Source organism: Crinia signifera, chromosome 3, assembly GCF_055691185.1.
Source record: "Crinia signifera chromosome 3, ASM5569118v1, whole genome shotgun sequence".
NCBI lineage: Eukaryota > Metazoa > Chordata > Amphibia > Anura > Myobatrachidae > Crinia > Crinia signifera.
The window spans coordinates 316,256,996-316,378,891 of NC_139219.1; the positions used below are offsets into that span (position 1 = coordinate 316,256,996).

Below are 121,896 nucleotides of genomic sequence, written 5' to 3' on the forward strand. Positions count from 1 at the left end.
CGCGTTTCGCTGCTTCAAAGAGTGCAGCTTTCTCAAAGGTGATAGTAGCACTGTCCCCAGTGGGGTTTATATACCCATAAGTAGGTGATCACACCATAACACCTGTGTTCAGTAATCAAACAATTAATACATCCATATGTTAAAATGTGAATCGATAGAAGGCAAACTACTGATAATCAAAAGACATGACACGCATTATAGATCAAAAGAAAATTAGTATTCTAAAGTACAACTTTTTCTAAGTTTTATTTAGGCAGAGGGAGAGAGAGGGTTGGTCCTCTATGGCCGCTAGGTACTTGTGTATTTTGGCGGCGCCCCCGATGTCCGTCGTACGACGAACGCATCGCATCGCATGCCATGTACCCGATGGCATGCGATGCAACGCGATTTTGACCCCTTATACGATCAAAAATCGTATAAGCACCCTAAAGGGTGCTTTTCAGCACCCTAATGGGTGCTTACAATGTTAAATGCACCCCAACGTCACCCCCCCACTATAAACGTGAACCCGAAGCGTGGCGAGCGCAGCGAGCCCGCGAGGGGCGGCGGTACGCATCCTACAACCTTTTCATACCCCCACTATCCACGTCGGCGTGGAGTTGAGAATAGAATAGTGTGGCGAGCGCAGCGAGCCACCGAGCCCGAAGCGTGGCGAGCACAGCGAGCCCCGCGAGGGGGCGCGGATACCTTCACAGGTAAATGCGTCCCTTCGCGGGCTTCACAGGTATCCGCGTCCTCTCGCGGGGCTCGCTGCGCTCGCCACGCTTCGGGCTCGGTGGCTCGCTGCGCTCGCCACACTATTCTATTCTCAACTCCATGCCGACGTGGATAGTGGGGGTATGAAAAGGTCGTAGGACGCGTACCGCCGCCCCTCGCGGGCTCGCTGCGCTCGCCACACTTCGGGTTCACGTTTATAGTGGGGGGGTGGCGTGGGGGTGCATTTAACATTGTAAGCACCCATTAGGGTGCTTAACATTGTATAAGCACCCATTAGGGTGCTTATACAATGTTTAATCGCATCGCATCGTATGGCATTGTATGCCATGTACAATGGCATACAATTTCAAAATTGTATGCCATCGTGCACCGTCGTACGATATCGTGTCGCATCGCATACCATCGTATGCGTTATGGTATGCGATGCGATGGGCGCCGCCAAAATACACAAGTACCGGCCGCTACATTGACGATCTTTTTATCATTTGGGATGGGGATTTCTCACGGACACTTTCTTTTGTGGAACACCTCAACACTAACACATTTAATTTGCACTTTACTCACTCCTTTAATAACCAAAAAATCGACTTCTTGGACCTGACCCTCGAAATTAAACAGAACACAATTTCTACCAGCACATTTTTCAAGGAAGTAAGTACAAATAACGTCCTTCACTTCTCAAGTTCCCACTATCCTCCGTGGAAGCATAACATACCAAAAGGCCAACTCTTACGTCTAAAAAGAAACTGCTCTGACCAATTAGTCTTTTTGGAACAAGCCAAAATGTTAACTGGCTCTTTCAGAGGGCAGTATTCAATGAGAAAAATTCGCCCTGTTTTACGGCGAATTTGTGCTTTTTTCGCCTTGGACGGAGCATTTTGCTCTCCAAAAGCGAGCAACCCTATTCAATGTGAAATATTCGCCGTCTTTCTAAGTGATTTTCACCGTCTCTCTCCGTGTAGCAATTCTCCATCTTTTCATGGAGAGCTGGAATGTGAACTTTTAAACTAAAAGTTTTTTTTTAATTTTGGTGTCAAAAAATCAGGATTTTTTTCTGTGAAGGGGCATGTTATTTTTATTTATGTGCTTATAGCACATGAATATATATTTAATAAAAAAAATTTTAATTAATTTTTTTATTTTTTACACAGAGCAGCCAGCAGGGGGCCGGAGCTCTCGAGCCGCTCATTAGATATTCATATATTCACTGCATCCGATCATTACATATGCACGATCGGGTGCAGTGAATACTGGGTCCCCCGCTGGCTATAGGGGGGGCAGCTTGTGCTGCCTGGGTCCCGGGGAGCCCACCTCCCCTCCACATATGTTCTGGGGCAGCCAGGGAGACTTTAATCTCCCTGGCTGCCACCGTCCCACGGCTCCCTGCCAGCTCTCTGCCGCGGACGCTTGTCCGCTGCAGGGGTTAAGACTCGCCGCGAGTGGCAGCGAGTCTTAACCACATTGAATAGAGGGAGCAGGAGTGGCAGTGAGCCCTCCGGAACAGGGCGAGTGCATGGCGAGAGAAAAAATCTCTCGCCATGCACGGCAAATTTTTTTCATTGAATACTGCCCAGAGAATGTGACTATCCCGATTATTATTTGAACAAAGTTTTGTCCGAGACTCTTACAATCTAGAGATCATCTCTCTTTAATAGAAAAAAAGATTCCAAAAAAAAATATACAAATGATAGTGACATTGCTTTTATCTCCAAATACAATGATTATTGCCCTGGAATCAAAAATGTTATCAATAAAAACTATAATATATAAAAAAATGACCCCCTACTTGATGACGCCCTACCAAATAGACCTAAATTTATTTTCAAAAAGTACCAGTCCCTGAAAAGTCTTCTTGCACCCAGTCTCCTACCATCTTTAAATCCAAAAAATTGTAGCAACAGTACACTGACCTGGTTAAAACCTAAACCCAACGGCTTCTTTAAATGTGGAGCAAGCCGTTGCCTTACGTGCCAATTTGTACCACAAAAGAGCACGCATGTGTATTTGAATGGAGAAGACAAAAGTTATCATATAAAAAGTTTCATAAACTGTAACACTTGTTATGTGATTTACGTTCTGCGATGTGCGTGTAACCTCTGCTATGTGGGTCGAACAACTCGTCCTCTTCAAATGATTAGGGGTCCCCCGTATTTTAAGAACCAGCCCCAGGCCAAACCAGCCAGCAGGGTAATGTCACAGCCGGGGGACACTTATGATATAAGGTCCCGCGGCCAAAACATTAACCCCCTGACCGGTCAGCCTGGCCAGGGGCCCTGGGTGAGTGGGGACCCCCCCAATGAAGGGGTCCCCCCCCTCCAGGACTTACCTGACCAGGCTGAAGCCTGGTGCTGTCCCCGGTGACCCTGGGCTGTGGTCACCGGGCTGATCTTGGTGTAAAAAAAAGAATAAACTATTGTCTAATACTGGTGAACTATGAGTCCCAGCAAGCCTCCCCCGCAAGCTGGGACTTGGAGAACCACAAGTCCCAGCCTGCGGGGCATTAAAGGGCCCGCTGGGTCTTGTAGTTCCACAGTATTAAAAATAGTAAAATAAAACACACTGACACACACTTAAAATAACACTTTAATACATCCAAAGCCCTTACATACTAATACTTACCTATCTTCATCCCGTAGGTAGCCCTGGTCCTGATGTCCTGGTCTTCTGGTCCTATGTCGTCTTCTGGCTCCATGTCGACCGTCGCTGTCGCCGTTGCTGTCCGGGTCCGACGAAATCCATGGTGGAAGCTGTGGAAGGAAACCAGACTCACCTGTCCCAGGGCGACGTAGTCCAGGGGGTCTTTGCAAAAAAACAAACCGACAAGCCGAACCAGACGAGCAGCTGAGCCGCACGGTACTGTGTGTACATCGTGCGGCTCCGCCTCCCAAATGCCGCTATTGGCCGCCTTGCCTCTTCCCCGCCGGCTCCATCTCCGCAGGCTTACCTGTCTGCGCGTCCCGGCTCCCCTCCTGGCTTCAATTAATTCTATTCAGACGGACCACGATAAAATGGCCGCCCCCATACCGCAGACAGTTTTATAGAACTCTCTGCTTTATGGGGCGGCCATTTTATCGTGGTCCGTCTCCATAGAATTGATTGAAGCCAGGAGGGGAGCCAGGACGTGCAGACAGGTAAGCCTGCGGGGGATGGGGGGCGGGGGCATTACTATAGCACCGCAGCCCCCCAGCGCCCCCACATGCACAGCGCCCCCCCCCCCCCTGCGGTGCTATAGTTATGCCACTGCCTTGGGGTATATTTACCAAGATGGAAATTCTAGTGCGGATTGGATGTTGCTATGGGCAACCAATCAGACTATCTATTATCTTCTAGAAGGTCCTAAATAAATAAGAAGTAGATTCTGGTTGGTTGCTATGGGAAACATCCCATCTCCAATCTTAGTAAATTTCCCCCCTTGTATCTCATTAGACCCACTTCTGTCTCTCACATTTCTCCATGATTCCCCGTATACCTGGATGCAAGAAAAAAAAGTTGTTCACCGGTACGTGATGACAGAAGGCAGCGGGGGGGGGGGGGGGGCAGCAGTAGAGGCAACAGTACCAGGGGAAGCGCCAGCGACAGAAAGAGCTGGCAGTTGTAGGATCCAACGGTAGACGAGGCCCCTCTCTCTCTTTGAATGTTCGAGCCCAAGACTAGAATCTCGTCCTTCATCCACAAAAGATAGCTCCCCTGCCTCTGTGCATGCAGATGCTGATATCTGTGAGGAAGCTGGTGGGCTTCTCAAATCCACTTCCAGTTGGCAGCATTAGTATCTTTTCCCACAGCAGCTCCGTAAGGGATGGCAGCTGTGAATGCAGTAGTGCATACCTGCCGACTTTTGAAGATTCCTTGCCGGGAGAAGCTCGGAGTGAAGGGGGGCTGGACAAGGCTTCATTTTGGGGGCGGGGTGAGGCTGATGTCACTAAGCCCCGCCCCCATGACCGACGGCCTGATTAATTTTGCGGGTCCATGGATGGGGGAGGGGCTAAAATAATGCGAAATGACCCATGAAATTCGGAAATTTATACCGCGGGGAAGGGGGGAGTAGGGGCTTGGCTGCAATGTGGGAGACTTGCCCACCTTCCCGGGGGACCCAATTTGCGGGACCCTCCCGGCCATTCCGGGAGGATAGGCAAGTATGCATTAGTGTATTTATGTGAATCCTGCACAAAGTTTTGCAGAAAAGTGCAAATAAAGAAATTTGGAAACTGCCTGAGACTGATGATTAACGGGCTGCGTCATAGGCGGCCGTTGGCGCCTCCTTGACCGTTGGTCTGCTCTGGTTTGCTGAAATGGAATTTGTGACATTTATACCATTGAATGAAAACACCTTGAATTGCTGATTCTATAACAATTTGCAAATATGTGATCATTGTGCTGTACTGGAGGCCGTGTGTAATGCAATGTGCGTCACAAGGTGTTGTTCACAAAGTAAGCGGGTTATCGGAGCTTACGAAGCAGTGTTATATGCTGTTTAACGTACACACATAATGATATCCTGTACACACTGGCCAAGGACAGAGCCTGGTATCGCTGGCATCCAATCATTTCTGCAATGCACATTCCAAGATAACTAAAGTAGTGTTTACAAAAGAAGGAAGGGTTGACAATGGCTAGGTCGAGAGTCAAAGGTCAGCATAAGTTTTTCACATATTTTTATAGCCCAATATTGAAATGGTCGATGCAGACACCGTCAAAATGTACCGCACCCCCTCGCTTGGCTCATTGTGCTGGCCATGCTTTGGGTACACTAGTCTATTCTCCGACTGCTCCGTAGTGGATGGTAGCAGGGCCGTAACTAGGGGGGGCTGGAGGGTCACGTGCACCGGGCGCTGGAGGGGGGGGGGCTGTCAGGTCCGGGGACAGCCAGCGGAGGTCTGGTGACAGGCAGCGGGGTTCCGGGTAGCCGCTGTAGCGGCAGCTTGACTCCGTCCGTCTCTACTCTCTCCTACTAGCACGGCGGCGGGAAGCGCTGGTGATGACTTCAGGAATTCAGCCAATCAGCATCCGGCAAGTCTTTTCAAAGTCATCACCAGCGCTTCCCACCGCTGCGCTAGTAGGAGAGACGGACGGAGTCAAGCTGCGGCTACACCAGTCCCCGGAACCCCGCTACCTGTCCCCGGACCCCCGGTGGCTGCACACGGGAGGTATGTATGTTGCCAGCGGGGAGGGGGGTCTCCAGCGCCAGGGCCAAGGCGGTCATTTGGTCCCCCGTCAGGGGAAGGGGGGCACCAAACGACTGCCTTGGCCCGGGCGCCGGAAACCCTCGGCCCTGATGGTAGGGTATGAAATACCGCCCGATGGCACACGTTGGCTCAAAAAAAGCATAGAAAACTCATGTCAACCTTTTGACTGTCGACCTAGTCATTGTCGATGTAATAAGGAGTGGATTGGCACTGGGCTGTCAAACCCCAAATAATACAAAGATAAAACAGGGGGTGTGCCAGGTAAAAAGGTAAAAAAGCAACAAATTGATGTACATATATCACAAGAATAATAAAATAAAATATAAGATAAAAAATTGAGCAATCAATTGTAAAATATCACAGGCATATCATTTAGATCTCCATATTGTATGGCTTATTTGAAATGATTAAGATGAGTTATGAATATTACCATCTGTTTGAGATTTTCTGGTATATCGTAAATGTCCAGAGGTGGGTGACGACAATGTCCAAGGTTGTCCTATAGTTTCAAGGACTCATGCCTCCCTCTATGGCGTTTTTCTCCTTTATACTGGAACTATTTAGGAATAGTGCAGGTATCCCAAAGAATATGCAGTCCAGATGAGTCAGGCAAACAGGACGTGGGTGGGAGAGTGGACAGGTCACACTGAATGGATGGAAAGATGTAAAAGGTCTTGGAAATAAGCTCAACGCGTTTCCCCGGATATTATGTCTCCGGCTTCCTCAGGAGCAAGTTGCTTCTCTGAGTGTCCTCATCGGGACTAGTATTTACATCTGGGGCTCTGCCCACAGAAGGGAGATAGGCCCGCCCACCAGCCATTTATCTGATCATGATTGGCTGGTGGGCGGACCTAACTCCCGGTTTGTGATGATGTTGTCGTCCCGGTGTGTGTCTCCAGCGATGGAGGAGACCCGGAGTCATAGTAGTTACAGAGGATGTTTTACATAACATGAGCTGCAGATTACACAAAACAATGTGCTTTACAATTTCAGAATAGAAAGGAAAAAAATACACAAAATGACACTTGGCTTATTTAGATTTTGATCACAGAAGATTCACATTTCATCTTACATGGGGAGGTTTATCAAATGAATGTAAATCATAGTTGCCTACCCTCCTGCATTCTGCAGGGGACTCCCTGATATAGCAGCAATCTCCCACATTAGTCTAGCAATCTCCCTCATGTCACCTACACTGTTACATCATAATTTCCTCCCCTCCTGCATTCTGCAGGAGACTCCCTGACATAGCAGCAATCTCCCTCTCCCTTATTAATTAGTCTAGCAATCTCCCTCATGTCACGCAGGGCCGTCTTTTCGTATGGGCTTAATGGGCACTTGCCCCAGGTTTATAAGGTCCCTGCGCTGATAGCTGAGGATCCCCTTGTTCCAGGGATACCAGAATTTTGAAAATTGGTCCTGGGGAACTGGAGATATCCAACTTCAAAGCAGCAGTCCACATCCGACCTATTAATTGCAATTCCCAGTCATATTTCTCAGGTTCTCTCTGAGTTTTTCTGAGAGTATATTCCAAAACCTGTGACTCTCCCCTTTCTGTCAACACTAGCGGCTTGTCTCTATCGTGCCCAGAACCAGAGATATCAGCCTTCCAGCAGCCGGTCCCTGCTCCAGCTCCAAACATCTGGTGTACAGTTCTATATATTTGTCAATGGATTGCTCTGGCTCCTGATCTCTGATCCCCAAGTCCCCAGCACCTCCTGGAAGTAATTTACAAGGGACCCTTCATTCAGCTCAGTGCCCCCTTCCACACGTTAGTGTTCGCCCTCCCACCACCTGTGCAGTAAAGGAGTAATTAGCAGAAGTTACTGCTCCAGGTCCTACATGTTGAATGGAAGATAGAGCACCCCCTGTCTCCCGTGGGACATCAAAGCTGCTGCTGATAGCACTCCCCACCCCTAAGAGGGGAGAATGGGTAAGAGCCCCAGTGCATTGCTTTGCCCAGGGGCCCACACTGCTGTTAAGACGGCCCTGATGTCACCTAGCCCACATTACACTGTTACATCATAGTTACCTCCCCTCCTGCAGGAGACTCCCTGACATAGCTGCAATCTCACTCTCTCCCTCATTACTCTAGCAATCTCCCTCATGTCACCTAGCCCACATTACAATGTTACATTTTTTGGGGGAAAAACATTATGAGAGACAGATACATTTACATTGAATCATCAGCACCATCTCCCAGCACTTTACCAAGTATAGTATCTCTTACTAACTGCTTTGGGGCTCATATACATTTGGATATACTGTAAGTCATTTTAAAAGATTCCTCTCAGTAGCAGTACACACCCACGATTCTAGGTGCCACGTACACAATCTCTTTTCACAATATCTCCATATATGGAACTAGACACGCCCTTTGGGTGGAGCATGACACGCCCCCTCAATGGGTTGCTGTGCAAAATTCTACTACCAACTATAATCTCCCTGAAACTAGTTTTCAAAAGTAGGCAAGTATGATGTATATAGAACAAATCAATCAGATTCTAGTTATCTTTTGCGACTCAGACCATGGCTACACATCCATTCCCAGCAGCAAATAGAATTGTCTCTGCACAAGTTACATCTGCCCCACCTGCAGTGCATATGGTTTTGTCCATTTGAGAAGGAATTTGTCTTTGTGAGTGAATCAGAATAACCCCCCCTAATAGTACATTGGTTCTCGAACCTAAACCCAAACAATTAGCATTTTTCACCCAGCAGGTGCACAGGTGCACCTATTATTCAAAAACGAGAACTCTGACCCTAACGAGTTAATAGACTTTGCTGCGGTGCAGCTGTTTGTCAGGCTCACAATGTAAAATAGATGAATTAGGAAAAGCAAAGTATACAACTTGCACCTCTAATTGCATCCATTTATTCAGCTCTTGTATATATACATATAATCAGTACTTGTATGGCCGTGGTACGGATTCTTTTTCCACATACAGTAGTCCCATGCTTGTCTAAGCATTTGTATTAATGGTACACCAAGGCACCTATCCCGGCATAGAAGAGACCATCGTCAGTCCCCAGCAGCCAGGACATGACGTCTTGAAGACTTGCCCCGTCATAGGCAAATCGCCTTCCACCCGGTCACACTTATGCATTAAATGCTCCCGGCATCTTGTCCAGGTGAAGCTAATTATTTCATTTGTAATGAGGGTCTCTGATGTCAGCTTCGGCCTCGGTCAGACTGTTTTATCACACAGGTAGAATAGGTTCTTGGTTACGCATGGACTGCACACAGTGGGAAAATCATTACAGTAATCATAGCTCCCAACACGACCCTCTCCAGGAGGGACACATTGCTCTGCTCCTGGACTTCCCTCTTAATTTATGATTGCCATCAGCTGTGATGAAGCACCTTTCTTATTATACCCCTTTTAATACCGGGTTGGATCCTGGAACCCGGTATTTGGAACACGGTTCCAAGCCAGGTCGGATCCAGGATTTGCACTGTTTACACTGCAGTGCCGACCTCCAGTGTAAACGGGGGCAGCGCTTGGAGATGACATCATCTCCAAGCGCCGGGACTGCCGATCACCCCGCTGGGACCATCAATCGTCGTGCTGGTGGCAAGCCCAGCACCAAGGTAAGCTGCTGGGCTGCCCACAGTCCCCGTGCACCCCCCAGCCCCCGCCCCCCCATTGCTGCAAACAGGATGGAGCCCAGGCAGCTGCCCACAGCGGTGCCAACCCCTCCCCCCCCCCCCCAGGCACCCGCACACTGCCTCCCCCTCCCGGCGCCGGCAGCCACCAGCCAGGCATGCACAGTGCAGCCTGTAGAGCACCAAGTCTAGGACACAGAGGGGCTAGGCGCTCTGCAGGCTGCACTGTGCGCACTGACGACGTTCCGGAGTCCGGACCTGACCTGAGGTTGAGGGAGGCTGAAGGAGCAATGCAGCGTGATGGTAAGTGATGGGGTAGGGGGAGGCGGGGTTCTGGCAAGCACGGGCACGTGCGGGGGAGTGCAGATGGTAATGTAGGGTGCTGTGCCGCTGGGGGCCCAAACTGTAGGTCAGTCCCAGGCCCCAACAATTCTATTGGCAGTGGGTGGACCAATTGAGTGTACACACTGAATGATATCGGTAAACGATATCATTCTGTGATGTCACTGGGACCCGCTGAACATGCGTTTATTTGGCTATATACTGTCGTCAAAATTGACCTCCATATTAAGCAGACAGAGGGGGTCATTAACAATGCGCAGGACGTGTATAGTTAACGATATTGAGTGTACACATCAGACTTTAAAAAAAAAAAGATATCCCTTTACAAGCGCCATTCTGAGCGATATCTTTTCATTTCTCTAGACAATAGTGTGTATGGGGCTTTAAGTTGCACATGTCGCCAATTCCCGCAATGTTGACCACAGAACTGACAATTAGCATAGAATTTCCTTTGTTAGGTTTGCCACAGTCACGACTGATTTCTGTGTAAAGATAGAGCCGGATCGCCATAGCGATACCTCTCGGGGACTCGTTCACCTAGACGGGGACGTGGGGGCACGCGCTCATGCATCCACTGCCATGAATTGGGCATGCGAGCATCTCCCACGCACATGCGTCCCATTCTCAGCGCGCTTTGGCGAACGGCGCGCCAACGCGCGACACAGACCAGCTAGATAAGCGCAGCTCCATCTGTAGTAACCAAACTGAATAGTTCTATAGACAATGCAATGTTAATACTTTAACAACGGGGCTTCTAGAGAGGAGGAGGCCGGTGTACAGGCTCTCTAGCCAGCAACACTGTATACTCTGGGCACTTTGGTCACCAGAGGACCCTAGTGCTGCTCCAGAGTCTATTGTGCAGGTCTCCAGAAAAATGGTAAACCGGACATATTCCCTGTGATTTTCTTACTGCGCATGTCCGGGGAAATGGTTGCACCCAGCGGCGTAACTATAGCACCGCAGCCCCCGCCACCGCGGGGGGCGCTGTGCATGTGGGGGCTGCGGGGGCTGCGGTGCTATAGTTACACCCCCCCCAATCCCCCGCAGACTTACCTATCTCGCTGGTCCCGGCGGCTCCGTTCTTCTGCTGAGGACCACCACAAAATGGCCGCCCCCCATATAGCACACAGTTCTCTGAAACTGTCTGCTGTATGTGGGCAGCCATTTTGTGGTGGTCCTCAGCAGAAGAAGAACCAGGGACCAGCGTGATAGGTAAGGCTGCAGGGGATTGGGGGGGGGGGGGGTTTGCATGGGCGGCGGGGGATTGGGGGTGCTTGGCGGGGCGGCGGCGGGGGGGGCGCCCAAAACTTAGTTACGCCACTGGTTGCACCATTTTTTGTAGTGCTGCTGGAGGACTCTGGATGGTAAGTATTAAAAAAAATGGGGGGGGGGGGGGTGGGTGCAGTGTGTGAGATGTGGCCACTGCACACATTGCCCCCATTATAAATACACCAGTGTTTACCAGTGTTTAGCAAGCGCTGAGAGACAGTCACTGATCACATCGGCCGCTGGGCTCCACACGCTGCATATACACAGCTTGTAATTCTCATTCATATACATACTGTAGTTACCATGTTACAGACACCTTTGTGTTCAGTCATTCATTAATTCTAAAGCATCATCCAATTCAAGGTAATCCTGAAGTGTTTCGTCTCTTGAGCGCGGTTTCATCAGAGGATATAGAGAGTTTCTACAAAGCAAAACACAAACTGTCACATACCGGTTCACAAAACAAGGGAATGTTGAAAAGCAACGATATACCTGTATCAAGGGTCGCATTCCGGAGCTCGGGAAATCCAACTTCACAGCAGCAGATATTGGAGGGATACATTTACAAAGATGGGAGTTCTATGTCACATGGCTTGTTGCTATGGGCAACCAATAAGGATCTACTTCTTATTTATATAGCACATTATAGGAGATAGTATCTGATTGGTTGCCCCTAGCAATTCCCCCTTAGATGTTACAGCAATGCCGGATGCTTTAGCGCCACAATGTTACACACAGAGAGACCACGGAGACATAACGGGCTACCTCTGTGTGGCTGTATGGTATCAGCATAGTGCCGGTTTGATACCTACATACCTCCCAACTGTCCAGCTTTTTTTAGGACATTCCTGTGTCCCGCCCGGGGCCGGCAGTGTCCCGCAGTGGGGGGAAGGGGCAGTTGGGAGTCCCCCCTGTCATCCATGAACAGATGCAGTCAGGGCAGCCGAGAGGAATGCTGGACCCCGGTAAAATTTTTGGGGCATGGCCTAAGTGTGGGAGGTGTGGGCACCTCCCGCACTTAGGCCACGCCCCCAAAATGTTTAGAGGAGGGTGAAAGAAAACTCTAAAAACTGTAATCTCAGCAGCAGCAGCAGCACACACCTACAGCATGTGCTGGGCTGACAGCAGGCTCAGCGTGACCTCTCACGCTGTCAGTGAGATGCTCATGCTGAGCCTGCTGTCAGCACATGCTGTAGAAGTATGTGCTGCTGTTGCTACCCGGGAGGGATGGAGGGGGAAGGGAGGGGTCGGTCCAGGGCCCCTGCAGGGCCCCTCCAGCAAGCCAGGGCCTGGGTAATTAGTACCCGCTCCCCCCCCCCCTCTCGGCTGCCATGGATGCAGTGCGCATGCGCAACGCATCTATTCCTGCAGCCGGAGGGGCTGGGAGCCCGGCTAGCAGCTCAGAGAGCCACTGGCCTGGCCCCCACAGCAGCAAAAGTGGGAAGGGCGTGGCCACATTGGAGCATCGCAAGTATAGGCCACTCCCCCTTACCACTAGGTCATGCCCCAAAAACTTTGGGGGTGCACCTTTGATGCATGCAGTGTCCCTCTTTATCTCTCTTCAATGTTGGGAGGTATGGATACATATACAGTATGCCAGTGGGCGGCCCCATTTCCACTGCACTAAATTGCCAAACAATAGTAGATCTTGCTTGGCCTATTCTGCCCAGTGCACCCGGAGCAGGGTCGTTTAATGAAGGGGAGGCCCGTGTGCAGCCTTCTTCGTCCAGGCCCCCTCTCCTCTGCCAGCACCATTGCGCCGCTGTAGGGTGTGAGCACTACAGCGCATGTGCTGGTCTCAGGAAAAATGGCGCAACAAACTTTTTTTCCAGGTATTTCAGAAGCGCTGCGGACGGTGTTGAGGGTCTCCGGGGGGTAAGTATTAAAAAAATGGGTGCAATGTGTGTGGTGTGTGGTGTGGGCCCCCTGAGACTCAGCGGCCCATGTGCACTGCGCATACTGCACCCATTATAAATACACCACTGATCTGGAAACAGCTGTATGACATGTGAGAGCGCAGTGCCACTGTACAGAGTGCGCCGCGCTCACTGCATTTACCTCGCAGAGGTGGAGACATTCATTCAGCCTGGTGAAGCGATAGAGTGGGAGGTGATAACGCGGCAGCCAATCTACTCCTGTCATTTTTCTAAACCAGACAGTGTTCTTGTCGACTGTGTTGACATGCAGGACAAAAAAATTGTGAAACACTCATGTCGTCCCTTCGACTGTCGACCTTGGCATGGTCGACCTAATGCCTGTGTCGACATCAAACCCAGAAACCTTAGCCATGTTGACATATTCCATGTGTCGACCTAAACCATGTTTACCTTCAACACCCCCAATGCACCCATGCCCCTTTCTGTCCCCTTCCCTTCCTGAACTGTAGAGAGACGCACTCTGGCACACAAGTATCTGCAGGTCACAGCTACTAAGAGTGTGGGGAGGATAGATTCTCGTTATGGGGTGATCCAGCAGAACTGATTGTATAACGATTTTCCTGTCAACAGTTTGGAAAACACTATCGCTGATAGCACAGGCTGAGCGCGGACGGATAACGGCGCTGTACTGTACTGTAGGATACTCGACAGTATCTAGGTAATCCAGTGAGAATTTATTTAGTCATTTGAAGCCGTCTTCTGAGTTATCTGCGTGAGTCCAATAGGATGTTATCTAGACATAATTACTGAGATACAGACGGTAAAGCATTGCTGGACAATGATCAATACAGCCTGTCACTGCAGCTATACATTAACACCCCCCCCCCCCCCCCAAGAGATTAACACAGGCTGACAGTTGCAACGTCTCACTATAAGGGGAATTGTCACAATGATGTTACCGCCATCTTCCAGCAGGGGTTAATGCACAATCTACCTCCGAGACATGACCAGCTTCTAATTATAACGTCAAGCTCCTAGCACTTATATAAATTCATGTTAAATTCCACTTATATTACACAATTATGGCCTTGATGGGTCTATGGCTTATCCCGCATTGAAAGCCTGATTATAATGTAAAGGTTTTCAAGTGCAAGGGAATGAATACATAACACTATAACACTGTTATAATTGCTGCAGGCATCGCCTTAATTCGCTGTTGGCGTGACACTAATCCCATGTGACAACTGTCCACCTCAGGGGCGGATTGGCCATTATATCTACCGGGAACTTTCCCGGGAGGCCGATGGTAGTGAGGCCGAATTTATAGCTGCAGGCAGCAGGGGCAGCAGAGAGCACAAATATACAGCAGCTGCAGTGCTCACAGAGCCGGCTGCTGTCAAATGTCAAGTGTCAGTCATGCGGGCTCTGAGCTTCTGACTGACGCCTCACCCGCCCACTCAACCATGGAGGCGCTGCGGCTGGGCAGGAGAGGCATCCTCTCTGCTGTCCTGCTATTGCTGGTCCGGCTGCTGCACTAAGTTGCCACAGTGTGTATGAGTGCAGCGCCGGAAGCATAAGATTTCAATCCGGAAGCTGATCTCTCCTTCCCCGCAGTGCCTCCCCTGCTCGTCCGCACAGGCTGGCAGTAAAAGTCAGCATCTCCCTGCTGCTTTCTGTTCCTGCTACTAAGCACGGAACGCTTCCCCCTGCACTCCAATTACTAGCCCTCCCCTCTACATGCTGATGCTGCACGGAAGACGGAGAGCCAGACAGATTTAACACTTTGACTACTATTTTACTACAGTAAGCTAAAGTACAAGTGTGTGTGTGTGTGTGTTTTTTTTTCCAAAGACATATAGGGTCTGTGTGTTTGCATGCACGTGTGTAATATATATATATATATATATATTACACACACACACACACACACACACACACACACACACTGTATATATTGCATATTTTAGATATCTGTTGTACCCCAAATTCCATTCTCCTATCACTGTCACCCCCCAAGGTCTCTACCTCTCTCCCACCCAGCCACTGCTGTTGCTCCCAGTGGTCTCTACATCTCTCCCACCTAACAACAGCTGTTGCCCCTCCATGATCTCTACCTTACCTCTCTCCCACCCACCTCTACCTCTCTCCCACCCAGCCACTGCTGTTGCTCCCAGTGGTCTCTACATCTCTCCCACCTAACAACAGCTGTTGCCCCTCCATGATCTCTACCTTACCTCTCTCCCACCCACCTCTACCTCTCTCCCACCCAGCCACTGCTGTTGCTCCCAGTGGTCTCTACATCTCTCCCACCTAACAACAGCTGTTGCCCCCCCATGATCTCTACCTTACCTCTCTCCCACCCACCTCTACCTCTCTCCCACCCAGCCACTGCTGTTGCTCCCAGTGGTCTCTACATCTCTCCCACCTAACAACAGCTGTTGCCCCCCCCATGATCTCTACCTTACCTCCCACCCAGCCATCACTGTCGCCCCCGTGGTCTCTACCTCTTACCCGCCCATCCACCGCTGTCACCGCCCCATTGATTTCAGACCGACTGCAGTATCTCTGTGGGATTGGTATGAAACCCCGGCACCAGATCCCGACCGTCGAAATCTCCAAAAGGGGGGAAGTGGTTCGGCACACTAATTTATTCTCCCTTTATGGGTGTCGTGGACACCCACAGAGGGACAAAGTGCCGGGATTTCGGCTGCCGGGATTGTGACTGCATCCCATCTCTCTCCCCTCCTTCCGCTATCCCACTACCTGGCAGCTACCTCTCTCCCACCCAGTGGTGCCTTGTATCTGTGTCAGCATCCGTGTGTCTTTCAGCGTGTATCTGTGTGCGATCATGTCTGTGTGTCAGTGTACATTTCTCATCGTTCCTTCACACAGCATGCGAATGGATGTTTGACATAAACATCCATTCGCATGCCACTGAGACCCTCCCACATCTTTCGATGGTCGCCGACCATCGAAAGATGTTGAAGGTGCACCCATATATGTAAGGTTGCTCTGAGCAACCTTACATATGTGTGTCCGCTCGGGGGGGAGTTGGCGGGCAGCAGACATCCAGTGATGTCAGCTGCCCGCCCCCCGCATATCCGTAACAGGGAAATTGGGGGGGGCACCAACAAAAATTTTGCCTAGGGCATCAAATTGGGTAAGGCCAGCTCTGGCTGCTCACCTCGGCTCAGGCCGACTCAGTTGAGCAGTAGGCGGCCGTGGCATCATTACTGGCAGCCTCAGGTTCAGCCCAGTGAAGTCTGTCCCCTTGCTGACTGTCACTGCTGGATAGTAGCCTGGCCCTGCCACCTCCCGTCTCTGAGAGCCTGGCTCTCTCCAAGCAGAGCTACCCTCATATGTCCACTGTGTGCACTATATAATATAACTGGTAATAATGCTCTCTGTACAGCGCTGCGGAATATGTGTGCGCTATATAAATAACTGGTAATAATGTTCTCTGTACAGCGCTGCGGAATATGTGTGCACTATATAATATAACTGGTAATAATGCTCTCTGTACAGCGCTGCGGAATATGTGTGCGCTATATAAATAACTGGTAATAATAGTCTCTGTACAGCGCTGTGGAATATGTGTGCACTATATAATATAACTGGTAATAATAGTCTCTGTACAGCGCAGCGGAATATGTGTGCACTATATAATATAACTGGTAATAATGCTCTCTGTACAGCGCTGCGGAATATGTGTGCGCTATATAAATAACTGGTAATAATGTTCTCTGTACAGCGCTGCGGAATATGTGTGCACTATATAATATAACTGGTAATAATAGTCTCTGTACAGCGCTGCGGAATATGTGTGCACTATATAATATAACTGGTAATAATAGTCTCTGTACAGCGCTGCAGAATATGTGTGCACTAAATAACTGGTAATAATAGTCTCTGTACAACGCTGCGGAATATGTGTGCACTATATAATAACTGGTAATAATAGTCTCTGTACAGCGCAGCGGAATATGTGTGCACTATATAATATAACTGGTAATAATATTCTCTGTACAGCGCTGTGGAATATGTGTGCGCTATATAAATAACTGGTAATAATATTCTCTGTACAGCGCTGCAGAATATGTGTGCGCTATATAATAACTGGTAATAGTCTCTTTACAGCGCTGCAGAATATGTGTGCACTATATAATAACTGGTAATAATTTTCTCTGTACAGCGCTGCAGTATATGTGTGTGCTATATAATAACTGGTAATAATAGGCTCTGTACAGCGCTGCAGTATATGTGTGTGCTATATAATAACTGGTAATAATAGGCTCTGTACAGCGCTGCAGAATATTTGTGTGCTATATAAATAACTGGTAATAATATTCTCTGTACAGCGCTGCAGAATATGTGTGCGCTATATAATAACTGGTAATAGTCTCTGTACAGCGCTGCGGAATATGTGTGCGCTATATAATAACTGATAATAAAAGTCTTTGTACAGCGCTGCGGAATATGTGCGCGCTATATAATATAACTGGTAATAATATTATCTGTACAGCGCTGTGGAATATGTGTGCGCTATATAATAACTGGTAATAATATTCTCTGTACAGCGCTGTGGAATATGTGTGCATTATATAATAACCAGTAATAATAGTCTCTGTACAGTGCTGCGGAATATGTGTGCACTATATAATATAACTGGTAATAATATTCTCTGTACAGCTCTGCGGAATACGTGTGCGCTATATAATAACGTAATAACATTTTCTGTACAGCGCTGTGGAATATGTGTGCACTATATAATAACCGGTAATAATAGTCTTTGTACAGCGCTGCAGAATATGTGTGCGCTATATAATATAACTGGTAATAATATTCTCTGTACAGCGCTGCGGAATATGTGTGCGCTATATAATAACCGGTAATAATATTCTCTGTACAGCACTGTGGAATATGTGTGCATTGAATAATAACCGGTAATAATAGTCTCGGTACAGCGCTGCGGAATATGTGTGCGCTATATAATAACCGGTAATAATAATCTCTGTATAGCGCTGCGGAATATGTGTGAACTATATAATAACTGGTTATAATATTCTCTGTACAGCGCTGCGGAATATGTGTGCACTATATAATATAACTGGTAATAATATTCTCTGTACAGTGCTGCGGAATATGTGTGCGCTATATAATAACGTAATAACATTCTCTGTACAGCGCTGCGGAATATGTGTGCGCTATATAATATAACTGGTAATAATATTCTCTGTACAGCGCTGTGGAATATGTGTGCGCTATATAATAACTGGTAATAATAGTCTCTGTACAGCGCTGTGGAATATGTGTGCGCTATATAATAACTGGTAATAATATTCTCTGTACAGCGCTGCGGAATATGTGTGCGCTATATAAATAACTGGTAATAATAGTCTCTGTACAGCGCTGCGGAATATGTGTGCGCTATATAATAACTGGTAATAATAGTCTCTGTACAGCGATGCGGAATATGTGTGCGCTATATAATAACTGGTAATATTCTCTGTACAGTGCTGCGGAATATGTGTGCGCTATATAAATAACTGGTAATAATAGTCTCTGTACAGCGCTGCGGAATATGTGTGCGCTATATAATAACCGGTAATAATAATCTCTGTACAGCACTGCAGAATATGTGTGCACTATATAATATAACTGGTAATAATGTTCTCTGTACAGCGCTGCGGAATATGTGTGCGCTATATAATAACCGGTAATAATAATCTCTGTACAGCACTGCAGAATATGTGTGCACTATATAATATAACTGGTAATAATGTTCTCTGTACAGCGCTGTGGAATATGTGTGCGCTATATAATATAACTGGTAATTAGAGATGTGCGGCGGCCACTTTTTCGGGTTTTGGTTTTGGATCTGGATCTCCCTTCGTGTTTTGGATCTGGATTGGTTTTGGCAAAACCACCCTTGCGGGTTTTGGTTTTGGATCTGGATTTATTTGGAAAAATGCTAAAAATTGCTAAAATAATAGTTTTCGGGCCTGTTTTTGCCCCTAAAGCAGTGGTTCCCAAACTGTGTGCCGTGGCTCCCTGGGGTGCCTCAGGACACTTGCAGGGGTGCCCTGGGTTGGTGATCCAGGACCAATTCAAATTATTAATGGCTAATTATTTATGAGCAAAACAAGTGCTGGTGGCTGCCAATTATAAAATGTGTTTAAACAGAAGCAAATCCTGGCCTTTAACAAATAACTGACCCTAAGAATCACATATAAACCCAACCCAATCTAATAAATAAAAATTTGGCCTAGGGGTGCCGTGAAAATGTTTTTGATACTCTAGGGTGCCGTGAATCAAAAAAGATTGGGAACCCCTGCCCTAAAGTGTTATTAAGCTCAATAACATTAGTTTCCACTCATTTCTAGACAATTTTGATCATTTCACAGCTCACAAAATCGTTTTCATATACTGTAGTAGGGCCATAAGGTTATCCCGAGGTAGCTGGATGACTAAGCTAGGCGACAGCAGTGGGCATCACATACATGTGGACCTTACACTTCCAACCTGGCACATGTTGGAAGCAGAGCAGCACTACAGGGGCAGACAGGGTGGCAGTTTAATAACCCCCCCCCCCCCCTTTTAGCTGCGCTCCTCTGTTAGAACCTCCACACAAGTACTATTGTCGTCACACTGGCCACTGGATATATGTCGTCACACTGGCCACTGGATATATGTCGTCACACTGGACACAGGATATATGTCGTCACACTGGACACAGGATATATGTCGTCACACTGGACAATGGATATAGGTCACGCTGGACACAGGATATATGCCGGCACACATTACATGTCACACTGGACACAGGATATATGTTGTGACTTGTGACACTGGACACAGGATATATTGTCGTCACACTGGCCACTGGATATATGTCGTCACACTGGACACAGGATATATGTCGTCACACTGGACACAGGATATATGTCGTCACACTGGATATGTGTCGTCACACTGGACACAGGATATATGTCGTCACACTGGACAATGGATATATGTCACGCTGGACACAGGATATATGTCGTCACACTGGACACAGGATATGTCGTCAGTCGTCACACAGGACAGGACACAGGATATATGTCGTGAGTGACTCGTGACACTGGACAATGGATAAGATATAGGCCGTCACACTGGACACAGCCCCTTGTATTAATGCTGCCCCTGTACACAGTGTACTACTCAGCAGCACTGCAGCCCCTGCGTGTGAGCACTGCAGCACTGAGTTAGTTAGTTAAATCACAAAAAAAACAGGGTTCAGGGCTAAATAAAATAAATCACAACACAGGGCTTAGCGCTAAATAAATCACAACAGGGCACGGGCCACAGGACAGCCCCTGGACAGTGGACACTGCAGCCCCTGCGTGTGAGCACTGCAGCACCTAGTTAGTTAAATCACACTACAGGGCTCAGGCCTATAAACAGTCACAAGTCTACAACACAGGGCAGTGAGGGCAGGTCACGGAGCACAGCACAGCACGGAGCACATGGCACGGAGCACAGCACAGGGCAGTGAGGGCAGGTCACGGAGCACAGCACGGAGCACATGGCACGGAGCACAGCACAGGGCAGTGAGGGCACAGGTCAGGTCACGGAGCACATGGCACAGAGCACAGCACGGAGCACACGGAGCTTCCCAACCACCCTCTTCCCTCTTCAAGATTGGAGTGAAGATGGCGGGGCGCGCGTGAGTCTTTTATAAGATCCCGCTCCCGCGAGAATCCGACAGCGCGATGATGACGTTCGGCCTCGTTATTGGTCCGGAATTCAGGCGGGAACTCCCGAGCCGGCTCGGATCTGGCCCGGATTCCCGATATTCGGATCTGTCGGATCTCGGGAATCCGGACCCGCTCATCTCTACTGGTAATAATAATCTCTGTACAGCGCTGTGGAAATTTTTGAACTTTTTGAAAATTGCATTGTTACTGTAGGTTGCTTACTTAACCCCTTCACGACATTTGACCCCCCCTCCCTCGTAGGTGTTAGTGGAAAAATTGTCTGGGATTTAGTGCACCCCTTCCTGGATAAAGGTTATCACCTCTATGTGGATAACTTTTACACTAGCATCCCCCTGTTTAAGGCCCTTGGTTCAAGAGGTACAGCAGCTTGCGGTACTGTGCGCAAGAACCAAAGAGGCCTCCCAAAAACGCACATTGCCCAAGTAATGAGAAGGGGTGAAAGCAGGGGAATATGCACCGAAAATATGTTGTTGGTCAAATATAAGGACAAGAGGGATGTCCTTATACTGACAACAATTCACGGAGACAGTACCACCTCCGTCCCTGTACGAGGTACCAGTACCCACACCTCAAAACCTAATTGTATCCTGGATTACAATAGGTACATGGGCGGAGTGGATCTTTCAGATCAGGTACTGAAGCCGTACAGTGCCCTGCGGAAAACAAAAATCTGGTACAAGAAGCTGGCTGTGTATATCATCCAGATGGCACTGTATAACGCTTACGTGCTATTCCGTTCTACCGGCCAGAGGGGGACATTTATGCACTTTCAAGAGGAAGTCATAAAGGGCCTAGTATTTGGGAACCAGCAGGCAGAGGGCCCCAGTACTTCTAGTACTGGCCCCCGTATTGTACCAGGGCAGCATTTTCCGAACGAAATCCCCTCCACTGCAAGAAAGGGCAGGACACAAAAAAGGTGCAAAGTTTGCTATAAAAAGGGAATAAGAAAGGAAACTATTTTCCACTGTGAAACTTGCCCCGACAAACCCGGCCTATGTATAAAGGAGTGTTTTAAAATATACCACACATCTATGGATTATTAGGTTCATCATTTCACCGTGCTTCGGGGGTCTTGCTAATGCCACATAGCACCCACCAACATTCCACCAGAATCTGAGCTGCAAAATCCAAAAATCACTCCTGACAGGGTATTGTCTAATCGCTGTGCCCAACTATCCCCCCACAAATGACATAACTCTCTTGTTGGATAAAATTGGCCACAGCAGCCATCTTTATTGAAACAATACAATTTTAAACAATAATCCAAAAACATTCTCACGGAAGGTGGTCCCCGAGGCCCTCAATAAATATATATCCACACCTCTAAGCACTTCCAGGAGCTCTTACCCCCAGCCGATAGCGATTGGCTCGAGGGCACCAATTGTACACACCCAGTGCTCATTAATTAACCTCACCCAGGGGAGTCCAGCCCCCTCATGGGGCCCTCCCCGCCACATAATTAAGCCTCAATGCCACCAACCTCGAGGACCCCCCTCCGCACAGGCCACTGTGACAAAAAGACATCCTATCAAATATTCCACCTAAACTATAAAAAATAGGGAAGGGTGGGTGGGAGCTGTTGAGAAAATCTCCCAGTGACCCCTATTTCCTGCCTGAACCCTGCTTATATACCCCTCCAACACCCCGTTAAGCCCCTCCCCCTATGACCCTCTCCTTAAGCACTCCTCCTATGACAAACTGCTAGTCAGCTCCCTACAAACCCTGTCAGGGGAGCCTACCCCCAGGCTTTGCCTCCAGTCCGGCTCCTACATGACAGGGTATTGTCTAATCGCTGTGCCCAACTATCCCCCCACAAATGACATAACTCTCTTGTTGGATAAAATTGGCCACAGCAGCCATCTTTATTGAAACAATACAATTTTAAACAATAATCCAAAAACATTCTCACGGAAGGTGGTCCCCGAGGCCCTCAATAAATATATATCCACACCTCTAAGCACTTCCAGGAGCTCTTACCCCCAGCCGATAGCGATTGGCTCGAGGGCACCAATTGTACACACCCAGTGCTCATTAATTAACCTCACCCAGGGGAGTCCAGCCCCCTCATGGGGCCCTCCCCGCCGCATAATTAAGCCTCAATGCCACCAACCTCGAGGACCCCCCTCCGCCGAGGTTAAACCCTTAACCCCGTGCGCCCCCCCCACATCCGGAACGCTGTTTCTATTCCCTCTTGTAGTCCCAAAGACCAAACATCTATCCCCACAGCATTCAGGTGCACACCGTCACCTCTCCAAAATGCCCCGGCACCAGACTCAAGTTCCCTGTGCCTCACCACAACAGCCCCGTTCCTGGCCATAAAACGCCCAATCGCCCTGTTAACTTTAATCCGTGCCTTATTGAGCTTGTCAGCCGACCTCGCATCCCTCCAATAATGGCGTGGCACGATATCTGACCAAACCGTGATTAATTCCGGAAACATTGCCCATAACCGTAGGAGATCAAACTTGATATCCCGTATCAACTCCCTAAATGGTCTGCTCCCAAGGTCATTCCCGCCCACATGCAGAACTAATATGTCGGGAACCCTATCGAGCCGAACAAAACGGTGAAATTCCTGCAGCACTCCACTCCATACCATACCGCGTTTTCCCAGCCAGCGAACCACTGCCTCCTCTCTATCCAAACCCAGCTGGCGGCCGTTCGGTCTGACATCAGCCCGTAAAGCTCCCCAAAAGACATATGAATGTCCTACAATCCAAATCAGGCACGGAGGCTGCCCTAAAACAGAAAAAACACGGTCAACCTCAACAATCCCCTAAACGAACATAAGACCGAAAGCGAGACGATTCCCACCGCCCAATACGCTTAATCAACTCATCCCCAAATCCCATTCTAGCAGCCTCAGTTGCGGCCCCAATGCGGAAAGAGTGACCCGCGTATTCCTCCCCCTTGAGGCCCAACGTCCGCAGGACTGCTCTAAACACACTTGTGAACTGAAACCGTGATAAAAAGGATCCATTCGCATGCATCAGCAAAGGATCCCATTCCCTGCCCACTCTGACCTCCATAAATATCCTCAGCCGTGCCACCGGGCACATATCTGAGCCTGGTACAGAGAAGAGAACTACCTTCTTCCCCCTCCCTAACTGATCCGTCTTAGACCTCCTCACCACTAGCTCCACCCTATCCGAGTATAAATCCACATCCTCTCCTAACAAACCTCCCGGCCGGGACACGCTTGGACTAACGAGCTCCCCAATCCGCAGTGCCCCGAAGAAGGCAAGCGAAAAAGCTACCCCAAACAACCTTTCCTCGAAATTGGAACTACAGACCTCCCCTAACTTCATGCCCATATTCTGTAACAACTGGAAAGACACCGGCCTTCTCTGATCCTGTACGACATGACCTCTCCTCCAACCTTTTAAAGCCTGCGCAATCAGGAAATTCTTAGTGACGTCAGGCCTGCCGCCTGCACGAAACCCAAAAGCCAAGCCCGCCATGCAGCGCGTGATTTTTGCCACTGACCAACCAATCTCCTTACAATGGCCTATATATAGCAAGACAGCCAACTCGTCATCATCCTCCTTCAGAACTACTACCTCACGCCATTCTAACCAGCTCCGCCATTCCTGATTGTATGCCGACCATGTATTCGGGGCCAAGGATTCCCTGATGAGCTGATCGACTACCCGTCCAGCAGAGCCCAGAGCCGACTCGGGAACCCGGTCCCCTCCCCGTCCGCCTCTGGTGCCAACTCCCGAAAACGCTCCCACTGTGAACGAGATAAAGCATCCGCAATGCCGTTAGAGACACCGGGAACGTGCCTAGCCACAACCCACAAATTCAAAGCCAGACATTCCAATACCAACTGCTGCAAAATAGTGACCACTGACGGTGAAGATGCCGACAATTGGTTAATAGCCATGACAACCCCCAAATTATCGCAGTGAAAACAAATCTTCCTATTGCGGAATAGCTCCCCCCAAACCACTACTGCTACCAAGATAGGAAACAACTCCAACAACGCCAAGTTTTTAACCATGCCTCTCTGCACCCAAGACTCCGGCCACCGGCCTACACCCCAATGTCCCTGGCAATATGCCCGGAACCCACCACTCCCGGCCGCGTCTGTGAAAAGGTCTAGCTCAGTAGCGACGCATGTGTCAGACATCCACAAAGCTCTGCCGTTAAAAGCTTCCAAAAAGGTTGCCCACACCCGCAAGTCCCCTTTCAACTCACTCCCTAATCTGACAAAATGATGAGGAAGAACCACCCCTGCTGTCGCTGCTGCCAGCCTCCTGCTGAAAATGCGGCCCATAGGCATAATGCGACACGCAAAATTCAATTTGCCCAGCAAGGATTGCAATTCCCGCAATCTAATCTTCTTCAACAGCAATGCCCTCCCTACCTCGGCCTTCAAACCCAGCAATTTCTCCTCGGGCAAGCGGCACTCCATATTTTCGGTATCAATGACAATACCCAAAAAACTGATCACAGTCGCAGGGCCCTCCGTCTTACCTGGAGCAAGCGGGACCCCAAAGTCTGCCGACACCCTTTCAACAGTCCTCAACAATAAGTCACATACTCCGGTCCCCCCAGGACCGATACATAAGAAGTCATCTAGGTAATGAATAACTGAACTACACCCAGAGACATCCTTAACCACCCACTCCAAAAAAGAACTAAAAGCCTCAAAATAAGCACATGACAAAGAACAACCCATCGGTAAACAACGATCAACAAAAAATTCCCCGTCCCAACAACAACCCAACAAACGCAAACTGGTTGGGTGAACCGGCAGCAAATGGAATGCCGATTCAATATCCGTCTTTGCCAATCTGGCCCCTTTCCCAAACCGCTTCACCCACTGAACAGCCGCGTCAAACGATGTATAAACCACCGAGCATATGTCAGGGTCAATGCCATCATTGACCGACGCCCCTTTTGGAAAAGATAAATGGTGTATAAGACGAAACTTGTTCGCCTCCTTTTTTGGCACCACCCCCAATGGAGAGACTATCAAATCTGGCCATGGTGCCGACCCAAAAGGTCCAGCCATACGACCCAGCTGCACCTCCTTACGCAGTTTATCCTGCACCACCTCTGGATGCTCCCTTGCAGACTTCAAATTCCTCCTCAAGCCCCCTGAAACCTGCACGTCGGAAGGTATCTTAAAACCTTCCCTAAACCCCTCCTCCAACAACACGGCTGTCTGCTGGTCATGATACCTACGCAGATAGCCCAGCATCCTTTCCAGCCGAACCGGTGTCTCCCCCTTTTGAATTACCGTCCCGTGACTTCCCTCTGAAGCATTTATTTGCACCATGGGTCCCTCCACACGAGGAACATTCATGTTTAAATTTGCATTTTGCCCCAAAACGACATGACCCGTCATTAAAGGCAAAGCAGAGTCCCTTCTGCATGGCCGTCCCATTTGTGGCCTCCCTCGCCCCCCCCCCGTCCCCACGAAAGGGCTGCCCACTTTTTGTGGGAGCCGTCACCTTTAACCATAAAGCAATATCCTTATGGTCCCAACGTATGTTAGGGCGAACAGCCTTCCTCTGCCTAAACTGCTCATCGTACCTGAGCCAAGCCAAGCCCCCATACACACGGTATGCCTCTCCTATCGCATCCATGTAACAAAACAAGCCTGAACAATTGTCAGGTGCCTTCTCCCCAATCACACTGGCTAAAATAGCAAATGCTTGGAGCCAGTTCGTGAATGACCGCGGTATCAGCCGATACCGCCGCCGTTCCTCCTCCTCCTTCTTCTCCTCCTTACGGGGCCTATCCAGATTAAAACGCTCTAAAGGGAGCAATGAAAATATATCAACGTATTCCCCTTTCCAAATCTTCTCCCTCACCTCCTGCTTCAGGTGGGCCCCCAATGGCCCCTCAAAGCATACATACACCTCCCCTTTTGCAGTGTCACTGAGCCTACCACTCTCCTCCTGCGTCCCAACACTGCCCCCTTCTGCCCCTGCACTACTGCTACTTTGCTCACCGCCGGATACCGGCACCCCACTGCTAACCGGCACCCCACTGCTAACCGGCACCCCACTGCTAACCGGCACACTATTACTGACTGGCACACTAATGTTAGCTGATGTGCCCGAATACTGCGGCGCCCATGCTGCCGCCGGGGACGGCCCCGCCCCCTGCCGCAGACCCACCAACCAATCTGCAAAACCACTCAATAATTCAGTAAAGCCCCTACTCATTTCCCCTTGGAGGGCTAACCCTCCCCCCCCTGACTCTGTGCTAAAGCATTAACAGACATAGAGACAGACTCACCAGGCTGCCTGGGGGCTGTGAACCCAGCAGCCGCAGGTCCAGTGTCCTGACGAGACCCAGCCAATGAAGAGGGACCAGGTATTTCTCCATCATCTGCTGACGCTGCCATCTCTCTTCTCCTGTCATCCAGACCCTCAGGTATAGCACCAGCCGGCGTGACCTCGTTGGAGGCGGAGCCAGCTGTGCGTCTCTCGCTCCGTGTACCAGGCCTGCGGTCCTCAGCCTGTACTTCTGCCCCCCTGGCATGACTCACCCCGCGCTGGGCAGCGGCATGCCCCGCATGCCCCGCCGTTCCAGGTCCAGTACCACGCACCGCCGGATCTTCTTGCACGTGGGGGGGGGGGTCCCCCCCGCGCGGAGGGTTCCGCCTGCTGGTTGGATTCCTCCCAGACCTGGTCCTGCGGGCGGAAGGTGCCCGGCCCGCAGCCTGGCCTGGAGGGTCCCTGACGGGGCTCCTTGAACGGCGCTGAACCCTGGGGGACACAGATGGGCTGAAGCGCTCCGGAGGCCTGGACCTCCGAGGCCGTGCGCCCGCTGGAGCAGCCTCCTGCGTTGCTGCTCCCAGTCCCCCCAGCAGACCTGACATCTGCTGCTGCAGCCACTCAGCCCCTCTGGTGCCTGCTGCCTCCCTGAGGGCAGCCAGCGCTGCAGATACCTCAGCATCAGCGTTTGGGGAAGCCATGGGAGATGCAGTGCTGCTTAGCTGTTGAGAAAATCTCCCAGTGACCCCTATTTCCTGCCTGAACCCTGCTTATATACCCCTCCAACACCCCGTTAAGCCCCTCCCCCTATGACCCTCTCCTTAAGCACTCCTCCTATGACAAACTGCTAGTCAGCTCCCTACAAACCCTGTCAGGGGAGCCTACCCCCAGGCTTTGCCTCCAGTCCGGCTCCTACATTCCCTTCTGAGTCCTGCCATGCACCCAACTGGTATTTTTTGGTCACATATGAGGCATTGCCATACTCGGGAGAAATTGGGGCACAGATTTTGGGGTGCTTTTTCTCCTTCATACCTTCTGAAAATGAAAAATTTTGAGCCAGAACTGCATTTTTGTGTAAAAAATGTAATTTTTCATTTTCACTGCCCAGTTGTATCAAAATTGGTGAAACCCCTGGGGGTTTGAAATGTACACTATACCCCTAGATGAATTCCCTGAGGGGTGTAGTTTGCAAAATGGGGTCACTTGTGGGGTGGTTCCACTGTATTGGTGCTTGGGGGGTCTTGCTAATGCGACATAGCACCCACCAACATTCCACCAGAATTTGTGCTGCAAAATCCAAATGGATATATGTCGTCACACTGGACACAGGATATATGTCGTCACACTGGACACAGGATATATGTCGTCACACTGGACAATGGATATAGGTCACGCTGGACACAGGATATATGCCGGCACACATTACATGTCACACTGGACACAGGATATATGTTGTGACTTGTGACACTGGACACAGGATATATTGTCGTCACACTGGCCACTGGATATATGTCGTCACACTGGACACAGGATATATGTCGTCACACTGGACACAGGATATATGTCGTCACACTGGATATGTGTCGTCACACTGGACACAGGATATATGTCGTCACACTGGACAATGGATATATGTCACGCTGGACACAGGATATATGTCGTCACACTGGACACAGGATATGTCGTCAGTCGTCACACAGGACAGGACACAGGATATGTATCGTGAGTGACTCGTGACACTGGACAATGGATAAGATATAGGCCGTCACACTGGACACAGCCCCTTGTATTAATGCTGCCCCTGTACACAGTGTACTACTCAGCAGCACTGCAGCCCCTGCGTGTGAGCACTGCAGCACTGAGTTAGTTAGTTAAATCACAAAAAAAACAGGGTTCAGGGCTAAATAAAATAAATCACAACACAGGGCTTAGCGCTAAATAAATCACAACAGGGCACGGGCCACAGGACAGCCCCTGGACAGTGGACACTGCAGCCCCTGCGTGTGAGCACTGCAGCACCTAGTTAGTTAAATCACACTACAGGGCTCAGGCCTATAAACAGTCACAAGTCTACAACACAGGGCAGTGAGGGCAGGTCACGGAGCACAGCACAGCACGGAGCACATGGCACGGAGCACAGCACAGGGCAGTGAGGGCAGGTCACGGAGCACAGCACGGAGCACATGGCACGGAGCACAGCACAGGGCAGTGAGGGCACAGGTCAGGTCACGGAGCACATGGCACAGAGCACAGCACGGAGCACACGGAGCTTCCCAACCACCCTCTTCCCTCTTCAAGATTGGAGTGAAGATGGCGGGGCGCGCGTGAGTCTTTTATAAGATCCCGCTCCCGCGAGAATCCGACAGCGCGATGATGACGTTCGGCCTCGTTATTGGTCCGGAATTCAGGCGGGAACTCCCGAGCCGGCTCGGATCTGGCCCGGATTCCCGATATTCGGATCTGTCGGATCTCGGGAATCCGGACCCGCTCATCTCTACTGGTAATAATAATCTCTGTACAGCGCTGTGGAAATTTTTGAACTTTTTGAAAATTGCATTGTTACTGTAGGTTGCTTACTTAACCCCTTCACGACATTTGACCCCCCCCTCCCTCGTAGGTGTTAGTGGAAAAATTGTCTGGGATTTAGTGCACCCCTTCCTGGATAAAGGTTATCACCTCTATGTGGATAACTTTTACACTAGCATCCCCCTGTTTAAGGCCCTTGGTTCAAGAGGTACAGCAGCTTGCGGTACTGTGCGCAAGAACCAAAGAGGCCTCCCAAAAACGCACATTGCCCAAGTAATGAGAAGGGGTGAAAGCAGGGGAATATGCACCGAAAATATGTTGTTGGTCAAATATAAGGACAAGAGGGATGTCCTTATACTGACAACAATTCACGGAGACAGTACCACCTCCGTCCCTGTACGAGGTACCAGTACCCACACCTCAAAACCTAATTGTATCCTGGATTACAATAGGTACATGGGCGGAGTGGATCTTTCAGATCAGGTACTGAAGCCGTACAGTGCCCTGCGGAAAACAAAAATCTGGTACAAGAAGCTGGCCGTGTATATCATCCAGATGGCACTGTATAACGCTTACGTGCTATTCCGTTCTACCGGCCAGAGGGGGACATTTATGCACTTTCAAGAGGAAGTCATAAAGGGCCTAGTATTTGGAAACCAGCAGGCAGAGGGCCCCAGTACTTCTAGTACTGGCCCCCGTATTGTACCAGGGCAGCATTTTCCGAACGAAATCCCCTCCACTGCAAGAAAGGGCAGGACACAAAAAAGGTGCAAAGTTTGCTATAAAAAGGGAATAAGAAAGGAAACTATTTTCCACTGTGAAACTTGCCCCGACAAACCCGGCCTATGTATAAAGGAGTGTTTTAAAATATACCACACATCTATGGATTATTAGGTTCATCATTTCACCGTGCTTCGGGGGTCTTGCTAATGCCACATAGCACCCACCAACATTCCACCAGAATCTGAGCTGCAAAATCCAAAAATCACTCCTTCCCTTCTGAGTCCTGCCATGCACCCAACTGGTATTTTTTGGTCACATATGAGGCATTGCCATACTCGGGAGAAATTGGGGCACAGATTTTGGGGTGCTTTTTCTCCTTCATACCTTCTGAAAATGAAAAATTTTGAGCCAGAACTGCATTTTTGTGTAAAAAATGTAATTTTTCATTTTCACTGCCCAGTTGTATCAAAATTGGTGAAACCCCTGGGGGTTTGAAATGTACTATATACCCCTAGATGAATTCCCTGAGGGGTGTAGTTTGCAAAATGGGGTCACTTGTGGGGTGGTTCCACTGTATTGGTGCTTGGGGGGTCTTGCTAATGCGACATAGCACCCACCAACATTCCACCAGAATTTGTGCTGCAAAATCCAAATATCACTCCTTCCCTTCTGAGTCCTGCCACTTTTTGGTCACACATGAGGCATTGCCGTACTCGGGAGAAATTGGGGCACAGATTTTGGGGTGCTTTTTCTCCTTCATACCTTCTGAAAATGAAAAATTTTGAGCCAGAACTGCATTTTTGTGTAAAAAAATGTAATTTTTCATTTTCACTGCCCAGTTGTATCAAAATTGGTGAAACCCCTGGGGGTTTGAAATGTACACTATACCCCTAGATGAATTCCCTGAGGGGTGTAGTTTGCAAAATAGGGTCACTTGTGGGGTGGTTCCACTGTATTGGTGCTTGGGGGGTCTTGCTAATGCGACATAGCACCCACCAACATTCCACCACCAAAAATCACTCCTTCCCTTCTGAGTCCTGCCATGCACCCAACTGGTATTTTTTGGTCACATATGAGGCATTGCCATACTCGGGAGAAATTGGGGCACAGATTTTGGGGTGCTTTTTCTCCTTCATACCTTATGAAAATGAAAAATTTTGAGCCAGAACTGCATTTTTGTGTAAAAAAATTTAATTTTTCATTTTCACTGCCCAGTTGTATCAAAATTGGTGAAACCCCTGGGGGTTTGAAATGTACACTATACCCCTAGATGAATTCCCTGAGGGGTGTAGTTTGCAAAATAGGGTCACTTGTGGGGTGGTTCCACTGTATTGGTGCTTGGGGGGTCTTGCTAATGCGACATAGCACCCACCAACATTCCACCACCAAAAATCACTCCTTCCCTTCTGAGTCCTGCCATGCACCCAACTGGTATTTTTTGGTCACATATGAGGCATTGCCATACTCGGGAGAAATTGGGGCACAGATTTTGGGGTGCTTTTTCTCCTTCATACCTTATGAAAATGAAAAATTTTGAGCCAGAACTGCATTTTTGTGTAAAAAAATTTAATTTTTCATTTTCACTGCCCAGTTGTATCAAAATTGGTGAAACCCCTGGGGGTTTGAAATGTACACTATACCCCTAGATGAATTCCCTGAGGGGTGTAGTTTGCAAAATGGGGTCACTTGTGGGGGGGTTCCACTGTATTGGTGCTTGGGGGGTCTTGCTAATGCAACATAGCACCCACCAACATTCCACCAGAATCTGAGCTGCAAAATCCAAAAATCACTCCTTCCTTTCTGAGTCCTGCCATGCACCCAAATGGTATTTTTTGGTCACATGTGAGGCATTGCCGTACTCGGGAGAAATTGGGGCACAGATTTTGGGGTGCTTTTTCTCCTTCTTACCTTCTGAAAATGAAAAATTTTGAGCCAGAACTGCATTTTTGTGTAAAAAAATGTAATTTTTCATTTTCACTGCCCAGTTGTATCAAAATTGGTGAAACCCCTGGGGTTTGAAATGTACACTATACCCCTAGATGAATTCCCTGAGGGGTTTAGTTTGCAAAATGGGGTCACTTGTGGGGGGGTTCCACTGTATTGGTGCTTGGGGGGTCTTGCTAATGCGACATAGCACCCACCAAAATTCCACCAGAATCTGAGCTGCAAAATCCAAAAATCACTCCTTCCCTTCTGAGTCCTGCCATGCACCCAAATGGTATTTTTGGTCACATGTGAGGCATTGCCGTACTCGGGAGAAATTGGGGCACAGATTTTGGGGTGCTTTTTCTCCTTCTTACCTTCTGAAAATGAAAAATTTTGAGCCAGAACTGCATTTTTGTGTAAAAAAATGTAATTTTTAATTTTCACTGCCCAGTTGTATCAAAATTGGTGAAACCCCTGGGGGTTTGAAATGTAAACTATACCCCTAGATGAATTCCCTGAGGGGTGTAGTTTGCAAAATGGGGTCACTTGTGGGGGGGTTCCACTGTATTGGTGCTTTGGGGGTCTTGCTAATGCGACATAGCACCCACCAACATTCCACCACCAAAAATCACTCCTTCCCTTCTGAGTCCTGCCATGCACCCAACTGGTATTTTTTGGTCACATATGAGGCATTGCCATACTCGGGAGAAATTGGGGCACATATTTTGGGGTGCTTTTTCTCCTTCATACCTTATGAAAATGAAAAATTTTGAGCCAGAACTGCATTTTTGTGTAAAAAAATGTAATTTTTCATTTTCACTGCCCAGTTGTATCAAAATTGGTGAAACCCCTGGGGGTTTGAAATGTACACTATACCCCTAGATGAATTCCCTGAGGGGTGTAGTTTGCAAAATGGGGTCACTTGTGGGGGGGTTCCACTGTATTGGTGCTTGGGGGGTCTTGCTAATGCAACATAGCACCCACCAAAATTCCACCAGAATCTGAGCTGCAAAATCCAAAAATCACTCCTTCCCTTCTGAGTCCTGCCATGCACCCAAATGGTATTTTTTGGTCACATGTGAGGCATTGCCGTACTCGGGAGAAATTGGGGCACAGATTTTGGGGTGCTTTTTCTCCTTCTTACCTTCTGAAAATGAAAAATTTTGAGCCAGAACTGCATTTTTGTGTAAAAAAATGTAATTTTTCATTTTCACTGCCCAGTTGTATCAAAATTGGTGAAACCCCTGGGGGTTTGAAATATACACTATACCCCTAGATGAATTCCCTGAGGGGTGTAGTTTGCAAAATGGGGTCACTTGTGGGGGGTTCCACTGTATTGGTGCTTTGGGGGTCTTGCTAATGCGACATAGCACCTACCAACATTCCACCACCAAAAATCACTCCTTCCCTTCTGAGTCCTGCCATGCAGCCAACTGGTATTTTTTGGTCACATATGAGGCATTGCCATACTCGGGAGAAATTGGGGCACAGATTTTGGGGTGCTTTTTCTCCTTCATACCTTATGAAAATGAAAAATTTTGAGCCAGAACTGCATTTTTGTGTAAAAAAATGTAATTTTTCATTTTCACTGCCCAGTTGTATCAAAATTGGTGAAACCCCTGGGGGTTTGAAATGTACACTATACCCCTAGATGAATTCCCTGAGGGGTGTAGTTTGCAAAATGGGGTCACTTGTGGGGGGGTTCCACTGTATTGGTGCTTGGGGGGTCTTGCTAATGCAACATAGCACCCACCAACATTCCACCAGAATCTGAGCTGCAAAATCCAAAAATCACTCCTTCCCTTCTGAGTCCTGCCATGCACCCAAATGGTATTTTTTGGTCACATGTGAGGCATTGCCGTACTCGGGAGAAATTGGGGCACAGATTTTGGGGTGCTTTTTCTCCTTCATTCCTTGTGAAAATGAAAAATTTGGAGCCAGAACTGCATTTTTGTGTAAAAAAAATAATTTTTCATTTTCACTGCCCAGTTGTACCACAATTGGTGAAACCCCTGGGGGTTTGAAATGTACACTATACCCCTAGATGAATTCCCTGAGGGGTGTAGTTTGCAAAATGGGGTCACTTGTGGGGGGGGTTCCTAAATTTTAGCATCTTATGGTGCCTAGAAACCTACATGGTGCCTAAAAAATAATCTCATAAAAAGGAGGCTCCAAAATCAAGTAGGTGCTCCTTCTATTATAAAGCCTGTGGTTTGGTCAACGTGCACACTAGGGCCACATATAGGATATTTATGAAAACAAAAGAATTGGGGGAATCAATTTTTAGTCACATTTCTCTAGTAAAATGTACTGTGTTCCTTAGAAAAATGTATTAAAATTGCAAATCTGCAAAAAAAATGAAATTTTGAAATTTCACCTACACTTTGTTTTAATTCCTGTGAAACACCTAAAGGGTTAACAAACTTCCAAAATGCTGTTTTGAATACTGTGAGGGGTGCAGTTTTTGAAATGATATCATTTATGGGGGTGTCTCACATACAAGTCCCTCAAAGTCACATCAGAACTGAACTGGTCCCTAAAAAAATCAGTGTTTGAAATTTTCTTGAAAATTTGAGAATTTGCAATTCATATTGTAAGCCTCCTAGTGTCCAAAAAAATTAAAAGGAAGTTAAAATAATGATGGAAACATAAAGTAGACATATGGTCTATGTTAGTTATTAACTATTTTGAGTGGTATGATTATTTGTCTCACAAGCAGAAAATTTAACATTTTGCAAATTGCTAAATTTTCCATTTTTTTACGACATTTTGGTATTTTTCACAAAAAAACACAGACTGTATCGACCCAAATTTACCACTAATTTGAAGTACAATATGTCACGAAAAAACAATCTCAAAATCACTGGGATAAGTAAAAGCAAAAAAAAGTTATCCCCACTTAAGTGATACATGTCAGATTTGAAAAAAAGGGCTCTGTCAGGAACGCAAAAACTGGCTCTGTCAGGAAGGGGTTAATGATACAAACACATAGGGGGAAATTTACTAAAGGAAATTTGTAAAAAAAATAGGTGTATTTGTATTCAGAAATACACTTATTTTTGACATTTACTATCCCGAAAATACGGCAATTCGTAGTCGTATTGATGTGCTATCAATACGAATACGAATTGCTGTATTTTCGGGATAGTAAATGTCAAAAATAAGTGTATTTATGGATACAAATACACCTATTTTTTACAAATTTCCTTTAGTAAATTTCCCCCATAGTGTGTAGTTTTGTTACAAATTAGTGGGTAAGTTTTAGGGCCTGTATGTTGTTTCTCTAGTGTGCATGGGTAGATAGTGGTAGTGCACCTTTGAGGGAGGACTGCTGTGTTCATTTAATCCAGCCGATGCTGAGATACCATGACATATCCATCCATCTGAGAGACTAATGCGAGTGACATTTTACAGTGTCACCAACAAACAAAAGTTAATATTAATCAATCTGATATTCAGACACTATTGATGCTTTAGTTTTGCCTGTCAAAGTATAGTGATGTGGTAATCCCGCCTACTGTTATGTTGGCTCCGCCCATTATTGAATTGTTGCCGCCCACATGAGGCCACTTCCAGAAATATTCCAGGGCCACTTTTAGTCCCCAATCCGCCCCTGTTGACAGCCGTGGGGAGAGAGGGCCTCTGAAGTCAGCAGCAGCCTCCATCTCCCCACAGTGATCGCAGTGCACGGAGTGGGGAGACTGTGGCAGGCGGCTTTTACCTGATCAGGTCTGAAATCTGGCCTTTTGTACCCATAGGTATGCGCAGCATGTTTGATGAGGTTTTGCACTTTCAGAAGGACACTAGCACTCTCTGTACACCATCATCTCCTCCCTACATTGTCTCAGTCACACCATCATCACCTCTCTACATTGTCTCAGTCACACCATCACCTCCAGTCCCTACATTGTCTCAGTCACACCATCATCACCTCCCTATATTGTCTCAGTCACACCATTACACCTCCCTACATTGTCTCAGTCACACCATCATCTCCTCCCTACATTGTCTCAGTCACACCATCATCTCCTCCCTACATTGTCTCAGTCACACCATCATCACCTCCCTACATTGTCTCAGTCACACCACCATCACCTCCCTACATTGTCTCAGTCACACCATCATCTCCTGAAACAAAAAACTGGAATGAAGGTTAGCGTGGCGCTCAGGGAATTGATGTTCGCCCTTCTGAATTTCCTGGGGTCTTACCCTAAAGCACCCCCAATATGAACACAGTATATACAGATTGGATTCAGATATTAGGCGCTCTTCATTTGGGCATAGATCTGAAGACGGTGGGGAAATATAGTATACTAAAAAAATACTTCCCTTAACACTGGGGTGAGAACCTCCTCTAGTGATGTTCCTCTTTTCTTAGATCTTTCTTGTCCTCTCAGACGTATTTTGTAATATGTGGAAAAGAATATACATATATATATATAATGTGTTATATCCTTTCCTCCTCAAACTTAGGATATATTAAATAGATCCAATTATGGCAGCCACAGCTATCTTAATAGGGCTGGTGTGGGGTGAAACTGGCCACTGAGTAGAGGGGGAGGGGGGGTTGAAATTGTGGCACCTAACAGTGCAGCGATGGAAGCCGGGTCCATCGAGCTGCTCGGGGAGTGCTAGCCACGTCCCCAAAGTGACGAAAATGGGGATTGCAGCACTTGGTCGCGCCCATCTGAAAGAGACTGGTTGTGTTTCCCAGCGTGGGCAGTCCAGCTTACCTTAAACAAAAAAATCACCATCAGAACATGCATCATCAAAATACCATTGATACTTGTGAAAGTGCTCAAACTCACACCAAAGGTAAGTATTTAAACATGGCTGCAGTGTGGGCCCCCTGGTCCCATGGGCCTACTGTACGTGCACTGCAAACATTGCACCCATTATAGAAATACCAATGACTACAGGTCAAGCCATCCCGCATTTGAGGCAATAAGGGTTTGCTTGAACCTATAGTACCCCTGTAAACAATTAAAATAACACAGAACACATAGACTTAGTAAATATAACTGTAATACACTCACTCACACATACTCACCTTGTCCTGGTGTCACTCGGTCCAATGGCAGTACAAGTGTTCCCAGAAACCCAGCACTTACGGGTAATTCTTTATGCAATGTGTTTCCCTGACAGATGCTAAAGGTCCAATAGGACTTCTAGAATCAGTCTTCTCCTACATGGCGTACATTTTTAAAGGGACATTTTTAGAAGATTCCCTGCAGATGGCCAGACCACATAGAATTTCCATAATACAGCCATCAGCGACCCCATGCAACCGAGTGGTCTACGGGTTGCCATTTTGTTTCAGAACCTTGTGTCCCACTTTGCTGTTTGGCCTACAGAACCTTGTGCCCCACTCTGCTGTATGGCCTACAGAACCTTGTGCCCCACTCTGCTGTATGGCCTGCAGAACCTTGTATCCCACTCTGCTGTATGGCCTACAGAACCTTGTGTCCCACTCTGCTGTTTGGCCTACAGAACCTTGTCTCCCACTCTGCTGTATGGCCTACAGAACCTTGTGTCCCACTGTGCTGTTTGGCCTACAGAACCTTGTGTCCCACTCTTCTGTATGGCCTACAGAACCTTGTGTCCCACTCTGCTGTTTGGCCTACAGAACCTTGTGTCCCACTGTGCTGTTTTGCCTACAGAACCTTGTGCCCCAATCTGCTGTATGGCCTACTGAACCTTGTGTCCCAATCTGCTGTATGGCCTACAGAACCTTGTGTCCCACTCTGCTGTTTGACCTACAGAACCTTGTGTCCCACTCTGCTGTTTGGCATACAGAACCTTGTGTCCCACTCTGCTGTATGGCCTACAGAACCTTGTGTCCCACTCTGCTGTATGGCCTACAGAACCTTGTGCCCCACTCTGCTGTATGGCCTACAGAACCTTGTGTCCGACTCTGCTGTATGGCCTACAGAACCTTGTGCTCCACTCTGCTGTATGGCCTACAGAACCTTGTGTCCCACTCTGCTGTATGGCCTACAGAACCTTGTGCCTCACTCTGCTGTATGGCCTACAGAACCTTGTGCCCCACTCTGCTGTATGTCCTACAGAACCTTGTGCCCCACTCTGCTGTATGGCCTGCAGAACCTTGTGTCCCACTCTGCTGTATGGCCTACAGAACCTTGTGTCCACCTCTGCTGTTTGGCCTACAGAACCTTGTCTCCCACTCTGCTGTATGGCCTACAGAACCTTGTGTCCCACTCTGCTGTATGGCCTACAGAACCTTGTGTCCCACTCTGCTGTTTGACCTACAGAACCTTGTGTCCCACTCTGCTGTTTGGCATACAGAACCTTGTGTCCCACTGTGCTGTTTGGCCTACAGAACCTTGTGTCCCACTCTGCTGTATGGCCTACAGAACCTTGTGCCCCACTCTGCTGTATGGCCTACAGAACCTTGTGTCCCACTCTGCTGTATGGCCTACAGAACCTTGTGCCCCACTCTGCTGTATGGCCTACAGAACCTTGTGCCCCACTCTGCTGTATGTCCTACAGAACCTTGTGCCCCACTCTGCTGTTCGGCCTACAGAACCTTGTGTCCCACTCTGCTGTATGGTCTACATAACCTTGTGTCGCACTCTGCTGTTTGGCCTACAGAACATTGTGTCCCACTCTGCTGTTTGGCCTACAGAACCTTGTGTCCCACTCTGCTGTTTGTCCTACAGAACCTTGTGTCCCACTCTGCTGTTTGGCCTACAGAACTCTTTGCCCCTCTCTGCTGTTTGGCCTACAGAACTCTTTGCCCCTCTCTGCTGTATCGCCTTAGGGTCCTTGTGCGCTGCTCTTTATGACCTATTAAAAATAATTGAAATATCTGTGAAATTCATAAGCGGAAATTAGCTATACATCATTTGTTCTGTCTGCTATTTAATGGTGCGACTATCTTAGCGGCGGAGTCATCTGTCTGTGATAAATCGTCTATGTCCTAGAAAGGTTTTGAAGAATTAGTTCTTTCAAACATAGTTCATGTGATGTGAGTAATTATTAAAGGCAATTAGTTATGTCTGGATTTTGTCTATCTGTTCATGTTACTGTATATTTCTATTTTTTCATTTTTCTGTTAATACGCTGTAAACAAATAGTTTTTTTAAACTTTGAGTTTAGTTGTCAGGAAGAAAAACACCATCTTTGGAGATCAACTTCTTATGTTAAAATGGCTTGTAAAGTTATAAAGTACAGGTACAACAAATATTGCAAATACAGTACCTGGGTCACTGAGGGCCACCAAATCTACTGTAAGCAAGTGTTTCCATATACACTCTTACCTTAATTATCCAATGCTTTCCCAGTAGGGTCAGGTTTAGAAGTGCAGAATTGTCATGTTTGCCTATAATTATGTTTAGTATGACTGTTAGAGGCATATTTACCTACTCTCCCCAAATGTATGAGAGACTCCGGAATCTTTGTGGAGTGCGACGGATCCCCGGAAGAATAGTCATACTGGACCACCCACTTTCTATTGAGGTGTGGCATGTAGGAGGCTAGGGGGTGCTATGATGCTTTTCTCAGAGAATTGTGTCACAAACAGTGATGTGTTAGCATGGAACACCTATATGTCGCTCCAATAACACAGTGACAGGATTAAACATATAGGGTGACATTTAATGGAATGAGAGTTTTTCACACTTCAGTTTTTCGCCCCATGATCGCACTTTTTTTAAATCGCATTTTTGCCGCAGATTCGCATATTTAATGAGGTGCGTGTTCCGGCAAGAAAAGTGCATTTTTGTGCGATAATGTGCGAATTTTCGGCATGAAAATGTGCGAATTTTAGGTAATGTGCGATTCTGTGTTTGTAAAAAATTGCGTGGGGTCCCCCCTCCTGAGCATAACCAGCTCCGGGCTCATTGAGCTGGACCTGGTTCCAAAAATACAGGGAACAAAAAGCGTAGGGGTCCCCCGTGTTTCTGAAACCAGCCCCGGACTCTTTGACCGGTCCTGGTTCCAAAAATACCGGGACAAAAAATCTGGGGGTCCCCCGTATTTTGAAGCCAGCACCGGACTCCAACAGCCCGCAGTGTCATGCCACAGCCGGGGGACACTTTTTACATAAGGTCCCCCGGCTGTACCATGAGCACCGTGGCTGGTCAGCCTTGGACGGGGTCCCTGGAGGAGTGGGAACCCCCCCAATAAAGGGGTCTCCCCTCAGGCTTCACCCATCCAGGGCTGAAGCCCTGGGCTGTCACCGGCGTCCCAGGCCAGTGGACACCGGCCTGATAGGGTTAAATCTTTCATTACTAACATTGCTTTATTCAGGAGAACTACAAGTGCCAGCAGACCTCCCCCGCAGGCTGGGACTTGGAGAACCACAAGTCCCAACATGCAGGGCATTAATGGGCCCGCTGGGACTTGTAGTCCACCTGTAAAGAGAATGTTAAAAGAAAACACATGCACTCATGCACATTCATTAACATCACCCCAACCATCCCCTTTCCCTGCCAGTCTCTGGTCTGCTTAGCACAGCAGTAAACAGAGGGACGGGAGCATGGTCAACTCTCTATGAGCGGGGAGAATGTGGGAGGCCCGGCCTGTGGGAGCATCATTCCCACTAAGCCACACCCCTTTCCATGAGGCCATGCCCCTTTTCAGCACTTTGCAGGAGTCCCGGCCTTGTTGGATAAAACGTTGGGAGGTGTTCCTTAGAGTTATTGCGGTACATGTGTAGTTTCACGGCGCCAGTATGGCGCCGTGCGTCTGTGTCCCTCTATAATCCACGATAAATCAAAAGTTAGGATCGAATGCTTTGTCGTGCACACAGAAAACAATATATTCAGTATTTTAGCTATTCTATGTTGGAGGACACAAATACCTTCAGTAATGCTACAATTATATCTCCGAGTGCACAAATCTCGCCAGCACTTAGAGTTATATATAGCTGTCTCTCCAGCACTTAGTAAGGCTCAGTCCACTTTACACATATTATTAGCAAGATGCCGTACAGACTTTCTATGGGACATCTGTTGGGTCTCCATGGATATTCAGTGGTCACAGTGCTGCCGGGGTGACATAAACAGAGCCTCTGTCCTCCTCTCAACTCTGGAACCACCTCAGCAAACGTACTTGTCCCAGTCTCTGTGTCAGAGCTGTGGCACCGCTCCCACGCATACAAGTTCCGGGCCACGGTTTCCTCTCTACCTGACACTGTGCATGTGCAACCAACAATCTCCTCTTCTATTGCCAGAGCGCCACTCCTGGGCTCCACAGCACCACCTTCAGGCCTCTGCTTGTACAGGAAACCTAGCCTTTCATCATAACCTTTTCCATTTATACTTTTCCTGGCTTTTTTTGTGTTGAAATGTATATACGGTGACTGTACATTTACAGATCATGTCAGATCTTTATTTTTGCATTATGTTTTCCATACATCCCAAAAGTTCCAATTTTTCTTTTCTGGAACTGTCCCATCATCCTGATCCCGGGCTGCAGTGTTCTGCAGTGGGAGGAGGTTTGAGAGGCAGAGCAAGTGTCTATTCAATGAATGTCATACTCCCGACCCATGCTTACCATTTCTATCATACGGGGGGCTCATAATACGATAGAAATGGGAAACGTGGGTTGTAGAAAGATTAAGCGAGGGCTGCATAGGCATGAGCGCATTTAAGAGCCTGTAAATTTTGTGATTGCTTAATAAAGTTTTGTTGCTAGGTAGATTACCCATGAGTCTTAGGTATTTGTTGTTTGGTAGATTAGCCAATTAGGTAGCTAAGGGGCGGAAGTTTTGTCAGGGGTATATAAGGGGAGTCATATGATGCTGCTTCCTCTTTGAGTCCTGGAATCCCACCCTCCCTTTCCCTTGCTCTCTCATTGGCTACCTGGCCTGATGGCGATCACCTCATTTGGCTTTTCAAAATTATGCGCAAACCCCGGAAGGGAACGGCTTCGGGGAGTTACACACATTCCAAGCCGTTCGTTCCAGGACGGGAGGGAGGGGGAGCGGTCAGGGGGCAGCAGCAGGGGTAGGTCCAGCGTTTTATAGGCTTTCCCATGAAAAGGCTGGCCAGTCCACTGGGAACCCGGGCGAATCGATGCCAGTTCATGGTGAGCTGCTGACATCACATGACATCAGTGCCCGCCCCCTTTTCGGCGATCTGTGGCAGATTTAAAAATCAGTTTAGACTGACTTTTATTACGAAGGGGAGAGAAATCATTAGGTGGTTGGCGACCATCGAAGGGGTTCTCTCCCAATTGGCTGCATGTGAGGGGATGTGTTCACGTACACTTCCTCTCCAGTGACCCTCCAGCTGTTGTGGTACTACACATCTCAGCATGTCTTGCCACAGTCTTGCTATTAGGAAATTAAGCTAAATCGGTGGCAGGGCATGCTGGGATGTGTAGTTCAACAACATTAATAATATAAGTGATGTGAGTTGAAATGAATAATAAGCCTAATTCAGACCTGATCACAGGGCAAATTTGTTCTCAAAATGGACAAAACCATGCTGCACTGCAGGTGGGGCAGATGTAACTTGTGCAGAGAGAGTTAAAATTGGGCGTAGTGTAAAATCTAAATTGCAGTGTCCTAAAAAAGCAGGCAGTATTTATCCTGCACAGAAACAAAATAACTCACCCAAATCTAACTCCCTCTTCCCCACCTGCAGCGCACATGGTCTTGCCCTTTTTGAGAACAAATTTGCCCTGCGATCAGGTCTGAAGTAGGCCCAATGATCAGTTCATTTAAGAGCAGAAGCAGCAACCTTGTACTAGTGCAAGGGATGCTGCCAGTCAAAAAAGTACTGTACTACAGCATCTAATAATTGTGGTTCAGGAGGCAGAAAGTTTCAGAAATAGCACCTGGAATCTAAATATTTCACAATTTAAAAAAAGAGGTAGAGGTGTCACCTCAAATAACAACAAATTAGTGGCCCTCCCCTACTAAGGCTCAAGAAAGCTGTGTATTCACAAATCCCTGAGAAGAATTTAGGGGTGTCCAGCCTGAATATGCTTGCACTATACTCATAGAGCTGCCTCCTTCCACCATTTCTGTGCCATCTGCAAATGTCTTCACATGTACAGTACAAGTTAAAATGGTGCTGATTACATATTAGAAATAGGGGATGCTAGTGTAGCAGTGCAACATTATAAGGGGATAATGATGACATAATGATGACATTGATGGTAAGAATGCTGAGGAAGTTTTTGTTTGGCAGCATTTCTTGCCCATGATAAAATGAAAGCCAAGGGCATAAGACCAAAAATAAAAGCCACCTCTTGGGTGTGGGATAATTTAGGGCAGATGGGATGGTCTTAGTGGTTTTCATCTGCCGTCATATTCAAGGCTTCTCTTATTTGTACACAAATCCTAAAAATGTTTTTGTAGGCATCTGCTCCATTTGTGAAAAAAAGACAACCATATAGACACCTCTTCCATGTTATAATCATTTGTAATTATTATCATCATCATCATCCTCCTCATTAGCGATTAGATGTAGTTTCTCCCCCCAAAAAAATACGGTTTGTGGGGGCCCAAAAACCAAGCACTTCATCCACAAATGTGGCAGTCCCAGTCGCTGAAGTGCTTTATTTGTTGAACTGTGCCTTCCCATTTTAATATACAACATAAGGGTTGGTGGACAGCCAAAGGAGACAATTCTATCTTGCACCACTTTTATTTTCATAATAGGCTGTATTTGTGGGGGGAGTGGGGATGGTATGGTCTTTTTGCATAGACTTTTTCATTGATACATTACTAATTTGTAACACAATTTTTACTCTTTACTTTTATAAACAGGGTCTGGTTGTGCTGAAAAGGGGGGTCCATGTGCAGTTTGTTTTTACGTTTCTATCAGTTTCCTAAGCCCATATACATGGAGCAACAGGGAGCCTTGCTGAGCGACGTGGTGAAGCATGGATGGCTGGAACACATGCGATGCACCATCGATATGTGCTGAGCGATGTGTGCTGGCCAGTCTTCTCTGGTGAGGGAACAATAGCGATGACTAGATTTTGACTGTATGCAGTCAAGATCTAGTTAGGCAATAGCCCCTGTGCACCGCCATGGGCCATACACATGGTGCAATGTGTGCTTAATTTCTAAGCGATCTAGTCAGAACGCTTAGAAATAGCCCTAACATCGCCAGTGTGTATGGGCCTTGACACTTTTAGACAAAGTAGCTCTGCACAGATTTGAATGACCCATGCACGCTTCTGCAAACACGCCAGCCAAAAGGTGGTCTATTTCAAAACTGCATTTTGAGCTGCATTCACGGCAGACTTTGCAGAAACGAATGTTGGTAATGGTCCATGTTGTAGTGGCGCCTCTGGAAAGTCCTGACGAGTTTGGCCGATGGTCTACTGATTTGTAAGTGTTTAATTTTGACACGTATTTGAGCAACCTCTGCCGTGTCTGTGTTATGGTATAACTGGATAGTAATGGTTAATATTATCATGTGAAGCAAAAGAGTTATTGTAAGCTCTAATATGGCAATTATCTACAACTTGTGTAAGACAGGTTCCAAAGTGACCTTATTAGTCCCAGAGAAGGGCAGTAGGTGAAATATGGTATGGTATAACTGGATAGTAATGGTTAATATTATCATGTGAAGCAAAAGAGTTATTGTAAGCTCTAATATGGCAATTATCTACAACTTGTGTAAGACAGGTTCCAAAGTGACCTTATTAGTCCCAGAGAAGGGCAGTAGGTGAAATTGGCAGTGTCAGCGGACTGAATAGGGCTTTCCGTCAACATCACATCCTACACAATGGAAGGATTTCATCCTTTGATTATCTTTTTTTCATAGTGTATGGGGAAAATATTTCCATTGTAGGCCTCAGATGAAAGCATTCGCAACAAGCATACAACCTGATCTGACAGGTGCCTGTTCTAGCATCCTATAGATAAAGATCCCACGGTAATAATAATAAATACTGCAGTCTGGGTGGACAAAGGCAAGATTCTTGTGTGAAGGAGAAAAGGACGAATAGAGACTTGGAGCAGTTATATTCTATTAGTATATCCTATCAATGGGCATCAATCTAGATTGATTTGTCACCAGAAATCATATATAAATATGTTATATTAGTGGAAGATTATTTTTCCCTTTTAAAAGTTTGTTGAATTGTTTTATCTACTATAAGCAAATGTTAATTCATGCAGTAAGTGTACAATAATGTATACCCCGTATAAACCAACATTTATCCCAATAACTACAGATCATTATTCTGTTATATTTATAAATAATCTCTGCAGAGGGTCCTTTGTAAGGTGGCCAATCCTGGGACCGAGATTGGCGGGATCCCGGGCTTTGGCCCCAAAATTGGCGGGATTCAATCCTGGGATTTTGGGATTAGACTTCTTATGCAGTTTCCAACCCCGGCCTCTGCACTGCGTGACGGTCATAGGTCTCTGCGCAGGTTGCACCACCACATCCCCACTCAAGACCGCACCTCTGAGTCCCGGCCGCACTGCCCGCTCTGCTGCCGCTGCTCACCCGCTCGCTTCGGAAGGCACCGCTGCTGTCTGACCCATGCCCGGTCACCCGCCCATGTATGTACATGAGTGCGGTGGCTGGTGTGGGGGGTTGGGGCTTGTTTATTTTTTTATTAGGGTTGTCAATCCCGGGATTGAAAAAATGCCCTGGGATTCGCATCCCTAGTCCCAGCCCAACTAGTGTGTGACCTGAATCCTCCACTCTCATAGTCTATCTCACCAACTAGAGTCAAACCCTAACCCTCTCCACCCATAGCCTGACCCATCTGCTATTTTGTAACCCTCCACCCCTCTTGCGTAACCTAACCCATCAGTTAGTGTACAGCCTTAACCATCCTCTACTGTAGTCTATGCCTATACCACCAGCTAGTGTCTCCCCTCCCATAGACAAATGATTCACCTAGTGTGTAACCCTAACTCTCCTCTCTCATAGCCTATCCCCAATCCACCAACTAGTGACTAACACTAACCCTCCCATAGTCTAACCCTCCCCCATCAGCTAGTTTAATGGTCATCCATTTGCTTTGAAAGATTGGCCTGTGGGCCAATCAAAATATGGGGGTGGGGCTTCGTGGGTGTTGGGGGCAGAGCTATACTCCGTGTCCCAGCCCCTTAATGAAAAAATAAAAACGAAACTATTCAGTTAAGCCTGACATCGATGGTGTCAAAACTATTCGACATCGGCCATAAACCATAAACCATCGATGATTTATAATCCTCCTCTCCCATAGCCTATCCCCAACCAATTAACTAGTGACTAACCCTCCCATAGCCTAACTCTCACGCACCAGTTGCTTCACCCATCAGCTAGTGTCTAACCCTCCTCTTCCATAGCCTAACCCTCCCCCATCAGCTAGTGTGTAACCCTAGGTTGACCACTATTGGTCGACAGGTCATGGTTTGACACATGAAAAAGGTTAACATATCTTAGGTTGATATGTTCAAAAAGCAATAGGTCGACATGGAAAACGGGCAACAGTGTTTTTTCTTATACCAAAACGCCAAGTCGCACCGGGTTTTTGGACCCAGCTTCAACCCGGATGCGACCCGGTGTTTGTTCCCATTTACACCGCCGCAACCCCCCAACCCAGCGCAGGTGGTTCCTGAGCCGACGCTTGGGGATGGCATAATCTCCAAGCGCCAATCGCTGCCGCTGGGACTCGGACCGCTGCGCTGGTGGCAAGCCCAGCACTAAGGTAATCTGCTGGGCTGCCCCCAGCCCTCGTGCACCCCCCCCCCAGCCCTCGTGCACCCCCACCAGCCCTCGTGCACCCTCCCAGCCCTCGTGTATCCCCCCAGCCCTCGTCCGGGAGGTGAATTGATGCCGCACACAGGCATCCGTTCACCTCCTCCGCTGCCGCTGCTGCTGTCTGCATCCTGCGGATGCTTCGGTCTGCTGGCTGTACGTCCTCCATTCATGTAAACGGGAGTCAGTTCGGATGACCCGGTGTACCCTTTTGCACCGCCCTCTACCCAGGTCCTAGTCGTGTTCTACCCGGGTAGAAGTCCCGTTTAAAGAGACGTGGTTTGACCCATTTACACCGCCGCTGACCCGCCAATGACCTGGGATTTTGCGGCGGTGTACAAGGGGTATTACTTTACCATCCAAATGGACATAAAGTTAGATGATAATAGTGTGCCCGGAGCATGGTGAGCGGAGTGACATAGACACTCAAAAGCTGTGACAAACTGATGCCAACATTTTCCATTTTGACCTATTGCTATTGGTGTAATGTTGGGCTGGGTAGTGGGGAAAGAGAATTGACGCATTGCCAGGTTTTCTGGATTTCATGCATCCATTGGGGGAGAGATACAAGTACTAGCCAATCAGCAACTACCTGCCATGTTACAGGCTGTCTTTGGTACTTTAGGTACTGAATCACCCTCTTTATCTCTCTACAAGGCTTAGTAAATAGACCCCCAAGTTTGGAAGTACATCCATTTTCACATTCCACTACCCATACCAGTAGAGCAGTGTGTACCCTCTTCCCTTATGTGCTGTTTCCTCATGTGCTTTGATAATATGGCAAACCTCCAAACTGTCCCGATTTTCGCGGGACCGATTTTTTGGGGACAGTCCTGCATCCTGGCAGCGTCCCACGGTGTGTGTGTGTGTGTGTGTGTGTATGTGTGTGGGGGAATTGGGAGTTTTGTTGTATAGTGTGGGACTCATTCACTGATGTCGTGGTCTGCTACTCACTCTATTGCCCACAGTAACCTCTGACAATCACTTATACAGTATTACTGTATTTGTACAGTGTTAGAGATCAGACTGGAGGACAGAGGAGAAGGCTCTCTGACTGCTACTCAGCTACTCGGGGGAAATTCTTGCTGTAGTGCGAGTATTGTATTTATCACATATTGTATGTAACTGAACTCACATCAGGTAACTCCCTTGTGTTCCTGTCAAGGTTTCTTTTAAATTAGATACAAGCTGTCCTCACAAACCACCACAATTCTCACACAAGACGACACATTAAACGTTTCTGCTCCTGCCTCCAATCTGTCCTCACAGCTCCCTTCTCTACTTATCCAGCAAGTTTGAAACAGACCAGTGCAAAAAATTGCTTTCCCTTTCTGTTACAAAGGAGTAATTTGGTCCGTCGAGTGGCCAGTGGCAGTACTTCCCCTCATAGAGGTGAGGAGTAGTTAGTCTTTTATATATATAGATAGGCCATTGATGTACTAAACCTGAACATGCACCCAAAGCACCAAAAATTCTATTTTCTGCATTTCTGCCACATTCCCATATGTACTCTGTATGCGATACATTCTGAGCTTGGACCTGGTAGACGATGCATCTTTAAAATGCATTGCTCATTACAATCTAATCGGCTTCTTTTTGCTTTCTCTGCAAAACCCACCCAGTGTCCTATGTGGAGCGCATCATTCTGTACATGCACAGGAGGATTCTGGGCCTATCGCAAAGCACTGCTCTTATCGGGCCACATGTACTAAGCCTTGAAAAGCGATAAAACAAAGAGTTATAAACAACCAGCCAGTGTGCCCCTAACTGCCGGTTTTCACAAAGCGGGTACCATGGCAGTTAGGGGCTGTACCAATAATTGGACCAGACGGTTCTCAAAAAATATAACAATTTAATAATTAAGAAAATGAAAACACAAATAAAGTATAACAATTGTATGTGAATCATTAGACTTAAGGCCCCCATACACTACGCCGACTTGTCCTAAGGACAAGTCGGCCTAATGTCGGCCCCGATTTCCCCTGAGCTCCCCCGGCAGCTCCTGATATGATTTGGCACTTGATGTGCCATTTTTTACATGTGATAAATCGGATCGATTTATCACATGTAAATCCGGGGGAGCTGTGGGAGAGCAGGGTCTGGGGGAGCTTTCCGGGGGGGGGGGGGGGGGGCGTCAGGGTCCGTCTGGGGGAGCGGAGACCGGAGAGCAGGGTCCGGTCCATGTGTGATGAGAGAGGGTAGTCACCTAGCGGCAGGAGAGGTGGCGGGGAGCGGGGTCCAGTCCAGCTGCAGGAGGGGAGCACGTCCAGCTGAGACTAGGTAGCAGCAGCTGCAGGCGGGGAGCACGGAGCGCATAACAGAGTCCGGGTAGCGGCGAGCGGGATAATTGGAAACATCCTATTCAAAAGACTTGGCAGGCAGGGCAGACGCTGATTGGCTGAGCTCTCGGCCAATCAGCGTCCGCCCAGTCTTTTGAATAGGATGTTTCCTATTCTCCCGCTCGCCGCTACCCGGACTCTGTTATGCGCCGTGCGCTCCGTGCTCCCCGCCTGCAGCTGCCGCTACCTAGTCTCCAGCTCACACTAGCTCACTACCCCTCCTGCAGCTGGACCGGACCCCGCTCCCCGCCACCTCTCCTGCCGCTAGGTGACTACCCTCTCTCATCACACATGGACCGGACCCTGCTCTCCGGTCCCCACGCCCACAGACCAGCTCAATGCCGGCTGCACATAAGATTTATCTTATGTGCAGACCGTCCGACATCCAGATCTGATCCCATGCGCACGGGACCGCGCATCGGATCAGATTGGATGTCATACCCTACACGATTTGGGCAATTTCACCCGATTTCTCAGCCCGATCCTCCAGAATCGGGTGAAATCGGGCCCAAATCGTGTTGTGTATGGGGGCCTTTAAAGTCCAATTTGTACTGTTAAAAACATACAGATGTAACGGGTCTCGTCCTTGCTGGCGATCCGCCAGCAGCATGCTGCTGGCGGATCACCAGCAACACGGCGCCGCTATCTGACTGAGACTCGCGTGCGTCCCCCACGCACACGCGTCTCAGTATCCGGGCGGCGGCGCGGCGAGGCAGACGCATTACTGTCCGCCTCCCGCTCGAGGGGGCAGGGGGGGACCCGAGGAGGCTGCGGGGGGTGCGGTCGCCTGGTGTGGGCACCGGGCGACCGTGGGCAGCACCGTCGGAAGGGGACGCGCGCGCACCTCGTGCTCGCGCGTGCCCTTCTGACATACAGATGGCGGCGGGGGCAGGGGATGGCGAAGGCGACGCCATCCCCTGCAAAGATGAGACCCGATACATCTGTATATCACCGGGAGTATTTTTCATGAATTACTGGCAATTGGATTCATATTACCATCCTGGTTGGTCTGGTCGATGTTTTGTTATCCAGACTGGGGTGACACAGCAGTCCTGAAATTGCCCTATAATTTCAAGGGCTCAAGGTTCCCACTTGTAACAATCCTCCTCTTATTTGCTGGATGAATTAGGGATCATGCAGTTATCCCAAAAGAAGATTAGTCCAGATGTTTTTGGTGAGGGGCGTCTGTGGGTGGGTTTGGACAGGTCACCACAATTTCAGAGATGGTGTCAGCAAACTGATTTCTGAACAGCTCAACGCGTTTCCCCGGAAAATTGTGCCTCCAGGTTCCTCAGGAGCAAGTGAGGAAGCCGGAGGTACAATTTCCAGTCTGGATAACAAAACATCGACCAGAACCAAACCAGGATGGTAATATGAATCCAATTGTCAGTAATTCATGAAAAATACTCCCAGTGATATATGTTTTTACAGTACAAATTGGACTTTAAGTCTAATGATTCACATACCAATTGTTATACTTTATTTGTGTTTTCATTTTCTTAATTATTAAATTGTTATATTTTTTGAGAACCGTCTGGTCCAATTATTGGTACAGCCAGCGCTGGCACATTCTCTTTCTTTAATCTTCTATAATCTAAGGGTCTGCCAACCCTGTGCCAGCTGCTGCTGATTGCGCACCACGCACACACATTCCTTAGCACAGCGGGCCCATTGGGAGAGCCTTCCTTTGCAATATTAATTACATTTCTAGGCACTTAATGCTGATAAGTGGCTGGGTGTGTCAAATCCATGATATAATGCATCCAGCCCATATAATGTTGTGGTTCGGGACGGTTATATTTAGTACAACATGGACATATAAAGTGCGCACGTATTAAAAGGGGGTTCTGCTATGGCGACAAGGGGCCTGATTCAGACCTCTGCGTCTATTCGCAGCCTAGCGAACAGGTAACGGCACCTGCCGATCGCTCGCCCCCTGTCATCCGTATCTCCTCTCTAGCATGCGAGGGGATGTGTACACGAACACAACCCCTCGCGTGCAGCTGCACAAAGGAAATATAATTCGATGGTTGCTCCTCGTCAAATGATTTTCCCTCCGTACGTAATGAAAACTAAGCAAAGACTTAAGGTAGGGATGGTTATCAACAATCGATGATTATAAATCATTGATGGTTTATGGCCGATGTCAAATAGTTTTGACACCATCGATGTCAGGCTTAACTGAATAGTTTGGTTTTAATTTTTCATTAAGGGGCTGGGACACGGAGTATAGCTCCGCCCCCAACACCCGCGAAGCCCCACCCCCGTATTTTGATTGGCCCACAGGCCAATCTTTCAAAGCAAATGGATGACCATCGATATGTAAAAACATCGATGGTTATCCATTGCATACTTATACACTATCAATGGCCTGTTGCACTTTTGCCATCGATGGCAACCATCGATGGCAAAAGCAACGATGGCCATCCATAAAGGTGGCCATACATTTGCAGATTTATCTTCAGATCTGGTTGGAACAAAAACATGGTTATGGATGAGAGCAAACGACAGTTGACCATTTGTTCGGAAATGCTGGAAAACTGACAAACTGTCACTCATTCATAACCATGTTTTCGTTCCAACCAGCCAGATCTGATGATAAATCTTACTAGTGTATGGGCACCTTTACTTTTCATTTGAATGCTGTCCTCTGAAATCGGAATGGGACTGAACGGCCCTCTGGGTTTGCACATGCACATTTCGCACATGAGCAAACGACGACTATCGGTGATGAGGCCAAATTCGGTACGCAGCGAGCGGGGGTGAATCAGCCACAGAGTTTCTCCTGTCCAATTGTAAAAGCAACTGTTCTTACCAGTGTTGGCTCCAGTGGCAGGGCTGCAGTTCAAAATTCAAATAGGTAAGCCACAACCACTGCCAGTGAGTCAGTGTGGAATGGCAGTTGGTGGCAGTGAGTGTGGCTCCCCTATTTGAATTTTGAACTGTGCTGCAGCCCCGCCTCTGGAGCCTCCCCTGGTTCATACCAAGTTTTCATTTTTGGAGTTGGGGGCATACTGTACCTCTCAGCTTTGGAATGGTGGCAGGTGAGACGCTCGGCGCACGCAAACTTTGGGGGCATGGTCTCACGGCAAAGGGGCATGGCCTATAAATAGCATCACTCCAGCGAGGCCACACCCGATTTTGAAGCTGTGGGGGCAAGGCCATAGGCCCCATAGTTTATGAAGTAATGCAAGTAAAATCCACAATTTTAACCGCTACACCGCAGGGACCAGACTGACAGTAATAGAAGTTACAGTATTGAAGTCAGTACTTCCATTAGTCTAACATGCTGCTGATTGATCCAACAAAAATAACTAATTGCTTTATATTGCTAGCGGTAGCGTACAAATTATAGGTAGCACCGCACGCTTGAATGGAGGCAGTCGTGTACTAATAGGATATTAAGAGAATCTCCCGGAATGGATTGTTAACCCCTTGGCTTCCTGGCAATGAGAATGTGTAGCCTGCACCGGGATGCAGTGTAAATCCCGGCGGTCGGGATCCCGGCGTTCAGAATCCCGACGCTGGAATCCCGATCGCCGTAATCCCGACACTTTCTCCCTCCGGGGGTGTCCACGACACCCCCGGAGGGAGAATAAATTAGTGTGCCAAGCGTAGCGAGGCACCGGGCCCACTGCGTGGCGAGCAAACTTTGGGGGCATGGTCTCACGGCAAAGGGGCATGGCCTATAAATAGCATCACTCCAGCGAGGCCACACCCGATTTTGAAGCTGTGGGGGCAAGGCCATAGGCCCCATAGTTTATGAAGTAATGCAAGTAAAATCCACAATTTTAACCGCTACACCGCAGGGACCAGACTGACAGTAATAGAAGTTACAGTATTGAAGTCAGTACTTCCATTAGTCTAACATGCTGCTGATTGATCCAACAAAAATAACTAATTGCTTTATATTGCTAGCGGTAGCGTACAAATTATAGGTAGCACCGCACGCTTGAATGGAGGCAGTCGTGTACTAATAGGATATTAAGAGAATCTCCCGGAATGGATTGTTAACCCCTTGGCTTCCTGGCAATGAGAATGTGTAGCCTGCACCGGGATGCAGTGTAAATCCCGGCGGTCGGGATCCCGGCGTTCAGAATCCCGACGCTGGAATCCCGATCGCCGTAATCCCGACACTTTCTCCCTCCGGGGGTGTCCACGACACCCCCGGAGGGAGAATAAATTAGTGTGCCAAGCGTAGCGAGGCACCGGGCCCACTGCGTGGCGAGCGCAGCGAGCCCGCAAGGGGGGGCGATCCACGTCCCCCCCTTGTCGGGATTTCGGCGATCGGGATTCCAGCGTCGGGATTCTGAACGCCGGGATCCCGACCGCCGGGATTTAATACTGAATCCGCCTGCACCTATGCTGAGAGAGGGTTTCTCTATCACAAAAGCTGGCAAACATCCACCTTCAGATTTTATAACATCCCCCCCCTTCAATTTACAAAGCAGCGGTGTCACTGACTGAGACAGCACCGGCACAGAAAGGGACAATACTGGTAAATGGAAGGGAACGTGTTTTTTTCTTGATTATCTTCCTTTTCGTGGAACGTTGTCAGGAAACATTGTCACTTTAGATCTCCAATTAGTGCGCCTGCTGCATGAAGGATACCTGATGTGAGGTACGTCACGTCTGTCCATCTTGAAGATTGTTATGATCTCTGCTTGATGAGGAATCCTTGGTCTTAGGGAGATGCAATCAGGATAATGTATTCAAGGGAAAAAGGGTTGATTTTCATTTTTGTATACAGGTTTTGTGGCTGTGGTATATGTCTCAGAGACAATGACTAGAACAACAATTCGGCCGATAATCTGGTCGACAGCAGAAGGTCCAAATACACAATGTTGACATCGACAAAAGGTTGACACAAGCAAACTGGTGAGATGTGAGAAGGTCGATGTGAGTTGTTTTTTTACTTTTTTTGTTGTCATTGTGGACAAGCTAAAGGGTTAACAATCCATTCCGGGAGTTTCTCTGAATGCCCTATTAGTACACGACTGCCTCCGTCAAGCGCGCGCTGCTACCTATAATTTGGACGCTACCGCTAGCAATATAAAGCAATCAGTTATTTTTGTTGGATCAATCGGCCGCATGTTAGACTAATGGAAGTACTGACTTTAATAACGTCTATTACTGTCAGGCTGGTCCCTGTGATATGGCGGTTAAAATTGTGTATTTTACTAGCATTACTTCATAAACTATGGGGACTCGGCATACTTGCCTACTTTTGATAACTAGTTTCAGGGAGATTATAGTTGGTAGTAAAATTTTGCACAGCGCCCAATTGAGGGGGCGTGTCATGCTCTACCCAAAGGGTGTGTCTAGTTCCATATATGGAGAGATTGTGAAAAGAGATTGTGAACGTGGTACCTAGAAGCGTGGGTGCGTACTGCTACATCTGAGGGGAATCTTTTAAAATGACGGTACTCTTTACCTAGAACGGCGCCCGTCGCGGGCATCGCGGGTACATTTATGTGTGGCCGCGACGCGACCGACGCGATGCCCGCGATTTCCCATTGAAACCAATGTTAAACATGGAAATCGTGTCGGTCGCGTCGCGGCCGGCCATAAATGTACCCGCGATGCCCGCGACGCGATGCTCCCGATTTCCCATAGGAATCAATGTTAAAAGGCGCGATGGACCCGATTTTACTGTTAAATGGCTCAATCCACCCGATTTGGCCATAGGAATCAATGTTAAATGGGCCACAGAGCCCATTAACCCTTAAATGTCCCCCCAAATTTTTAACGCCACCCCACGATCCACGCCAACCCGAAGCGTGGCGAGCGCAGCGAGCCCGCGAGGGGCGGCGGTACGCGTCCTCCGACCTTTTCATGCCCTACTATCCACTACGGCGTGGTGTGAGAATATAATAGTGTGGCAAGCGCAGCGAGCCACCGAGCCCGAAGCGTGGCGAGCGCAGCGAGCCCCGCGAGGGGACGCGGATACCTTCACAGTTATGCGCGTCCCCTCGCGGGCTTCACAGGTGTCCGTGGCGACGCGGACACCTGTGAAGCCCGCGAGGGGACGCGTCTACCTGTGAAGGTATCCGCGTCCCCTCGCGGGGCTCGGTGGCTCGCTGCGCTCGCCACACTATTATATTCTCACACCACGCCGTAGTGGATAGTAGGGCATGAAAAGGTCGGAGGACGCGTACCGCCGCCCCTCGCGGGCTCGCTGCGCTCGCCACGCTTCGGGTTGGCGTGGATCGTGGGGTGGCGTTAAAAATTTGGGGGGACATTTAAGGGTTAATTTGGCCTATTTGGCCCCAAATCGGGTCCATTGAGGCATTTAACAGTAAAATCGCGGTCAATCTGCCGTTTTAACATTGTTCCCTATGGGAAAATCGCGGTGATCGCGGTCATCGCGGGCATCGCGGTCATCCCGATTTACCCGCGATGCCCGCGATGACCGCGATCACCGCGATTTTTACCCCCGACGCCCGCGATTTCAATCGCGGGCGCCGTTCTAGGTAAAGAGTACCAAAATGACTTATATCCAAATGTAGATGAGCCCCAAAGCAGTTAGTAAGAGCAACTATACATGGTAAAGTGTTAAGAAATGGTCCTGATTATTCACTGTAAATGTATCTATCTCTCATTCCTTTCCCCACCAAAAAATGTAAGGGCTAGGTAAAATGAGGGAGATGGCTAGACTAATGAGGGAGAGAGGGAGATTGCTGCTATGTCAGGGAGTCTCCTGCAGAATGCAGGAGGGGAGGTAACTATGATGCAAGAGTGTAATGTGGGTTAGGTGACATGAGGAGGATTGCTAGACTAATGAGGAAGATTGCTGCTATGTCAGGGATTCTCCTGCAGAATGCAGGAGGGGAGGTAACTATGATGTAACAGTGTAATGTGGGCTAGGTGAAATGAGGGAGATTTCTAGACTAATGAGGGAGAGAGGGAGATTTCTGCTATGTCAGGGAGTCTCCTGCAGAATGCAGGAGGGGAGGTAACTATGATGTGGCAGTGTAATGGGGCTAGGTGAAATGAGGGAGATTGCTAGACTAATGAGGGAGAGAGGGAGATTGCTGCAATGTCAGGGATTCTCCTGCAGAATGCAGGAGGGGAGGTAACTATGATGTAACAGTGTAATGTGAGCTAGGTGACATGAGGGAGATTGCTAGACTAATGAGGGAGATTGCTGCTATGTCAGTGAGTCTCCTGCAGAATGCAGGAGGGGAGGTAACTATGGTATAACAGTGTAATGTGGGCTAGGTGACATGAGGGAGATTGCTGTTATTTCAGGGAGTCTCCTGCAGAATGCAGGAGGGTAGGCAGCTATGGGCCTCTGGCCTTGCCCCTACAGCGGCAAAATGTTGGCGTGGCCTCGCGGGAGTTATGCGATTTATAGGCCATGCCCCTTTGCCGTGAGACCATGCCCCCAAAATTCAAATAGGGGAGCCACACCCAGGGCAGGCGACAGGAGGGGTCAAGCGGGACAAGTGTGATGGGCCCCAGTGATCCAAAGGGCCCCAGAGCCTCCATGCCCAAACACGGCCACAGCCTGTACTAGCAGGCCTGTCAGTGACCCTCACGGCCCAACCGTCTACTGTGCACCATCTGTGTGTGGCTGAGTCTGACTGACTTACTGTGTGCCACTGCTGTCTGCTGTGTGTGCGCCCTGCTGCTCGGCGCTTAGCCATCTACTCTGTGTGTGCAAATGGCCTGGGGCCACAGTCGCACAGATGTACCCGCTGCTGGCACTGGCACTGTGGTCTCAGTCTCTGGCTCCTGTACTTGGCATTATTTTGTAAAAGTGACAGGCCAGCAGTACCCGGGAGCCAGCAGGAAGCAGCAGCCAGGAGCCAGGCCAGCAGGACTGAGAAAGAGAGAAGTCCGCACCTGAAAACAGGATCTGGAGCAGCGAAAGGTTGAATGAGGCTCATCCAGAAGAGGGTTGTGGGGATTTGGGATTAGGAGGGGGGCCCCAGAAATATCATTGTACAGGGCCCCAATATTTCTGTTGCCGGCCCTGCTAGTTACGCCCCTGTCTGCGGCCCTCATCCTCCTTTGCACTCCCACCCGCCTGCCAATGTCTGCCTACTCCAATCCCCTGCCCATTGCCTGTGCACTCACATTCCTATGCAGACCAGCAGAGCCGGCCCTAGCCTAAATGACGCCCTAGGCAAGATTTTGGCTGGTGCCCCCTAGCACTGCCTCTAGTTCCGCCTCTGACCCTGCTCCCCTTTCCCAGCACCATCAACCCTCATCATAGCAGTCATCATTTTGGTGCTCCTACCCGCAATATTTTAAATAGAAACAGTGCACACATTCGGTGTGCAGCCCAAACAGGGGTGTGTTCTTGCTGGGAAGGGGCATGGCCACCCAATAGTACCCCCAATTCAAATTATGCCACACAGTAGTGCAACTTTATTCACAATATATCATGCGATGGTGTCCCTTATTCGCGTTACATCACACAGTAGTATCACTTTACCTTATGTACATTACTCCTCACATTATTCACATTATACCCTTAGAAAAAAATCCTGAGAAAATATTGTATTGTAAGCACCTCCATGGCCACACTGCAACCCAGCACAAAGCAGTGTGTGCTGGGCAGAGGAGAAGAGCTGCAGCTGCTGCTGTCACTTAAGGGGAGGGGCCTGGGGCCCCCAGTGGGCCCTTCCATCAGACTTTGGCCTGGGTAATTTTTACCCCTACCAGTGGCGTAACTATATATTTTGCGCCCCCCCGCCAATTTTTTCCGGCGCCCCCCCCCCAATTTTTTTCGGCGCGCCCCCACCCCTACCCCTACCCATACCCATACCTGTCTGCGCTGACTCCGCTGCGCTGCTGCCCGGCCGCATCTGCGTCACTGTCCCGTCACTCGCTCCCGGCGCCGGCTCCTGCTGATAATGAAAAGTGACTCTTAGAAAATGGCTGCCAAAACTGTCTGCAATACGGGGGCAGCCATTTTCTAAGTGTCACTTTTCATTATCAGCAGGAGCCGGCGCCGGGAGCGAGTGAAGGGCAGTGACCGCAGATGCGGCCGGGCAGCAGCGCAGCGGGTAACTATAGCCCCGCAGCCCCCCAGGCGCCCATAGTTACTCTGCGCCTCCCCGCCATGGCGGGGGCTGCGGTGGCTTAGTTACGCCAGTGACCCCTACCCCTTTCTCTCGGCACCCATGATAATACCACACAGTAATGCCCCTTACACATGACACACATTATTAATGTCCTTATAACCATAATGCCCCTTACACATTATGCCAACCTTTATTAATGCCCTTCATACACATAATGACACACATATTATTAATGCCCTTATACACATGACACACATAATGCCTGTTACACATGTGTCGCACATTATTAATGCATTTACACATGACACACATAATGCCCCTTACACATACAGATGGCGCCGGGCTTGTCTTTGCTGGGGATGGCGGAGGACTCGCCACCCGCCATCCCCCGCCCCGCGCCATCTGTATGTCGGAAGGGGACGCGCGTGCACGAGGTGCACGCGCGTCCCGTTCCGACGGTGCTTTTGCCCGGGTCCCCGCCGGCTTCCCCGGGTCCCCGCCGGTCCACACCGCCCCCCCGCAGCCCCCCGCAGCCCTGCCCGTCTCCCTGAAGCTGGAGACGGGCAGGACTGCACCCGCCGCGCCGCCTCGCCGCCCGGCTATTGAGACGCTCGTGCGTGGGAGACGCACGAGCGTCTCATTCAGCCAGAGCGCCAGATTGCTGGCGGATCGCCAGGGACACGGTCCTGGCGCTCCGCCAGCAATAATAAGGCCAGCTCCATCTGTATGTCGCACATTATTAATGCATTTATACATGACACACATAATGCCCCTTACACATATGCTGAACACTATTGCACAACCACCTTAAAAAAGCTGTCCTGGAGTGACAGCGAAACCGGTTGGTGTCACCTCAGGGACCTGTCAGAGATTTGCCAACCCCATCCTGCTTAATCTCTGGATCTGCACCAGCACTTTCCTGGCAAGGACTCTATTTTCCAGCACATTGCACTTTATTGAGGAGTATTCACCGTCCAGTCAAAGCAGGCGGTGACCCCTCTTGAGAGCAGTGAGGAGAAGTAACATTCGGGAGTGCCATCCAACAGGCATAACAGTCTTCTAGAGAGGATCCCCCCAAATCACAGCCCCCCAAAAGGACTGGGACACCTCCACTTATTGCTTGGATTACAAAAATTCTGGACTCCATCTTCCTCCTCCTGCACCAGTGCCGGGACTGTATGAGTGACCAGAGCAGGTTATATTACCCCCTCATCATTCTGCTGACAGGTTCCCCCCCCCCCCCACTTCTTTTATATATTTGCCACACTGTATATATATACATTTTTTTTTAATATTAAATGTGACTAATAAATTGTTTTGCTATACTTTTATCTAATTGTGTCATTAAAACAGCGCTGCAAATTATCTCTTTTTCACTATTGCACAACCAACCCACCCGCAGACAGCACTCGCACAGCCGCTAACACTGTGACCTCTGCCTCTGCTTGTATACAGATGTTTCCTCATACATCTTGACTCAATAGGCCATGCAGCTCCTGGCCAGTTCTGGTAACGTTGGGTGCCTTTTTTGCTGAAAATTCATCTTATTTGCATTGTTATGACCAGCACACACAAGGAGTTTCCAATGATTACAATTATATGCGGCATGCCTGTATTCTGTGTGCGACTGTGGCTGTACCTGTATACGGAATGCTATGTTACAGGGATTTCCATGAATACACTATATTTATATGCAGATACAGCCTCACTCACACAAAGAATATAGGCATGCTGTATATCATTTTAATCAGCAGAAGCTGCTGATGCCCCTAGGCATTCCAAATGTCCTAGGCAATTGCCTAGTTTGCCTATGCCTAAGGCCGGCTCTGCAGACCAGCGTCTGTGGCCCCAATCCCCTCTTGTCCTCCCACCATAAGTAGGAACGGAGGGGAACGGAGGCAGGATAGGAGGATCAAAAGAGGTTAGGAGGAGGGATAGGCTAGTCGAAAAAAGTGGGTTTTGAGGGAGCGCTTGAAGGAGATAAGGGAATCAGAAAGCCTGATGGGTGGCGGGAGGTTGTTCCAGTGCAGGGGGGGCAGCGCGAGAGAAGTCTTGGACACGGGAGTGGGAGGAGGTGATTAGGTGAGAGGTCAGTCGGCGGTCAGCGATGGAGCGAAGAGGACGGGAGGGAGTGTGGATAGAGATCAGTGAAGAGAGGTAGGGAGCTGTGGAGGAGGGGAGAGCCTTGTAGGTGGTGGTGAGGAGTTTAAAGAGAACTCGGAAAGGAATGGGGAGCCAGTGAAGAGATAGACAGAGGGGGGAGGCGGAGGTAGAGCGGTGGGAGAGGAAGATGAGCCTAGCGGCAGCGTTAAGAATGGTTTGGAGAGGTGCGTGGGACATGATACTTTGACAGGCAATGTGGGCCCCTCTCAGCTCTGGGCCCCATAGCAGCTGCATCTCCTGCACCTACGGTAGTTACGACCTTGCGTACTGACATTTTAGTACTGACCAATTGTGTAGCGCAGGGGTAGCCAACACCAGTCCTCGAGAGTTCACAGTTCACATTTTCCAGCTCACCTCGCAGGTGCATCATACCTCCCTACATGACCCTCTCCAGGAGGAACAGAATGCTCTGCGACTGGACTTTCCTCTGTATTTATGATTGCCATCACCTGTGGTGAAACAACTTCCTTATTAGTTAACACATACCTCCCAACTGTCCCGCTTATCGCGGGAACGTCCCGATATTTTGGGACTTTCCCGCGTCCCCCCCGCCGCCGGCAGTGTCCCGCAGCGGGGGGGGGGGGGGCAGTTGGGAGTCCCCCCCTGTGGTCCGTGAATAGACGCTATTCTTGCAGGCAGAGGGGCTGGGGGCTGGCCAGCAGCTCACAGAGCTGCTAGGCATGCCCCCACCGTGGCGAGAAACGGGGGCGTGGCCTCGCGATAGCACCGCGAGTATAGGCCACGCCCCTTTCCAGCAGGCAACGCCCTCCGAAATTCGTTGCGCGCCTTCGGTGCGCACACCGTCCCGCCTCAGCCTGCACAGATGTTGGGAGGTATGGTTAACATGTTCAATACAGGTGACAGCAATCAGACATTAAAAGGAAAGTCCAGGAGCAGCGTATTGTGTCCCTCCTGGCATGGGTCATGTTGGGAGGTATGGGTACACAGGTGAACTCATTACTGACTGACACAATATAAAAGAGCCACAGGTGGAGCTAATTACTTCACTTGTGATTCTGTGAGGAGACCTGGAAACACGTTATCTGTTGGTAGCTCTCGAGGACTGGAGTCGGCTACCCCTGGTGTAGCGCAACTTCTCCTAGTTTATCATATGAATAACATGCTCATTGCCTAATTCCTACCTTCTGGGCTTTATACATCAACAATGGTGCAGAGAAACAGTTAAGAAATGACGTAATAATCCCATATTGTGCTGTGACAAGGTCAGTAGTAGGTAACAACCCCCCTGGATGTAGCACCGCGCACATCTGCAGTTGCTCAGCAACAAGGTGTCACTGGAAATGATTAGCAGATTAATAGTTTGTTTTTTATATAGCACAGTCAATAGGTCGACGTGCAATATGTTGACACAGGAAAAGGTCCACATGCACTAAGTCGACGCAAAAGAAAAGCCGACATGCAATAGGTTGACATGGTCAACACACGGAATGTTTTTTTTTTTCTTCACATTTCGTGTTTTGATGTCGACACCTATCGACATCTGCCGGCATGGCCCCCCAATTAGTGTACTGCATAACCACGCGGATGGCAAAGTATGAAAAAGTCATAAATAAATTATAAGAAAAAAATTGGGAAAAACTCATGTCGACTTGTTTTGTCAACAGTTTTACTTGTGTCAACCTCAGAGAAGTGGCCCATGGCAACCAATCAGCTGTTCTGTTATATTAGGCTGACTTCTCCTCCCTTATCACTGCTTCGTAACATCTACCCCATAGTCTGCAAAGAGTGGCCACTGAAGAGACAATCTAATAGAGAAACTGAATAGAATGTGTGGACCCTTTGCTGCAGGGCATTGAAGAATGGGAAAATGGGCACTAATTAAATCATCTCTGTCAATAGGTCTTTTGTGTCTCATTACCTGAAGGGGGCGCTGTGAGGTGGATAGTGCCTATCTTACATGTCCAGACAACAGTTGTTGCATTTGCAGTCATGCTACTCACTCTGCCAGGGCCAGGAAATCTGCTTTGGAAGATGCAGACCCTCGTCAAGGCATGCCTACTGAACGGGGGTGACAATTTCCCATTTCCTAGAGCAATCCACGCCACCACCCTCACATTGCCCCTCAAATAGCCATAGCAAATCATTTATTTATTATTTATTTACAGTTTCTTATATAGCGCAGCAGATTCCGTTACAGCGTCTTATATAGCACAGCAGATTCCGTTACAGTGTCTTATATAGCGCAGCAGATTCCGTTACAGCGTCTTATATAGCGCAGCAGATTCCGATACAGTGTCTTATATAGCGCAGCAAATTCCGTTACAGCGTCTTATATAGCGCAGCAGATTCCGATACAGTGTCTTATATAGCGCAGCAGATTACGTTACAGTGTCTTATATAGCGCAGCAAATTCCGTTACAATGTCTTATATAGCGCAGCAGATTCCGTTACAGTGTCTTATATAGCGCAGCAGATTCAGTTACAGTTTCTTATATAGCGCAGCAGATTCCGTTACAGTGTCTTATATAGTGCAGCAGATTCCGTTACAGTGTCTTATATAGCGCAGCAGATTCCGTTACAGTGTCTTATATAGCGCAGCAGATTCCGTTACAATGTCTTATATAGCGCAGCAGATTCCGTTACAGCGTCTTATATAGCGCAGCAGATTCCGTTACAGTGTCTTATATAGCGCAGCAGATTCCGTTACAGTGTCTTATATAGCGCTGCAGATTCCGTTACAGCGTCTTATATAGCGCAGCAGATTCCGTTACAGTGTCTTATATAGCGCAGCAGATTCCGTTACAGCGTCTTATATAGCGCAGCAGATTCCATTACAGTGTCTTATATAGCGCAGCAGATTCCGTTACAGCGTCTTATATAGCGCAGCAGATTCCGTTACAGTGTCTTATATAGCGCAGCAGATTCCGTTACAGTGTCTTATATAGCGCAGCAGATTTCATTACAGTGTCTTATATAACGCAGCAGATTCCGTTACAGTGTCTTATAATCTATAGGGATATAGGAGGGATACACAAGGACAGGCACCAGCAACACATACTTGCCTACTTTTGACAACTAGTTTCAGGGAGATTATAGTTGGTAGTAGAATTTTGCATGTCATGCTCCTCCCAAGGGGCGTGTCTAGTTCCATATATGGAGAGATTGTGAAAAGAGATTGTGAACGTGACACCTAGAAGCGGGTTGGGATCATTTGGTCTACAGCATGATGGTCCACAGTCATTAGGTCGACACCATTAGATCGACATGTAAAAAGGTCGACATGGGTCTAGGTCGACATGGGAAAAGGTCAGCATGGTTCTAGGTCGAAAGGTCGTTAGTTCGACAGGTCATTAGTTCGACAGGTCATTCGTTCGACAATGTTTAGGTCGACAGTGACACGGTCGACATGGGGTTTTTCACTGTTTTTTTTACCTGAATGTCAACACAGTCGACATGATCAGTTTAACTGCCCCACGCAATGCACACTATTTTATTCTCCCACCACTCCCTAGTGGATGGTAGGGCATAAAATACCACCTGTCGGCACATGTTGGCTCAAAAAACTGTGGAAAACCCCATGTCGACCTTTTGACTGTCGACCTAGACAATGTCGAACTAATGCCCTGTCGAACTAATGACCTTTTGACCTAGAACCATGTCGACCTAGACCCATGTCGACCTTTTCCCTTGTCGACCTAATGGTGTCGACCTAATGACTGTCGACCATCATGCTGTAGACCAAATGACCGCATCCCCCTAGAAGCGTGGGTGTGCACTGCTTCATCGGAGAGGAATCTTTTAAAAGACTTATATACAAATGTAGATGACCCCACAGCAGTTAGAAAGAGCTACTATACTTGATAAAGTGCTGGGAAATGGTGCTGATGATTTAATATAAATGTATCTGTCTCTAATTCCTTTTGTACCCAAAAATGTAACAGTGTTATGTGGGCTAGGTGACATGAGGGAGATTGCTAGACTAATTAGGGAGAGAGGGAGATTGCTGCTATTTCAGGGAGTCTCCTGCAGAATACAGGAGTGTAGGTAACTATGATGTAACAGTGTAATGTGGGCTAGGTGACATGATGGAGATTGCTAGACTAATGAGGGAGAGAGGGAGATTGCTGTTTTGTCAGGGAGTCCCCTGCAGAATGCAGGAGGGGAGGTTACTATGATGTAACAGTGTAATGTGGGCTAGGTGACATGAGGGAGATTGCTAGACTAATGAGGGAGAGAGGGAGATTGCTGCTATGTCAGGGAGTCTCCTGCAGAATGCAGGAGGGGAGGTAACTATGATGTAACAGTGTAATGTGGGCTAGGTGACATGAGGGAGATTGCTAGACTAATGAGGGAGAGAGGGATATTGCTGCTATTTCAGGGAGTCTCCTGCAGAATGCAGGAGGGGAGGTAACTATTATGTAACAGGGTAATGTGGGCTAGGTGACATGAGGGAGATTGCTAGACTAATGAGGGAGAGAGGAAGATTGCTGCTATTTCAGGGAGTCTCCTGCAGAATGCAGGAGGGTATGCAGCTATGCAGTAACAGCATAGCTTGTAGGTCCAGACGGGAAGTTCTATAATACATAAGTGCCTCAGAGTGTTATACGTGTGGAAGTTAAATATGATAGGATTGCCTGAAGAGGTGAGTTTTCAGGGAACTCTTGAAAGTTTGGAGGCTAGTGGAGAGTCTTTGTGCATGGAAGGACATTCTATAGGGTGGGAGCAGCCCGATAAATCATGCTGCAATCCGCAATGCATGACCCATTTAAACCTGCACAGAAAGGGGCCTGGGTAAGCGCAGTCTATCCACCATCGGAGAGGTATGCAAACCCTCAGCTTTGTGTACTCCTTGTACGCAATTGCTTTCTGCAACGTAATGCTTTCCTTTGTGTCCGGAATGATAGGGATGAGGTGGTAACCCTATACATTGCTCCACTGCATCCAGTATGGCTGCTGTCTCTATGAACCTGATTCCAGTTTAGAATTAGGGCTGGCCATCGAAGACTGATGATTCAAAATCATTGATGGTGTATGGCCGATGATGAATCCCCCATCGATGGGGGAGAACCAGATGGTTTTATTTGTTGTTGTTTTTTTTTCAAGGTGTCTGGACGAGGAGCATAGCTCCGCCCCTGACAACCCTGAAGCCCCGCTTCCACATTCTGATTGGCCCATGGTCATCCATCACATAGTTTGTTACTATCGATGGCTGGTTGCAGTATTGACATCGATGGTAACCATCGTTGATGACTGCACTGATGGCCATCCCTTGTAGCGCTATAGGAGGGTAAATACTGGCTGCTTCTGCATGTAGCCCACACTGCAATTTACATTTTATGTTGGATACACCTCACCCAAATCTCTCTGCACATGTTGCATCTGCCCCACCTGCATCGCAGCATGGTTTTGCCCAGTTGCCTGCTTTGTTCACCAACATGAATTCCATAAATCCTATTGCCATGTCAGCTCTTTGCTTGTGATTTTGTCTTAGTCAACCTTGTTCGTGTCAACCATAAGCTGTGAACATACTGATTGATGACCTGTGGACTGGATCCCAGCCAGCGCTACCTGCCGTATGTTGCTCCACTACTGATGGTCACCATTAATGGTTAAACAAATGATCACTGACATCAGTGGTGAAGACCCACATATGCCCCCAGCATGCAATGCTTCATATGCTGCCACTGGCATGGCAAGCTGAGAGTTGTAGTTGAAGTGGGACTAGTTGCCCAGTGGTGTACCTATGCCAACACAGCCCAATAGCTGGCGAGGGGGGCTGGCACCGCGGGGACGCAGGGACTCTGTTGGCAGATTCCGAATGGAATCTGCTTAAAAATGGCTCACCAAAAACGAAACAGTTGTTAAAGGTCCTTCTGGAGGTCTGGGACACGCAGCATGTACAGTGCTACCTGGAAGTTCCGGATTCTAGGACTGCTGGCTCACTGTTAACACCTTGCAATGAGCATGTAACCCCTGGAAAGGAGCATGTAACCACTGGCAATGAGCATATAACCCCTGGCAACAAGCATGTAACCCCTGGCAATGAGCATGTAACCCCTGGCAACAAGTATGTAACCACTGGCAAAGAGCATATAACTGCTGGCAACAAACAAGCATGTAACCCATGACAATGAGCATGTAACTCCTGGTAATAAGCATGTAACCACTGGCAAGGAGCATGAAATACCTGGCAACAAGCATGTAACCCCGGCAATGAGGATATAACCCCTGGAAACAAACAAGCAATGTAACCCATGACAACACGCAAGAAATCTCTGGCAACAAGCATGAAACACCTGGTAACAAGCATGGAACACCTGGCAACAAGCAAACAAAACCTGGCAATGAGCATGTAACCCCTGGCAACAAACAAGCATGACACCTGGTAACCATGTCAACTATCATGAAACCTCTAGCAACAAGTCTGGAACACCTGACAACAAGCATGGAACACCTGACAACAAGCATGGAACACCTGGCAACAAGCAAGGAACCCCCTGGGAATGAGTATGTAACCCCTGGCAACAAACATGAAACACCTGGTAATGAGCATGCAGGTAAAAAAATTATAATTAATGTATCGGTGGAACAGAAACTTTTTTGTCAGGGGGCGCAAAATTTCAAGTTCCGCCACTGCCTAAGCGCATTCTCTTCATTGCACTTGCAAAGACATGTGCCAGTCACTCCACAGCCCCCTCCTCTGTAGTGGTGCACACCTCCTCCCCTAGTATATACTTGTTATAGCCAATCTGTGGGACCTGGCTGCCAGTCCCTCCTGCCTCCAGGCTGATACATCGCTGCTGCCTCTCTATCTATCCCCCTCTCAGCATCATCAGCTTCTCTTCTGCTCCTATCTGACACATTGCAGGAGTTTGTCCATCTCTCCGCACACATCAGGATAATGAGCAGACTTCCTTAGTGTGCCACTGCCTGGACCATGGAGGAAAAATTTATTTCCACATTACATCCGTATGTGGACTATGGAGCTGGGATCTATTTATTACTGATAGGTAAGTGCTGACCTGTGCTGGGTCTTTAAAAGGAATCAAAATAGGAAAATTCAACTTTATAAATGACATCTCTTGGAGACAGAGATAACAGCTGATACATTGGAGTTTATTATACTCAATGGTACTTTCTACTTATTTATGGCTGAAACTGGATCAAATATATAACATTTATTATTATTATTATTATTATTATTATTATTATTATTATTATTATATGTTGCAGGAAGCTGTGATCTCCATAGCACAGTGCTGCTGATAATTTGCAGAGAAGTAAGCAGAGATGATAGGCTGTGATTACTTTGAGGAGGGTGTATTTGTGGTTTGATAAATGACTTTTGGAATTCACCTTATTATACGTTGTTCGCCGTAATCCCTCGCAGCTTATCACACAGCTGTGTAGGACTATGCTCAGCTAGAACTTCTCTGATGTTATCTATAATGTCTCCAGATGTCGGGTCAAAAACCATTTCACAGTTGTCTTCACTGCACTCTATCCCCACCACACCTACAGTAACCCGAACCATAGAGCTTTCCTCTGATCCCTATCTCTGGAACTCTAAACCTCAACTGCAGCATCTAAATCCATCACTGTTTATCGACAATTCCAAATCTAAGTATATTATTATATAGTAACATTTTAGTCAGTCACTCTGCTGTACTGTCTACAATTGCCTACATCATATATAGTCCTATATTCGACATGGTTATTATGCCTTCTGTTGCTGTGTGCCTCCGACTATTCATTTAGATTGTAAGCTCTTTGGAGCAGTGTGTTCAATGATGAAGTTATTTCTTCTGTTGAATTTGTTTATCATTATTTTTATTATAATTATTATTATTATTATTACTAATAATGATGATGATAAAGCGCCACAAAGGGTTGGCAGCGCCGTTTGAACAACGGTCTAACAATCTTACATAATAAAGACTCTTTTCATAGTATAAAGTAGGAAATAACAAAAGGACACTAACTTTAAATATTGTCTGGCTTAACGCTGGCAAGTGTAGAGAACTACATGTGCCACCTTTCTGCCCTGTCACCTTTTCTCACCTGCCTAGAACCAGACACCCAGATCCCCCGCTGATGCCCATCTCCACCCACAATGAGGTCACAGAACATTGAACAATAAGGCCACTCCTCCAAGCCATATTATGAGCTAAATATCATATCTCCGATGAACTCTGGCATTGACGGGAGTGTGGGGAAAGAGAAGGCAAACAATGTAATGTGCTAAAATAGCAGAGCTCTTACCATTATTGTATAAATTAGGTACCCTCCTACAACATACATATTTTATGTAAGTATTCCAGTAATATTTGCATAAAACAAAACCAAAAAAGGAAAATAAAATCAATGAACATAAAAACAAGAACAAGTAACCAGTGAAACGTACTGAAAACGTACTAAATAGTCAGCATGCTGTTATAATCATCTGAAATATTATTCTTGTTAAGTGCTGAACCTTGTGTGCTGCAGGTGTCAGTCTTAACCTCTGCTCTGGAAAAGACTGCATTCAGTTAAAACAACAACAAGCAGCAAGTGAAACTACATCTACTAGCTTTCGAAGCATTAGCTTCGAGTGGGCTTACCAGTCAACTATATATACTGTATGTCTAGTCTAGTGTCTGAGTGTGTATCTCCGAAACACTGCCACCTGCTGGCAAAAGGTGAAACTACATCTGTTTCTCTCACACACATGCACAAACACAGATTCAATCACAAGGGGTTGGGATCATTTGGTCTACAGCATTATGGCCGACAGTCATTAGGTTGACATGGTAAATGGTTGACATAGGTCTAGGTCGACGCATGAAAAGATCGACATGGTTCTAGGTCGAAAGGTCATTAGTTCGACAGGTCATTAGTTCGACAGGTCACTAGTTCGACATTGCCTAGTTCGACTGTCGAAATCAAAAGGTCGACTTGGGGTTTTTCACAGTTTTTTTACCTGAATGTCAACATAGTCGACATGGACACTAAAGTGCCCCGCATCCTCTCGCTATGCGTCGGGCACACTATTTTATTCTCCCACCATGCCCTAGTGGATGGTAGGGCATGAAATACCACCTGTCGGCACATGTCGGCTCAAAAAACTGTGAAAAACCCATGTCAACCTTTTGACTCTCGACCTAGACAATATTGAACTAATGACCTGTCGAACTAATGACCTTTCGACCTAGAACCATGTCGACCTTTTACCATGTCGACATTTTGCCATGTCAACCTAATGTTGTCGACCTAATGACTGTCGACCATAATGCTGTAGACCAAATGACCGCATTCCATCACAAGGTAGCAGACTAGCTACTATCTATATATCTATCTATCATCTATATATGTCTGGTGTCCGAGAGTCCCCAAAACACTGCCATCTGCTGGCAGAGAGTGGAACTATATCTCTTTCTCGCACATGCACAAACACAGAAGGTAGCAGACTAGCTTTTGAAGCTTTTGATTTTCCCCGGGAACATCATAAACAGAACTCATTGCCGCTGACAATGGCCCTGATTCTGGTCAGATCGCGTGTGCCGGGTGGCGGGGGTGGGCGGTCGACGTCACCAGATGTCAGCTGCCCGCCCTCTTCTCATACAGGGACTCCGCAGTAAGACACCAGAGATCTACGAGTACTAGAGTAATCATTCGATGATCGGCGACCATCAACTGATTTCTGCCCTGATAGCGAGCTGGGAATGTATGTTTATAGAAAACGTCCTTCCACATGTGTGTGGGTGAAATCTGCGTGGGGTCTGTGGGCTGACCTTTGTGCGGGCGGCGTTTAGATGACGAATTCCGCAGCTTTGCAAATCAATCAAAATGGCTGAGATGCCCACTGCACATCCATCTTGGATTATCTTCATACCATCGATACCTGTACCAGCCCCCTGTTATCTCCCAGGAACCGCCAATGAGATCCAATCTCTATGCATCCAAATCGCATATGCCGCGGTGGGACTCGCAGACCTAAAACATTAGGCATATGCAGCATTGCCACTGTACTGTATATATTATCTTGTTTCCTGTCTATTCACTTTGTGGTGTGTTAGTTTGGGGTTGGGGACATTACTCTGGGAAGCATTTTCCTTAGTGTCGGATGAATCACTGAAATATATCTGTTGTCATTTAAATGACAGACTAGATCTGAACTGTTACTGACAGCTCCACGGAGAACTGACCGCCCGGGGTAGCAAGCATTACTTATTCATATGCTATGATTTCATTGGAGTAGGACTACATGATCCCAAGCGCGCGCGTGTGTGTGTGTTTATATTGTGTGTGTGTGTGTGTGTGACAGAACTAGGTAATTCAGAGCTGCATGTAAGTCGGTCAGAAATAACACAATTACTGCACCGGCCATAATATTTATTTACAGTTTCTTACACAGCGCAGCATATTCCGTCGCGCTTTACAATTGGAAACAACCATGAGAAAACAAACTGGGTAGTAACAGACTGACATAAAGGCAGGAGGGCCCTGCTCGCCAGCTTACAATCCATATCCATACGCTTGGTCGCATTGCCATCATCTTCATCAGCTGAGGTAATAGATCCATCTGAAATCAGACAGATCTCCGGATTCGCACAATTCGGCATAACCTGTAATTCATAGCTGCCTTCCCTCCTGCATTCTGCAGGAGACTCCCTGAAATAGCAGCAATCTCCCTCTCTCCCTCATTAGTCCAGCAATCTCCCTCATGTCACCTAGCCCACATTACACTGTTACATCATAGTTACCTCCCCTCCTGCATTCTGCAGGAGACTCCCTGAAATAGCAGCAATCTCCCTCTCTCCTTCATTAGTCCAGCAATCTCCCTCATGTCACCGAGCCCACATTACACTGTTACATCATAGTTACCTCCCCTCCTGCAATCTGCAGGAGACTCCCTGAAATAACAGCAATCTCCCTCTCTCCCTCATTAGTCTAGCAATCTCCCTCATGTCACCTAGCCCACATTGCACTGTTACATCATAATTACCTCCCCTCCTGCATTCTGCAGGAGACTCCCTGAAATAACAGCAATCTCCCTCTCTCCCTCATTAGTCCAGCAATCTCCCTCATGTCACCTAGCCCACATTACACTGTTACATCATAGTTACCTCCCCTCCTGCATTCTGCAGGAGACTCCCTGACATAGCAGCAATCTCCCTCTCTCCCTAATTAGTCTAGCAATCTCCCTCATGTCACCTAGCCCACATTACACTGTTACATCATAGTTACCTACCCTCCTGCATTCTGCAGGAGACTCCCTGAAATAACAGCAATCTCCCTCTCTCCCTCATTAGTCCAGCAATCTCCCTCATGTCACCTAGCCCACATTACACTGTTACATCATAGTTACCTTCCCCTGCATTCTGCAGGAGACTCCCTGACATAGCAGCAATCTCCCTCTCTCCCTCATTAGTCTAGCAATCTCCCTCATGTCACCTAGCCCACATTACACTGTTACATATTTTATGAAAAAAGGAATGAGAGACAGATACATTTACATTGAATCATCAGCACCATTTCCCAGCACTTTACCAAGTATAGTATCTCTTACTAACTGCTTTGGGGCTCATCTACATTTGGATATACAGTAAGTCATTTTACAAGATTCCTTTTAGATGTAGCAGTACACACCCACGCTTCTAGGTGCCACGTTCACAATGTCTTTTCACAATCTCTCCATATATGGAACTAGACACGCCCTTTGGGTGGAGCATGACACACCTCCTCAATGGGGCGCTGTGCAAAATTCTATTACCAACTATAATCTCCCTGAAACTGTTTTTCAGGTAAGTATGCTGTAATTCCATCCTACAGGCCCTCGCTATTCTTAGCACACGCGCTGAGATATGGCGCAACAGAGATATAGATGACATGCGTTCAGCTGCAGAGCATGTGCAGTGCTAAATGTTGTATGATCTGGCTTCCAATGTGTACATCAACAGAGTCTATATTTATATACACACAGCGGGCGTTTCAGCCTGGTAATCACATGAAGCAAAGCAGCGGCCGTGGGTGCCTTCTGGAAATGGATAAACAGGTGACAGCGTGGACACAGACCACAGCATTCGGTGGGGCCGGAGCCGCTGTCCCTACGCCCCCTGGCTGCACCGTTCGCTGCAGAGGGTTGGGCAGCTGCCAGAGGGAGACTGGGGACCAGTGGCTTAAGCTTGCTCCAGTGAGGGGGGAAGAGAGAGAGAGGAGGAGGAATATGTTTAAAAAAGGGGGCAGACTAGATGGGCCAAGTGGTTCTTATCTGCCGTCACATTCTCATACCTCCCAACTGTCCCGCTAAATGCGGGAACGTCCCGATTTTTGGGGACGTTCCAGCATCCCTCCCGCGGCCGTCGGTGTCCCGCTGCGGGGGGGGGGCAGTTGGGAGTTCCCCCCAATCTGACCGAAAAGACGCTGTGCGCATGCGCACAGCGTCTATTCGCGGCCGAAAATGAGGGCGCGGCTTAATTAGCACAAGCCACGCCCTCTTTGCGCGGCAAGAAAGTTGGGAGGTATGCATTCTAAGTTTCAATGTTTCTATGTTTTATAGCTTCTGTAACAAGTGCTATGGGGTGACTGTGTGCTGCAGCTCCCCCTAGGGTCAGCCGGCTGCCAGCTCACTCTCTATGTCTATGTGGATAAGAGGAAGCAGCTGCCGTGACACAAGCAGATCCTCCGTCTGCTAAGGGTTCCAAATGCAGACATGGATCGGTAGCCAGCGGGCAGCTTTTCTGGACCTTCCCTCTATGTATGTCAGTGTAAGAGGGGTGGTGTGGCAGTGCGGCATTGTGCCTGCTGCCCTGCAGGTGTATCCCATCCACTTACCTGGCACCACACCCTCTAACCTTCAGGCCATGACGAACTACGGCCCTGGTAAACTCTGGCACCCGGACTCGAACACCTAGGAGGAAGGAGAGGTGGTGAGTACAGTTCCTCCTTAGTGCAGACCGATGCGCCCTCCGTCCCGTGACGTCGCTACGAAGTAAAGCTCCGGGTAACGTCATCCTTGGAACACAGCCTCAGAACCAGGAGTGTCACAAAGCTTCGCAGCTTACTGAGTCAACCAGAATGAGGGCCCATATCCATAACTGGCAATAATAACAATGATAACTAATGTCGGCGCCCCTGGCAATATGATGCAAGTGGCTGGTACAAATGTAATGGCGAATAGTAACGGGGTTGATTGACCACCTCCCCGCGGGGTATTATACTCATAGTCAAAATTAATTTAGCACACATCACTCAAAAAAGAGTAACATGCTTAGCTGTACTTCATTACTTGATATATTTTACTTCTCAAAATTCTAACTAAAGAGACTGTCACATTTTTAATTAATTACATCAAAGCCCAGGAACTCGCTGTCACTCTGAGCAAGTCCTGTCACCCAACGTTCATTATCGGATTCTATCAGGGGCCTTGTAGTCTTTCACTACAAAACACACTGTAACTACTGTACTGTGCTGTATGGGTAATAGGGTCGACCACTATTGGTTGACAGTCAACATGTTGACATTGGCAAAAGATCTACGTGTTTTTTTTTACCTTTTTAATACCATCCAAGTGGCCTCCGTTTGGGTAAGGTAAAGTGTGGCGAGGACATGGTACACTTAATGCTCAGGTGTCAACATGGACACCCAAAAAATGTGAAAGCTCATGTTCGTGTCATGTGTCGTCCTTTTCCGTGATGATTTTTTGCTTGTGTCCAGTCTTCACCTTATGCATGTCGATCTTTGGGGGTCCATCTGTCGACCTAGATATTGTCTGTGAGCTATACCACTACCTTAGTCCTGGGGGTGGATTATTAGGTCAACAGTGTCTAGGTCGACATCTATACACATGAAAAAAAGGTTATACAATATACAAAAAAATGGATGAGCGAGTACACCCTCTGGCGCAGCAACCAAAATAGTCTCAAACACCTGAGGAAGAGACACCACTCCCCCAAAGACAATACACAAAATACAAAGTTCAGACGGAGACAATACTGGCGCTCAAGAAATGTAAATGTTACTCCCCTTCAGCTGTATGACTTTCAACACTTGTCCTGGGTTGGATTAAGTGAATCCTTACAGGTGAGGTTTTTCACGGTATTGTGTACATGAAAAAGAAATATATAAACAACAATAGTGAAGTATGTCCAGACCGTTCCTTATTTTTCTCTCTGTAACCCAAAAATTCTTCACCCATGTGCCTGGGTCTAAGAGGCTTGTGCTGGTCAACCCTTTGTCAGATTAAAAGGATTGCGTACCGAACTCACATGAAACGTGGGTATAGGAAAGCCTTTCAAGGTATCTTTCAAAGGCCAATACACAACTCTTCCAGCGTGACGTCTGTGCTTATAGAGACCGGCAGGAAACAAAGCGCGTGCCCCAACTCACTCATAAATGAGGATGCACGTTCCTATCAAGGTTTATTTTTGGAGGCCAGACGGTAGGTATTTTTCACACAAGAATCTCTTTACTACAACTTCCTCCAAAACAGGATACAAACAAAATTATAAAAGGTGATGAGGACAAATACAATGGATTCCAGACTTTCAGATGGGCAGATGTTTAACAACAAAAAAATCTACAACCTGGAATGATGTCCGGACTCGTATCCCAGGTGTATCTTTCTTCAAGCCACAGTCTGTCAATCTGGATCCAAGATTATCCTCCTCCTCTGCTACCCTACGCGTTTCGACCCTTCCTGGGTCTTTGTCAAGACACCTTGACAAAGACCCAGGAAGGGTCGAAACGCTTCACACTGGAAGAGTTGTGTATTGACCTTTGAAAGATACCTGGCTAGCCATGCCATGCTGAGCCATGCCCTAAGGAAGATAGATGAGATGGGCTCATACTGTATGTCAACATCTGTCGACAAGGACACCGTATTAGTGTCCTGCGTCCTCTCACATGCTTGCTGCACTCGCCATGCTTTAGGTGGGGTGTGGATCGTATTGTCTACTCGACTTAGGTCGACAGTCAATAGGTCGACACCGTTTGGTCGACAGGCGGCAAGGTCGACAGGGTTCTATGTCAACATGGGTGAAGGTCGACACATGTGTCTAGGTCGACATGGGACAATGTCGACATGTGTTTAGGTCGAAAAATGCGTTAGGTCGACATGGGTTAGGTTGACAGGTCGCAAGGTCGACGTGTTTTTTTTCACTGTTTTTTTACCCTAATGTCGACACAGTCAACATGGACACAGTGGGAAGTCAACCGCAGCCCTACCTGTCATCCTGAGGGACAGCTGTGTGGTGGTGTGTGTCCTACCTGTCATCCTGAGGGTCAGCTATGTGGTGGTGTGTGTCCTACCTGTCATCCTGAGGGTCATCTATGTGGTGGTGGTGGTGGTGTGTGCCCTACCTGTCATCCTGAGGTCAGGTATGTGGTGGTGTGTGCCCTACCTGTCATCCTGAGGTCAGCTATTTGGTGGTGGGTGCCCTACCTGTCATCCTGAGGGTCAGCTATGAGGTGGTGGTGTGTGCCCTACCTGTCATTCTGAGGGACAGCTATGTGGTGGTGTTTGCCCTACCTGTCATCCTGAGGGTCAGCTATGTGGTGGTGTGTGCCCTACCTGTCATCCTGAGGGACAGCTATGTGGTGGTGTTTGCCCTACCTGTCATCCTGAGGGTCAGCTATGTGGTGGTGTGTGCCCTACCTGTCATCCTGAGGGACAGCTATGTGGTGGTGTGTGCCCTACCTGTCATCCTGAGGGTCAGCTATGTGGTGGTGTGTGCCCTACCTGTCATTCTGAGGGTCAGCTATGTGGTAGTGTGTGCCCTACCTGTCATCCTGAGGGTCAGCTATGTGGTGGTGTGTGCCCTACCTGTCATCCTGAGGGTCAGCTATGTGGTGGTGTGTGCCCTACCTGTCATCCTGAGGGTCAGCTATGTGGTGGTGTGTGCCCTACCTGTCATCCTGAGGGTTAGCTATGTGGTGGTGTGTGCCCTACCTGTCATCCTGAGGGTCAGCTAAGTGGTGGTGTGTGCCCTACCTGTCATCCTGAGGGTCAGCTAAGTGGTGGTGTGTGCCCTATCTGTCATCATGAGGGTCAGCTATGTGGTGGTGTGTGCCCTACCTGTCATCCTGAGGGTCAGCTATGTGGTGGTGTGTGCCCTACCTGTCATCCTGAGGGCCAGCTAAGTGGTGGTGTGTGCCCTACCTGTCATCCTGAGGGTCAGCATGTGTTAGTGTGTGCCTTTTCCAAATAGCCCAGAAAGTCAGAAAGTACAGTACTTAACACCTTTAAATCAAAAAGACAACGAAAGAAAAAACTAATTTCAAAAAACCCCACAATTACTTTGAATGGTGCTCCATAGACCTACATACTGAGAGTCTGACTCTGCAATTATCCTTCATTAAATAAGTTTGCGTTTGGTAAACATCATTATAAGAAATGTTTACACGCTCCGATTACACAAACCACATGTCTCTAATTTTATATTCACAAGGACTGTTTATTTGGAAAGTCAATCGATGGCTGATTTTACACGTTGACTAGACCAATCTTCGTACAACTTCTTACCAGTGACATGCAGTGAGGTCAATAATCTTTGAATATAGCAACATAGAAACATAGAATTTGACGGCAGATAAGAACCATTTGGCCCATCTAGTCTGCCCCTTTTTTTACCCTTCAGGTAATCTCAACCCTTTTTGATCCTTATTTCTTTGTAAGGATATTCATATGCCTATCCCAAGCATGTTTAAATTGTTCTACTGTCTTAGCCTCTACCACCTCTGATGGGAGGCTATTCCACTTATCCACTACCCTTTCTGTGAAGTAATTATTTCTAACATTTCACCTGAACCTACCTCCCTCCAGTTTCAGTGCATGTCCTCGTGTTCTATTACTTCCTTTCCTTTGAATAAAATTTCCCTCCTGTACTATGTTAAAACCCTTGATATATTTGAAGATTTCTATCATGTCCCCCCTTTCCCTTCTCTGCTCCAAACTATACATGTTAAGATCTTTAATTCTAATCATTTTCATAGTTAAAACTCTGGAGTATACTGGGAACGTTAAGGCTCAGCCTCACCTGATCGCCCGTCACTGTTCTTAACTGGTGTACTACTTGGTGACCTAACTTTTTCTTCCTTTGCATGACATCACATATGCCATTCCACTAAAGGAAGTTGCTGGGACTTGAGTAGGGGCAAAATGCCATCCAACAGACACATTGGGTGTACCAGGAGGGGCGTACATTTGGAGAAGAACTTTGAATCGGCTAGGTCCTGAGGAAGGTGAAGGTGGCTGCAGTTTTTCAGTAACACAAGCTTCATCTTCCATCACCTACTGGCATGGTTGGTGGGGTGGGCTTTTCTTTTGCAATTACTATGCAGGGCCGTAGTGAAGGTGGAACTAGTTTCAACTACCATTAAAGGTGGTGGAACTCCATTCCGTGCACTTTGATCCCCGCTGCTACCACAAGTTTTATCATCTGGAAAAGTTCTTTGAGAACTGGACATCTTGGGCCGGATTCTTGCGGTAATGTTGGATACCGTTGAAAGATGATTTTTTTTTTCATGCGCCGTGATTCTGATTGGATTGGAGAGACATTCCTGGATGGTGACTGGGGGAGGACAGGAGGGGTGGCTTCAAAAATGGATGAAGATGTTGGGTAATGGGCGTTTCGCTAAAATATATATGCATAGATGCTCACCTAGAAGGCCAGAATCAGAGAGAGATATGACACATGGAATAGGGTTGGTGTACAGTTGGACACACGGAGTCAATAGTATGGCACCAGATCTAAGTAATGAACATAACTATGTCCGACTCAAAATCAGTCGCTAGTACGGATAATATTGTGACTGGAAATGTCTCATGAATTTTGTGCTTATATTAGTGATGTATTATCGCTAATACATAAAAATGGACTAAACTGTAACTTAATTCTCTTTCAGCCATGATAACCATAGTGGGAAACTTCGTTGTGCTGGCCACAGCTGTGAAATGTTCGGCCCATCTGAAGTCACCGGACCTCCTGTCTATAAATCTAGCAATAACTGACTTGGGGATGGCGATCAGCATGTACCCCTTAGCCATCGCCTCTGCCTGGAACCATGAGTGGATTGGGGGGGAGCCTTCCTGTCAGTATTATGGATTTGCTGGCTTCTTTTTTGGCGTAGCAAGCATGATGACCCTTATGTCAATGGCCGTCATCCGATACCTAATTACCAGCTCCATCACAACCATCAGTAAGTAAGAACAAACAATTTAAAAAAAGAATGTCAAGAATGAACGCTACAGTAATAACTTTTTCCTTACGGCATTCAATAATGGCCGTCATCTACCGGCATTTCCTTTTAGTCCACATGTGACATAATGGATTTACAGTATACTTAGTGAATTATATTGGCAGATGCCTACAGGTTGCTAGGTGCATAGGGGATGTGAGGGAGGAGGTTAGTCCACATGTTCACTCCCTACCAGAATAGGTCTCGTTCAAGATAGTGAGACAATCCTTCTATTTGGAGATTGTCCCGCTGTCCCTCCCACGTGTGGCAGTGTCCTCTTCAGAGCAGTGAGGAGGGAGGGTGCAGGGTGGTTGCCCAGCTGCTAGGGGAGCACTGGTCATGCCCCCAAAATGATGAAAACAGGGGTTGTGACACTAAGACATGCCCCCTTTTCAAGAAGCCACACCCACTCATTCAGTAGCTCTGTCCCCTTTTCTGGCCGGCTACGCGGCAGGTCAGGTTTGAATCTGCAAATGTTAGGAGGAATGGGACACAATTGAAAGAACATACACAGCAGTCAATTTGATAGAAAATTTAGCTCTCCTGGGCTATGCGCTGTACATCTTTTTAATACTGTGGCGCTCCAATAACACAGTGACAGGCTTGGGCTTATATAGAATCTTTAATAGAGCCAAGTAAACAAAATGCACCTGCAGTCTGATCAGCTTGACCTTTATGCCTGGTGACTCAGACATGTGATGTGGCTGACTTGTCATGCACAATAACACTCAGTTAAGAGAAAGCTTGTACCTTGAAACCATTTAATTACATGTTAAAAAAAATCAATTAACCACTTACATAAGGGATACAACACCGCACAATACAAAAAGTGTTATTATGCTAGCATTTCTAGTACTTCTGGACTGAACTTATCATTTCAAAGGATTCTAGTAAAATCCCATCAGTGGTTACTTGGTCCAGTGCCTTATGACAAGTAATATCATTATCTAGAACTATGAAGAAGAAGACTACTGTGCTTTGTGCACACAGACGTTTGCATTTGGAGTTCGGCACTGGAGCAGAGTTCCAGTTTAAGCAGCTTCATAAATATCCTATAGCTACACGAGTGCTTTATATTTTATTTAGCTGATAAGTGTTAATTTACATATAACCTAGGTCACGTCAACCTATGTTTGCTATGGAATGGAGAGAACACAGTGGTCTTGAAGAATATCTGTTTTATCCCAGCATAGAATTTTCCATTGATGTTCTTGGTTTGTGATGTGGCGTTGATGTATGATCTGTAAAGGGTATTACTGTATTTATGATGTAACCAACCTGTAACAACTACTGTACTGTATATTTATTAATTGTGTATTTTCTCATATAGCCACATTCATTGGGGTTTATTTACTAAGATGGGAGTTATATTGAAGATGGTATGTTGCTACGGGCAACCAATCACATCCTATTATCTTCTAGAAGTCACTTCTGATGGTTGGCCATAGCAACATCCCATTGTTGACAGAACTCCCGTCTTAGTAAATAAACCCCACTGTGTCTATAACATCAACACCAGAATGTCCACAGTTATGATGATGCCATGAATAAAATGTCAACATAGTGACATACTTAAATTTTTAAAGATGCCTCTCCTGGAGAAGCCCCGAGAGGAGACACAGTGCTGCATGTGGTGGTGGTGGGGGGGGGCGGGGACAAGGCTGACACCACAAAGCCCCACCCCCAATCCACACAAAGTCCGCAATTTGCGGGTCCGTAGGGAGGGGGCAGGGCTAAAATTACGCGATTTGTATCATTTGAGTCCCGCCCCCTCCCCACAGATTGTGGAATTTGTTTCAGCTGCTCCGGGAGATGCAGGGGCTTTGGGGAGCATGCAGGAAACTTGCCCAACTTTTCGAGGGGGGCTGGGAGGGGGATCTGATTTTCAGGAGGCTCACGGCCATTCCTGGAGGGTAGATAGCAGGTGGGGGTGGTATCATGCACAGGACAAGGAAATTAATGCGGATAATGTTTAAAGAACCAACTTAGTAATATTATTGGTGACATACAATAATTATACAATGTTGGAGGTGCCCCCAGGAATCAAGTACTAGTATACTCAGAGAAAGGAAACGGTAGTCCACAGGAGGTGGGCAGCCGTTCACAGAAAGGATTCCTTTTTGGAGGCACACTTTTGAGTAATAGAATATGATGTTAAATGAGTAAAATAAAACTTAACTTTTATTTCCAATTTATCTTAAAATAGTAATAACTCTATATTTTCATATGATGCATAATTTGCCATGAAGAGTTAAGTAACAACATGTACTAAAATGCAGTGAACAATGTTGGCCACTGAAAATTGTCATATGACCGTATCAACACAGTGGCAGTTAGTGGTGTTATTTAGATAACCATATAATGTCCGTATATGATTTAATTTAGGTCCTTCAATAGGACAGCTGATGACACATGCAGATTATGTGACCATTGTGAATAATTCATTAATAATCCAATCCAAAAAACATAAAAAATAAACACAAAAAGTCACAATGATACCCGTTGGTGGTATTGGGCCGTTAGGTAGTTAAATAATATATAATGTAGAAAAGTTTTTCACATATAACATATGTGACATATGTAACATAAGTATTGTTACATTGGGATGCAGTCCAAATCCCGACGGTCAAAATACCGACAACCATTGACCGACAGTCAAAATCCCGACAAGGTCAAAATACTGACAAGGTCAAAATACCGACAAGGTCAAAATACCGACATTTAAAATACCGACATATAGAATGTAGACAGGTGAAAAAGTCAACATGACTTTCGGTCGACAGGTTGCGAGGTCGCCATGGGTTTCTTCACAGTTTTTTGACCCGACATGTGCCGACAGGCGGTATTTCATGCCCTACCATCCACTAGGGCGTGGTGGGAGAATAAAATAGTGTGCCGAGCGCAGCTAGGCACCGTGCCCGAAGCATTGCGAGTGAAGCGAGGGGCTGCGGTAACTGTGTCCATGTCGACTGTGTCGCCATTCGTGTAAAAAAACAGTGAAAAAAACCATGTCGACCTCGCGACCTGTCGACCGAAAGTCATGTTGACTTTTTCACCTGTCTACATTCTATATGTTGGTATTTTGACCTTGTCGGGATTTTAAATGTTGGTATTTTGACCTTGTCAGGATTTTAAATGTCAATATTTTGACCATGTCGGGATTTTAAATGTCGGTATCTTGACCATGTCGGGATTTTAAATGTCAGTATTTTGACCTTGTCGGGATTTTGATCTTGTCGGATTTAAAATGTCGGTATTTTGACCATGTCGGTATTTTGACCGTCGGTATTTCAAACTGAATCCGTTACATTGTAAGCAGAGTTACACCCAACCCATTAACTGTTCAATCTCCCTTTCAGGCGTCACAATCAAGAAGAAAATAATCTACATTGTAATTACTTGCATCTGGATCTACGCACTGGCCTGGGCGTTATTCCCATTTATGGGCTGGGGTCACTACGGCCCTGAACCCTTCGGTGTGTCCTGCACCATCGCCTGGGCCCAGTTCCACAATTCCACCAGCGGCTTCTCGTTCGTCCTCAGCATGTTTATATTGTGCACCATGTGCCCTGCTGTAACGGTGATCACGTGTTACGTAAGGATAGCGTGGAAGCTGCACAAGGCCTACAAGGAGATCCGCAGCTACGACAGAATCCCGCACACCGCCAAGGTGGAGAAGAGGCTGACCGCGGTAAGCCCACCTTCAGTCTCTCTATATAAACCTCTAGAAACGGGTGGAAGAAGTTGTAGACAAAGACATAGGAGAAGATGTATTACGCCAGGCACGGCCAAACTATGGCCCTCCAGCTGTTGTTAAACTTCATGTCCCATCATGCCATGCCACAGTTTTGCTATTAGGGAATGCTAAAACTATGGCAAGGCATGCTGGGATGTGTAGTTTCACAACAGCTGGACAGTTTGGCCATGCCTGGACTAAGCCTTTGGAGAGTGATAAAGTGGAGAGAGATAAGGTTCTAGACACTCAGTGCCTGTTATTTTTCCAATACAGCCTGTAACATGGCCGTTGGGGGCTGATTGGCTGGTACTTTATCTCTCTCCTCGCATGGCTCGCTGCGCTCGACATTCTTCGGGAAAGTTGCCTAGCTGCGCTTGGCACAGTATAATATTCCACGTCCACTGGGATGGTAAAGTCCCAGTGGACGTGGAGGTCCTTTAAAAAAAAAAGTGAGAAACTAATGTCGACTTTTTTCATGTCGACCTTTTGCATGTGGATCTTTTAACCATGTGGACTTACTGCATGTCGACCAATAGTGGTCGACCTTTGGACTGTCGACCTAGACACTGAGCACATCCCCAAGTGACTCAGCATTGCCTGTATAGGTCTAAGCTACCCTTAGTGTCGGCATTTTGAAAATGTCAACATTTCCTATGTCAAAATTGACTATGTTGATATGTTGACCCTGTTGTCATCACAATTGTCAACATACTGATGTCAACAGTGTGATTGGTGACCTCGTCAATGTCAACTTTGTGTCCGCAGTCAAAAAGGAAAACATTTCTAATGTTCAATAAAAATGTGGCATCCTCTGTTCAATATCACTGAATTGCCAATAGGTTCCATCAACAGATGTTTGAAAGAGGGTAATTCAGACCTGCTTGCTAGGTTGCAGATATATATATATATATATATATATATATATATATATATATATATATATATATATATATATATATATATATTAGGGCGGAGTGAAAAAAACAAAATTGAGAAATTCAAAATCGGCTCGTGTGGGAAAGTTGTGACTTGACCTGAATAAGAAACGTGCAAAATCTTTTTGATCTGAGTCAACATCTTCTGTTCTGGCAAGAGGCCTGAAGTTTCCCTTTTTTGGTGAAAAAGACGAAAACTATGAAGATGCTCCGATCTAGTTTAAATTATGTCAGGATGTCTTAGAGTGGTTTATTAATATACTTTAGCATAGTAAAAGAGAGTACAAGCTTGTCTTAGTGCAAAGTGACTGAGGGAGAAAAAATCCCTGTTAATTGACCCATTTTCATGAATATTGTGTGTTTTCTCCTGAACGTGTTAGATAATAGAAGCACAAATACTGTAAATGGAATTTCAGTGACACTGTGTGAAATATAACACTGCATAATGGCCCTTAATTAGACCTGATCGCAGTACAAATTTGTTTTTAAAAATGGGCAAAAAAATGCTGCACTGCAGGTGAGGCAGATGGAACATGTGCAGAGAGAGTTAGATTTGTGTGAGTTAATTTGTTTCTGTACAGGGTAAATGCTGCATTATTTTTACACTGCAATTTAGATTTCAGTTTCAACACACCCCACCCAAATTTAACTATCTCTGCATGTTACATCTTCCCCACCTGCAGCACACATGGTTTTGCCCATTTTGAGAAAAAAATTTGTGCTGCGATCAGATCTGAATAAGGGCCTTGGGCTGTTTTTTTTTTTTTTTTTTGCTCATTATTATGTTCACTGTACATTTCCCTCGTCAATATATCCCACATGTATACATGTGATACATGATGATGTCATGATAATGATGATGTAATACAGACCCATTAAGGCTAAAGTACAGTAGTGTAGGGCTGCCCTCTCTTGCAGGATAATGGGTGGGTGTTGTGGTTTGTCTTTACCCAGGGCTATGTTTCATCAATGCTGCTTTGTCTCTAGGGGCAGTAACAGTAACATCCCCCCCCCCCCCTGCTATGGACATATCAAGAAGAGTGTCTGCTTGTCAGATCTTGCTAATAAGAAATAACTGTTGCGGTCTGTTAATGAAAAACAGTAACTGTTACAATAAGTATTACAAGTAACAGTTTAAACTGTTTAATGTATCATTTTAAATATCACTAAACATTAGATGTATTTGTTTATTTGTTTATTACATCATAATACACCAACGTATTTAACTGTTAATATATATTGGCTTATCTTTGGCATAACTATATGCCGTAATACAGCCCATTCATGTTCCCTGGATAGAGGATGCACAACTGTTTCTCAGACCAATTCATGTTTAAAATAAACTGCCTCAAGTAAAGACAATAAACAGAAGTGTTTTAAATCCTGCACCTAAAGAACAGAGTGTAATGCATTGTAACTGACCTGACAGGGTATTGTCTAATCGCTGTGCCCAATTACCCCCCACAAATGACATAACTCTCTTGTTGGATAAAATTGGCCACAGCAGCCATCTTTATTGAAACAATACAATTTTAAACAATAATCCAAAAACATTTCCACGGAAGGTGGTCCCCGAGGCCCTCAATAATATATATCCACACCTCTAAGCACTTCCAGGAGCTCTTACCCCCAGCCGATAGCGATTGGCTCGAGGGCACCAATTGTACACACCCAGTGCTCATTAATTAACCTCACCCAGGGGAGTCCAGCCCCCTCATGGGGCCCTCCCCGCCGCATAATTAAGCCTCAATGCCACCAACCTCGAGGACCCCCCTCCGCACAGGCCACTGTGACAAAAAGACATCCTATCAAATATTCTACCTAAACTATAAAAAATAGGGAAGGGTGGGTGGGAGCTGTTGAGAAAATCTCCCAGTGACCCCTATTTCCCGCCTGAACCCTGCTTATAAACCCCTCCAACACCCCGTTAAGCCCCTCCCCTTATGACCCTCTCCTTAGACACCCCTCCTATGACTAACCTGCTAGTCAGCTCCCTACAAACCCTGTCAGGGGAGCCTACCCCCAGGCTTTGCCTCCAGTCCGGCTCCTACATGACAGGGTATTGTCTAATCGCTGTGCCCAATTACCCCCCACAAATGACATAACTCTCTTGTTGGATAAAATTGGCCACAGCAGCCATCTTTATTGAAACAATACAATTTTAAACAATAATCCAAAAACATTCCCACGGAAGGTGGTCCCCGAGGCCCTCAATAAATATATATCCACACCTCTAAGCACTTCCAGGAGCTCTTACCCCCAGCCGATAGCGATTGGCTCGAGGGCACCAATTGTACACACCCAGTGCTCATTAATTAACCTCACCCAGGGGAGTCCAGCCCCCTCATGGGGCCCTCCCCGCCGCATAATTAAGCCTCAATGCCACCAACCTCGAGGACCCCCCTCCGCCACTAAGCACGAGGTTAAACCCTTAACCCCGTGCGCCCCCCCACATCCGGAACGCTGTTTCTATTCCCTCTTGTAGTCCCAAAGACCAAACATCTATCCCCACAGCATTCAGGTGCACACCGTCACCTCTCCAAAATGCCCCGGCACCAGACTCAAGTTCCCTGTGCCTCACCACAACAGCCCCGTTCCTGGCCATAAAACGCCCAATCGCCCTGTTAACTTTAATCCGTGCCTTATTGAGCTTGTCAGCCGACCTCGCATCCCTCCAATAATGGCGTGGCACGATGTCTGACCAAACCGTGATTAATTCCGGAAACATTGCCCATAACCGTAGGAGATCAAACTTGATATCCCGTATCAACTCCCTAAATGGTCTGCCCCCAAGGTCATTCCCGCCCACATGCAAAACTAATATGTCGGGAACCCTATCGAGCCGAACAAAACGGTGAAATTCCTGCAGCACTCCACTCCATACCATACCGCGTTTTCCCAGCCAGCGAACCACTGCCTCCTCTCTATCCAAACCCAGCTGGCGGCCGTTCGGTCTGACATCAGCCCGTAAAGCTCCCCAAAAGACATATGAATGTCCTAAAATCCAAATCAGGCACGGAGGCTGCCCTAAAACAGAAAAAACACAGTCAACCTCAACAATCCCCTAAACGAACATAAGACCGAAAGCGAGACGATTCCCATCGCCCAATACGCTTAATCAACTCATCCCCAAATCCCATTCTAGCAGCCTCAGTTGTGGCCCCAATGCGGAAAGAGTGACCCGCGTATTCCTCCCCCTTGAGGCCCAACGTCCGCAGGACTGCTCTAAACACACTTGTGAACTGAAACCGTGATAAAAAGGATCCATTCGCATGAATCAGCAAAGGATCCCTTTCCCTGCCCACTCTGACCTCCTTAAATATCCTCAGCCGTGCCACCGGGCACATATCTGAGCCTGGTACAGAGAAGAGAACTACCTTCTTCCCCCTCCCTAACTGATCCGTCTTAGACCTCCTCACCACTAGCTCCACCCTATCCGAGTATAAATCCACATCCTCTCCTAACAAACCTCCCGGCCTGGACACGCTTGGACTCACGAGCTCCCCAATCCGCAGTGCCCCGAAGAAGGCAAGCGAAAAAGCTACCCCGAACAACCTTTCCTCGAAATTGGAACTACAGACCTCCCCTAACTTCATGCCCATATTCTGTAACAACTGGAAAGACACCGGCCTTCTCTGATCCTGTACGACATGACCTCTCCTCCAACCTTTTAAAGCCTGCGCAATCAGGAAATTCTTAGTGACGTCAGGCCTGCCGCCTGCACGAAACCCAAAAGCCAAGCCCGCCATGCAGCGCGTGATTTTTTCCACTGACCAACCAATCTCCTTACAATGGCCTATATATAGCAAGACAGCCAACTCGTCATCATCCTCCTTCAGACCTACTACCTCACGCCATTCTAACCAGCTCCGCCATTCCTGATTGTATGCCGACCATGTATTCGGGGCCAAGGATTCCCTGATGAGCTGATCGACTACCCGTCCAGCAGAGCCCAGAGCCGACTCGGGAACCCGGTCCCCTCCCTGTCCGCCTCTGGTGCCAACTCCCGAAAACGCTCCCACTGTGAACGAGATAAAGCATCCGCAATGCCGTTAGAGACACCGGGAACGTGCCTAGCCACAACCCACAAATTCAAAGCCAGACATTCCAATACTAACTGCTGCAAAATGGTGACCACTGACGGTGAAGATGCCGACAATTGGTTAATAGCCATGACAACCCCCAAATTATCGCAGTGAAAACAAATCTTCCTATTGCGGAATAGCTCCCCCCAAACAACTACTGCTACCAAGATAGGAAACAACTCCAGCAATGCCAAGTTTTTAACCATGCCTCTCTGCACCCAAGACTCCGGCCACCGGCCTACACACCAATGTCCCTGGCAATATGCCCCGAACCCACCACTCCCGGCCGCGTCTGTGAAAAGGTCTAGCTCAGTAGCGACGCATGTGTCTGACATCCACAAAGCTCTGCCGTTAAAAGCTTCCAAAAAAGTTGCCCACACCCGCAAGTCCCCTTTCAACTCACTACCTAATCTGACAAAATGATGAGGAAGAACCACCCCTGCTGTCGCTGCTGCCAGCCTCCTGCTGAAAATGCGGCCCATAGGCATAATGCGACACGCAAAATTCAATTTGCCCAGCAAGGATTGCAATTCCCGCAATCTAATCTTCTTCAACAGCAATGCCCTCCCTACCTCGGCCTTCAAACCCAGCAATTTCTCCTCGGGCAAGCGGCACTCCATATTCTCGGTATCAATGACAATACCCAAAAAACTGATCACAGTCGCAGGGCCCTCCGTCTTACCTGGAGCAAGCGGGACCCCAAAGTCTGCCGACACCCTTTCAACAGTCCTCAACAATAAGTCACATACTCCGGTCCCCCCAGGACCAATACATAAGAAGTCATCTAGGTAATGAATAACTGAACTACACCCAGAGACATCCTTAACCACCCACTCCAAAAAAGAACTAAAGGCCTCAAAATAAGCACATGACAAAGAACAACCCATCGGTAAACAACGATCAACAAAAAATTCCCCGTCCCAACAACAACCCAACAATGACATCATTGACCGACGCCCCTTTTGGAAAAGATAAATGGTGTATAAGACGAAACTTGTTCGCCTCCTTTTTTGGCACCACCCCCAATGGAGAGACTATCAAATCTGGCCATGGTGCCGACCCAAAAGGTCCAGCCATACGACCCAGCTGCACCTCCTTATGCAGTTTATCCTGCACCACCTCTGGATGCTCCCTTGCAGACTTCAAATTCCTCCTCAAGCCCCCTGAAACCTGCACGTCGGAAGGTATCTTAAAACCTTCCCTAAACCCCTCCTCCAACAACACGGCTGTCTGCTGGTCAGGATACCTACGCAGATAGCCCAGCATCCTTTCCAGCCGAACCGGTGTCTCCCCCTTTTGAATTACCGTCCCGTGACTTCCCTCTGAAGCATTTATTTGCACCATGGGTCCCTCCACACGAGGAACATTCATGTTTAAATTAGCATTTTGCCCCAAAACGACATGACCCGTCATTAAAGGCAAAGCAGAGCCCCTTCTGCATGGCCGTCCCATTTGTGGCCTCCCTCGGCCCCCCCCGTCCCCACGAAAGGGCTGCCCACTTTTTGTGGGAGCCGTCACCTTTAACCATAAAGCAATATCCTTATGGTCCCAACGTATGTTAGGGCGAACAGCCTTCCTCTGCCTAAACTGCTCGTCGTACCTGAGCCAAGCCAAGCCCCCATACACACGGTATGCCTCTCCTATTGCATCCATGTAACAAAACAAGCCTGAACAATTGTCAGGTGCCTTCTCCCCAATCACACTAGCTAAAATAGCAAATGCTTGCAGCCAGTTCGTGAATGACCGCGGTATCAGCCGATACCGCCGCCGTTCCTCCTCCTCCTTACGGGGCCTATCCAGATTAAAACGCTCTAAAGGGAGCAATGAAAATATATCAACGTATTCCCCTTTCCAAATCTTCTCCCTCACCTCCTGCTTCAGGTGGGCCCCCAAAGGCCCCTCAAAGCATACATACACCTCCCCTTTTGCAGTGTCACTGAGCCTCCCACTCTCCTCCTGCGTCCCAACACTGCCCCCTTCTGCCCCTGCACTACTGCTACTTTGCTCACCGCCGGATACCGGAACCACGCTGCTCACCGGCACCCCACTGCTAACCGGCACCCCACTGCTAACCGGCACACTATTACTGACTGGCACACTAATGCTAGCTGGTGTGCCCGCATTCTGCGGCACCCATGCTGCCGCCGGGGACGGCCCCGCCCCCTGCCGCAAACCCACCAACCAATCTGCAAAACCACTCAATAGTTCAGTAAAACCTCTACTCATTTCCCCTTGGAGGGCTAACCCTCCCCCCCCCCTGACTCTGCGCTAAAGCATTAACAGACATAGAGACAGACTCACCAGGCTGCCTGGGGGCTGTGAACCCAGCAGCCGCAGGTCCAGTGTCCTGACGAACTCCAGCCAATGAGGAAGGACCAGGTATTTCTCCATCATCTGCTGACGCTGCCATCTCTCTTCTCCTGTCATCCCGACCCTCAGGTACAGCACCAGCCGGCGTGACCTCGTTGGAGGCGGAGCCAGCTGTGCGCCTCTCGCTCCGTGTACCAGGCCTGCGGTCCTCAGCCTGTACTTCTGCCCCCCTGGCACGACTCACCCTGCGCTGGGCAGCAGCATGCCCCGCATGCCCCACCGCACCAGGTCCAGTACCACGCAACGCCGGATCTTCTTGCACGTGGGGGGGATCCCCCCCGCGCGGAGGGTTCCGCCTGCTGGTTGGATTCCTCCCAGACCTGGTCCTGCGGGCGGAAGGTGCCCGGCCCGCAGCCTGGCCTGGAGGGTCCCTAGCGGGGCTCCGTGAACGGCGCTGAACCCTGGGGGACACAGATGGGCTAAAGCGCTCCGGAGGCCTGGACCTCCGAGGCCGTGCACCCGCTGGAGCAGCCTCCTGCGTTGCTGCTCCCAGTCCCCCCAGCAGACCTGACATCTGCTGCTGCAGCCACTCAGCCCCTCTGGTGCCAGCTGCCTTCCTGAGGGCAGCAAGCGCAGCGGATACCTCCGCATCAGCGTTGCCTGGGGAAGCCATGGGAGATGTCACGCTGCTTAGCTGTTGAAAAAATCTCCCAGTGACCCCTATTTCCCGCCTGAACCCTGCTTATAAACCCCTCCAACACCCCGTTAAGCCCCTCCCCTTATGACCCTCTCCTTAGACACCCCTCCTATGACTAACCTGCTAGTCAGCTCCCTACAAACCCTGTCAGGGGAGCCTACCCCCAGGCTTTGCCTCCAGTCCGGCTCCTACATTACTGGAGCATTCAGTAAAGAGCTTGTTGGACATTAGAAGACACAGAGGTGCACTATTCTATTATGGGCAAACAAAAGGGATTTACCCTGTTTTTTTTTTTTTCACCAAGTATCTTTTCGTGATCACATCAATTACAGAGCATCCTCTCCAAAAAAAAAAAAAAAAACACATTTTGGAGAAAACACCATATTCACAATTGAAACCATTAAAATGGGTCAATTATCAGCGATTTTTTCTCCTGCCAAAGTCAGTCACTTTGCACTAGGACAAGCTTGTACTGTCTTTTACTAAACTAAAGTATATTAATAAACCACTCTAAGACATCATGACATAATTTAAACTAGATCGGAGCATCTTCATAGTTTTCGTCTTTTTCAACAAAAAAGTGAAATTTCAGGCCTCTTGCCAGAACAGAAGATGTTGACTCAGATCAAAAAGATTTTGCACGTTTCTTATTCAGGTCAAGTCACAACTTTTCCACACTAGCCGATTTAGAATTTCTCAATTTTGTTTTTTTCACTCCGCCCTAATATATATATATATATATATATATATATATATATATATATATATATATATATATATATATATGCTACCAAGCGGGCAGGTAAATGCATCCTCCCAGCAACCGAATCGGTACGTTTACACGACCGCTCACAATTGGCCGCACAGAGATAAAATCATTCGATGGTTATCCACCAATTAAACTTAAGTCACTGATCAAACTTCTATTCAAAGTACAAGGAAGAGTTACAAAAGACACGAAACGTGGCAGTAACCAACTCTGAAAAAACGCCAGTTACTTTATCAGTAACCACAATTAAATAGCTTTTGATTCAATATAATAAATTCTTGCTCGATTTACCCCCATAATACAAAAAGACATTGCTTAATTAATTAGCTTGTGTATATATTTAATAAGATTGTAAGAAATAATAGCGTTCGCTGTTTAGCAACACTGATCCATCAGTAAAAGGAAATGACTGGGAATAAGAGTCACGTCTTTAATCTCAGATGCTAATTAAACTGCATTATGATGAGTTCTGAAATATTCCAAACATGACACTAATCAGCTGTAATATCCTTCATTTATCTCTCAGTGATGAAAAGCAAACAGCTTCTATTCAGCCTGAGAATGTCTCGCTTGCTTTCTGCAAAAAAGAAATGTTTTACAGCCCAACATGGCGCCATTGGTGAGGCCATGTGACAGAGGGACAGTCGCCGTGGATAAAAATAGCAAATAGTTTTAAAGTGAATAAATGGCATGAGATACTTATAATGCCCCATGTTCAGTTGGAAGAATGGATTTTTGTTGCAGGTCCCCTACAACTGTGGGAAAGAGAATTCCAATTGGAGTTCCAAAAGTGGTAAATGATGCATATAGGGGCTAATTCAGGTGGGGGTGGAGCAGCTACTGCTTGGAAGCAGCAGCGATAGCGCTGTATGGTAATGCAGCATGAGGCATATATTACAAGCAGATGCCTCCTGCCGCAACCTAGGAAGCAACATCGGATCACTCAGTCACCATCGGGGGAGTTGCGGCAACCATGGGGATGCACTAGCCACACATCGTAGAGTCCAGGCCTTTTACTTCCCCCTAACGGCACAAAACAAGACCCGGGGCCAAATGTAAAATGGTGTGAGACTCAGTAAGTGAGAGATTTTGGGGGAGTTTTCCCATTTTTTTTTTTCAAGCGGCAATCATTTACACTGCAAAAACTGGTAGATTTTGCCATGTAAATGATTGCCTCTTTAAAAAATTGGGAAAACTCTCCCCAAATTTCTCACTTTCTGATTCTCACACCCTATTACATTTGGCCCCCAGTGTTTACTGTCCGATGCAAGAGAAAAGTCTGATTCTGCAGGACTGATTCTGGTTGCATCGGGAAGCTGCTTAGATCGCAGCTTACCCAGTGCCGGAGAGGCCGCCCGCTGGCTGACTGACGTCATGTGATGCCCCCTGCAGGCATTGGCGCGTCCACGTACCCATGAGAACGCCCAGCATTTTCATGGAGACGCCCCTAAAAAGCTGGGGTCGGATTCGGATCACTGCGATTGATCCAGAATTGGCCCCTGAGTCTCTGCATCATTGAATCTCGACCATAACCAAACCTCCCAACTTTTTATGGTGGTGCAGTGGGACCTTTGCATGCGGGCGGAATTTGTTTTGCCGCTGCTGCCCTCTGCCTGCAGGGAATAGACGCTGTGCGCATGTGCGGGAGGCAGCGGGGACTTCCAACTGCCCCCCCCCCCCCCCCCCCGCCAAGGGACACTGCTGGCCCCGGGCGGGACGCGGGAACGTCTCCAAAAAAAAAAATGGGACGTTCCCGCAGAAAGCAGGACAGTTGGGAGCAATGCCATAACTACTCCCGGTCCACCATTGAGCGAGAACCACACAAGCGTGCCTGCCAATCCCAGTCCGTTAAATGTGTCATCCCCGCCGCGAGGCCTTTCCTGTGTAATAATGTAAGCGTAGTCACACGGCATTGCTGCGGTTTTGACCTTTAATGTTTCTCTAATATCTGTGGAGAAAGCCCTCACTTTTCCCATCCGCGTCTAACTTGTATGTAAAGGACGCTTGTGTTATTCCAGTCTGCTTACGTATGAGTGAGCGTTCTGGTCGGATCACAAGGCTGCCCGTTCCTGAGAACCGCTCACCCGCCACCCTGATGGTTTCACTGTGTCTTATGAATATCTCATTGATAGACCTCTCCACGTTCAAACCACAGAGATGCACCATGAAGAGATACGGTACAGATATAGATACAGATGTCATAACATTCTCACAGTTGTAATTATCTTTCTAGATTCTGTTTGGACATGTGAAAGATAATTTCATTCTCCATCTAAATCACATTATCATTGGTTGTGTGGGCATGTACTGTAGTGTATAGTTGCCGACTTTTTGGCCGCCCTCTCCGGGAGAGGGCAGCCAGGTCAGTGAAGCAGGGGGCAGGGCCATCGCCATTAGGGAAAAAGTGGTGGTTTGGGGGCAGAGCCATGGAGGGGCTGCCCTTTTGGGGGCATGTCTAGAGTGATCATGTCATTTTAGCTCTGCCCCCGTTGTGCAGTGTCGGTATTTCAGGCATTGCACTGCGGGGAACGGGACTAAAATGTAGCGATTGACCCTCATTTGATTCGCAGACCCCCCCCTGCTGAGGGGCGGTTCGTAGGAGATGGAAGGCAATGCGGGAGAGTTGACCAGGAGGGTGACCAGATTTCCAGGACCCTCGCGGCCATTCCACAGGGTAGACAACCCTGCTGTAGTGAGATACATAGGATATCTCGGCGGGTAGGAAGCCAGCAGTCAAAAAACCTGGGGCTTTAGATTTGGGTGGGGTGTGTTCAAACTAAAATCTATATTGCAGTGTAAAATTAATGCAGCCAGTACTTACCCTGCACGGGAACAAAATAACTCACCCAAATCTAACTCTCTCTGCACATGTTACATCTGCCCCACCTGCAGTGCACATGGTTTTGTTCATCTTGAGACCAGATTTGTCCTGCCATCAGGTCTGAATTAGGCCCATGGAGCGGAGGATGAATGGAGCGAGACTAAGCCCGGTACAGAAAACACATGCATATTCCTGATACGCTGAATTTCATGTAATCCCAGTAAGCAATTATTTTTTGTACATCAAATTCTGATAACGGTGAACAGCACAGAATGATCCTACCAAGCCTCAAATCCTAAAATAATTGTAATCCTTCTATCTATGTATTGCAATGTAGTCAGAGGAAATCTCTTTGTATTGTACAGACAGAGGGGGCCAACTGTAATAGCCTCTGAGATTGGGTGCCTGTATGGGATGCCTGTATGGGATGCCTGTATGGGATGCCTGTATGGGATGTCTGTCGAACGCTGACTTTATAAAAGACAATCACTTAAAGACAAAACCATGCCTTGTAAGCGATCGCCCCTAGATTATTCCCAGGATGTTCTGGGATGCGGTCATTTAGTCTACAGCAGGCAAGTCCAACGTTGGCCCTCCAGATGTTGTGAAACTACACATCCCAGCATGCTTTGCAATAGTTTTAGCATTCTCTAATAGCAAAACTGTGGCAAAGCATGCTGGGATGTGTAGTTTCACAACATCTGGAGGGCCAATGTTGGACATGCCTGGTCTACAGCATTATGGTTGACAGTCATTAGGTTAACATGGGTCTAGGTCGACATGGGAAAAGGTTGACATGGTTCGAGGTCGACAGGCCATTAGTTCGACAGGTCGTTAGTTCGACATTGTCTAGGTCGACAGTCAAAAGGTCGACATGGAGTTTTTCACAGTTTTTTTTAGCCAAAATGTGCAGACAGGCGGTATTTCATGCCCTACCATCCACTAGGGCATGGTGGGAGAATAAAATAGTGTGCCCGACGCATCGCGAGCGATGCAAGGGGATCCGGTGCACTCTAAACTGTGTCTATGTCAACTGTGTTGACATTCAGGTAAAAAAACTGTGAAAAACCACGCCGATCGTTTGACTGTCGACAATGTCGAACTAATGACCTGTTGAACTAACAATCTGTCGAAACTAATGACCTTTTCCCATGTCGACCTTAAGGTGTCAACCTAATGACGGTCGACCATAATGCTGTAGACCAAATGATCCCAACCCGATGTTCTCTGTATGCTATAGCAGTCCCTCGGATGTTCTCGGTATGCAAAATGATTTACTAGGATGTGCTCTGTATTGTGCAACTCTATATTTTATGGATGTCACTAGGGTGCTATCTGTATTGTATGGAAGTTGACTGTATATTTAGCAGTTACTGTGCAGGAGTTTTCATTTTACAGTGCAGTGGAAGATGCTCTCTGTATTGTATGATACTCTTGAAATTGTATATCAGTCAATAAGTAATTGTTTGTATTGTAAAAAGATCTCTGGAATGCTTTTTGTATTGTACATAGGTCCCTAAAATTTCTGGCATTCCTGTGACTCCAAACATGAACATTGGTGCTGGGTTTGGGGGAGTTCAGGAAGTGCAGCTGCTATGGGGCCCACAGGTGAAAGAGGCCACCTTCCCTGTCACAGTTACATGTGTTATATACAGGGGTGTAGCTACCATAGGTGCAGGGAGTGCAGCTGCTATGGGGCCCACAGGTGAAAGAGGCCACCTTCCCTGTCACAGTTACATGTGTTATATACAGGGGTGTAGCTACCATAGGTGCAGGGAGTGCAGCTGCTATGGGGCCCAGAGCTGAGAGGGGCCACCTTCCCTGTCACAGTTACATGTGTTATATACAGGGTGTAGCTACCATAGGTGCAGGGAGTGCAGCTGATATGGGGCCCAGAGCTGAGAGGGGCCACCTTCCCTGTCACAGTTACATGAGTAACAGGGTGTAGCTGCCATAGGTGCAGGGAGTGCAGCTGTTATGGGGCCCTAGAGCTGAGAGGGGCCACCTTCCCTGTCACTGTTACATGTGTTATATACAGGGTGTAACTACCACAGGTGCAGGGGGTGCAGCTGCTATGGGCCCAGAGCTGAGAGGGGCCACCTTCCCTGTCACAGAGACATGTGTTATATACAGGGGTGTAGCTACCATAGGTGCAGGGAGTGCAGCTGCTATGGGGCTCAGAGCTGAGAGGGGCCACCTTCCCTGTCACAGTTACATGTGTGATATACAGGGTGTAACTACCATAGGTGCAGGGAGTGCAGCTGCTATGGGGCCAGAGCTGAGAGGGGCCACCTTCCCTGTCACAGTTACATGTGTTATATACAGGGGTGTAGCTACCATAGGTGCAGGGAGTGCAGCTGCTATGGGGCCAGAGCTGAGAGGGGCCACCTTCCCTGTCACAGTTACATGTGTTATATACAGGGGTGTAGCTACCATAGGTGCAGGGAGTGCAGCTGCTATGGGGACCAGAGCTGAGAGGGGCCACCTTCCCTGTCACTGTTACATGTGTTATATACAGGGGTGTAGCTACCATAGGTGCAGGGAGTGCAGCTGCTATGAGGACCAGAGCTGAGAGGGGCCACCTTCCCTGTCACAGTTACATGTGTTATATACAGGGGTGTAGCTACCATAGGTGCAGGGAGTGCAGCTGCTATGGGGACCAGAGCTGAGAGGGGCCACCTTCCCTGTCACAGTTACATGTGTTATATACAGGGGTGTAGCTACCATAGGTGCAGGGAGTGCAGCTGCTATGGGGCTCAGAGCTGAGAGGGGCCACCTTCCCTGTCACAGTTACATGTGTTATATACAGGGTGTAACTACCATAGGTGCAGGGAGTGCAGCTGCTATGGGGCCAGAGCTGAGAGGGGCCACCTTCCCTGTCACAGTTACATGTGTTATATACAGGGGTGTAGCTACCATAGGTGCAGGGAGTGCAGCTGCTATGGGGCCCAGAGCTGAGAGGGGCCACCTTCCCTGTCACAGTTACATGTGTTAGACACAGGGTTGTAGCTACCATAGGTGCAGGGAGTGCAGCTGCTATGGGGCCAGAGCTGAGAGGGGCCACCTTCCCTGTCACAGTTACATGTGTTAAATACAGGGGTGTAGCTACCATAGGTGCAGGGAGTGCAGCTGCTATGGGGACCAGAGCTGAGAGGGGCCACCTTCCCTGTCACAGTTACATGTGTTATATACAGGGGTGTAGCTACCATAGGTGCAGGGAGTGCAGCTGCTATGGGGACCAGAGCTGAGAGGGGCCACCTTCCCTGTCACAGTTACATGTGTTATATACAGGGGTGTAGCTACCATAGGTGCAGGGGGTGCAGCTGCTATGGGGACCAGAGCTGAGACGGGCCACCTTCGATGTCACAGTTACATATGTTATATACAGGGTGTAGCTACCATAGGTGCAGGGAGTGCAGCTGCTATGGGGCCCAAAACTGAGAGGGGCCACCTTCCCTGTCACAGTTAGATGTGTTATATACAGGGGTGTAGCTACTATAGGTGCAGGGAGTGCAGCTGCTATGGGGCCCACAGCTGAAAGAGGATCCCCTTCCCTGTCTCAGTTACATTTGTTATATACAGGGGTGTAGCTACCATAGGTGCAGGGGGTGCAGCTGCTATGGGGCCCACAGCTGAAAGAGGCCACCTTCCCTGTCACAGTTACATGTGTTATATACAGGGTGTAACTACCACAGGTGCAGGGGGTGCAGCTGCTATGGGGCCAGAGCTGAGAGGGGCCACCTTCCTGTCACAGTTACATGTGTTATATACAGGGTGTAGCTACCATAGGTGCAGGGAGTGCAGCTGCTATGGGGCCCAGAGCTGAGAGGGGCCACCTTCCCTGTCACTGTTACATGTGTTATATACAGGGTGTAGCTACCATAGGTGCCGGGAGTGCAACTGCTATGGGGCACAGAGCTGAGAGGGGCCACCTTCCCTGTCACAGTTACATGTGCTATATACAGGGGTGTAGCTACCATAGGTGCAGGGAGTGCAGCTGCTATGGGGTCCAGAGCTGATAGGGGCCACCTTCCCTGTCACAGTTACATGTGTTATATACAGGGTGTAGCTACCATAGGTGCAGGGAGTGCAGCTGCTATGGGGCCCAGAGCTGAGAAAGGGGCCACCTTCCCTGTCACAGTTACATGTGTTATATACAGGGGTGTAGCTACCATAGGTGCAAGGAGTGCAGCTGCTCTGGGGCCCAGAGCTGAGAGGGGCTACCTTCCCAGTCCCAGTTACATGTGTTATATACAAGGGTGTAGAAACCATAGGTGCAGGGAGTGCAGCTGCTATGGGGCCCTAGAGCTGAGAGGGGCCACCTTCCCTGTCACAGTTACATGTGTTATATACAGGGTGTAACTACCACATGTGCAGGGGGTGCAGCTGCTATGGGGCCAGAGCTGAGAGGGGCCACCTTCCTGTCACAGTTACATGTGTTATATACAGGGTGTAGCTACTGTGATAACCACAGGTGTACATTGGTTGTGTTCTCTTACCGGTATGGCCACTTGGAGGGTGCTGCTTCTTCTATGTCACAGAGTATTGGAGGCAGGAGACTCAGCGTGGTTCAAAAAGGGTTAACACTTTATTTGCGCAGTATAAGGCAACCTGCGCCTTCAAAAACAGTAAAGAATGCACAATAACAGTTACGCAATTCACCAATTGTCTGGCTAACTATGGCTGTCAGGAGTCGCTACGTTCTCTGGTTCTAGCCAGCAGCTTTAAACAACTAATCTAGGCTTCACGTTCACTGGCCTGTAGCTTTTGGCATATTATCTGTATAAATCAAAACAATACGTATATTCACTAGTATATCACTAACGGCAGACTGGACTAATTAAGGCATGGACCACAGTAAACATATAAATATCCCTATTGCATAAATAATGGTAAACAATTAATTCTTACGGTATAGATAGTGACAACAGTAGATATTATTGCGCAATAATTAATGGTTTTATAGTGCACTTTTAGTACCTGAGATGATATCACTGTTAGTCCTTATAGAATCCTTGGAGAGGAAAGTTCAATCACCCCTTAAAAGTCTAGAGTCTATCACAGAGATCCCAAAGGTTCAGTTCCTGCTTTGGACTATATACTTGTACTGAATACTGTATTTGTAATCCACTGGGTTTTGGACATACTTAGTGAGATAATAAATGTCTTTCCTGCAGCAGTCCTTTGTTCAAGAGGATCCAACTTTAAGAGGTTAACAACAAACCAATGCAATAGGATATTGGTTAACTTGCTGTAGCTGTCTCTTCTATAAACTGTAATTACAGGGGCCAATGATACTTTCACCCCCTGCCACTGAGCAGTTCTGGAGTTATTCTATACAGTCTTTTAACATGACAGTCTTTCTTGGTGTGGCTGGTTAGATTTGGGAGAGAGTCACTTAAAGATGAATTCCGTTTGCCCAGCTTCTTAAAGTGTCCATTTACACAAACTTACATGAGTGTCCATTCACACAAACTTTTGTGTGCTCAGTCTGACCATCAGTGCTGTGCATCTTCACTCCCTCTCCTCACATGAGCCCAGCAACTTCCTGGTTTTTTTCTCTGACCTGCAACTTTATTTAACAAAGTGCAAAAAGCACAATTTGGCTGGGATAGTCCATTCCCTACATCCTGGAGGGGTATTTACCTTTTAACAGGGGCCAGTCTAATTCAAATAGGCAATTTAATGTATGCATACATATATCACATTCTTCCCTTCTGAAATTTTGCATGTCCTCATGCAACTTTGCATGTCTCTCTCTTATATCAATACAAAATGTACATAATCAAACATTAACGCAGTATTTCTGGAAGATATTATAACACATACTTTGACCATAAGTTTACATTGTACATCAAGCATTACAATTACTCTCTAAATCGGAGGGGTTTGACCACTCTGATACTCTGGACAGCTCTGCCGGACGTCTGTTCTACCCCCTCTTCCTCGGCCTCTCCTCTTCTCTGCGGCAACTTCATACCGTGCTGTTGGAGTACTCCCACAAGGCGTTGGAAGTATGCTGGGTCGTGCAGAAGATGGTAGGTGACTTGTGGTATTGCGTCTTCTTCTGTACGGTCTCGTACCCCATCCTCCGGACTCATTCTGCCCCGGCAAAGCTCGAGTTGGTTTTTGTGTACCATCTTGAGAACTTGGTGGTCATCTCCATCTCTTCTTATCCCATACACCCCAGTGTCTGTAGCAAGCAGGTGGACAATCACGTAGGGTACAGATTCCCAGAAGGGATCTAACTCGTTACTCCGTTGGTTATCCATCTTCCAAACTCGGTCTCCCACTCGGAACGATGCGGCATTCGCATCCTGGCCATAACTTGTCCCTTGTCGGTGGTGGGCTGTCTCCATCCTTTCTTCCACTACTTTCTCGGCCAGTTCAAGCCGATGCTTATTCACCCCATCAGTCTGTATAACTTCTGTCCCCTCAGGGAGGGTGTTAAGCTCCTGATTCGCTGCTCTGTTCCCCCTACCACAATGTCGTCGGTGGAAGAATGGCGGTGGACTTCTGCACTGGACAGGTCTCTGCTGAGGGAACGCTTCCTCCACTCTCTCCCCTTCACTCGCTTGGTTCGCACTTATGCCTTCTCCACCAGATTCTGCAGCATCCTCTACTTCTGGATGGTAGGACAGTCTGCGGAACCGATGTCTGTTGGGAGCAAACCGGCTTCCTTTAACCGGTACACCGCCGGGGCCAGTCACATTGGCTGCTTCGGCACCCTTTTCTCCTTCCACCACATCAAATTCCACCATCTCGCCATTTCCAACACTGCACAGCAACTTCCGTGGGTTGTTTCTCTTTATGGCCGTCTGATGGACAAAGACGTCATCTTTTGTGTCACTCCTGTTGATGAAGCCATACCTCTTCCGGACATTAAACCACTTGACGGTTCCTCGTACCTGCGAAGCCAACACTCTCTTCCCCGCCTGGCTTTTCTGGTCATAGATGGTATATTGCATGATTCGTCTCACAGTCTGAGGTCGGTTGAACAGTTCTTGTGTCAGTGTTGAGATTAGTTCTTCAGGGCAATTTCTTAGGACGTTCATTCCGATTATTACGGGCGGTAGCCATTTATCTTCGAAGGTCGTAATCAGACACCCTTGTTTGGGCAGTTGAGCATGTCCTATTTTGATCCCGGCCTCCCAATATCCACAGCAGTCAATATTCTGCCCGTTGCTGGCTAACAGGTTCAGCCCCGCCGGCGGCGGTGCCAGGATTTCTTCTTTTTTCCAGTGCTTAGCAAATTCAACCCATTGAACAGTGGTGACCTGGGATCCAGTATCTAACAAGGCTGGTATGGTGACTCCGTTGATTTCAATCTTGATCACAGGACATTGCCCGACATACTTTGGTAGCCATTCTTGGGGTGCAGGACCTATTGCTGAAGGTTCTCCCGACGGTTGGCCCTGGACCTCGGGAGTTCTTCGTTTAAATGTTCGGGTTGTCTACAGTCTCTCTTAATGTGCCCGCTTTTCTGGCATCGCCTGCATATCGGCCTTCCCTGTTCGTCAAACCGATCCGATGGGAGGCGACGAGAGTTCCACGGAATATTCCTCCCGTCATTACTGTACCGGGGTTCTCTTTCCGTCCTCCATGATCTCTGTTGGGAAGGGGTTTCTTTCAGGGCTCTCAGTTCTCGGCAGAGGTCGGTCATCCCTTGGGTCAAGTCAGCGATCTGTTCTTTCATTTCTGCAATCCGGTCCTTCGCAGTGGTGGCTTGGGATTGCTGCCAAACAGCTACTTCAGGATTCAAAGCCACTTTCCCTTTTCTAGGCTTGTCCCCAAAAACCTTGACCGCCAGTTCCTTGAATTTGGCAAAGCCTATGGGTGCCTCCTGTCGGTGTAGCATCTTGAGTTGACCCTTCGTGTTTTCATCATATATCCCATCCAGGAACTGGTTCGTAAGTGTCTCATTCTCTTCTACGGCTTCGGTAGGGGCGCACTCCTTGATGGCTTGTAGTGCCTCATGCAGTTCTACTGCAAATTCTCGTAAAGTCTCCTGTGGTTGTTGCTTCCGTGCGTAAAATTGCGTCTTCAGTTCTGATAGCGTCTTAGCGTCGAAGATCGTTGCCAATTTGTTCAATATCGCTGTCGCTGATTCTTTCTGATCTGCTGGCCATGATTTTACTTCTCCCTTGGCGAACCCCTTCAACTGCGCCGTTATTATTTCGATCTTCTGTTTTTCATTCAGCCTGTGTACATTAAATAGGATCTCCATCTGGTCCCTGAAGTCGCGGAATCCGCTGGGTTCTGACGATCTGGTCTCTCCTGCAAAGGTGGGGAGCCACGGTGCTCGGAAGTAGTATGGCATGTTAATCATCGCCGGTATCCATGCAGTAGAGCTGCTTCCTCCAGATGTATCTCCTTGGTCCGTGCCCCATATGGCTTGCGGGTTTCCTTGAGCTTCTTCTTGCGACATCTTGAATGATGCTGGGTTGGGGTTTCTCCGCTTTTAGTGTACGTATCCTGTTCGTCAGACGCCAAATGTGATAACCACAGGTGTACATTGGTTGTGTTCTCTTACCGGTATGGCCACTTGGAGGGTGCTGCTTCTTCTATGTCACAGAGTATTGGAGGCAGGAGACTCAGCGTGGTTCAAAAAGGGTTAACACTTTATTTGCGCAGTATAAGGCAACCTGCGCCTTCAAAAACAGTAAAGAATGCACAATAACAGTTACGCAATTCACCAATTGTCTGGCTAACTATGGCTGTCAGGAGTCGCTACGTTCTCTGGTTCTAGCCAGCAGCTTTAAACAACTAATCTAGGCTTCACGTTCACTGGCCTGTAGCTTTTGGCATATTATCTGTATAAATCAAAACAATACGTATATTCACTAGTATATCACTAACGGCAGACTGGACTAATTAAGGCATGGACCACAGTAAACATATAAATATCCCTATTGCATAAATAATGGTAAACAATTAATTCTTACGGTATAGATAGTGACAACAGTAGATATTATTGCGCAATAATTAATGGTTTTATAGTGCACTTTTAGTACCTGAGATGATATCACTGTTAGTCCTTATAGAATCCTTGGAGAGGAAAGTTCAATCACCCCTTAAAAGTCTATAGTCTATCACAGAGATCCCAAAGGTTCAGTTCCTGCTTTGGACTATATACTTGTACTGAATACTGTATTTGTAATCCACTGGGTTTTGGACATACTTAGTGAGATAATAAATGTCTTTCCTGCAGCAGTCCTTTGTTCAAGAGGATCCAACTTTAAGAGGTTAACAACAAACCAATGCAATAGGATATTGGTTAACTTGCTGTAGCTGTCTCTTCTATAAACTGTAATCACAGGGGCCAATGATACTTTCACCCCCTGCCACTGAGCAGTTCTGGAGTTATTCTATACAGTCTTTTAACATGACAGTCTTTCTTGGTGTGGCTGGTTAGATTTGGGAGAGAGTCACTTAAAGATGAATAACGTAATGACTGCCATAGGAAAGGAGTGAATTAAACATCCAAGGCTGTGTGTACACTATGGAGCATGTGACTCGGAGCCAATAGGAAAACAGGGGAGGGCAGAGTTAGCTGGGATAATAGGAACAGGGAAGGAGGAGTCTTCCTCTTTTCCCTGTGGAATTTCCTCTGGATGGTTGGAGTGAGTACTGCTCCTGCTATAGCCTATTTCCTGTGGGATGGGGTGAGGGAATCCTTTGTTCTCACCACTGACCCTGCTGTAGATTTGAGGCCTGGGTTGTGAATTGCTTTCAGTGCTTAACAACTTTAGCATTATACAGTTGATTGGGTCTTACCTGGTTTAACGGGATATACATATAAAAAGGGTTACTTTTATATTACTTTATCTAGTACTGTGAGGATTGGTATAGCGGGGAATTTCTTAGCATTTTGATCTCTTTTCCCTATGGAATTCACTGGAATGGTTCTGGTGAGTGATCCTCCTTGGCACCCCGACCCTGCACTAGAATTGAGGCCTATGTTTTAAATTGCCCGCTGTAGTTTCTAGCAATTTCATCATTGTGTAGCTTATCACAAACTAACTACTGTATACAAGGGGGAGCGCATTATAGCGCATTACCGCACTACAGTACTGTTAGGATCTATGCAGGGTATGGCCTATCATTAAGGGTGCAGGGGTTAAATCAAGTCAAGGCTTATAGCACTGTTATACAGGGATTTATACAGGAGTTATACAGGGATCGTAAATGGGACACTGCTTGCTCTGCACCCGCCGGCCTGATCGATGGCATCCACCCGCCCACAACGCTTTTCCCGGCCGCCCGCACGCTTCGCTGCGGACACCGGTCTAGCCGCAACAAACCCGGCCACATTGTTTTATCCCCCGCGTCGCCCTGCTTCCGACAAAAGACGCAATCCCACACAGACATGGCCGAGCGGTGCCGCGCTGACCGGCACATCAGCAGGGTCTCCGCCGCACCGCTCATCGCCACCCCTTACCTCCCTTCACCGACCAGGTCACACTGTGGCAGCGTCTGGCCACGAGGGGGGGCGGGAGAGTGTCATCTACCGCCGCTGCCACACACGCTAGACCGTGTTTGGCGGCAGGTAGGGGGAGGGCGTCTGGCGCACGGAGCAGCGGCGAGGGGAGGGAGTCGGCGAACAACGGGTGAGGTACACGGGGCTGGAGTCCATCACGGAGTACGGAAGCCAGGGGTCAAGGGTCGGCGGTGGGCGGGCACGCATGACATAGAAGGGGTGAGAGAATGCAGGCAAAGTCAAACTGCTTGCATTACCAAGGTACAGGCTCACCACATAGTCATAGAAGGCACAGGGAAAATGTGAACCATAGAAGCAGGAGAGGGAAACCGCAGGGATCGAGCAGGGGAGCACTCCAGCTCCTCTTCCAGGGTAGTGACTACAGAGCAACCTCCCCTGCTCCCACGTAGGGTTACAGCAACAGGGAGGAAAGATGTAGAACCACTGCCACAGGGAGGAGAACGATACAGGGGCACCCGTGCGGGGAAGGAAGTTAAAAAACCATGCCCCCGGTAAGAGCCACCCAGGAGAGGGTAGGACCGCAAGGCATTAATAAGGTCGCCCATGCTCCAAGGTCAAAGCTCGCATTTCCTTATAAGAAGACCATGCAGTACATTAGCTATTACAGGGGCAGAGTTTTACTTCCCCAGGTTCAGGGAAATGGCACGTAGCAGCACCTGGAGGTGAACGACACAGCCGCACAAAGGAAAGGCATGATATTTACCATTGCAAAATTATTCACTGTAAATCTCCCTCATTTTCAACTAACCCACATTACACTATTACATTTTGCTTCGAAGTAACCACTTTGGGGCTCATCTACATTTGATTATAAGTCATTTTAAAAGATTCCTCTCAGATGTAGCAGTACACACCCACGCTACTAGGTGCCACGTTCACAGTCTCTCCGTATATAGAACTAGACACGGCCTTTGGAGAGAACAGGACACCCCGCCTCAGGGGGGTACTTTGCGAAATTATATTACCAGCTATTATCTTCAAGAAGCTAGCTTTTAAAAGTAGCCTAGGATGTCCCAGAATAACAATCGCAAGGGTGGCACCGCTGGTTGGGACCCATAGGCCACTGATGTTATGGCAAATTATGGCGCATATATGCAGACGGGGGGCTCCAAGGTTAATAGCACACCGCCAACACGGCCGGCCTTAAAATTATATACTGGTACAATTATAAAAAGACAAACTCACTGATAAATGGGTGGACAAGGTATGGCAGCTATACAAGGGCCCTGCTAGTAGCAGTGATGCTAATCACTGCACCACCCTACTATACATTGGCCGCCACACTGCCCCTAATAGCAAACTTCCTTCTACAATTGTCACATTTGCATATTGATTTATTGATTTGCATTTTCCTTTATATCGCAGCAGATTCTGTTGCGCTTTACAATCAGAGACAGGGGGAAAACAAACTGGTTAACAACAGACAGACCGGGAAGTGGGAGGGCCCTGCTGCAAGCTTACAATCTATAGATATTCTGTCATATTGCCCACTAACCGCAATCTCTTGCTATAAGTGGCACTTGGCCCTTTGTGTTTTATGTCTCAACAAGATCAGCCGCAATCCCTAGGTATACAATGGTTAATAAAAGGTGTTTTGGCTCAGGGATCACTGGAAATTGGGGCCTTATAAACGGCATAATAAATAGATGACATAGTGGGGGGGGTTTGCTGAGGGAGATTTGTGGAAGGTAGGTGTGTTTGTGTTTAGGAATGTACTTGTTTTTGGCATTTGCTGTCCCGGGGGTGCGGCGATTCGTGTTCGTATTGATAGCACATCGATGCGGGTGCGGGTTGCCGTGTTTTCGGGATGGTGGATGTCAGGGGTGGGTGTGTTTCTGGATACGGATGCACCTATTTTTTTTATTTGCGGGTTTCCTTTAGTAAATTTCCCCCAATATGACAGTAGATGCACGGGGCACCGCATAATGAGTTATTTAAGAGCACTAGCCTTTAATGGTCAGATTAGCTACATTCTAGGACAGAGGAGCCGCCATCTGCTACACAGATCTACTATTAAATAACAGCAACGGCAAAATGATGCCGTGCTCGGCTGCAGAACACAGAAGTTAGGTGCATGGACAGAGCTAGGTTCCCGCTCAGATATTCCCTATGGCTTGGCGATTGGGTCACAAGCAGCAACATAGGTAGAGCTAAAACCTCTAGAATTACAATATTAACCAATAGTCCCAATTATAATATTCCACACTCATACTTGTACATGCATTGGGTGCTGACAACAAAATGAGCTTTAGTGGGCATATGCGTCCATATGGAAGGACCAGGGCAGTGCGCTATGGGAACAATATGAATCACCGCTAACACATAGATAGTAGCAATTGCAGGAATACATGCATCGGGATGATAGCATCCTTCAACCTATTATTCACTAGCCATGGCGTAAGGAGCTGGCGTATATGGCCATATGTCGCAATACCATATTAACATATAACTCCAGCATTAGGGAAGTGTGAGGGCAGTAGGTCAGGGACCAGTCACATGTCTCCACAGATAACAAATTGCTCGAGAAAACGTGGAAGGAATTGGAAATCGAATCCAAATCGAACAAGGAGGTTGATGAGGTGTGGACAGCCGAGTCACGGCAAGCAGGTGACGGTCCTTCCAGTGGTGAGACAATGTTTTTTGGTGTTCTTTTTCTGCGCATGCTGGGTCACACGCCAGCCACTCTTGATAGGAAGGGGCCGGGAGTAATTAGCATGGCCAGGGCTCCCAAGCGCACAGCCAGCCAGGTATGCCAGTAGGCGGGCGAACAAGCAAGGACACAGCAATAAGGGCAGGAGGGCGGCTTGGCCAGGGGTGGTCCAATACGGCTACACCGCAGATACGCGAGGCTTGAAAGAGAGCCGCAGGCACAACAGCCAATTACAGCTATACGTCATGGCCCTTTCTTTCTAAAGGAAACACGGCTTAATGTGGAAGCTCACAGATCAGGGGGCCCACGGCCATCGCTACAGGGCAACCTTCACAATGGTTACAGCAGCCTTCAGCGGCGCAGTATTGTAATCCCTCTTACTTAACTACAGTAAGGGGAGTAAGTGGGGCTAAAAAGGGACATGCCGACCTTAAGGGGTCTAATGCATACTAGCGCAGCAGGGAAGCTGCGGGCCCTGACCTGTAAGTGGTCAGTTGGCCATGGGCACAGCATGGAAGCTGGGGGCCCACGACCTTGACGGGTCTGATGCATATTAGCGCAGCAGGGAAGCTGCGGGCCCTGACCGGTAAGTGGTCAGTTGGCCATGGGCACAGCATGGAAGCTGGGGGCCCAAGACCTTGACTGGTCCGATGCATATTAGCGCAGCAGGGAAGCTGCGGGCCCTGACCTGTAAGTGGTCAGATGGCCATTGGGCACAGCAGGGAAGCTGCGGGCCCTGACCTAGAAGTGGGGTACCCATTCAGCTGGATGTTGCGCTGATGCCTTGAAGGGTGGCCTCTCCCCAAGGGAATTCTGCACACACTCTCACAGAATAGGGGCGGCTACAACCGCGGCAAGGGCAGGCCGCACGGCGGAAGAGTTTGAGGCTTTAGGCCGATGGCGTTCCGCTTGTTACAATAAGTACATCTGCCCGCATCTACTGCCATGAGGGCAGTGCGCCAGCCTGATTGCGCTAGCGCTTGGGTGGATGTTTGTATGTCAAGTGTGCCCATCCTACTCGGGGATTAACTACGCTCTGTTGTTGGGCAGAGCGTCCGGAGTTTTCACGCTTTTTTACCTGAACTGACAGACTGAATTCTATAGTCAATAGTCCCTCAGCAGGTCCAGACGTTTTTGTCCTCCGGCCGAGTAATCCCCATTCCCCAGAACCCTTCCCCCTTTGTGTCAGAAATGGGCGTTCTATTGGTACTTTACCAAATTATATGCTACCAAAATTGGGCATCAGAAATTTTTATTTTCTTTGGCAGATCCTCCTTAAATACGCTAACATATCATAGCCTTACAAACCAGTGCACAATTCTTGTACCTAGCGCAGCAGGGACGCTGCGGGCCCTGACCGGTAAGTGGTCAGTTGGCCATGGGCACAGCATGGAAGCTGGGGGCCCACGACCTTGAGTGGTCTGATGCATATTAGCACAGCAGGGAAGCTGCGGGCCCCTGACCTGTAAGTGGTCAGTTGGCCATTGGGCACAGCATGGAAGCTGTGGGCCCATGACCCTAAGTGGTCTGAGGCATATTAGCGCAGCAGGGAAGCTGCGGGCCCTGACCTGTAAGTGGTCAGTTGGCCATTGGGCACAGCATGGAAGCTGTGGGCCCATGACCCTGAGTGGTCTGATGCATGTTAGCGCAGCAGGGAAGCTACGGGCCCTGACCTGTAAGTGGTCAGTTGCCCATTGGGCACAGCATGGAAGCTGTGGGCCCATGACCTTGAGTGGTCTGATGCATGTTAGCGCAGCAGGGAAGCTGCGGGCCCTGACCTAGAAGGGGTCAGTTGGCCAAGGGCACAGCATGGAAGCTGCGGGCCCTGACCTCGAGTGGTCTGATCCACACTAGCGCAGCAGGGAAGCTGCAGGCCCTGACCTGGAGCGGTCCGGTGGCCTTTCCCGGTTAGAATCCCCTATGTAAGGAAAGGGAGGCTCAGAGTTGAGGAGGATCTATTTCTAGGAGCGTCCTTATGGTGCTCTAGTCTGGTGGCGGGGCGGGGGTGTCCTGGGACCAGGACCCCCGCTTTGGCGGGAAAGAACGGCAGATTAATTGATTTAGGCCTTCAGTAAGCGATGTTTATACATCACATCGGTTGTTCTCGGTGCGCTCACCTCCATTGACTATAGGCCTGCGCTAGATCTCCCGCTCGGGGGGCAGCGAGACCACCCAGTCGGGTGGCAGTCAATGGAGTAGGTGGAGCCATACCGCTTGTGTAGGGAATACGTCATTACATACGTCAGTCGTGGGGTGGAGCTTAGAACACTAGCCGTTCTTTCTGGGCCACCATTTAATTAAGGAATTCTAATACAAGCAATTAGCTTAAAGAGTTTTCAATAAATTCAGCTAACAATTTCTGCCAAACCCAAGTCTCCGAGTCGTTATTTCAGGTTTATATAAGTAAGTGTTGAAATACGAAAATGTATACATGCACAAGGTCACACATCAGCTGCTAGGATGTTTAGAATAACGTAATGACTGCCATAGGAAAGGAGTGAATTAAACATCCAAGGCTGTGTGTACACTATGGAGCATGTGACTCGGAGCCAATAGGAAAACAGGGGAGGGCAGAGTTAGCTGGGATAATAGGAACAGGGAAGGAGGAGTCTTCCTCTTTTCCCTGTGGAATTTCCCACCCTACCCGCCCTATTACGATTTAGTAAGGGGGGGATAAAGGGGGGCTGTAAACGCGTTGGCTGAAAGGCGGGAAAGAACGGCAGATTAATTGATTTAGGCCTTCAGTAAGCGATGTTTATACATCACATCGGTTGTTCTCGGTGCGCTCACCTCCATTGACTATAGGCCTGCGCTAGATCTCCCGCTCGGGGGGCAGCGAGACCACCCAGTCGGGTGGCAGTCAATGGAGTAGGTGGAGCCATACCGCTTGTGTAGGGAATACGTCATTACATACGTCAGTCGTGGGGTGGAGCTTAGAACACTAGCCGTTCTTTCTGGGCCACCATTTAATTAAGGAATTCTAATACAAGCAATTAGCTTAAAGAGTTTTCAATAAATTCAGCTAACAATTTCTGCCAAACCCAAGTCTCCGAGTCGTTATTTCAGGTTTATATAAGTAAGTGTTGAAATACGAAAATGTATACATGCACAAGGTCACACATCAGCTGCTAGGATGTTTAGAATTCCGTTTGCCCAGCTTCTTAAAGTGTCCATTTACACAAACTTACATGAGTGTCCATTCACACAAACTTTTGTGTGCTCAGTCTGACCATCAGTGCTGTGCATCTTCACTCCCTCTCCTCACATGAGCCCAGCAACTTCCTGGTTTTTTTCTCTGACCTGCAACTTTATTTAACAAAGTGCAAAAAGCACAATTTGGCTGGGATAGTCCATTCCCTACATCCTGGAGGGTAGGGTTACCACCCGTCCGGGATTACTCCGGACAGTCCGGTAATTTATACCGGCGTCCGGAGTCCGGGCGGGTGGCCTTCCCGGACTATGTTTAGTCCGGGAATGAGTGTCTGTCCCCACTCCCCTGGTTGCCGGCGCTGTTAGCAGCGGTGAAGTCGCGGGTGACTGGCGGCGGCCATGTCCATCATGATTGATGGATGACGAGGCGGCCTGGGGGCGGCGTTGCGGCGCAGAGTGACTCTGTCAGTCACTCCGCCGCGGCGCTCACTGGGAGGAGGGAGGCGGAGTCGGGTCGGACGGACTGTACACACACACATAGACAGTGTGTTGACTCCACCTCCCCAGGCTCCCGTGCTCCACCGGACTCCTCCCTCCGATTTCCCTCCGGCGCTCAAACTGACACACACTCCCAGCCTCAGTCTCTGACTAGCAGCACGCTGTGGAGTGTGGAACAAGGCCTCTTTCCACCCAGCCTCCTTACCACCACCATCACCCATCCTGATTCCTCGCCTCAGGCACAGGCAGCCTGTCCACACACAGTCCAGACTGAGTCCAGCCCAGCACCACCCTAAGTTGCCTCTGTCCAGGAGACAGAGTCCAGGCAGGGCCCAGCCCAGGGCAGGGCACCACTCCAGCCTCAGTCAGTCCACCACCAGCCAGCCAGCTACTGAGCTCAGAGCTACACAGGGAGACAGTGTCCAGCAGGCCCAGGCAGCCCAGGGCTCCAGGCCAGCCTCCAGAGTCCAGCCTGCCTCAGTCCACCACCACCATTATTAGCCAGCTATACTCCATGGCCTGGGCAGTGGGCTGGCAGACAACAGACAGCAGTCAGTGAATCTCCTCCAGCCACCAGGCTCGCTCACCTCCGCATGATACCCACCCACCCTCCTAGGCTCCGAGTCCTGGCTTCACCATCCATCAGCTGCCAGAGAGGATAGAGCGGCAGAGCCAGGTCAGCCACCCAGCCTCCAGGCTCCACCACCAGTCCACCACCGACCCTGGGCCACTTAGAAGAAATATAAAGTATGTACTTACATCATTTATTTAAAAACAACAAATAGACTCCTTCATATATGATAAATACAATGGTTTATCACCTGAAGCTATGTGGTATAACATGTAATGGGCATTATGGCATGTGATATACCATGGCATTTTGTACACTATGTAATGGGTGTGTGATGTGTAGTCTGCATTATGTTGAAAATTTTTCACGCGCGCCTACGGCGCGCACTGTCTGTGTTGTTCCTTCTTTACAAAAAACTTTTTCAGTACTAGCATATTGTGTAATGCCCATTGCGGTGTGTGGCGTAATATGTAATGGGCATAACGCTGTGTGGCATAAGTGTAATGGGCATTATGGCATGTGGTATACTATGGCATTTTGTACACTATGTAATGGGTGTGTGACGTGTAATCGGCATTATGTTGAAAATTTTTGGCGCGCGCCTACGGCGCGCACTGTCTATATAGTTCCTCCTTTCCAAAAACGGTTTTCAGTCCTGGCATATTGTGTAATGGGCATTGCAGTGTATGTTGTAACATGTAATGGGCATCATGGTGTGGGGCATAACGTGTAATGGGTATTACTGTGTATGATGTAACATGTAACTGGCATTATGGTATGCAAAATCAAGAATGAAATTGAAGCAAAGGTTAAAAAAAATCAACATAAGGCGGGTCAAAGGGCGGTGCTGGGGGTGGGGCATGGGCGGGGCAGTGGGTGTGTCAAGGGGCGGGCCACTGTCCGGGAATCTCTCAACAAAAAGGTGGTAACCCTACTGGAGGGGTATTTACCTTTTAACAGGGGCCAGTCTAATTCAAATAGGCAATTTAATGTATGCATACATATATCACACTACCATAGGTGCAGGGAGTGCAGCTGCTATGGGGCCCAGAGCTGAGAGGGGCCACCTTCCCTGTCAGTTACATGTGTTATATACAGGGGTGTAGCTACCATAGGTGCAGGGAGTGCAGCTGCTTTGGGGCCCAGAGCTGAGAGGGGCCACCTTCCCTGTCACAGTTACATGTGCTATATACAGGGGTGTAGCTACCATAGGTGCAGGGGGTGCAGCTGCTATGGGGACCAAAGCTGAGAGGGGCCACCTTCCCTGTCACAGTTACATATGTAATATACAGGGTGTAACTACCATAGGTGCAGGGAGTGCAGCTGCTATGGGGCCCTAGAGCTGAGAGGGGCCACCTTCCCTGTCACAGTTACATGTGTTATATACAGGGTGTAACTACCACAGGTGCAGGGGGTGCAGCTGCTATGGGGCCAGAGCTGAGAGGGGCCACCTTCCCTGTCACAGTTACATGTGTTATATACAGGGGTGTAGCTACCATAGGTGCAGGGAGTGCAGCTGCTATGGGGCCAGAGCTGAGAGGGGCCACCTTCCCTGTCACAGTTACATGTGTTATATACAGGGGTGTAAGTACCATAGGTACAGGGAGTGCAGCTGCTATGGCATACTTGCCTACTTTTTTTAACGGATTTCAGGGAGATTTCATACCTCACAACCTGTGATCTGCCGCGCCGGAGGCGCGGCCGACCCAGAATGGGGGGGGCCACAGCAAAGTGGGCGTGGCCTATTAGGCATGATCATGTCCCCATTGCGGACAGACTCGCACTGTGCGGTCTGGATTTTTAGCTGGGAATTGAGTATTCAGGGGTATTGGGAGGGCTTTGCAGGTAATCGGGGGACTCTCGCCTAAAATGGGAGCCTCCTGCAAAATCCGGGAGTGTCGGCAACCTACCAGCCTACACACACACACACACAGGGGTCACTACCAGCCTACACACACACACACAAGGGTCACTGCCAGCCTACACACACACACAAGGGTCACTACCGTCCCCCCACACACACAGAGGGGTCACTCGCGGCCAACACACACAGGGGTCACTACCTTACCACCCCACCCCACCCCCCCCCCCCCCCCACACACACACACACACACACAGGGATCCTATCTACACATAATAACAAATGCTCAGTGCCAGCCTAAAATTTACAGGGATCGCTGCCAGTAAACGCGCACACACACACACACACACACACAGAACAGTGTTAGGCTATACACACACAGTGCATTCACACACAATGACACACACATACACACACAGTGCCAGGTTTAATAGATACACCCATAGGTCACCTACATACACACACATTAAAGTCAGTGCCAAGCTAAAAAAACACAAAAAACAAACAGATCACATGACATAGCTAGCTGCCTACACACAGGACCAGCCAGCATGGAGCTTCTGTGGCAGAACAACAACATGTACTACTACTAACCTGGGAACGGAGCACTCCAGCTCCTCCCCCAGCCTCTCCTCCGAGCTCCCAGCTGGCAGGTCTGTCAGTCCTCACAGCTGCTTTCTATGCCGGTCCCCGTCTCTCCCCCTCCTCTGTGTCTCCAGCATGCAGCAGCAGCAGCTCTCAGATGAGGCAGAGAGGGGAAGAGGTCAGAGGGGCGGGCTTCACTCACTGCTGCTCCTAGTCTCCCTGCTTGTGACTGCTAGCAGGGTCTTACCATCACGTGCGGCTCTCACACTGATGCGACGCGTAGTACTTCCAAGCCCCGACCACATCGCGCCGGACTAGCGCATGCGCAGTCCGTTTTTGTTAAACTCAGCTTTTAAATTCCGGGGGATTGGGGGGGCTTTGCGGGGGACCGGGAGAATGGTGTCTAAAGCGGGAGGCTCCCGCTAATTGCGGGAGAGTCGGCAAGTATGTGCTATGGGGCCCAGAGCTGAGAGGGGCCACCTTCCCTGTCACAGTTACATGTGTTATATACAGGGTGTAGCTACCATAGGTGGAGGGGGTGCAGCTGCTATGGGGCCCAGAGCTGAGAGGGGCCACCTTCCCTGTCACAGTTACATGTGTTATATACAGGGTGTAGCTACCATAGGTGCAGGGGGTGCAGCTGCTATGGGGTCCAGAGCTGAGAGGGGCCACCTTCCCTGTCACAGTTACATGTGTTATATACAGGGTGTAGCTACCATAGGTGCAGGGGGTGCAGCTGCTATGGGGTCCAGAGCTGAGATCGGCCACCTTCCCTGTCACAGTTACATGTGTTATATACAGGGGTGTAACTACCATAGGTGCAGGGAGTGCAGCTGCTATGGGGCCAGAGCTAGAGGGGCCACCTTCCCTGTCACAGTTACATGTGTTATATACAGGGTGTAGCTACCATAGGTGCAGGAGGTGCAGCTGCTATGGGGCCAGAGCTGAGTGGGGCCACCTTCCCTGTCCCAGTTACATGTGTTATATACAGGGGTTTAACTACCATAGGTACAGGAAGTACAACTGCTATATGGGGCCCAGAACTGAGAGGGGCCACCTTCCCTGTCACAGTAACTTATGTTATATATAGGGCATAGCTACCCTTCCAGAGAGGAGTGAAAAAAAAGTAGGCAAGTATGTCCAACAGACACATAAAATTGATAGTTACAACCATACTTACCGACATAGGCGTGCGCACAGGGGGGGGGGGGGGAGAGGGGGGGGTGCCAGGGGTGCACAGGCACCTCCTAATCCCCCCCCCCCCGCACGATTGCTCAAATTTACGTCCTTATGCTTTTTGCTTTTTTTTTTTTATAATAAAGTCTGCTTACCCCTGCCGCGGACATTGCACAGTGGTGTAGTGGTGGTGGTGGTGGGGGGGGGATGTTGCGTGCGGTGGGGCGGTGGGGATCGGATCTCCATTTTGGATCCTCAGCAGCACTCCTCCCCGAGTCCGTCACAGCCACCGGCGAAGTGCGGGCTGTGACGGCTGACTAGTATGCTGTCTGTGATTGTGCAGCCTGCGCCGGACCTGCGCAGGCTGCAGTAAAGAGACCAGAGCCAGCCGTCCACCTCAGCAATCCTCACCTCATCCTGCCCGGCTCCCGCAATGTGCCTATCACAAGGGGACCAGCAAAGATAAAGTAGGTGAAGTGGGATATGAGGAGGGGGTCAGGGAGGGAGATATGGGATGTGTCCAGCCAGTCCCAGTGGGTCCAGTCCTCTGCCCCATTTATGCCGTGTTCACACTGTGTAATGGGCATCATGTGTGGCAAAATGTTTAATGAGCATCACAGTGTGAGGCGTGTTATGTAATGGGCATCAGGGTATGAAGCAAAATGTGTAATGGGCATCAGGGTATGAAGAGCAATGTGTAATGGGCATCAGGGTATGAAGCGCAATGTGTAATGGGCATCAGGGTATGAAGCGCAATGTGTAATGGGCATCAGGGTATGAAGCGCAATGTGTAATGGGCATCAGGGTATGAAGCGCAATGTGTAATGGGCATCAGGGTATGAAGCGCAATGTGTAATGGGCATCAGGGTATGAAGCGCAATGTGTAATGGCATCATGGTGTGAGGCGTAATGTGTAATGGGCATCAGGGTATGAAGCGCAATGTGTAATGGGCATCAAGCGCAATGTGTAATGGGCATCAAGCGCAATGTGTAATGGGCATCAGGGTATGAAGCGCAATGTGTAATGGGCATCAGGGTATGAAGCGCAATGTGTAATGGGCATCAGGGTATGAAGCGCAATGTGTAATTGGCATCAGGGTATGATGCGCAATGTGTAATGGGCATCAGGGTATGAAGCGCAATGTGTAATGGGCATTAGGGTATGAAGCGCAATGTGTAATGGGCATCAGGGTATGAAGCGCAATGTGTAATGGGCATCAGGGTATGAAGCGCAATGTGTAATTGGCATCAGGGTATGAAGCGCAATGTGTAATGGGCATTGGGGTATGAAGAGCAATGTGTTATGGGCATCAGGGTATGAAGCGCAATGTGTAATTGGCATCAGGGTATGAAGCGCAATGTGTAATGGGCATTGGGGTATGAAGAGCAATGTGTAATGGGCATCAGGGTATGAAGCGCAATGTGTAATTGGCATCAGGGTATGAAGCGCAATGTGTAATGGGCATTGGGGTATGAAGAGCAATGTGTTATGGGCATCAGGGTATGAAGCGCAATGTGTAATGGGCATCAGGGTATGAAGCGCAATGTGTAATTGGCATCAGGGTATGAAGCACAATATGTAATGGGCATCAGGGTATGAAGCGCAATGTGTAATGGGCATCAGGGTATGAAGCACAATGTGTAATGGGCATCAGGGTATGAAGAGCAATGTGTAATGGCGATCATGGTGTGAGGCGTAATGGGCATCACAGTGTGAGGTACAACGGTTAATGCTCATCACGGTGTGTGGCGTAACGTGTCATGGGCATTATGGTGTGTGCGCAATTTGTCATGGGCATTAGTGTGTGGCCTGTAATTGGCATTACAGTGTTTAGTATAACGTGTAATGTATTGGACATTACAGTGTGTGGCATAACATGTATTGGGCATTATGGCATTTAGTATACTAAGTACTGGATAAGTGATATGTAATAGGAAGTAGAGTGTAAATTTTTGGCGCGTGGCTTGGCCGTGCACTGTCCCTGTTGACCCTATTTAAGAAAAATTTGTCAAGCCCTGGCATAATGTGTAATGGTCATTATGGTGTGTGCAATTATGTGACATGGGCATTACTGTGTGTGGCATTATGTATAATGGGCATTATGTTGGGTGGGATGGGCATTATGGTGTGTGGCATTATGTGTAATGGACATTATTGTACATGGCATGTGGCATTATGTGTAATGGGCATTACAGTATACATTTTTGCAGTGCTTTCGGCACACACTGTCCCTGTTACTAGTATGTGTGTGTGTGTGTTCTATTTACAGTAGTTTGCATTGATGCCCAGTAGGCGGTGATGAACACGCCCAGTAGGCGGTGATGGACACGCCCAGTAGGCGGTGATGGACGCACCCAGTAGGCGGTGATGGACAAGCCCCTCCAATGGTGCACCCCCTAAGAAAATGGGCTGCGCACGCCTATGCTTACCGATGCGCCAATGCAGTCTCGAGACATGGGGCTGCAGCTCAGTTCAAAATTCAAATAGGAGAGCCACACCCACTGCCACCAACTGCTATTGCAAACGGACTCACTGACAGTTGATGCAGTTCTCCTATTTGATGTTGAACTGTGCTCTGGAGCCGCCTCTGTTAATAAGATATCACCTGGGGTGGAACATGGCTGTTAGTATCACAGCAAAATGTGTGAATGATTCGGCAGTTCATTCTCTCTATAATGTTCCTAGAATTTGTGACATTTCTCACTATAAATGCAGTAGCAGAAATATAACACCCACGGCGTATCTCTATTGAAGTTTCATGAAGTAAAAGGTGGAAGGTACACTGTGTTTTTCTCTCTCGCCTATTACATTATTTCTGTGCCAAGAAACATTAAACGCTACTTCATGCTGCCTCAGATCAGTCACCGTAGCCTCAGGCAGTCAGAACAGAAGCTACGTACCAACTGGAGAGAACATCTCCGCAGCTCCCAAATACCTTTCCATCAAACTCCACAGTTGTAATCATATGTCACTAAGCAGATCCTGTAGAAAGTTATACAAAATTTAAATAATAAGTATTTCCTCCGGACACAATACAAAGATAGACCCTGTAGATAGATCAAAAAGTGATCTATAAATAATACAAGTACAGTGAGTGCCTAAAACCTGCATTATTCATATTGTTTACCATGGGTCCTCAAACTGCGGCCCTCCAGATGTTGTGAAACAACAAATCCCAGCATGCCTTGCCACAGTTTTGCTATAAGGGAGTGTTAAAACTGTGGCAAGGCATGCTGGGATTTGTAGTTTCACAACATCTGGAGGGCCGCAGTTTGAGGACCCATGGTTTAACCCAGGCATGTCCAACGTTGGCCCTCCAGATGTTGTGAAACTACACATCCCAGCATGCTTTGCAGTAGTTTTAGCATTCTCGAATAGCAAAACTGTGGCAAAGCATGCTGGGATTTGTAGTTTCACAACATCTGGAGGGCCGCAGTTTGAGGACCCATGGTTTAACCCCTTATGAAAGATGACTGGGGCTTGTCTTCTCCATATACCTAAATAGTTGCACAGAGAGGGGTGTAGGCCTCACCCAGGTGTCACCCTTACAGGGATGATACAAAAATGACGGCTCCTTCGTAGTAACGGGAGTTGGTTGCAGCACTGTGACATTGTTGTGCAGCACTTGGCTCCTATCACTGAGGAGGAGCTGACAGAGCAGAGTCTCCAGCAGCAGCCCAGCATGTCCAGGGATATAAATGGAGGATTTCACCCTTCCTGCTAAACCACGGGTCCTTTTCGGATGCACCAGGTGTGTTTGAACAACCCTGGCTCCGCCACTGCAGGGACATCTTATGGTGGAAGGCGGCAGTGTTTTGTGTGCAGAGTCTGAGTTCCCCCCACCCCGCCATCCCCTTATACACATACGTCCTTTTTCAACAGAGTATACCGTGCATGTACAGTTGTGCTCATAAGTTTACGTACCCTAGCAGAACTTGTGACCATGAATGAAAGAAAAGTTTGTGAGTTATCAATCATATTCTCTGACAAATGGCCAGAAAATCACAAATTCTGCCAGGGTATGTAAACTCATCAGCACAACTACATAAACCTATGAGAAAATGGGCTGTATGCAAAAGCGGCAAGGATTCCCTTCCCTGGTTGCAAGGTTTGTCCAGTTACAAAGCTACTTTTTAATAGGAACTACGATGCACACTCCAAAAAAGTGACCGTAAAGTGTTTTTATTGCGTTGCACCCTCAGGTGCATAAATAATTTAATTTATTTTGCAGGAAAACATAGGGTGAAATGTAATAGGATGAGAGATTCAGAAAGTGAGAGATTTGGTAAGACAGCTCCAGGTTTTTTTTTAAAGCGGCAATTATTTACATGGCAAAATCAAACTGGTTTTGCAGTGTAAATGATTGCCGCTTTAAAAAACAAAACAAAAAAAAACCTGGAGATTTCTTATCAAATCTCTCACTTTCTGAATCTCTCATCCTATTAAATTTCCCCCATAATCTGCAATGTTTCCTCTGAAGACAAACACTTAAGTTCCTGTCAGCATTAGCATAAGTGTAATGAGTATAAAGTGATTGCACTTAAAACAAGCAAATTTGTAAACTGTAATGCGATAATGTATAGTTTTATAATTGTAAATGAATAAAATGGGCGTTGTTGTGTCTCCCGTGTAAAATGTGTCTCTCTATTGTCCCACAGATGGCAATTCTTGTGAGCGTCGGTTTCCTGGTCTCCTGGACGCCTTACGCCATCGTCAGCTTCTGGTCTATATTCCACTCCAGTGCAAACATCCCACCAGCCGTCTCGCTGCTCCCCTGCCTCTTTGCCAAGTCCTCCACCGCCTTTAACCCCATTATCTACTACACTTTCAGCAAGATGTTCCGACAGAAGGTGAAACAGTTAAAGTGCTGCTGCGGGTGGAGAATCCATTTATCGCCATCTAAAAACACAGTAGAGATTCCAGAAGTGTCCGTCATCTGGGCGGCAAGAGACAACATCCAGATTTCTTCGGCTCTTAGGAACATCAAAGGACATTCAAGCACAACAATGTTACAATGAGGACTTCAAAATGGACCTGTCACCTACACAGAGGGGAGGCCGCCATTTTGTTGGCTGGACCCATCTGAGTGGCAGTGGGGACTGCTAGGGCACTATTGCCACACTGATGTCTCTTGTTGCTAGCCACCTCTGTCTACTCAGTGGTGTAACTGGATGAGATAAGGTTCACAGACTTGTCAGGAACCCCACAGATGGCTCTTCCTTGTTCCACTCAAATATGGCAGCCTCCACCCATTGGTATTTTTTCCTCCACTCACACCGCAGGCTGCACTTTTACACCATCACCACACCTACCCTCCACCAAGAATTATTGCAGGTGCCCTAGCGGACTGTGACTGAAGGAGGTAGGGAAATGCATGCTGGGAGTCAGTTGAATTGAGAACCTGTTTTCTGTTTCCTCAGTGAGAGTATTACCTCAAGACAGATCCTCATCTTCTTTAGCAGGAGAAACGTCCCTTGGTCTTGCAAGGTGGAGGAAGAGTTGAATGCAGTCGCTGTTGAGTTGCCTATTTTTGCCCCACACATGCTTCAGACACATGGGGTGACATTTAATGGGATGAGAAGTTTAGTCACTTTCCTTAATCGCCCATTATCACACTTTTAAAAATCTAAATTTTTGCTGCGAATTCGCATATTTAATGAGCTGCGTGTTCCGGGCAAAAAAGTGCGATAATGTGCGATTTACATTTTTAGTGATGAAAATGTGCGATTTTCCTCATGAAAATGTACGAATTTGAGGAAATGTGTGATTTTGTGTAAAAAAAAAAAAATTGGCGCGAGGCCCCCCTCCTGAGCATAACCAGCTCCGGGCTCTTTGAGCTGGACCTGGTTCCAAAAATACGGGCGACAAAAAGCGTAGGGTCCCCCATATTTCTGAAACGAGCCCCGGACTCATGGCCCGGTCCTGGTTCCAAAAATACGGGGGACAAAAGATCTGGGGGTCCCCCATATTTTGAAACCAGCACCGGGCTCCAACAGCCCGCGGTGTCATGCCACAGCCGGGGGCCACTTTTTACATAAGGTTCCCCGTTCGTACCATGAGCACCATGGCTGATCAGCCTTGGACGGGGTACCCCGGGGACCCCCCAATAAAGGGGTCCCCCTCCCCGGGCTTCACCCATTCAGGGCTGAAGCCCGGGGCTGTCACTGGCGTCCCTGGGCATTGGACGCCGGCCTGGTGTGTAAAATCATTTATACATAACATTACTTTATACAGGTGAACTACAAGTGCCAGCAGGCCTGCCCCGCATGCTGGGACTTGACAACCCACAAGTCCCAGCATGTGTGGGTATTAATGGGCCCGATGGGACTTATAGTCCTCCTGTAAAAAGAATGTTAAAATAAAACACACACACACACAGAAAAGTAGAACTTTATTACACACACCTCACTTTTACACCAATATACCTACAAATCCAGGGTCCAGCGCTGCCCTCCTTCCTCCAGAGCCAGCTCACCCCGCACTGAAAGCTGGGACAGCGCTATAGAAGCTGTGATCAGTGCCGGAGGAAGCCGGCTCACCCCACTGTCAGTGCGGGGTGAGCTGGCTCTGGAGGAAGGAGGGCAGCGCTGAACCCTGGATTTGTAAGTATATTGGTGTAAAAGTGAGGTGTGTGTGTGTGTGTGTGTAATAAAGTTGTACTTTTCTGTGTGTGTGTGTTTTATTTTAAGATTCTTTTTACAAGCCCATTAATGCCCTACCATCGAATGTTTTTACCTCAGTGCAGCTACATGCGAGCAGACGTGTAAACATAAACAACCGCTCACATGAAATATACACAGCCTAGCTATTAGGGTCTGAATTACCCCCAAAGTGGGCAGAAACACCAGCCTACCATCTCCTAACTGACATTTTTCAAACTCGGGTAGATTTATTAAGCTTGGTGAAGTGGTAAACTGGTTTTTATCACCGGCCAATCAACTCCTACCTGTCATTTTTCAAACCAAGCCTGCAACTTCACAGGTAGG

At 48.0% G+C, this 121,896-nt stretch overlaps 1 protein-coding gene across 2 annotated transcripts; it reads left to right on the forward strand.

The window, feature by feature from the left end:
• The first annotated feature begins 53,676 nt into the window (after window positions 1–53,676).
• On the forward strand, window positions 53,677–121,321 carry LOC146064808 (opsin-5-like). 2 transcript variants are annotated; one of them, XM_083178697.1, is made up of 4 exons: window positions 53,677–53,810; window positions 78,232–78,525; window positions 81,924–82,255; window positions 119,569–121,321. In XM_083178697.1, exons 2-4 carry the CDS (start codon window positions 78,234–78,236, stop codon window positions 119,926–119,928), a joined length of 984 nt encoding a protein of 327 aa, XP_083034823.1. In that variant the 5' UTR covers window positions 53,677–53,810; window positions 78,232–78,233; the 3' UTR covers window positions 119,929–121,321. The 2 variants fall into 2 exon arrangements, with proteins under 2 accessions (XP_083034823.1, XP_083034822.1); XM_083178696.1 differs by lacking the exon at window positions 53,677–53,810 and adding an exon at window positions 67,129–67,358.
• Window positions 121,322–121,896: the final 575 nt, after the last annotated feature.

Excerpts from the sequence above, each read along its gene's own strand:
- LOC146064808 (XM_083178696.1), top strand. The coding sequence starts at position 67,286 with ATGGAGGAAAAATTTATTTCCACATTACATCCGTATGTGGACTATGGA. Across the intron at positions 67,359-78,231 it reads GATCTATTTATTACTGATAG|CCATGATAACCATAGTGGGA; the intron begins GTAAGTGCTGAC and ends ATTCTCTTTCAG. Across the intron at positions 78,526-81,923 it reads CAGCTCCATCACAACCATCA|GCGTCACAATCAAGAAGAAA; the intron begins GTAAGTAAGAAC and ends TCTCCCTTTCAG.